At 41.3% G+C, this 109,780-nt stretch overlaps 6 protein-coding genes across 15 annotated transcripts; 3 read left to right on the plus strand and 3 right to left on the minus strand.

Moving 5' to 3' along the window:
• Positions 1-443: 443 nt before the first annotated feature.
• LOC105704479 (myocyte-specific enhancer factor 2) lies at positions 444-30,796 on the plus strand. 4 transcript variants are annotated; one of them, XM_012433722.2, is made up of 8 exons: positions 444-465; positions 17,234-17,350; positions 17,567-17,770; positions 19,179-19,337; positions 21,263-21,398; positions 21,944-22,188; positions 22,271-22,455; positions 24,148-30,796. In XM_012433722.2, exons 2-8 carry the CDS (start codon positions 17,297-17,299, stop codon positions 24,593-24,595), a joined length of 1,431 nt encoding a protein of 476 aa, XP_012289145.1. In that variant the 5' UTR covers positions 444-465; positions 17,234-17,296; the 3' UTR covers positions 24,596-30,796. The 4 variants fall into 4 exon arrangements, with proteins under 4 accessions (XP_012289145.1, XP_023290024.1, XP_023290023.1 ...); XM_023434256.1 differs by lacking the exon at positions 444-465 and adding an exon at positions 3,466-4,528 and having other exon boundaries at positions 22,271-22,404; XM_023434255.1 differs by lacking the exon at positions 444-465 and adding an exon at positions 3,468-4,528 and having other exon boundaries at positions 19,191-19,337.
• Positions 30,797-33,797: 3,001 nt separating this feature from the next.
• Positions 33,798-44,886, minus strand: LOC105704478 (lamin Dm0). Of its 2 annotated transcripts, XM_012433715.2 has the most exons (9): positions 44,483-44,886; positions 38,245-38,557; positions 37,770-38,062; positions 37,470-37,664; positions 37,130-37,361; positions 36,821-37,042; positions 36,631-36,735; positions 35,957-36,012; positions 33,798-35,145 (listed from the first exon to the last, which is right to left on the minus strand). In XM_012433715.2, the coding sequence occupies exons 1-8, from the start codon at positions 44,884-44,886 to the stop codon at positions 35,989-35,991; spliced, it is 1,788 nt and encodes a 595-aa protein (XP_012289138.1). In that variant the 3' UTR covers positions 33,798-35,145; positions 35,957-35,988. The 2 variants fall into 2 exon arrangements, with proteins under 2 accessions (XP_012289138.1, XP_012289137.1); XM_012433714.1 differs by lacking the exon at positions 35,957-36,012.
• Positions 44,887-45,931: 1,045 nt separating this feature from the next.
• On the minus strand, positions 45,932-80,764 carry LOC105704521 (ribosomal protein S6 kinase alpha-5). 3 transcript variants are annotated; one of them, XM_012433816.1, is made up of 8 exons: positions 80,028-80,764; positions 79,704-79,757; positions 50,676-50,750; positions 50,269-50,487; positions 50,072-50,187; positions 49,787-49,987; positions 49,273-49,701; positions 45,932-49,124 (listed from the first exon to the last, which is right to left on the minus strand). In XM_012433816.1, exons 1-8 carry the CDS (start codon positions 80,134-80,136, stop codon positions 47,607-47,609), a joined length of 2,721 nt encoding a protein of 906 aa, XP_012289239.1. In that variant the 5' UTR covers positions 80,137-80,764; the 3' UTR covers positions 45,932-47,606. The 3 variants fall into 3 exon arrangements, with proteins under 3 accessions (XP_012289239.1, XP_012289240.1, XP_012289238.1); XM_012433817.1 differs by lacking the exon at positions 79,704-79,757 and having other exon boundaries at positions 80,028-80,762; XM_012433815.1 differs by lacking the exons at positions 79,704-79,757; positions 80,028-80,764 and adding an exon at positions 75,652-78,134.
• A 1,004-nt stretch (positions 80,765-81,768) lies between these two features.
• Positions 81,769-91,503, plus strand: LOC105694202. 4 transcript variants are annotated; one of them, XM_012414656.2, is made up of 15 exons: positions 81,769-82,976; positions 83,290-83,458; positions 83,634-83,838; positions 83,960-84,156; positions 84,413-84,647; positions 84,734-84,893; positions 84,977-85,211; positions 85,339-86,284; positions 86,693-87,363; positions 87,567-87,736; positions 87,833-88,246; positions 88,350-88,525; positions 88,677-88,924; positions 89,059-89,322; positions 89,681-91,503. In XM_012414656.2, the coding sequence occupies exons 2-15, from the start codon at positions 83,304-83,306 to the stop codon at positions 89,850-89,852; spliced, it is 4,248 nt and encodes a 1,415-aa protein (XP_012270079.1). In that variant the 5' UTR covers positions 81,769-82,976; positions 83,290-83,303; the 3' UTR covers positions 89,853-91,503. The 4 variants fall into 4 exon arrangements, with proteins under 4 accessions (XP_012270079.1, XP_012270080.1, XP_012270081.1 ...); XM_012414657.2 differs by having other exon boundaries at positions 81,769-82,836; XM_012414658.2 differs by having other exon boundaries at positions 81,769-82,297.
• Positions 91,504-91,590: 87 nt separating this feature from the next.
• LOC105694201 (ras GTPase-activating-like protein IQGAP1) lies at positions 91,591-99,785 on the minus strand. The gene is made up of 26 exons (XM_012414653.2): positions 99,647-99,785; positions 99,222-99,315; positions 98,918-99,152; positions 98,634-98,778; positions 98,412-98,569; positions 98,137-98,271; positions 97,984-98,068; positions 97,779-97,870; positions 97,496-97,658; positions 97,236-97,399; positions 97,001-97,135; positions 96,778-96,934; positions 96,011-96,256; positions 95,781-95,929; positions 95,571-95,714; positions 95,191-95,502; positions 94,942-95,106; positions 94,733-94,846; positions 94,271-94,605; positions 93,971-94,195; positions 93,475-93,865; positions 93,226-93,405; positions 93,035-93,164; positions 92,680-92,950; positions 92,327-92,608; positions 91,591-92,260 (listed from the first exon to the last, which is right to left on the minus strand). The coding sequence occupies exons 1-26, from the start codon at positions 99,684-99,686 to the stop codon at positions 91,900-91,902; spliced, it is 4,908 nt and encodes a 1,635-aa protein (XP_012270076.1). The 5' UTR covers positions 99,687-99,785; the 3' UTR covers positions 91,591-91,899.
• A 1,796-nt stretch (positions 99,786-101,581) lies between these two features.
• LOC105694290 lies at positions 101,582-107,581 on the plus strand. The gene is made up of 6 exons (XM_012414809.2): positions 101,582-101,860; positions 103,292-103,539; positions 103,666-103,988; positions 104,358-104,601; positions 105,375-105,655; positions 107,246-107,581. Exons 1-6 carry the CDS (start codon positions 101,791-101,793, stop codon positions 107,481-107,483), a joined length of 1,404 nt encoding a protein of 467 aa, XP_012270232.1. The 5' UTR covers positions 101,582-101,790; the 3' UTR covers positions 107,484-107,581.
• Positions 107,582-109,780: the final 2,199 nt, after the last annotated feature.

Genomic DNA, 109,780 nt, shown 5'->3' on the forward strand with positions numbered 1-109,780 from the left:
GCCATCAAAATCGAGCGGGGCAAAACAAAGAGCTGGTCCTTTGTACCTCGTCGAGTGCGGTAATGCGCACTCCGGTATTCCACTCTCGTCCCAACTAAAATCTTTGCCAATCTGTTTTCGCGGAAACGGTTTATATGCTGACGGGGACATGTCACCGACGCGAAATGCATCCGCGATGTTCCGGCCGAGCGGAAAAACGTCGCGCGGCCGTTCATTAAGTAGATCTCCTCGCGGAGTGCGATCGCGTGTACCTTCAGCCCCGGTCAAAATCCCGAGTGCGGGTTTCCGATGGAAACGCGTCCGTTTCCGCCGAACCTATCGACTTCCGCGACCTCGCGCGTCCTCCTCGAGCGACGCGGCCGACCCGTGACGGATCGATTTTCGCCTGAAATCATTGATCGACGCAATGAAAACCTCGAGAGACGTAAAGGTTGGACGCTCGCGCGGTTATCATCGAGACTGAAAGTACGTTTCCCGATCTCGTGGGTAATTAATGATTTTTTGCGAACGCGGCAAGCACCCGAGTACTCGAGAATCGATTCGGCGATCCCTCGAAGACCTAAGGTCGATTTACCCCCGTCCGTTCCGTATCCGTACCGTGCCGTCCGGGCGGTATCCTTGCTTCCTACACGGAGAAAGATAAGTCTTAAAGTTACAGAAGTATTGTATCAAGTATCAAGTATCCGTTGGAAATTGTTGCTCACGATACGGTTAAAAACTATCCCATTAACGGATTAATTCCGTTAATTTTACTTTTTTACGTGTAGAGCTAGCAGAAACATTTCTGTAAAAGTCAGCTGTACCTGTAACTGAAAATGTCCGTTAATAGTAATAATAATGCAACTGGTTACATTTAAAGTATTACAAAATTGTAGGTGCAAGGAGAAAATATCTGTACATATTACGGATTCGGTTCGTTCAGTTCATTTTTTTCCTGAAAAATTAAAAATATTTGTAAGCGATACGGAAGAAATCTGCAGATTTAATAGATTCAACAGGTTAAGAGTAACGGATATTTAACCTTAACCCTTCCAAATACTTATACGTAATTGTTACAGATATTTATCCGTAATTTTTACGGAATTGAGAAACAAAAGCTCCATTGTAACGTAAAATGAAATAATCTGCTGTCCTTATCTCAAGGGATAAAATCTGTACATTTTACATTTTGTTTTCTCCCTGTACAGATCGATTTACCCCCGTCCCTTCCGTATCGGTTCGGTATCCGTCCCGTCCATCTCGACGGACACGAATGCCTCCTCTTTTTCCACCGACAGCTGCGTATCCACGAGGGAGACATTCGCGTCCACCAGGATACAATGCGAATACCGAGCGGATACGGAATGGCCGCGAGTAAATCGACTTTCCGTCATCGGCGACGCCGTTTTCCCGGTGGCTCGGTGCAGCACGGACGTCTGCCGGAAGCGTATAAACGGTGGGCACCGAAGCTGCCGGAACGGCACGGAAACCGAACGGACGACCTCTGACATCGGTTCCGAGGAACCGAGGAAGGAAGGTACATTTACCGCATTTCGCGGACGCGTGGACGAGCGCCTCCAGGACTCGCGGGTGGAGTCGCGGTCCCCTCGGGCCCTAAAACGACTGTCCCAATTCACGCCGTAAATTGGGGCAGTCGTTTCAGGGCCCGAGGAAGAAAGGCACCTTTGCCCCAATTCACGGCGTGAATTGGGACAGTCCTTTTAAGACCCGAGGAAGAAAGGCACATTTGTCCCATTTTGCGGACGCGTGGACGAGCGCGTCCAGGACTCGCGGGTGGAGTCGCGGTCCCTGACGGGCCCTAAAACGACTGTCCCAATTCACGCCGTAAATTGGGACAGTCGTTTTAAGGCCCGAGGAAGAAAGGCACATTTGCCCCATTTCGCGGACGCGTGGACGAGCGCATCCAGGACTCGCGGGTGGAGTCGCGGTCCCTGACGGGCCCTAAAACGACCGTCCCAATTCACGGCGTGAATGGGCCGGCGAGAAGTAGTAGGCGCGAGTGATCGATGCATCTCTCGGTGGCTCGTCGGGGTTTTTGTCGTCGGACCTTCCCGCGAGGTCGAAACAAGAGCAAAAGGCGGAGAGAGCGCGCCGCCGTGTGGGTGCAAGAAGCGCGCGCTCGTCCCGCGGGATCCTCGGCGGAGGTACTCGAGCCTCTAGAAGTAAAAAGGAGAAGGGGAGCGAGGAAGAGAAGGAGCAGAAAGAGAGAGAGGAGGGGCAGAGGAAAAGGAAAAAAGCGAGCCCCTCCCTCTGTCTCGCGTTTACGAGGAACGAGCGTCGGCGCGCGCGCGGGCGATCGCTTCCGCGGGCTTTCGGCGGCGCGGCCAGCTGACGAGGGCGTCGCACAGCCCGCGTCGAGCGCGTTTCCAAGCCGAGCTGCGCGCTGGGAACTGCGCGTGGCATGCCAGAGGAGCGCGGCAAAAGCGTGCTGCGCGCAGCAAACTGCGCGCGGTACGCAGTAAAATCGTGCAGCGGGCCGCATATGGTATGCCCGGTGACGCAAGACCGTCCGGCGCGCCACAAACGACGCCCAGGATGCCGCATGCGGCGCATAATATACCGGGAATTCCTGCAGCGCGTTGCCATCGATGCGCGGGGTGCTGCAGCGATGTGCAAAATGGTACGTCGCGCCGCAGTCGACGCGCGGAGTGCGGCGAAAGGTTCGCTGCCACGGATCTCGATCCTCCCTCCTTAGCTTCTGCCGGCGTGGAGGTCGTCGAATGAGAGGAAAAAGAAACGGGGAATAAACAAGAGGACAAAAAGACGGGAGATCCTTTCTCGCATTTACACGAAGCGGATGCCGCGGCGTTTGCGGTCGCTTCCGCGCGTCGTCGGTGACGCCATTGGGGATAGCCGCGACGGCCCGTCGCCCAGGGTGTCGGCGACGATCCGTAATTCGTCGGCCCCTCTTCGTTCGGTAGAAGCCGTAACGGGGCAACGTTTGACGCCGCCCCGTCGGCCGGGAACGAGAAAACTCCGAATATACGGTAATACCGATCTCGCTTAGGAATTGCTAAGGAGGCGAAAAGAAGAGAAACGAGACCGACGTCCTCCTCGGGGCGCTTTTCCCTCCCGTCTCGGCTCGGCGGGCGACGCCACCTAGCCGATGGCCGAACGCAAAGGCAACTCTCGAGCGCGGAAACCGCGGGCGGGGGGGAAGCTCGGAAGAATCCGTGATTTACAAGAAGCGAGCGGCGGGGACGCGTTTTCGGGCGGTCGTGCGACCAGCTGACGCGACTCGCGGCGCTCGGTATGTAGCCCTCGGCGCCGCGGGGGCGCCGCGGGGGCGGCGGGGGCGGTGGTGGCGGCGGCGTCGGCGGCGACAGCGGCGGCGGCAGTGGCGGCCGAGCGTCTCGCCGCGGCGGGAGGCAGTGGCGGCTCGCGCATGCGCGCCTCGGGCCGCTCGGCGCCCCGTCGGTTGGCCGGCAGGCGGCTGACGTCATTGGCGTTATCGACCAATGAGAGGGGCCCGTGTCGCTCGAGGTTGCTCGCTCGCTCTCGGGCTCGCTCCTTGGAGCGAGTGGACCGACTGGTACACGGCGGCGGCCGCGACTCCTCCGGTTCGGTCGCAATCTTTATTTCAGGCTCGACCGCGAACTCGGGGCGAACTGGTCGAAGCGCGCGCGGCCGCCCCGGTTTTAACCCGGCCCGTACCCTAGCCGAACCGCGCGCGAACCGCACGTAGCTAAATTTGAATTCGCCGACGTGTCGGCCGCGACGACGAAGACGACGACGGGGACGACGACGCGTCGCGGACGCGGCCAACCGACGGACGAGTGGTGCCCGCGACGTTGCCGCGCCGCGCTCCTCGCACGCGGCCGACCAACAGACGGAGAGAGCGGAGTATTTTAAGAAGGACCGCCGACCCGCGACCAGGGTGCATCTAGTCAACACATCTAGTCCCGTAGCCGCGAATGTCCGGCTACCTAAGAATAATTTCGCCCTAAGTTATTATTACACCACCACGGTTCCTATAAATAAAGACTCCATTGACGGGGCACGTCGAACGGAACGATAACCGGAGAAACGGAGTGAGAGAGGAAGAGGAAGAGGACCCAAGAGTGGGAGAGAGAGGGACGGAGGGCCAGGGTGCGAGGGAAAGGAAGAGGACCCCCGATCGAAACGAGAGCTCGGAACACCCGAGGGGTTTCGCTTGGCCGAATCGAGCCGAAAATCGATGCGACCCTAGGTGACACCGATCGCTGACCGCCGGACGACGCCGGCCGACGACCGCTCCGAGGATCCACCAGACTCGCTTCCGCTCCTCGGGAAGGACGCCCGGAGGAGCGAGGCCGATCTCTCCGGCTTCCTACGTGGTTTCGGCGAGACCGCGCTCCCATCCGGCGGCCGCGTAGGACGCGAGACGTCGCCGAGACGTCCCTAAGTAAGACGGACCACGTGAGGAACGAGTCGAGAGAGAGAGTGGAAGAAGGAGATCGACTACCGGCGAGCGGCGCGGGCGCGTGCACCGCGCGCACTCCGGCACAAATGAGCCAGCGATTCGACGTCGAACCTAGCCTGAAAATCGGTGAGTTCCACTTTTCGGAGAGAAGACGGCGTGTTGGATAGCGTCTCGGTTTCACCTTTATCGAGCGGGGACGCGCCAGTCTTCGGGCTCGATTTCTGGGAACCCCTCGACTCTCGTCCTTAAAGGAATTAGCCGGCCTCGCCGCTAAGCTCCGGTCCGCGAATTCGGCGCCTCCGAAGGGCGCGCACTCTCGAGATCGAGTTCCCCGAACCGAGTCGTAAGTCACGGCCGATCGCGCATGCGTAGGGGAGGCTTCGAAACGTCGAGGTACTTAGGTGATATGAAAGTGATATACATGTACCAAAAAGTCAAAATATTTATCAAACTTTTCTCCAAACTGAGTGCACCGAATTATTTTTAAATTTAACACGTGATTATAGAGGTTCAAGGAAGAACGCGTTGCCCGTGAAATTTCATTTTTCTAACAAAAAATATCATTTTTGCTTTCTGTCCGAGATAAATGCAACATTTTTATCAAAAATTGAAATCTCACGAGCAGCGCGATCTTCCTTAGAGCCTCCATAATCACGTGGTAAAGTTTATGATAATTCGGTGCACCCAGGGTGGAGAAAAGTTTTATAAATAGGTTGACTTTTTGGTACGTATATATCATACTTTCATATCACCTTAAGGTGATGTAAAAGTGATATCAAAGAGGTCTCGTTTATGAAACTTTTCTACAAACTGAATGTACCGAATCGATTCAAACTGTACAATATAAATGTGGAGGGTATAGGAAAGGTCCTGATACTCATGAAGTTTCAATTTTTAACAAATTTGTTGATAGATATTTTTTAAATTTGTTACAAAAAATGATATTTCATGAGAGTCAGGACCTTCTTTATGGCCTCCACCTTCAAATTGTAAAGTTTGAAACGATTCGGCACACCCAGTTCGGATGGAAGTTTCATGAACAATTGACTCCTCCGATGCCACTTTCACATCCCCTTAACGAACCGATAGAGCCCGCGAAAACGTGGCTTTTGGCGGAATCTCGTTATTTTTTTATCGACGTCTAGAAGGCGGATCGACACGTGGGAGATTAAAGACTCTTGTCCACGGGCAAGGGAAACTTGGCAGACCCGTTTCAAACACCTATTATCGATGGCACTCGCGATTTTGGAAGTGAACTTGCACTATTCGACTAACGTTTACAAATTTTTCCGAGGAACTCGGATCTCCAACGCGCCTGCGCGCGAGAGTCGAGGTTGCGCAAAATCTCAAACGGGTCTCGTTATTGCCTTAAGTTTTGGAGGTTGGGACTGGCCCCGTCGTTCGCAGAAAGAAAGAAGTAGTCTCAGCAGAGAAGCCGTCCACTTTTGACGTTTCGTCTCGAGGATAAAATATTATTTCATTATCCCGAGCTTACCGTTCCTCATTTTTTAAACGTCGTTTCGCGAGCGCCCGATCCATATCTTGCTGGCTTTATTTCAAGCCCTTTGTTTCCTACGTTTTAAATTATAATTGCGATAGCTACCGTTTTCTTCCTTGCTCGCTTTTTTTCGAGCCCCGAATATCTTCCTCCAAGTGAAACTGCGACAAGTTTGGGGTAACGATGTAGTACCTAGAGCAAATTACTCAAGCGAGTCGTTTTGCGAACACTGGTTAGATGCTCGTGGCAACAAATTTCGCTCGCTTTTTTTCGATCCCCGAATATCTTCCTCCAAGTGAAATTGCGACAAGTTTGGGGTAACGATGTAGTACCTAGAGCAAATTACTCAAGCGAGTCGTTTTGCGAACACTGGTTAGAGACTCGTGGCAACAAATTTCGCTCGCTTTTTTTCGATCCCCGAATATCTTCCTCCAAGTGAAACTGCGACAAGTTTGGGGTAACGATGTAGTACCTAGAGCAAATTACTCAAGCGAGTCGTTTTTCGAACACTGGTTAGAGACTCGTGGCAACAAATTTGCCGCAAACATCTTGGCAGGGTATGAACACAATGTCGCGCTTAATGCAGCAAGAGATGTCGCGAGTTCCTTGCCCGTGACCACGTGCCTCGTAAATGCTTTCAACTATCCCCGATCATGAAATTCGTGTCGAATAGCTGCGCGAAGCTCCCCGAGAAGGTCACGGGTTTTCATTATTTTATAATTCACGCGCGTGGAATTCGCCCACGCGGGGCGCGTACGAGCAGGATCGATTCAAGGGGAACATTGGGAAGTATTGGCCGTTCGCCAGGTTATCATCGAATTCCCTTAATCACGAAATCGGGACATCGCGACTCCATTTTAAGGCGATGTGAAAGTGACGTCAAAGAGGTCTCATTTATGAAACTTTCCATCAAATTGGGGATACCGAATCGTTTCAAACTTGAATATATAAACATGAAAACTACAAGGAAGGTCTTGACCCTCGTGAACCTTCAATTTTATAACAATTAGTTTATAGATATTTTCAAAACCACTGATAAAAACTGAAATTTCAGGAGTGTCAGGACCTTCCTCATGCTCTCCATGTTCGGATTATAAAGTTTATATAATAACGATTCGGTACACCCAGTTCATAGGAAAGTTTCACGAACAATTGGAGTCTCGGATGACACTTTGATATCCCCTTAAGTCAGGAATCTTCTATCTTAAATCAGGAAAGCAGGTAATTCGGCCTACCGAAGTGGTCCAGCCGTCTCTACCATGTTCCATTTATAAACCATACGCGACGTTTCAACCGTGAGGGATCGAAAACAACATTAAAATATAAAAACTCTCGCGATCTCGTATTCCACCTCGCGACCGCCGCGGACGACATTCCGGCAAGGATCGCGGCCGGCCGGCAGTCGGAAAGCTCAAATCGGAGCAGCTTCTCATCCGCGCGTTCAAGGTGGCCTCGTGGTGGCCGCGTGGCAGGGCAGCGTCGTTCCCTCCACGTGGAGAGAGATCGAGAAACCGCGAGAGACGGCCGATATCGCGGCAATATCGCCGATATCGCATCCGAGGGCCTCTCTGCGGCGCGCGAGCAGCGTGGATAGGGCGAATAGGAGGAAAGGAGCGAATAGGAGGAAAAGAGCGAATAGGAGGAAAAAGGCGAATAGGAGGAAAGGAGCGAATAGGAGGAAAGAGGCGAATAGGAGGAAAGAGGCGAATAGGAAGAAAGGAGCCAATAGGGCCACGTCGTGTCGCTCCTCGTCTCGATTCGATCGAGGTGCAAGGTGTACAGGTCAGTGCGCTGGTCGTTGACCGGCACTCGGTGGTGCGCCTCTTGTATAATAAACTGAATTCGATCGGTGGACCCGGTCGAGGCCCCCCTAGGACGTTCTAGAGCCTCCGCGCGTCGATTCCTTAGCGGAACGGCAGACTGCGACCTTCGACTTCTGATTTCCGATGCGGTTTCACGGAGAAAACGGCAGGGTGAATGGGACGCGTTTTAAGGTGAATCGACACACGTCGTGGAACTTGATCGACATCGACGATCGTAAAAAAGGCTTCTCTGAATATATACGTTGCCGACGTTGGTTTTTATATTGACCGCTGTGTCGGGTTATATTCAGTATTGTACTAAATAGCATACTCCATCTGTCGTTTTCGTACAATGATTATAAAGAAATTTAAGGAAGACTTCGGAAGTACCCTGAATTCATGGTCTCTGAGGCCCTAATTGACTGCAGAGGGACACTCTGCGCCATCTGTGATTTCCGTGCCAACTAAATTGTCACTCCGAGACCTCGTATTACCATATTTATTTTCCTATTAGTTTTGCTCCGATGACTTCTAGTTTAAAGCTTTTCAGGCCTCGCTTGTGTAAAATGGATCATTATATTCTGAATTGTTCAAGCTTCAATTCGGAGTCGAAACGTTTCGAGGACTTCGGTGTTCCTACGAGAATGATGAATTTTTAAGTTCTTAGTAATGTAAGATAAATTGAAATTCCTGTCGGACAACTGAATGATCAAAGGAATACAGAATTTGTAAGTTCAACCGAGATCGATGATTCCAAGACGATCGGCAAGGATAGGCGAGATGAGATCCTTTCGATGTAGGTCGGTCCGACTGACAAATGACACTCCGCGAACGGATTCGACGGCGCGAGACGGCCGTCGTTCCCGTCGAGAGCGACGTCGGTCCGTCCGACGACTCGTAGGTGGCGGAGGGCGAGCGATCTCTAAAAATAACGATCGCAAGTGGAACGCCGTCCGGCGGATCCGCGTGAAAATCGACACCGCGGAGCGACGCCGACCGACTGGCGATCGGTTTTCCCGAGCCAGGATCGCCTCCTGCGATCGGCTTTTCCGGAAACGCCCGACCGCTTCCGAAGGACCTCGGCCGCGTGACCGGCGGAATCGGCGGGGCCGCCGTGGGGTCAGTCGGTGCCGATCGCTCGAACGCGCCGCACGTTCTCCAGAGAAGATCGGCCGGATGCCCTCTCCGAGGATCCCGAAGGTCGGACCCCGGATTTTCGCTCGCGATTTGGTTATTCCGACGAAACGGGGTCGGAGGTCGTCCCAAACGGACAAAGGCTCGTCTAGTAATCGCCAAGCGGGGCGACCTTGTTCCGCGATTCCGCACTGGGAGGGTTCTCTTCGGGTTTACAGGAGGAATTCTTAATGGTTACGCGGATTTAAAGGGGTCGTGCGATGCCGTCGGAAGCAACGCCTCCGACATTTATTCCTTTATTCGGTTCATTGATTCGTATCAAATCGTTTGGGCTGCTTATGAAAATTAAAAACATACAATAACTATGGCGCACAATTCAAGTTCAGGTGTAATCTGCAATGTAACTCGTTCTGCTTTTTCGTAAATTCTGTTCAACGATAATAACAATAAAAGAGCTACCGTAAAGGCTGTACTTACTTTTCTCTTACCGAGGCGTTTACACAGCGCACGTGGCGCTTTGCAATTGAATTGAATCAATAAACACGTACATTAACCTTCCATATCTAATTTCGTATCGAACTTGCTATTCTTAGGTTGGAATAGTAGAGTAACACTCGCCGAGCGGAAAACGCAACGATTTTCCAGAACTTGACAGTCACACACGTTTTAATATCGTCGTATCGCAAAGCAATGAAAACTCGTCAAAAGATGAAAAATCATTTAAGCGAGCGATGACATTGCCCCGAGTGGCGAAAATAATTTCTTTTTATTCCTTCCATCTCGTAGATTTTTATTGTAAAAGGTTATCAGATGAGTTTTCCAAAGAATTCCCATCTATGTAGCAGATGCTGAAAATATAGTCGTCGAATTTGAGTCCCCTCGGTCTATCGTGGCGATGGGTGCGAGTGGACAATCGATAGTTAGTCCGCATTTGACGTCACTCCGGCAGAATTATTCACAGTCAAATAAAGACCCTCTGGATGATTTACCAAGGGAACACCTTGACGGTTCCTTGCGCCGCTCCGATTATTAAAGAAAACTATTTGCGCGTTATGTATCGCTTGAAAAAGAGAAAAAAATGTATATATATCAAAGAAAAACGAAATAGGCTTGCAGCTCCGATGTTGTCTCGGTCGAGTACGCGTAATCTAAAAAGAGTCGAATCTTCGCTCTATTACATTTTACCGAGTCGGTCTTATCAGGACACTTTAGGTTATGTAATCTAGTCAACGTCGCGGGGCTTTCACGCTCCGGGTTTTTCGTTATTTAAAGTTCTTTCTACGGCGCGATCATAACACCGCTATTTGAATTTACTTACACGAATCAAGAGACTTTATTTGAATTGTACGCGTAGACATTTCTCGATTATGTCTCACCGAACGTGATTCGATTTTCGCAAACCTCGCCAGCAATTTATTCGATATCATTTGACGAACTTTCGCGCATTAAGCGTCTTTGTGTTTACGTTTTCTGCTACGATATTCTCGTCCCCTTTCGAAATTTCTTTTACGCGTTTTTTCTTTTTTTTTTCTGCCCAAGATCCTCCTCCACCCGTTTCTTGCGTTTCCGACAACTTCTGCGCCTTTCGCGGCACTTAAGGGGCTGTACCACTGTGAACGTCGAAAAAATTACACATTTTTGAGGCAGAAGTATGAGTTAAAATTAAAATTTTACCATGATTGAGGTACGGGCGATAGACACGTGTTTGCTGAATATAGTGCGAAAATTTGAACACGAGTCAAGAGACTTTATTTGAATTGTACGCGTGGACATTTCTCGATTATGTCTCACCGAACGTGATTCGATTTCGGCAAACCTCGCCAGCAATTTATTCGATATCATTTGACGAACTTTCGCGCATTAAGCGTCTTCGCGTTTACGTTTTCTGCTACATTATTGTCGTCCCCTTTCGAAAATTCTTTTACGCGTTTTTTTCTTTTCTTTTCTTTTTTCTGCCCAAGATCCTCCTCCACCCGTTTCTTGCGTTTCCGACAACTTCTTCGCCTTTCTGCGGCACTTAAGGGGCTTTACCACTGTGAACGTCGAAAAAATTATACATTTTTGAGGCAAAAGTATGAGTTAAAATTAAAATTTTACCATGATTGAGGTACGGGCGATAGACACGTGTTTGCTGAATATATAGTGCGAAAATTTGAACACGAGTTAAAAGACTTTATTTGAATTGTACCCGTAGACATTTCTCGATTATGTCTCACCGAACGTGATTCGATTTCGGCAAACCTCGCCAGCAATTTATTCGATATCATTTGACGAACTTTCGCGCAAGGTCGTATCCGCTTAGTTGACGGAGGACTTCCGCGCATGCGCGCCTCCACTCGGCGGAAGAGGACGCAAGCTCTTAAAATTTCATTCGGCTTCTCGCTCACGTTTTCGAATCGCGGGCTCGGTAAAGTCAGGCAAGAAGCGCGCACCGAGTCGAATGTCGGTCGTCGGAACGCTCGGTGCAGAAAGTACTGCGGCCGCTTAAATTTAAACCCACTGTCTGCATCGGAATTTAAGATGTTGCCTTAAGTGGACTCGGGCGTCAGTTAAAAGTATGGCCAAAAGTTGAAAGGTGACAGACAGCCGGTATCAAATTAATGTGCGCCCGCGCATACCTACATAATGGTTACGTTATTGTGAGGGTTAGTGCCAGATTCCATTCTTCGCCCGTGCCTCTGATTAATTCCTGACAGTTCAAGGATGATCTAGTGTATACGGACTCGTCGTTATCGGAGGCGCACACTATCGAGCGTTTCTACTGATCACACGAGCGAGCGATTACACGCGGATCGCTTTCGTGTTGCTATCGGTACGTACGAACGGAAGATCGCACCACTTTACGCTTTCGTTGCGGCGAATTCTGACTAACAAATCGGTACATTTGGTTTTATACCCCAAATGCCGAAGTTTCATTTCCTATAGTTTAGTTTTAGTCGAAATCCTTTCCGAGAAAAAAAACCACTTTACGCTCTCGTCGCCGCGAATTCCGACTAACAAATCGGTTCATTTGGTTTCATACCGCAAATGCCGAAATTTCATTTTCTATAGTTTAGTTTTAGTCGAAATCCTTTCCGAGAAAGAAAACCACTTTACGCTCTCGTCGCGGCGAATTCCGACTAACAAATCGGTTCATTTGGTTTTATACCCCAAATGCCGAAGTTTCATTTCCTATAGTTTAGTTTTAGTCAAAATCCTTTCTGAGAAAAAAAACCACTTTACGCTCTCGTCGCGGCGAATTCCGACTAACAAAACGGTTCATTTTGTTTCATACCCCAAATGCCGAAATTTAATTTTCTATAGTTTAGTTTCAGTCGAAATCCTTGCCGAGAAAAAAAAAAAGAAAAATCGGCAGGGTTGAATCTTCGACCCGTCCGCAAGATTTACCTATGTGGAACGGCAGCTCTTGTGGCGGTATTAAAGGCTATGGCTCTAAAACGCCAACGCAGGTGGACGGCAAAGCGTCTTCGCGTTTACCTTTTTTTCTGCTACGATATTCTCGTCCCCTTTCGAAATTTCTTTTACCCGTTTTTTCTTTTTTCTTTCTGCCCAAGATCCTCCTCCAACCGTTTCTTGCGTTTCCGACTTCTTCGCCTTTCTGCGGCACTTAAGGAGCTATACCACTGTGAACGTCGAAAAAATTACACATTTTTGAGGCAAAAGTATGAGTTAAAATTAAAATTTTACCGTGATTGAGGTACGGGCGGTGGACATGTGTTTGCTGAATATAGTGCGAATATTTGAACACGATCGGCTCAATCGTTTTGAGAAATCACCTGCGTCAGGTGCAATCTTTTTTTTACTACTCTACGTTTGTAATAATAAATAAATATGTACTTTTTACTAAAAATAAAAATTTTCCTGTATTCTCCTATATTAGACTTTTCACGGGAAAAAAGTATGTGCCATTATATGCAGTACTTTTTGAAAAAGAAATGGTCAAAAATGTGTAATTTCTTCGACGTTCACAGTGGTATAGCCTCTTAATTTGGCCATTTTGAGAAAGTGATGCCGTCAATTACTATTTCTCATTTAAAAAAGGTTTTATTTTTTTTTTTAATTTTCTTATACCATTGCTCTATATGAGTGTTTTAATAAAGACATTCGTTTTTAATTCTCGAATAGGAACATTAAGAGATATAGATTATTTTCTATAGGGACGACATGTAAAGTCGTACCAAGTTTTAAGGAGGCGAAATGTTATTAGCTATCGAAATTCATCTAATTAAATTTCTTTTTACCGCGAGCCCATACCTTTTTTCTTTTAATTCGTCGCTCGTTTACTTTCTTGCTGTAATTAGTGTAGGAATTATCGGGGATCACGTGCGTGACGCATTTTCGTGCCTCCGTTTAACGTGGGAGTCTCGTAATCCTTTGACGAAGATGTATTCGACCGCAAAAACGATGGTCAGAAAAATGGACGCGTATATCGGTAGCGTGAGTAGACGTTTTCGGCAAGAACCTTTGAATCGCGGAGACTAATCTTGTTATGCAGAGGTGGACGTATGTAGAACTCGTACGTGAGCATCATTCCCACTCGTATCACGATCAGGGACTCGTGACATTGTTTTGCATAATACCGACTGCATTATCTTCCGTAGTCCTGACCTCCGCAGTAAAAATCGAGGTGACTTAGGGGCAAATTCGACCGAAAATTCTGTGACATAAGACCCGACCGATTTATTCATTTACGTTTACGCTTGGATTTCTCTGTCGAGGAACGAACCTCGTTTTATCGTGTCGTTATATCGACGACTTACAAACGACACACACCTACGCGTATTATCAATTTCATAAACTCCGTTGACAGTGCTAAGTGAATAAAGACGCCACACTATTCAAAAAAAAATATATTTTAATTTTATAACATCTTTTTTTGAAGTTTTGTTTAGACATGGTGTACTAATTTTATAACAAATTTTCGAATAAAATGTACAACATATATTATAAATGTGGTAAATATGTGTAATAAATTTATAACATATGTTGTAGATTTGTGTTGATCGGTACTTGACTTTAAACGTTTCTTCTGCAGACAAACAAATTTGACAGGATGCTCCGGGCATGTTCGAGTACGTTTTTAGAGAAGCCTTAAATGACGAAAAAATCTTTTTGCAATTGTCGAGCAATTCTATTGAATGTTAGAATTATTTTTAAACATCATTTAAACATTTCTCGGACTCAAGAATGTCGCTACAATGCTTCTCCGCTAGTGCGACCGATATTTGTCGTCTCTCGATTAAATTTCTTTGAAAGTAAACTTATGTAAACGATCGTGAAATTAAAAACTCATCTAAAACATTTACAAACAATACGTATTAAATGGACTTTCGAATATCAAATTTATAATTTTTCTACGCAATTTCACAAGATCACAACGTGATGTTATAACATTATAAATTCATTTAGCATTTTACAGTAAATGTATACTAATTCACTGTTAAGACATCACATTTACAATGTTACTGCAACCTTATGTACTCAAAGTGTATGAATTTTATGAATTTTTTTAACAGTGCATCCTACCCACCATTATTTAAGGGAAATTTAAGAAAAATCGGTGAGGGGAATTCTGCCCGCCTTGTCGGCAGTGCCACGTACTTATGAATGGCCGATACATAAATTGCACTTAAAACCGTGCAATTCAGGAGTATTACAAGTGACGAAGCAAGGCGTGGGTAGGAAGTTATCGGAATCGATTTTACCGATCGAAGAGCCACGCATTTGCGAGACGATGACGAATGAACGTTACTCGGCAACGTCCGGAAATTACTGGGTAAAAATCTTTATGGTACTCGTTGACAAGTGCTGTCGGCGCATAAAGTAGTCGTTGTACTTTTAGTTACCGCCGGCACGAATTTAGAATCAATTTTCCGGGGATAATGCGAGTCCCCCTTGGAAGCAAGATTGCATTGACATGTAGGAAGACTCATTTAATCGTGGCATTATTTAGTAATAGACACAAAACACGTGTGCACGGAGGATTAATTGGGACTGGAATGTTTCTTTCCTACGTACAGCACTCATTAGTCTAAGCATTGTCATACGTAATGAACGAGTGAAGATCACGTCACCCCAGGTCATCCGATGACTTAAACTCGTCATTAAAACCTCGAGCTGTCATAGTCATTATTTCTGAATCGGATCGACCAAAATTCTATTACAATCGATTGCGATTGACGACAAGGACAAAGCTCGATTTCTCCGAGTCGACAATTTTTCGATCTCGTGAACGCACTTACGGTCGTATGGAAGGGTCATTCTATACATATAAAACGTCAAAATATTTATAAAACTTTTCTCCAAATCATTTGAAACTTCATAATGCTAGTTTTCCGTGAGTTCCGGGTTCGATACGGTAATTGCAAAAAGATTTTTTTCGGCGTTTAAGGTAGGGCTGCCTCTAAAATCGTTCTCGAACGTGCCCGGAACATGTGTCAAATTTGTTTGTTTGCAGACAAAAACGTTTAATATCAATTACTGATCAACATAAATTTATTACAGGTGTACTAAATTTATAATATATGTTATACATTTTATTTGAAAATATATTCTAAAGTTATAATACCACGTCTGAATAAAACATCGAAGAAAAATGTTATAAAACTGATATTTTTTTTAACATGGGGGAAAAGCGGATTTTCTTTTCGAAACGCGTGTTTCCCATAGCGTGCCGAGGGATCGTCAATTTCCTCCGGAGCGAACCGGCACGAGTCGAGGCTCTAACTCGAGATGACATCAAAGAATGGTCGTCCTGTCCAGCCTCCGAGCACCCCGAGCCGCACCTCGTTGCACTCGCAATCAGTGTCGAAACGCGGCGTGTCGCCTCGGGCTGCCGTCGAGGTCTCAAACCCGCGGAAAAATAATGGGCCTTCTTGGGCCGGGGCCGTTTAAGCGATCGAAATGTCTGCACAAAGCATTGGCACCTCTCGGGATCGCGCTTACGGTGCAAGAGGCGCGCACTTGCGACGCGACGCGACGCGTCGCGACGCGCAAGGGAATGACGTACAACGCAGGACACGCGAACGCGGGTCTTCTCGCATACGTAACGAGTGGTGAGGCTCGTTGAGGCGTAATTTCTCGAGAGGAATGTAAGGGCCCCCTGCACCACCCGGCCGTTTATCGCGCCAAAGTGGACCGTATCGACGCTTCGTTACGTCGATCAATTAGCACTATCTACGCCCGACTCGACCGATAGAGCCGAGGATCTCGCGGCGCCCCTTGTTGCCGCGGTCGATCCTCGTCACCGGGTCCTCGATATCTCGATACGAGTTCGGCTGGATTGGCTGGCTTCGAGATATCGACCTCTCTCCTTTTTCGCCGTCTGACCATTTCCCCGGGAGATTCGTGCCAAGAGTTGCTGCACTTCCAGGGGACTTATCGAGGCGCCGCTATCTCCTCGAGCGGCGTGTAATAAATGTATTATAAACCTAATAAAACTATGTAATAAGCGCGTAATGGACTTTGGCGATTGGAAAACGATAATTGGATATACGCCCGGTGTGTCCCAATTTTGGCGACGTTAGGTGGGGATCTTTAATGTTTCCTTTTTTCTGAAATTTTCCGAGGATCGGACGAGCCGCAGATTATCCTAGTAATTGTAAATCGATCCTCCGGTGTACCGACTTTGCGTTCTCTTGCTATTACCAGACTTGCCCTGAATCGCGAATCTCCATGCAATTATTTATACATGCAATTGTATTTTCAAGTCTGCACCGAATCGATAGGAATACTCGGTTTATTTTTCCTATCGCTGGCAGTGAACTGCATTGCCGAGGGCACGGTATTTTAATACGAGTTGGGGTACGTGAAATACTTTTCTCTCCAGACTCAAGATCGTCAAAGAGCACGATATCTTCGGTCATTGCAGGAAGGTGCAATTAATTGCAATTGGAAATGAAAAGGACGACGGTAGAGTCTCGTAACCTGAAAACCTTCTCCCGTGTAAAAATATTCCTGTCGAAATGTGCATATAAAGAATATATTATTTAATTCTTTGATGATATAATTTCACCCGATTTCTGTGTACGAGGCAAACCCGAGTAGAAAATTTCCGCGACCTTTATCAGCTAAGATTATGAATAGCGATCGGATTATGAGATAATTTAACGCCAGGAACTTGACGAAATGATTTAAAACAGCGCCTGTCAGGTTGACATTTCCTTCTGCTTCGCTTCTGACGTTAACTTGCTTACTAGGAGTTCCTTAACACATTGATAACACGCGTGGGAGGGATTACCCTCTTGCATAAAAACCCGCCCGTTTACGATGTGTTAAAAGACTCCGAAAGGATGAGGCATTAACTCGTCCTATGCAAAGTTGTAATTTCATGTACTATACATTTACCCGGTTGGCTTGCATCGATATACAATACAACCTTTGTATTTTCTGTTACAGCGCGTCTAACATTCCATCCAGAGCTTTGAAGGAACTTCCCCTGGTCCACAAAGTAGTGCAACAATGGGTCGAAAGAAGATTCAGATTTCTCGCATTACGGACGAACGGAATCGTCAGGTAGATGTCAATACGTAGATCATTAATCAGCGCGTATTAACTAACCCTTCATTGCCATCCTAATCGGTCCTAGAATCAAAGTACAGGTGCAGAGGTAAAAAAATAATCAAGAATACCGTCTCTTAATGTCTCCATCGATTACTTAGCGTACGCGATCGGGCAGGATCGTCATTTTCAAGATATCGGTACTCATTGTTGCGCTCTGTTGTATTCCAGGTGACATTCAATAAGAGGAAATTCGGGGTGATGAAAAAGGCTTACGAGTTGTCCGTTTTGTGCGACTGCGAGATCGCGTTGATTATCTTCAGCTCGAGCAACAAGCTGTATCAGTACGCCAGTACCGACATGGACAAGGTTCTCTTGAAGTACACCGAGTACAATGAACCCCATGAGTCCCTCACCAACAAGAACATTATTGAGGTGAGTCCATTTATCCGTTACACCGCCGGAACGGAAAGGATCTTCGGAATACACTTTGTACCCACGTCAGGCGGTCCCATTAAACAAATCTTTTTCAACGACTCCGTGATTGGACCCTTTATGTCCTACCTATTATCCGGTTTATTAATATCGAGAGGTCTTTCTTACGTTTTGCTTTTACCCCGGGTTCTAATAAGATTTTCTACGTCTCGTTGGATTAAAGCATTCCCCGTTCACCTTGAATTCATTAACTTTCTTAGATTCATTGCTTCGCGTCTTTGGTCTACTTGAATTTGAGGAAACCTGTATAGGTACTCTTCGTACTGTATCGGTCACGTGTCGGAATGTAAGAAACCGTTTGTCTCCTGTACAGAGAGGGATTAAAAGTAGTTACGTGGAAAGAGTTTATACACCTTCCTAGCATCCCCGTCGCGGCTTCGCTTGCGATATGTCCAAGTAGAATTCGGGATTCGTAATCTTTCTTTTTTATCCCTTTCCACCCCTTTAGGAATTGCTTGAGGCAGAATCCTCAAATTGGTTTTTAGGCAGTTCTCTGTGTACTCCTTTTAAGTGAAAAACAAGTCGATATCTCGGTAGGCTTTGAAGATATTAAGAAATTCGTAAAAACACATTTTACCCTTTTCACTCTCTTAGAGATTGAATGTAGAAAAAATCCATCTTAGTAAGCACCTATATTAAAAAAGTGATATATCCCCCAAATCTCACATTTTTAGGCTCACCAGTTTGGGCTGGATGACGATGAGTCAGTCATTCGGTCAGTCAGGGACCTGTTTTATATATGTAGATTAAAACCACTCATTGTAGATGCGGGGGCCGTTTTTCATATATTCCGTAGATACTTCTAAGTAGGTTCAAATTAAGCAACAGTTTCTTAAAATAAGCTCGGGCATTGAATATCCCATCGTTTACAAGGTGGCGGTCCATCCAATGAATTTTCCCAAACAATTATACTATATGTGCCCTGAAACAATACCTTATACCACAAAACTACCGCATTATCCTACATTCGGAAAGTTGACCAACACTCTACCGCCTCGATCTTTCACTTCAAGGTCTCCTATGAACAATTAGTCTAACTACGTAGTCTCTATTTTCGCAAAGACTTTTACATACTTTAATTAGCTCCGTACCGCGAGGGGAAAATTAAGTGGTATTTTTAAACGAACCCGATCCTAGAGGGGCCCAGACGAATACCTGGACTTATTACTTTAGCCGCGATCCACTCAGGAGTTGGTCCTGCAGAGGGTGGAATACCGCCGGGAAATGCGGATATCTGATTAACAGTAGCGATAAGAGCCGCGGGCGTTGGTGTTAAATTAACGTGCATGTGAAGGTTGAGTGCCCTCGGGCGGTGTGGTCACGTGAACCTGTCTGCTGACACTTGCAGGCGCTCAACAAGAAGGAGCATAAGGGTGCCATGTCCCCGGAGAGCCCGGAGCCCGACGCGAACGAGTACAATCTCACCCCGCGCACCGAGGCCAAGTACACCAAGATCGACGAGGAGTTCCAGATGATGATGCAGAGGAACCAGCACAATGGCACTAGGGTGTGTACCTCGGCTAGGCCACTCTCGCGGTTGCTTTCCAATTTCGACTCGGTTTCGTGAGGGCCCGGGGTTCCATTGAGCGCGACAAGTCGAGGAGGGACCAACGAGTGCAAGACCAAGACCGTCATGATCTTGCGTACTTGAGTCTTGTTCTTGGTCTTGCATCGTTTGTAAGACTGCGAGACAGATTTTTCTCATCACTGGAGGATAAAAAACCAATCGGAATCGTGGTGGAAGGTATACTTAGGTCGGAGTGCCATGGAGCGTGTTGGGTGTCACACGGAACGCGGCGCGTCAATAAATGTCGAAGATGAACGTTCAATCGGAACTGCGCTTAAGGGGTTATATGTAATTGTCATAGGCGAAATTCAAGAATTTTTTTATAACTAAAGTGCTACTATATACTACTCATAACTAAAGTAACATTTTTAATCGATAACAAAGCGTGACTTCACAGTACAATTATTGAACTTAATATATAATTTCTTTTTGTCAAGATATAATGAAAAATTGGCGAGGTACAGCAATTCTCTGAAAATGATTTTTTTTTCTTTTTTTGTGGTGATCACGATATCTTAAAAAGTATTTCACCTGTCGGCTTGTAAAAACTTGTTTTATTAAGGAAGAACGAAAATGTTATAAGTCGAAAAAAGTGATTTTTCAGTAAAACCACTGTCATGTTGGTAAAAATCGGGAAAATCCTTCGTTCAAGCAGTAACAACTGCAGATAACCCTTTAACGTCGGTGCAACACAGTTCTAATTGGATTTTCATCCACGACGCGTTGACGCGTCGCTCTCTGTGTGACCCACGACGCGCTCAACGGAACTCCGTCATAACTCGCCTTTCTGCAGACTTCGATCGGTACTTATGATAAGGCATTATTATTCGTACGGGCACTACGATCGGTAGGAGCATTGGCTTGGTATCTTTTATTTTTTATACGTTTTTTCCTTATGCTTCGGCTAAGTGGAAAATTTCGAGGAAGCGCAGTGTTTTACACCTCAGGGAAACCGGGATCCTCTCAGCTGTTTAAACACCTCGAATTCGCGACATCTTGAAAGTTAAATGAGTTAGATAAGGGTGTGTTTGAACGCCCAAGTCTTTGGTAACCTTTGACTCAATCTCGGGGAAAGGTAATTTACCTGTAAGTGGTCACCGTAATTTTTCTTTGCGGGGTGGCGGAATGTTAGAGAGAGGGAAAGTTGTGGATGTGTTTGTGTCATTTTTTGTTCGGTTAATTATGTAGGTTTTTGTCGAATTACTTTCTTGATTTGCAGATTGGGTAGTGTGTTTGGAACACTACGTTTCTTAGTTTTGTTCAAATGGAAGTTTCTAAGTATATAGTGTACCTTTGACTTAAAGAATGTCCTTCGAAAGTACAAATTTAACGTGTCTATCTTAATAGTTTAAAGTTATATCAGGAGAATATTTAACAGTAGTACAAATTTCAATTATTATCACGAGAAATGGCCTATATATTAGCAGTTAATTGTTTTATATATCTCGTCAGTTTAGATAACGGTTACCGTTATCGCTCTTATCATATAAATGTACCACAGCTTCGACTATCCGAATAATCGGACGGGCTCAATACATGCAATTATGCGATATCGATTTTATCCCCCGGCACGTCGAAATTGGGAAAACGAGAAGCATTCGTCACACCGATACGTTATTCGGTAAAGTACCGATGACATTTATTTAATCTCTTATTTTTCCAAATGAATTTCATTATATATTTTCAAAAGGCTTTCCCAGGGATTAATGTGTCAGTGATACGATTCAGCGGAATAGGACTTATTTGACTTAAAATTTCAAGTTTGAAATACCAATTAAAATATATTCCTTGGTTGCGATTGGAGAACTCATCGAAGTACATACTTGAATATATGGATGTTAATGTTTGCGGTTTCATATGTACAGGGAATGGGACAGTCTAATTACACGCTGCCCGTGTCCGTGCCAGTAAACAGCTACGGGGAATCTCTTTTGGGATCTAGTCCGCAAATGGCACACACCAGTATCTCTCCACGACCGTCGTCCTCTGAAACAGACTCAGGTAAGGAAAAGGAAAAATCTGCGGAAAAAGGAGAAACTAGGAAATTTGCGCGCATGTAAATTTTCGAACGAGAGATTTCTCACATTTCCGAGGAAATGATACACATGTGATTTCTTTCGATACGCAGTGTACCTGTTACAGTGAATGACCGAAATTGGAGAATGTCGACTTTCACCGGTCAACAGATACCAAATACGTCGGTGAAAGATCGAATATTTCATTACATTGTTGTACATTCGGACCCTCTCCAGTGTGTGTCGACAATCACACACCGGTGAATGTCAACATTTACCGGTGTAAGTCAGAAATAAGGGTATTTAGCAAATATTTCGGACATACACTAAGCGACTATGTGAATGTTGACATTCACCGGTGAAAGTCGGCATTCTCCAGATTTCGGTGTTTCACCGTAACATACCCCCCTGGAGGGATGTTGGAAATGAGTTTGCGCGAAATTTGAAATTTGCGCGCGCGTAAATTTTCGAGCGAGAGATTTCTTACGTTTCCGACGAAATGACACTCATGTGATTTCTTTCGATACGCAGTGTACCCACCTGGAGGGATGTTGGAGATGAGTAACGGGTATCCACCGTCGGCGTCACCGCTGGGTGGATCACCGAGTCCTGGGCCATCCCCAGCCCTTGGAGTAGGTGGCGGTGGTGGAAACAAAGGTGGAAATCCTTCCAGACATTCGCCTCAACCGCCGCCACCGCCTCACCCTCACCGAGCAAATTTACGAGTAGTTATACCAACACCTCTCACACAGCCACTCTCAGAAGATAACTACGATGTAAGCCTGGTAGTCAAAATGTACTTTTCATTGCTTAAAAACTTATATTCGGTTATAACGTGTGGAATATGGTGCTTTACAGAGCGGGCACTCGCAGACAACGTTGAATACACCTGTAGTGGCGTTACAAACACCATCGGTCCCAGCTGGGTATTCTAGCTTTGGTCCTACGGATTATTCCTCAGACCTTGGCAGTCTCGCATGGTCTCACCAGAGGTACGTTGATGACTTATCAATGTATTCGGCAGCCACCATGTCCAGCATCAGGTAAATCATACTTCATAATTACCGGCATAAACGAGAACTACGTGTCCAGTTTTGTTTTCCTAGACGTAACAGTTGAATGGTTGTGTTTTTTAACTCCCACCCGCGTTAAGGTAAACTATGATTTGCAGTTGCCTATCAGTGATTGAAGTTCTATCATCGAATTCGACTGATTTTTTATTAAAATTTAGTAAGAGATTAATGTTGGAAATTTTCTAGATTGATTTTTTTTTATATTTACTGAACAGGAGATTTTTTTTTTGTAACGTCATTTTAAGTCGCGTTTAGTCATTCGTTCTTTAAGGAAATAACTCCTGTTTAAAATTACGCTTCCAAGGGTGAAATATCATTATGGCGGTTACTCTGCAATTTACGGAAATTAGTGATATATTACGCAATGCCATTCATGTCATTTCTCCCACGCCCTTCTCTCTACCTTCCCGACAAAGTGCTTCGTAATGAGCCAGTTGATTCAAGAGAAAGTAACTCGTTTGATACTTGGTTACGTTAAGTATAAATCCAACATTAAGATGGCTTTTACGTGCGGGAAAATAATTATTTGGTTCTGGGAAACGCATGGCGTACTTGCAAAACTGACTAACACCGATTAATGCTACCTAATATATCCAAATATTTGACATCAAATGATCCATCTTAACTCCCGGAGAGAACACCAAAGTATAAACAAAGTTCACGATATGAAACGAGAGTCAAGCGGCGCTTGATCCAATTGTGACGATAACAATTCATTGAGTGACGTCGTGATGTCACAGCGGGTCGCGCTAAAAAAATGCGTGTAAATATTGTCAAACTCTCTTCGCATATTGGTGATGCATGTCTACTCGTTGCTAACAGTAATTACCGGGGGAACCCTCGGCGTAAAGTCGGTAATATCGGCAAGGGAAATAAAGAGTATATGAAAGTATATGAGAGTCAGCCTATATATATCTGAGAAGTCAAATTGTTGGGGAAAGTATTCCTCGAATTGGGTGTACCGATTCGTTTCAAATTTGAACACGGGAATATGGGGGCTCTGAAGTAGGTCATGAAACTCATGAAATTTCATTTTTCATCCAAAATTTATTTACTTATCGACTAGAACCAATATGGTGTGGTCCGGGCACGCTTTTAATGTTTTACGCTTCTTGGAGGCGTAGAATCGATAATGAAGAGTTTCAGAACCTAGCCCGAACAATTTATAGTACCGTAAATATGGAATATTACAGAATCAGATGGGACAATGTGGTAAATACTTTCACCAACGATTGCAAGAGAATGCTGGTTTGTCCTGCGGCTAACGCGTGTTTTTAGAGAAAAAAATTTAGTTGCAGCTAAACGTCACAGATGGCGACGTTGATTGGTTAAAATATAAGCAGTCATGAATTCATGGGATTTCGGCAGTTTTACATAGATCTTTTTATCATTACTTTACCGAAGTGACATGTGGAACCCTTAAGTTCGTATAATTCTCAACGTAGACCGTAAAAGACTTCAACATAAATATAAATGTCGGTAATGGGACATCATATCAGAGCCTTCAATAATTGTATATTGATCTAAACATGAAAGCTCGACGCCATTTCGGTTCTGGTCTGGGCTAAGATAAAAAATGTATATAGATAAATTTTACTTAATCGACGTCGATTAAATTTTTTAGCGCCTTTCATATCCCCCTAACGTTTTCTTTGGTTTCAGTGGTCTTCCACATTTAGCCGTCTCGAGCAGTACACCTCCACCGTCTACGTCGCCTCTGCCTGTGAAGATAAAGAGCGAACCGATAAGCCCGCCGAGGGACACCCACGGAGGTGGAGGCGGATCCAACGGGGCTCCAGGAAATTCAAACAACTTGCACCATACAAATCTCAACGTGGGCCCCTCGTCCAGCAACGGAGCACCGCCACATCACGTAACTCACGGCGGTCCTCAAACGTTGAATCTAGTATCTAGCAGGCCGAACAGCAACCCGCCACCTTCCCACTCGGGGAGCATAACGCCGACGAATCTGCCGTCCCCGGGAGGTGGACCCGTCGGAGATATCAGAACGACTCACGGCGGGGCAGGCGGTAACGGTGGAAGTAGCTCCGACTACGAGAACGGGCCACTGATGAAGCGCTCTAGAATTACAGAAGGATGGGCAACTTAATATCGACCAAACGATCGTACCCGGTCGTTTAATACCTCGTCGTACAACGGCATATAGTGCTTTTGACTCCGAGTACATTGTAAAACCACTTTAACGACGTCGAGACACGTACGCGTACTTCGCCAAAGTCTACGGCTCCGGGCGAACGGCTCGTGCCAGGCAAGTGGAAAATCTGTTTATATTTTGAAACTGACACAGAGAACGTTTATCCGAAGAATAAAATGCGGTGCCATAATGTTGAAACTTTATATATATATATATATATATATACGATGGATATATATTTTCATGTATATAATAAGAGGTGTTGTTTGTATATATGTCATAAATTCGTAATGGTTTTGTGGTACGGCATGGTGTCGTTAACGTGGCCATTTCGTTGGAGATTCCTAAGGGATCTCCGCAATGTGGAACGCAACGATTACCGATCGTAGCGCCTCAAGAAGCGTATCGGTAGACTAAAGAGCTTGCGAAGGGATCTGCACAAAGCGCGAGGTATGCAAAGACCAGACTCCATCGTCACAGTTTGTTGTTGTTGTGCGCGGTATAGCAGTCCTTGCACGGCATAACCCGTTAATCTACATCTCATCTGAAACGCATTAAGCATCGGTGTATAAATACAATTGATCTAGTCATACGAAAAAAAATTACTATTAACCGAACCGACGCCCACGGCCGATCGAGTATCGACCGGCGGACCGAATGTACTAAGTCATTGCTTTCGAAATCTTGACCCGATTCTCTTTTAACTCATTTTACGAACCGAGTTAAAGAAACGGCGAGAATCGGACCGATAATTCTTCCTAAACCCGAGTGACGAGGTGACTTACATTTACCTGGTACCTTCTTACCGACCATCATGAGTTTTAACCTGCACCAATTAAATCCGAATGAGCTGCATTAACGGTCTATGTCCGCTGGCATGCGAAAGTCGACTGCTATACTTAAAATATACACGATATTCTATGTGAACAAGATTCGAAATTAATATATTGAATTATGAAATATTATTAGATAGGTAGATAGGAAGATATTATATAGTGTTGATTAATAAAGAAAAATATATACACTCGCGCATATGTATGTGTACATATATGCATATATGTATGCATGTATATATATAAACATACATTTTCCACAAGTATTTTGCACATTTGATAAAGAAGGGAAAAAAAAAACAAGTGTAAAAGAACAGAGGTTAGAACCTTGCAATTTTTAAAGCCTAAAAAGCACAGAACGAGAGCTTCTCTCGCGAACATATGTCAATGCTTTCTGCGATACAACCTACTTTCGAAACCGATTATATATGAATTTTGAGATGTCTACGAGGAACTGCGATATGTCTGTGACTTCGAAGATACTTAAAATATGGAAACGTCTTTGTAGAAGTCGTTGAATACCGCAAAGCGATACACTCTTGAAGTATGTTACGCCTTTAGTCTATGTATGTCCTGCAACAACAATGGCGACGCGATCACACAACAAGGCATGCTCTATCTTGATTTACTTTGGTTGCAGCGTTCGTACCGATGAAAAAGTACCCACGATGTGGCAAACACCTACATAGAGTAAAGCGAATAACGTTTGGATCACTAGCTCCGACAGTTGTATGCTAGGAGTCAGAAGTGTTACTTCAAGTAGTCGAACGTCCGACTTCTCGAGGGAACTAGTTTTGAATTCTAGAGGGCCTTACATTGAGTATTCCTATAAACTAAATGTCAGCAGTTAGTTCTCGCCGTTGGTAAATGTTACACAACCGAACCGATGGGATGATCGTAAATGCCTTAGAATAATTCTTTACCGACGTATGCCATGGATAACGAGCCGAAGCACCTGCAGTTTGTGTATACCTCGTTCTTATCAGTAGCCATTGCCCCTGGCATCACCGTACTCAATTCGACTCTATGCCTTACTGTGCTAACGTTTAACTACATATCCTGGTGAAAATAGCTCTCAGGAATTACGATTAATGTATTTTAGTGGAGTACACAGGTATTTGAATAAATAGTGCCTGGCACCATTCGTGGCCCTCTTGTCATACTATTATAAAGAGTAAGGACATTTAGGTGGGAAATACATTTTGTCAGTAAATTTCTTTACTACGCGTGGCTGCGCTTAGAACGCGATTACGCTAACACTCGGTACATCGGGAGTAAAGTTATTGAAACGGCCACGCGGATAGTGATTAAAGTTTATCACAGATTTGTAAGACGATCACGAAGTGCAATCTTTTAGCCAACACACTTTTTTATCGATAAAGGAAAAAGTATAAAGAAATTGTTATTTTTCATAACGAAGTGAAATTTAAATCTATCGAAGGATACATATGCCTCCTATAGTTATTACAAATTTTCTATTAACGCGAAAATGATTATACTTAATTGATATTGGTGTACCTTGACAAGAAGTGAAATTGTACAGGTTCGACTTATTTGGAACATCTACTGTGCAGACGTAGCATAAGTACGTGGCTCGTAATCGAGCACTTCGCTTAAGTTTATTCAAATGAAATTGAGTACGTTTTCGGCAAGAGGACAAAACTTGAACGCGTAATGTTATGAGATAATTTTAAACTCTTTGCGAAATCGTTTGTCAAAAAAATGGATTATCAAGTGTAAGCAGTCAATACTTTCCTCAAACTTCTACCTTATTCTTTATTATCCATGCCCTTATTTGCGTTTTCATAGTGCAATTTGACCAAATCGAGAGAATGATATCCAAATACATTCTTTGTGTAATGGAGTACAATTCACTTTGGAATCGGTATGATTGATATAATGATCACAAAACGTCCGCACGATTCAGTTAACGATATGACAGGCTTTAATTGCCTACTGAAAGTGAACTCATGCGCGTAAAACGTACGCGGGGACATATTTTATCATGCAATGCAGTGTAGCGTGATATATATATAATTAAAGCTAAAAATTAGGTAATTCATTAAATGTATATACACTGCACGTACACACATATTAATGTATATTTTTAATATCAACTACGTGTAAGTACTATGTCAGCCGTACATAAGATAGATGTCACCAAAACCATTCGTGTATCCGCTCTTTATTCGTTACGATCGATGACCTTTATATTCTTTGATTAATCAGTCGACGAAATTAAACTTAAACCCCGTCTTATTTTAAACATTAGATTACTAAGGCGGAACTTGCGTGCAATTACTTGAATATTCTTTGAACATCTAAGTCCATGAAGATACCCATTGAATATTTTAGTACTCATAGGTGTACCCGCGAGCGTATGGAACAAGAATTATTTTACGGTAAATTTAAATAAAAGTGACGAGTCGTAAACGTCCCTCCATCGATGAAACCGAAACTTGAAGGAATCTTCCTCAGTGGACATTTTATTTGGAATAATTTTCATGACGTTCGGGTACATACTTACCAAGTGTTGCCTAAGTCCACTTCGCAAATTGGCCCCCGGAATTAGTTCAACGAATCCTTTGTGTAATGGATTAACCACGCAGATTTATTTCGCTTCCGTAAAGTAAAATCGAGACTTCATACTTATTCTCATCCTATTCGATCCTAGGAATTACTCTCGGTACCCGTTTTATTTCCTCATTTCATCTATCTCTAACATCAGTGATAACATAGAGGTATCTTTCTAACCGTACAACTCGACACGATGAATGCAAATTACGCGATACGTCTCTCGATAAATAGATGTCCATAATAGAACGTCCAGGCAGTCACCGGCGCTTTTCTAATCGGTACACTTTGTAAGTAAGGAAATCGATTTATCAAGACATTTTAAAGTCCCTTTATACGTAACGACATTTCCGATTCAGCACGTGTGAACTTGTCTTGATAAATTGTCACTAGAATGGTCATACGGCTGTGTTCTTTAATATCCTAATGAATATTTGATACGTAGCATAATGGTAATTATCACGGTTAACGAACTCAGAGACTATTGAAATTGTTGGATCGCTGTGAATGAAATGGACCACCTTTAAGAGAGCAGCTTTACGTTAGGACTCTTTTATACGGACGAACGGTCTGTAGAATGAAACACTATAAATATATACATATATATTATACATATATATTTGTATATAACCATGTGCTTTGTTCGAAAAAAAAAAAAATGATAAAGAAAATACACAAGATACTCGAAGTAGCCCCGGCTCGTAGACTACAGGGGTAAACAAATGAATTTCAATTGCACGGCACAAGTACCGATCGCTGTAACGACGTAGCGAGTTAATTAAAAGTTGTACGTACCAGCGAGAAACGTTGTCACCAGAAACGAGCAAAGTTAAGGTATTAAGTTTAATAACGCAGGTTTAAGTGCTGGACATATCTGTAAAGCGAAGTAGCGTCACCTTTCGCATATACTAATAGTAATGTCGTCATTTAGCGTTACCGTTATATCTGTGCATTTTTAAACTACCGGGGTAAGATCGAAACCCTCGTCTCGGCTGCCGATAAGCGACCGAGTGATAAGGAGTGACGGAGGCTGGGACGAAGGCCCGGCTCGCAATTAACATTTAAATCTATGCAACCGGTTGGTTTTAAAATGCACACGTGGAAAAGATGAATTATTAACACGTATTAAATATTAATGTAACGTAATATCCAATCATTTATTTGTACGATAAAGTCTATAGAAGGTTGTTTAACGATTCGCGGAAATTATGTATTTTAGCGTTAGAATTGGTTCCCAATTGCGATTACATTGTACAATGTATAAATTTTACCTAGGACTCGCACGTATATGTACGCGCGCATCCGCGCGCGTGTATGCACGGTAAGGCCGAGCATGTGTATGTGCCGTACGTACGCACACATCGCCCGATGTATGGTACACATTAGGAGCTACCTACGTCACCCATAGTTGTGCGTTTAATTAGTCGGTAATTAAAAGAAACAAGGAAAGTAACTCGTATAGTGCCATCGTAACAGACTAATTAAAGAAATACCAAGTTTACGTTTTAACTAGTTATATATGTCAGCGTGGGCCGACGTGTCTCGATTGTTTTTTTCTTTCTTTTTCCGGGACTTTACTCGGATATTTCGGCCCCGACTTTTTCGCCGAATCAAGTCAAACGATTAGGAGTCATGTATACATTATATCTCGGCGAAAGTCGACTCGAGAGGCGTCGATCCCGAGTCCATCGAGGATGTAGTCGCGACGTCGAAGACAAAGACTCGGTTTACGTTTGTAATAATGACGATCGTCGCGTTCGCCAATGTTGTACGTAAGTGTAAGACAACCGAAATATGTGCCCATATGAAAGTGGCCTAAGTCATATATTTTTTGTTTCGAAATTACATTGAATTAATTTCCTTTGAAATAATATGGCGTGAAATAACTGATAAACTCATTTTTTTTTTTTTTTATTTTGACTTAGACCACTTTCATAATTATGGGCACATATGTCGAACTAAGAGGTAAAGCATATCCCGACCATTGTTTAGACTGTTCAGTCGGCTCTCACGTTTTCCGTAAACGAGAATTCCCGTAAGACTCTATACTTTGAGCTGTGATTCTGTTCAGAACCTGGCATTCACTTTTCTTAAAAAAGAGGTTACGGATATATCCCTTTAGATTTTTATTTTAACCAGGACTTTGTTTTTAACGCTCCAGTGAAGGCGAAAACGTCAATAAATGAATGCTAATTGTTCTCAGAGGGTATGTCACATATCGCGTGTGATATCCCTCCTTGCAATGTACTTTTGCGTTAACAATATGCGGGGGTAAAATGGAGTTTCGGAAGACCAGGTTTGCGTTAACATACGAACGGTGGTGGATTGAGCAGTCTATAATGTTTAACCTCGTTAAATATATCCGTTGTCCGGTTATGCACATCCAATGCCATCCACGACACTGCGGAGGTACGGTCAATGTCGGTCTTAAAAAGTTGCATATGTTTAAAGATAGGATCGCGACTTTTGTTTGTACGTATCTCATTTTTGGTGCTCGACATACCCGATTATTGTTATATTATTATTACTGATCTATATGACTATGCTACCGTAATGCCTATTATCGATCGGTAAGATAATTATCAGAGTTAGCGATTAATGATGGTTATTTGATAACGCTCTATGTACATCACATGCATACATACAATCATGTAAACACTTACACATTGTGGTTATATTTCAATGTATCAGCATAATGATATAATTATTATGATGTTGCCCATAGAATACATTTTACTTGGTTTTTATATTTGGTAGTATTTCATTTGATAATCGATCCAACCACCTGCAAACTTCAATTTAGGCTTTCGATTTAAATTCGCAAAAAATGGACTTCTAAGAAACATGTCATTCCGTTTCATTGATGGGTACAATTTTCTTTTACGTTAAACCTTTTCGAGTATACAATCTTTTTTTTAGCATCCTCGTCCTACGGTCATTTTTTATAAAACAATGTATTAAATAACTCACGCTGTTAAAAATTGTCATTACATAAATTATCACAATTTGAGCGTAAGAGAATTGGCATATGGTCGATGCGCAAGAGGCTAAAAGAATTCATAAATGTAATTAAATCCCTGCCGAAGTTTAACAGGTGATAATTCATATATTTTTCTAAATTATCCCATTTAATCGTTTGTCTTCACTTTATCATTATCTCGTATCACATTATGTCGGGGATGTTAACCCATTCTCGGTTAAGCCAGAAGAAAAAACAAAAGGTTCCGCAAATCGTGGGCGAACCCAAAGTGAACATGCATTTAACCAGTATGCAGAATACCAAGGGCAATATCTGTCATTAATAAGTTACTTCCACATGCGCAAAATGCCATGCCTAGATGTACATATTCACTTCTTTCGTGTGTTAACATCTCCAGAGATGCGTACACGATAATTGGTTTTGCAAGTGACGTAACTTCGTCCTTGTGCGCTTTCAGTTTCTAATGCAACGAGTCCGAGTCCTCGGAAACTTATTGAATTTACTGTGATAATAAAGCAGACAATTCAGCCTGGCATAGCATATATATCCCCCAAAAAATAACGTGGTATAAAGAACGTTCAATGGTAATACAAACTCGCACGGTCCCCGCTAACTGTTGTGTTTATATGGTACTCTTATCGTAAATTGTTTTCCGGTAACGTAAGAGAGTAATGCTGGAAATTACGTTTCATGTCTACGTCATTGTCTCCTTGTCTCAACAGATCACACTCGTTGTACCGCATGCTTTAATTGTGCGTCATGCCCATAAACGTGGGTAACACTCCGTAATATACAATGCATGACCGTATAATATAGTGAAAAGAACGGACGCGTTACACGTTTTCTTTTAAATCTTGAATGTCTAAACGACGATGACTACGGAATATCGTAAAGATGTTCAAATCTGTATTTTTTCGGAGAATAGCCACTCGGACAGCAAAGTTGTTCCTATTTTTAAAATATCTACGTATCACGAATATGTCGATAATGTTTGCAATTTTTACGACCCATTTTTCGCTGTTTGCGGAGCAAGGGATAGTTTAGCTTCCACTTATGTCGAAAAGTTCATGGTTACCTATTCTTAGCCCTGGATCTAAGAGGACAGTGAAAGAGTTAAAAGGGGGAATTTCACCTACACGGGAAGTCGTAAGGGGCAAAAAAAATAATAATTCATTTAGGAAGAAAATTTCCAATCAATTTTTGTTCTCCAGTATATGTTTTATGTATGTACTCGCACCTGAAGCACCTGCGATTAAAAGAAAATTAATTTAACATGCACATATCTGTAATGTGATATTGTAAGTTCGTGTGTGTTATGTTGTTTTAATAACTTGTCTTTACTACTTATATTATTTGAGATTCGATTAACGGCTATTCGGCACATAGAGGAGAGAATGTGTCTCATGCATTTGTCAAATGTCTTTGTACAACAAGTGTGGTCTGAAGCACAATCTATGTACACCCTTCTCTTGTGGTCAGAATCGAATTACACGAGACATAAATTTGCAGAAGACTTTCTACTAATATACTACGGAAAGAAATTATACGAATTTTAAATTCAAAGGAGAGAGTATTTGTTATCAACTTGTCATGAAATAAGGAGAAGAGAAATCAAGGAATACCGCTTTTTTTATGCCTAATGAATAATCCGATCCCGCTCGCCAATGAAGCGCTATCGGTATGAAACCTTAAATGCACTAAAAAATACTACAATATTTCCAAACGTCCACCGACACAATTTTTACGTTCGTAAATATATAAGATAGATCCGAGAGCCGAGACGATGTTGATTGCTACAAATGAAGTGTGCTACAGACGTAATAAGTAATTTTCCCAATAGCAATATGCGAATACACTTAATGTCTTTAAATGTATTATTGCTTAATTCTCAAATACTTCTCTTCGGTACGTTATGATAGAAAATGAACATCTCTCGTTACCGGGCGACTTCAATGGATTGATGTATCGTCGGTATTTCGTGAAATTTTCGTAAAATTCATGAATTAACACATTTTTCGACGTTCGGCATTGTACCGTATCATTGGGATCTTAATGTCTTTACAGAAATCATGTATCGACATTTAGTTCAACATTTGTGGTTTGAAAATATTACGGAACACGGTACAGAATAATTGATAAGCATTCACATGAACAAGTGCACTTCGAGAGGTCTTGTCGTGGCAACGACTTAAGATAATCTATCTTATGTCTGTACGGACACTTTAATATTCTGTAGAAATGCCTTACTATCACGTGCCTGAATTAATATCTAAACTGTACTCATTCGCTTACCTGTTATTCGTTAGTGTGCGAAATGTATACGTGTAATGTCGACGTATTCTTTGTACCACTCTTGTAAATACATTCTGAACATTTACCGAGTCACTTTGGTATGTGTATGTACATATACGAAACAACTCCATAGGATAGAGTGCACGTTTATCAACCTGCTTTTTTATCAATTACGATACGTTCTACCTTTATCCTCTTACAATTTTAGTCACTTTCGTCAATTTCTCTTCATTCTTCATAGCCCGAAAATGCTGAAACACGCAGTTACTTTTTTTCTATTTGCAATGTCTACTTACAATTTGTTCACCCTATAAATCTTTTTGAAAGTATATGAACGTATGTCTACTAATCATAGGTCGCAAAAATGTCCCACTTACGAATTTCATATAAGAGGATACTTAAATTAGAGAGTAAATGTTATGTTTGCACAATTGGGAACGTGTAAAGATTTATAGTTTAAATAAATAGCATGTGAAAGTCCTTGCATTTTTCCTCTTTATTACACACAAATTCCAGTATACAGAAACGCAGTGCACTTTACAGTTTCGTCACAAAAATAAAGGAGGAATTGTGTATACATGTACATACAACTTTTTTTTACATATACATTTAATCTAATGTTAATTCTCAGTATAGAAAACGAACACTTGAATATATTTTACATTTGCATATAATTTCAATAAAATTTTACTGGTAAAATAAAGAAAAAAAAAAAAAGAAAACGTAACCATAGCCTGCCTCTTTCATTGTCAAAATAATATTAAATACTGGCTTCAAAACAATATAATGTAGTAACGATTTAAATCATTATGAATAAAGTATTTTTACCAAGGTCAAAGTTTAAACGTTTATCTAGTACTTCCATTTTTACTCTAGTTACATATGAACTTGAATTGCTATTAAACATAAAAATATGACAATATTTGTATGGTTAATTGGTTAGGTTTCTTTTATTAACGAGATAAAGAGGAGTACAAGTAAAAAAACCAAGTAATTTACATCCTTGACGGATTTCACAGTCTGCATATTTAAGATAAATGCAAGGCTCGCATTTGTTTCCTGGATATATCATCTACTTATCCTTCTTACTTCCACATAGTGGAACTTTATTTAATTGAACAACACTGACCCATATTTCATTATGCGAAAATATTATGTGATTTGATTAAACATACTAAAAGTATAAAACTACTCATTGCAACACATTAATCGAGGAGCATATTACTCACTTCGTAGAAGACTGTTTTGTACTGCACACCAGCAAAAAGAAATTACCTGAAAAATGTCCAACCTAAGCAAAATAAATATCCCGTGGCAACAAACAATCAGTGTACTATTGAGACCAAATACAGTGACATGTTTGTTACCGCAAGACATTCTCTGTGTAGTATAATCTTGACTGTGATCGTTAAGGAAAGTAGTTTAACTATCCATTAAATATTGTTCATGGTTTTGCCATACAGTGGAGACCTCAGTGCCCGAAAATATCATTTCAAGTTTATAGCCGCAGGATTATGAGCAAGAACCAATTAAATCATAAAGTCGCTGATAAAAACTCTCGCGACAAGTTACAAGATTCTGATTCTTGTTTATATCTGTTTTGTCTTTATCCAGGGCTTCCAGAAGACTGTTTATTCTGAGATTACATGATAACGCTAAACTCTTATATTAAGGATGCAGTCGTCTCATCCTATAGACGATTTTAGCAGTTCAAGACACTAAATTCTTATAAGCTTAATACAAAAATTTCTCTTGCATAAAATTTTGATGTTATTAATTCTTCAGGTTCACATAAGGCGACAGCGATCTTCACCCTGTGGATCCCCCTGGAACAAAAAACGAACATTTACTTACTAAAGTAAAAAAAAAACCGAGAGAAAAAGCGTAACATGTATTTCATGTATTCTAATCAAGCATGCCTTTCAAACTGAAACTGTTCTTTAACGATTCGTATAGCTTTCATTAGTTACAGTGAAGCAGGCAGTTTTGGGATTACAATAAAGATGTTTTGTTTTTCTTTATTTCCGTTACCTTGTGATTTTCTGTACTTGTCCACTGATTTAAATTGCTAGGCATAAAGAACCAATCTTAAAAATCATCAGTACTTGACTTAAGTAAGATTATTCTTACGTATATCGTAACAAACCAAATAATGTGCATTAATCCCAGACTGTGCGCGGCCACTGTTTTCCACAATATTGCACCAGTTAAAGCAAGATGGATGTATCCACTGAATATTAATCAATATTAACAGCAGAGTCATTAGTAATTATACCGATCGTTAGTTGAAAATGTTGCGATCTGGCCGATAGAACACGATCTTTAACAGATTAAATCTTAAACCAATATGTAGGCTTGACACGTTAAAGGAGTAAAGCTTTGATGATCATCTAAATCTCAGTTCTAAAGACAATGTGGTTAACTGTGAGCATGATATCTCTTCAAGAAATATTACTCTTCTTACACCATAAGTTTTAGTGAAGCGTGAGGAAAATAATGCATTGTGCGAAATAACAGAACGAACAACATACCGAAGCTAAATAATGTCTTTTAAATATAATATTATAAATGCCGCAATGTATTAATTGTAGACAAGTGACTGAACGGTCGAACATCGGATAGACTGCAAAAACTTACATAGGCTGCACATCGGAGCCGTGTCTTCACGCTTAATATGGGTAGAGATACCTTCTCTATGAAAACAGAATGTAACATTGGTGAGGCGAACCCTACGTCAAATTACGTCTATTTTTGTAAGCCACGCCAAAATCCTATGTTAAACTCCATGCTGAATTGCTGTCTGTACAAATATCTTGCTAAATTGTTTAACCGAACTGTTGTTAAACGGGCAGTCGAATGTAACATGCTTCTCGGCCAAACGGAGGAATTTACCGCGAAGAAGCAATAATACAAAACATCTCACGAAGGCTTTTTACCAAAATTGTCCGCAAGTTTCTACCAGCACTCAAATATCTTTTCGTGGGGAAAACCAATCGTAGCCACATTGTCTTTTTGTACTATAGCTTTTAAAATATTTAGCTTTGAATAAACGACACATTCACGCGACGCATTCTTTGCGTTGTAATAACAAAACATAAGGATTTTAACATAGAATATGATTACTATGCTATGCACTCTTTTGCCAAATGCGTTAATGTACTAACATTATTTGCTTCTGTGCATTTGTCACTTCTAAAGTGATGTGAACTAATTAGTTTAATTTTCATTCGTGTTGTCTGGGGGGAATTAAATTAGTTCCACTACTGTTGTGTTTACCACACCTGCGAAGCCGTAATCGCATGTAACCTTACCTGTTGATGATGCAACTCCTCGGATGCTCTAAACCCCAAATTTTCTCTGTGTCGAGAAAGAGATGTTGTCAGTTGTTGCCTCTTGCGTTCGGACGTTGCTACTTCCTACAATATAATTTAATAACTTATTAGAAATTCACATCTAACTTCGGTGAGTCATAGAAAAACCTAAAACTCATTCCAGACTTGCCTCTCCCTCATTATTGAGAAGTGTAGTCGTCATATTGTCCGCTGTAAACCACTTCTGTCCCTTCATTACTATATTAGACGGTGGCTCATGAGTAGCACCTATATCAGCGGACCAAACCATTACGCTGGCACCGGAATCAATCTTAGCTGTGCGGTGAAACTTAAAGGTAGTTTCCCGAGTTCCCGCCTTACGAATGATTTGCCACCCACTCAGCGAGAGTTCCTGTACCACAATTTATCACATATGAATGCAGTTGCACATTAACTCAAACATCGTTGTACGTGAGTCGGTTTCTAGGTATAAATTTACCTTATTGCCCTTGTTAGTCAACTTGACAAATCGACCCTGTGGATCTGCTTCAGTAATTTCAACATCGCCTCTAGCGGTGCCAGATACACTGTAATCGCTGCTACTGCGTTCCTCGCTTTCCTCCAGAAGAGTGCGCTTTCGTTTCCCACCTCTGATCGGTGTGTGCCGGGACGGGGTGCTTCTGCTGCCTGACATAGACGACCCCGGCGATTGTATCGGCGTGATGTTCAATCTGCGTACAAGTCATATTTCGTTAAACAAGTACGTATGTACCATATTATTAGTTTCATCGGAAGAACATGAAGGATCAGAAGAACTCAGTTTACAATCGAGCAACTACCTGGCTTCTTCGGATTCTAAGAGCTTCCTGTAAGCTGCAATCTCGAGGTCCAAAGCAACCTTAATGTCCATGAGGTCCTGATATTCCTGCAATTGTTGAGCCATTTCGTCGCGCATTCGAGCCAGTTCCGCTTCCAGAGCGGCCAGGTTTTCAGTGTGGCGAGCCCTCTCGTTCTCACGCAAATTCTCCAAATCCCTGTAATTAAATACGCAAACGCATTTTATTAAGAAATCAAGAAATACATCCCTATACAATGAACGGCCCCACAAACATAGTTAACGTTTGAGAAAGAAGTTCTACCTAATTCGAGAATTAAGGGCGTTGTTGCTGGCCTCAAGTTCATTAATGCGTTGGTTAAGACTGTCGATACGGGTTCTCGTTTGCCGCAGTTCCTCCACCGCTAAACTCGCAGCACCACTGTTACGCTGGGCGTGGGATGTTAAGTTCTTGATCTTGTTTTCGTACAGCAATTCGATTTCTTCGCGATTGGCTCGCATCTGACCTTCATACTGGTCGCGCAACTCTTGCAGCGACTGTTGTAACTTGGCCTCGTATTGTTCAGCTAAACGTCCATCGATCTCAGAGATTTCGACCTATAAAAAGAATATTATATTTAAGAATCGGGAATTATTCCAAGCATGTCTTGTTATTCCCTTGACACGATCAATGTCCTTTCCAAGATTGTAAGAACAGTACTTTTTCATTAGACTTCGGTAACAATTGCGCCGCATTTAAAGCGAGTAATTTTATCTGCATCCCGTGCTGAAATACCAACCTGACGTCTCGTACGAGTCTCCGTAAGCTCCTGCTGATAGACTTGATCCTTGAAGCTGATGTCCTCTTTCAGACTTTGAATATTGTTCTCGAGATCGATGCGCTGCAGAGTCTCCTCTTCGAGATGCTTGCGGGTATCGTCGAGCATGCTCTTCAGCCGTTCGACTTCCTTCTCCAATTCGCGTTCCCTCTCGGCCAGTTTCTTCCTCTCGGCCTGGGACTGATTGTACTGAGACTGTAAGTCGCTGCACCGATTTTCATATATCGACAGACTCCTCTCCACCGCTTGCAGATCTTTGGTCTTCTTGTCCAATCTGGAGTCAAAAAGAAAAAGGGTTCGTTAAGGTCGATAAGGTTGATCGAACACGCCATGTTGGTTCTAGTCCATAAATAAATAAATTTTCGATGAAAAATGATATTTCATGAGTTTCAGGACCTACTTTAGGGCCTCCATATCCCCGTGATAAAATTTAAAACAAATCGGTACACGTAATTCGGAGAATACTTTCCCCAACGATTTGACTTTTCATATATATAGGTATATAAAATTTCAAATATATATTAATAATATATATATATATATAAATAAATTTTATATATATATGTTGACTCTTTCATATCACCTTAAGATACGTTTATCCGTTTCAATCTTCAACCAAAGTCGTAAACACAGCTCCTGGTCTCGCTCGAGGGCGAGGGTTATTAATTCCAAGCCGAAAATCCTTTCTTTTACGACAAAACAAGGTCGCTTTGCCGGACACGCGTGCAATCGCGATGAGACCTTCCAACCGCGTCAAAAGACGCCGCCATGTAACGTCTCCACCTTGTTATCCTTGATCTACAAATTTCGCACCGTAGCGGGGAATTTTCAGTGACACGACCCTGAGTATTCAAAACTCCCGGTGAAACCAGCTAGTCCCGGGATTTCGGAATAATCGTCCATATAAAAGTGTGAAAAATTTTCAGGGACCTGGGCTCGGCACCGACTCCATGAAAAGCGTCGTCGGGGCGCTATTCCGGGCAGTTATTTAGAAGTTTAACGGCGTCCGGCGAGAAACTCCTCCGCGACATGTCGCGTGCCTCTCTCTCCGCTCCTATTTTAAGCCGAGCCGAGACCCACATTGAGAATTTTATTTTTCCCGCCACGATATACGCCCCGATGTCTCCGCGATATCAATTCCCCAGCCGAGCGCGAGCGCGCTCTCTCGCCGTTTCTTGCGCGTCTTCTCCAGAGTCGACGCCGTCGACGTCGCGGTCTATATCAAACGTGCCCTGGATTTCGGCCTTTCCTCGTGGAAAGGAGACTCCGATCGATAATTTTGGGAATATACCAGAATTTCAAACTCCCGGAGGCAAAGCCCTGCAGCGACCTTTTCAAAAAGTCACTCTTTATTGGCGATACGTTTAATAACGTAATGTATATTAACATATGTTTATTAACATTTAAAAGGTTCTCCGTGTTACCGCTTCAGGAGTATAAAAGCGCGGTTGCGGCTTTACATAGAAGGATCAATCTATTTTACAACTGTGAAAAAATGAAACATTTGTTTATTACATTTTTTCGACATGTATGGAGTAGGATTCCTATATTAGTTTCTTTTTTTTTTTTTCAAAAAGTCACTTTTTATCGGCGATATGTTTAACAACAATGTATATTAACATATGTTTATTAACATTTAGAAGGTTCTCCGTATTACCGCTTCAGGAGTATAAGAGCGCGGTTGCGGCTTTATATTGAAGGATGAATCTACTTTATAACTAAAAAAAAAAAAAAAATTAGACATTTGTTCATTAGATTTTTCCGACATGCATGGAGCAGGATTCGCATATTGGTCGTACACGCGTTATTTAACGTTTTTTCCAGAATTTAAAATCTGAAATGCGTTTATCTCAAAACGATATTTTTGCACGCGACGCAGGTAAAATTTAAAAATAAAGTAAGGCACCTATCGATTTGAAATTTTAGAAGGTTATGTTTCGCGTACACATTAATATCGCTTATCCGCTCTTAGCCAGCTTCCCTTGTGCATTTCACTTGAGCAGTGCGTAAAACAGAACATAATTATATGCCGATTCTCCTTAGGTGATAGAGTATCAATTGAACCTCAAATCCCAAATGACCCGAAAACGTGTCACGTAATCAAATCAGTTCGCCGACTGATGTTACAGCCTCGCAGATTATAAGGTACACTGGGAGACATCAATGCCCTCTCATCCTGCACAGGCGATGTCGTATCTACAGGTTAGGCATTCATGTCCGCCATTGTACAACTGCATCGAGGTACGCGAGCTCTTAATTTCCCCGAATGTTAGAAATATTCTTACAATTCATATGCAAATTAAATACTCTAACGTATCATCCTGCCGCACATTTCAGCATAGGCCATTATTGCGCCGAAGCGGCGTCTTATTGCGACAGTAAATTGCAGAAAATTAAGCATTGTCGTCAATTACCGTACCAAGTAGTTTATCGTTCGGCGATAGATTTGCAAGTACATGGAGTGTTATTAGTCGCACGCACTCCGTGTCGTACCAGGGTTAGTAGTTACAGTGTCAAGTGCAACGTAACGCATTAATTGGGTCATGAATCGTCGATAACCATCCTACGTACAATATCGGCAACCGAGGCGACGGCTTTCTCTCCCAAGCTCAGAAAAACATTCCTACCCAGTTCCAGTGGTACTTTCTTTCCGTCTTCACTTTGACTCTACCTCAAGTTTTACAATTTCTCGATTCAGGACACCAGCTTAAGGCGGTACAAAAGTGTCACATATACCCACGAAATAGTAAAAATATTTATAAAAAAAAAATACATTTCTCCAAATTGCGTGCACCGTATCATTTGAAACTTCATTGAACACTCCACGACATTATGGAGGCCCTAAAAAAAAACGCGATGCTCGTGAAATTTCATTTTTAATGTATAAAAAATGTATTTATCTCGAACTCCCCCCAAAACACATTTTTTTTCGACAAATGATCGTTTAGATACAGAAGGATAAGAGCGCATGAGCAATTAGAGTACAGACGTCACGAAGTATAACATATTCCCCTCTTGCATACCTGCAGAAGTATTTAATCGACCCGAGTGAACTTTACGAATTAATCGTTTTTTAGATCTAGCCACGGACAAGGTCTCGGCATATCGGTAAACAATGCGATTAGGAATTAGCGTAACAGGTAGGGGAATATTGACTCCCATCGGCTATCCCGAAATAGTAATTACCGACCCAGCTTGGTGACGTCACCGGTGCTTTCGAATGAAGGTTTCATTCAGCATTCATTTCCACCGTTCTTGGCGCATAGTGGATATCGTACGCCTAGAAGGTCATCCGGTTTTTCTACATCTGAATTCGTGGTGAGCTAATCGGAATCATTGCCTAAAATAGACGAGACTGCTGCCGTGCTTTCGCCGCTCACATTCAGGCCTGCATTTTTGAAACCGAATACCCATCCACGTGACCCACCGTGAAAATGGGACACGATATCCGGCTTGATTTGTTTGTCCCTTTCAAAATGTCGTTTGCAATTGCTTCGGTTAATATTACGCGAAGGACTAGCGTAATATTAACAGACAGAAAGCTGTTAAGGTGAAGTGAAAGCCCCTTCAAATCGGCCGATTCGAATAAAACACTTTTTTATTTAAAGGGTATTGTACCAAACTGTCCGAAACTTTGACACATGACTCGTGATCGTCTAAGAATTTTCCTGACATAATAAAAAATTTGGATTTTCCATAAAAATGTTTTAACTTAGCCCAGACCAGAACCGAAATGGCGTCGAGCTTTCATGTTTCGATCAATATACAATTATTGAAGGTTCTGATATGATGTCCCATTAGCTACATTTATATTTATGTTGAAGTATTTTACGGTCTACGTTGAGAATTATACGAACTGAAGGGTTCCATATGTCATTTCGGTAAAGTAATGATAATAAGATGGATGTAAAACCGCCGAAATCCCATGAATTCATGACTGCTTATATTTCGATGAACCAACGTCGCCATCTGTAACGTTTAGCCGCAAATCAATTTTTACTCTAAAACACGCGTTAGCCGCAGGACAAACCAGCATTCGTTTGCAATCGTTGGTGAAAGTATTTACCACATTTTCCCACCTGACTCTGTAATATTCCATTTCTACGGTATTCTAAATTCTTCGAGTTAGGTCCTGAACCTCTTCAATTTCGATTTGAACCCTCCAAGACGCGTAAAACATCGAAAACGTGCCCGGACTCCGCCATGTTGGTTCTAGTCTCTGACAAGTAAATAAACTTTCAATGAAAAATCAAATTTCATGAGCTCCAGGACCTGGTTGGCTCTAGTCCCTGACAAGTAAATCAATTTTTGATGAAAAATCAAATGTCACGAGTTCAAGGACCTACTCTAGGGCCTCCATATTTACGTGGTAAAATTTGAAACGAATCGGTACCCCCAATTCGGAAATTACTTTTCCCAACGATGTGACTTCTCAGACATATATAGGCTGACTCTTTCGTATCCTCTTAACGCTCTAAAATATTGCTCTAGCTCGTTTAGACTCGAATGGTATCGAAGAATGTACAATCTCGGGGAAAAATACTCCCGGGAGGAAGCGGCCTTGCGTCGTTCTCCCGGCGAGTCAACGTTTTCAGGTTAGACGCTAGCGAGGTGACATCACCATCGCATAGTAAGCGTGACGCAACCACTCGTATAACGTCACGTTTGGTTTGGGCCGGGCCTGGTTCCCCGAGACATTTCGGCGGACACAAGCCGGACGCCACCTTCGTTTTTTACTCGGCTACATGCCTACGCTCTTTTAACTTATCTCTGAGACAAAGTTTCAGATCGTCGCATCGTCACGGATCGCCTCACCGAGCATGCTTGCCGGTTTGCGCATTCCGAGGCGTACTTATTGATGATAATGCGACTTCGCGGTTTAAGTTGATTTTGGTCAACCAATGTTGTATATCGAGCATGGATATATGGGAGCGACAGAATTTATACGATTTTAATCACGGTTTTCGGCTTTCGAGAATGCGTTAAGGCTTTTGAAGCTTTTTTTAAACTTCGGGGAGTACTACAAAGAGGAATGTATGTAAAGGGTATTTTTTAATAAGAAGGGATATCAAGATATTGATCCACCTGGATTCACGATTCCCGTACACACGCGATTCAGTCATAACTCCGCGTTGACCTTACCGTGACCCACTTACACGGTTTTGTAGGGATCTTGAGGCAATAAAACTTCCTCTCTCCCAAAATGGAATCCGTGTTTAATCGAGCGGTGAGCTTTTGCTAGCCTTTGATGATGATATTAGTGTTTGTAATCTGCTTTGAGAAATGGTACGCCTTTCCGTTTGTTTTTTGTGAACAGAATGTCTTCCATTGTTCTCTTATCGCTTGATTAAATAGTTAATTTGATAGATTAGTATTTGGAAAGCATAGTCCTCAGAAACCATGTAAACTAAAGATGTTAAACGTAGAATAGATGAAACTATATTTGCAACATTGAAAGGGTATATCGAACACATTTTGTAATCTATCCTTTGTTCTTTTCAAATATACAATTCATTACTTTGTATAATGTAAACGATACCACTTATATTCCATTAATGACTTTCACTAATGTGTCAAAACCCACATGAAGGAAAATAATTTGATATCTCTGAAATGCCGTTATTAATAAAACGTGTGTAGTATCAAGAAAGAAACATACCAGAGTTGAACACACAGATTCTTTTCAACTCTTGGAATAATGATTTTAAACTATAAAAAAATATAGGTACATGCTCTATTTTTAATAAAGATGAAAAAATATGACCGTAATACTTTAAGAACTTCATCAATGGACATATATCTTCCTTCAATAAAATAAGTGAATTGTATTATTTAGTACAAATCATACTAATTTCAGTAATTTCCTGCTTCACAGAATATCCAAGATCCAGAACCACCAAAACTATATCTTCAGCCTCGCATTAGCTGCTTTCAACCACTCATTTTAATTTACTTAAAAATCATATGAATATTTTGACAGGTTAATGTCGCACTTAATCTAGTACCTCTCGTCCAAGATTCAGTTAAGTTAATCATCTTTCAATCGGTCCAATACAGCGAGCAATGTTCGAAAGTATACACGATATAATTATTTCAACGAGACAATCTTATGCAGCATATGTCCATCATATGAAAGAAGTTAAATTGGTACACGAAGTAAAGTAGATGTGGAGTCGGAGAACAGGGAAGTAGAACTTACTTAATTTTAAGGTCCTCGTTGTCGTCCCAGAGACGCTTTGTGTCGATCTCAAGCTTGGCCCGTTCCCTGGCAGTGTCATCGAGCAGTTTCCTAGCATCGGAGAGCTCATGTTCATACATAGACTTGATGTTGGAAACTTCCCTTGTGACAGTCTCCTGGGAGGTCTGGACTTCCCGCGTGAGCCGGGAGTTCTCGGTCTCTAGGTGCCGTACCTTCTCGATATAGCAGGCCAAGCGATCATTGAGATTCTGCAGGTCCTGCTTTTCCTGGAGACGCGAGTACCGCGTTGGACTGAGAGGACTTCCAGGACGCCGGCCGATCGGCGTCGACGTGTTGGGCTGCGGCTGTGCGGAGCCGACGCTCGCCGCCGCCGCGGCGGCTTTCTTGCTCGCTTTAGTCGACATCTTTACCGAAATGTCGTTCGCTCTTCGCTCTTAGTTATCCGTTTATCGCAACGCCACTACCCCACTTCGCTCACTAGCCGAACATCCACTCTTGGTGTACGAGAACACCGCGTCCGTGAAGTAAGCTTTTACGGTTAGAACGCTCAACGGGCTCGATTTGTACTACCTTAGTCAACGGACAAACAGTCGTGCAGTGACGCCACCTCAAATGCGACGAGAATAGACTCGTGGATTAGGCACGCTCCGCACGGCGATTCGGATAAATTGTTCTCGCGCGCTCATTGGTAGACTCGAAACGCTTTCCACCAATCGACGCGTGGCACGACATCCGCCATCTTGGAGAGTCCATCAAGTATTTCTATTCGATGAATCGAATCGACGCGATTGGTTCGTCGATGTCGAGTCAACAACTGCAACCAGTCGGAATTATGCATTGGTACGCCTCGTTATTTGAAATTTCTTGCTTTTGAAGACTTCAAGTTCGAGGACAAAGATTACACACGTCTGAACTCGTTTCCGAGGAGAAAGTAGGGTAAATCTTGTTACACTTCATTTTTAAAATGTTGTCATATATGTATGTACAGACATTTATACAGACTAAGTTGGCGCAATAATAGAATAGGACCTTATATCAGCTTGCAAAGGAGAAAACTTTAATGAAGTGTTACTTCTGGTACTTTCAAAATTAAATTTATATATATATGTGTAAAACATCGACGAGCTTGATACTCAACAAAAACAAAATATCAATTTCAAGAAGAACAAAACTGCATTTATTATTCCAAAAACTTGTTATAAATTTATGAAACATTTATATATGTATGTATTGCAGCTTTCAAAATAATTATTTACTCAACAAGGCAATGAGTTATGTCGTGCATTCAATAAATATTATAATAGTACGTAATAAAAAACCTATTCTATAAAGCTCATAAATAAAAGCATCTCTTAAACCAAAAAAAGAGCATAGTTTTATTTAGAGCTTTGACATAAGAAAATTATAAGTATCCAAATTAACAAAAGTTTGGTAGTAAAGTACTCGGCATAGTTTTGCAGAAGTTTATTACTACAGACTCTCGAAAATGGTATTAAGAGAGTGGAACGAGGCACCATATAAATAAACATCGTATTACGATATATTTAACAATCAGTAGTAACAAAGGATAGGTGTCTTTGCATCACTGCACCAACGGAACATTACTGTCCATCGTATTTTCCAAGCGTTTCTTCTGTATTTTTAGTTTTTACATATACATATATGTATATTTATATACTCTTAATGTACTATCCGTAACATAACAATGGTTTATCGCTAGAGAAAACCAGATTCCTTTTAACGGGGCAACAGATATAATCCATAAAGTTTAATGACTTTTATTTTCTTAAATAAAAATATATCATCTCATTAAAGAACATTATCTCCTATAATCGTAGTGTAATATTAAATATATATATATGCTTTTTCGTCTTTAATTTTTTTTTTAAATATTTATATATATAATAACTGTTATGCATCAAGTCGCAATTCAATAATTAATGTACACAATTTCGTCTCAATGCTATACACGATTCGTTTTTGGTCTTACAGCGCAGTGTTGCTTCAGTCGTCTTTGGTACAGGTGTGCGTACAGCATGGCATAACGCGTATCTCATATCGATAACACAAGATGTCTCTGGTAAGCATGCCTGTTGTTCCCTGAGTTGGTATACACCCTTATCAGTCTTTGCCATTTTTCATACCCTCTTTTAAAGCGATCACCATACTCCAGGTAAAAACAGTTGATTTTTAATTCCATATATTTCCAATTGCGGTTGTTTTTTAATTGAATAATTCGTCAAATCGTTCGTCTAATGCATTTACAATTAAAGGAACATTGTAGCAAATACAATCCAATTTTGGAAATGAACGTAGAGGAAATGACATTTAGGTATATCGTTTGTTTCGTTACAAATAAAACAACGAACTATACAGAGAAATAAATACACCAGCATAGGTGTATCATAAAGTGACCAATTTAAAAAGGACCAAAAATTTGTAAATTAACTACATAATGCATCGCCAATGTGTAGCCTACGAGTCAGTACATAGGCAACTACTGTTCCCATATTAAGTAAAATATTGCCACTATGCCGTAGCATTATTAATACAAATACATTCTTTTCCACAGCAGCATTGGTGCTAGTATCGATTATTTATTAAACCTGCACTCCTTACAGCGCGTACCACACTTGTGCGTAGACCTTAAAAAAAGGTTACTTCCGAGGCACGGTCACAGTATTCACATTAAACGCTTTATCTCTTTCATGATCACAGACAATCCGAATGACATCGCTACGAAAGTGCTCCGATATTTACGCTCGCTCTTGGTAGACCAATAAAACTATCAAGATTCTGTACACCTCCTGTACAATTGCCCTCAGGATATCGATAATTAATACGTGCAATAGTACACCTCCTGACCTTTATGATGCAATATGATATCCCGCTAGACTTTATACAATCTGAAACGTGAACAAATCGTCCCGTACATCACATTTCTACACGCATAAAGTAGGAAAGGATCAAACATGTTTATGTACAATTCTAAGAGTATCGAGATAGGAATGATGCAATGTTCGTGTCTCAGGCGAACCTAAAAGGCAGCGGTATTGCGACACCCACAAAATGCATAGGAAACGAAAGAAAGAATTTTTCTCGGATGAACGTATATTTAAAAACTCTACTCGACTATAATCGTGGCAAGACGTTTGGGCCGTTTCCCCGCCTTCTGTTTCCTGTGAATATTCAAATCTCGCTTCCCAGGTCGCGTGGAATCCGACGACTCGATCGAGCTGTCGGACCCACTGGTTGTTTGTTCTAATTTTCGTTTTCTGGCTCGAGTTATAGGACCACTTTGGACACTCTCCCCAGGCTCCGCTTGAGGGTCGCGTTTGCGTCGTTTCGATTTGGGCAACTCCGGTTGTTCGCTCCTTTCCAACTGGTGAACTATTTTCGGCGAGTTCGAGTCGGACGAGGATGATAATGAACTCAGATATTCATTGACTTTGTCCTCGCCGAAGTCGAACGCGTTAGGTTGAGCGGGCGAGGCCGAGGTATTAGTCATGGTTGTCATGCATCGCGGCCTCATCAGCTGAACCGAAGGACTCGACGACGTCGTCGAAGTCGAGGAAGATACGGAACTCGAGGTGGATCTCTTATGCAACTTGCGTCTCTGAGCCAACTTGGCTCCATCGACCTCGCGGAGTCGGAAACCTTCGGGCCGCTCGATCGACAGGCTGGTGGAACTCGTCTCGATGCTTGGCACCTCGGGAGTCGCGTTGGACCCCACGATCCACTCGTGATTGACGAGCGAAGCCGCTGTCAATCTCTTGCTCGGGTCGGCCGTCAGCAGGCTCTTCGCAACTTGGGTCCCAGCTGGGGAAACGTGACTCCAAGCCTGCCCGTCGAAGTCTATCTCGCCAGCTTTGATACGAGAAGGCAAATCGGGCGAGCCGATTCGGAAGGGTGGTCGTCCCGAGAGCATGGAATACAAAATGGCCCCTAGGCTCCAGAGATCACAGCTTTCGTCGTAGCCTTGCCTGGCGAGCACTTCCGGGGCGGCGTACGGAAGCGTGTAACAAGGAGTATGAAGCGGCTCGCAGCCTCGCTTCAGCCTCGCAAAACCGAAGTCCACCACTTTGATCGGAGAGTCTTCCCCGCTGTGGGCGAATACTAAGTTTTCGGGCTTAAGGTCGCGGTGAACTATGCCCCTAGAGTGCATGAAATGTACGGCGGATGCGAGCTGCTTCATCACTCTGCTCGCCTGCTGCTCCGTGAACGGTCTTGGGCGACGCAGCAGCTCTCCACCGGACAGGAGCTCCATGACGATGTACGTGTGCGCCCTGTCCTGATAGACTTCTACTAATTTCACTATATTCGGGTGTCCCTGGCACGCGCGGAGTAGGCTGGCCTCCCGCCCGCAGTCGACTCTTCTGCTGACAATTTTTACGCCGAATTCTTGTAACGTTTGCTTGTGCCAACATCGCCGACAAACCGAGAAGCTTCCGTCGCCGAGGGCGTCTTCTCGCGGGTCCAGTTCGTAAACTTGGAAGAAGGTGGACTCCTCGAAATGCGCAGCCAGGACGTCCGACGCGGAGGGTCTCTGAACGTCGGGACTTATCCTCGCGGTTTCCTTGAAGATGTCCTCGCTAACTACGTTATCGCCGAAGAGAACGGACGGAGCAACGTAAGAGTAGCCCTGAAATTAAAGGTTTAAGTCAGTAACCGCCTTCTCGATTCTCCCCTAGACTTACGTGTATCATGAATTTCGTAACTACATCGTCAAATCGATAGGTTACGAGAAATCCTATGATAATGGAGAAAGATAAGGTGGTAAAGAGCGTTACCCTGAATATCTTATCGTAGTTGGGAGGTACCACGGCAGGACTGTCCGCCGCGACCATTTTAGTAAATTCATCAGAAAAATTGCTGGTATCCAATTCATGAGTGATCCGAGGCACAAAAGGCGGAGGTATTTGACGCTTCTCCAAGGCTTCCCAACTGAAAGGAGGTGGCGCCTTCTTGAAGAAAGGATGCTCCTTGAGCTCCTTCGCATCGCGCGGTCCACCACCTAGCCTCTGTCGCGGATCCTTCACCAGGAGTCGCGTAATGAAATTACGGACCGCCGGGTTTAAGTGGCTAGGAATGGGTGGCTCCGTCTTCAGGATTCTTTTCGAAATTTCCTGCTGCGTGTTCCTTTCGCCTTCCACGGTGAAAGGTGAAGCACCGGTCAATAATTCGTACGTGAGAACTCCCACGCTCCACCAATCGACAGCCTGCAATTACAATATTTACTTGTAAGTATCCGTTCTCAGAACGGCATACAAATTTTTAGTATCATCCCTTATCGCCCCAACTTACGATATCATGCCCAGCAGATCCTCCTCGCACAACTTCTGGAGCCATGTACTCGATGGTTCCGCAGAAAGAATACGCTCGGGCATTGCTGTCTCTTTCGTGTGGTAAAAATTCTTTGCTCAGACCGAAATCTGTTAACACAATGTGGCCTTCCCGATCTAGAAGAATATTTTCAAGCTTGATGTCCCGGTAAATTATGCCTAGCTGTAATCAAATGACCAACTTTAGTAGTTCCACGCCTCGGGAAGTGTTTTCACGACTTCCGGATAACTGTAAGTGAAAAGGTACCTTGTGGAGGTGCTCCAAGGCTAAAATGATTTCCCCTATATAAATACGAACTTCGTCTTCCGTGAAATGTTCACGCTGGTATAAATGTGTAAACAATTCTCCTCCACTGACGTAATCTGTAAAAAAGAATTAGAGCACCGGTGACGGGAAATTCTGCCGACCTAATGGCTTTCGAATACATGGAAAGTATACCGTACCTAAAATTAGATGAAGTTTCGCGTCCGTTTGGAAAGCATAGTGTAACGTGACTAAAAATGGGCTGTCCCGGACAGCTTCTAAAACTTGTCTCTCGGTCTTGGTGTGCTCCGTCGTCTTCTTTTTCTGGACAATGGATGCCTTTTTCAATACCTTCATGGCATACAGACGACCAGCATCGGCACCCGTTCTTTTCCGTACCAGAAACACTTTTCCGTAGGCTAAAAAGTAAATAGTAATTTCTTCAGAAGGGTCACGTGATCGCAAGGAACCAATATAAGTTGGAGTATTTGCATTATCGATACCACGTTACGAAATCACGTAGAGCCAAAGACATATATAAATCGCATTGCGTAACGAAGACCGCGTGTTAATTAGATTTATATAATGTGAAAACTGAATAACATACCACCAGTTCCTAAGACTTTCAAAAGATCGAAGTGCGTCATGTCCACTCTTTGCCCTCCCGTGTCTGCCAAATTTACTGCAACAGAAAAATGAAAAAGGTCAATAGTTGTCAAGGGGTCGGAACAAGCGTCGATTAATAATCTTCCACCTGGAATTTTATCGCAAAGAGTAGCTTGATACGTAGATTAGAGAACGTTTATAAATACGCTTTGAATTGGACGTGCGGAATGGAGGTTGACGTTATCGTTCCTTAACATTAGAACTACCAAAATAAATTAAAACTGATTTCAGGTGGCTCATCCTATACAAAAAAAAATCCATCGGTACTTCTAGCGTTAATCATAACTAGGAAAGTTAATTTTCTAAAACGCTTCTCCGGCAGGCCACTATAGTCCGATTCTACGAATTAAAATTCATAATTAGCGTCGAGGATATTTCAGTCCAGAGATAATAGAATGTTTATAAATGCGCATCGAATTGGATATGCGAAATGGAGATTGACGTTATCGTTCTTTAACAGTAGAACTACCAAAATAAATTAAAATTACTGATTTTAGATGGCCCATTCTATACAAAAAAAATCTTTCGGTACTTCTAATGTTACTCATAACTAGGAAAATGAATTTTCTAAAACACTTCTCCGGCAGGTCGATACATTCCGATTCTACGAATTAAAATCCATAATTATCGTCGAGGATATTTCAGTCCGGAGATAATAGAACGTTTATAAATGCGCTTCGAATTGGATATGCGAAATGGAGGTTGATATAGTTCCTTAACATTAGAACTACCAAAATAAATTAAAACTGATTTCAGGTGGCCCATCCTATACAAAAAAAAATCCTTCGGTACTTCTAATGTTAATCATAACTAGGAAAATTAATTTTCTAAAACGCTTCTCCGGCAGGTTGATACAGTCCGATTCTACGAATTAAAATCCATAATTACCGTCGAGGATATTTCAATCCGGAAGTAATAGAACGTTTGTAAATGCGCTTCGAATTGGATATGCGAAATGGAGATTGACGTTATCGTTCTTTAACAGTAGAACTACAAAAATTAGTTAAAATGATTGATTTCAGATGGTTTGTTCTATACAAAAAAAAAAATAAAAAAAATATCCATCGGTACTTCTAGTGTTAATCATAACTAGAAAAGTTAATTTTCTAAAATGCTTCTCCGGCAGGTCGATACAGTCCGGTTCTACGAATTAAAATCCATAATTATCGTCGAGGATATTTCAGTCTGGAGATAATAGACCTACCATTCCCCGAGCAATTCCAAAGGTAACCAAGGTCTGACTTTGGACTTCACTTAGTGACCCCAGTCTTCAAGGAAACAAAGCGAGCGTAAGTCTCCCTGGACGGAATATATGAGAAAATCAAGGTTCACGGCTGGAATTCCGTATTTCAAAACCGACACACATTTTCCTACGCTAACACTGCGGGGCATAAGACGTAAAGTGACATTAATAACCTCCTGTATGGTGAAGTCATAGAAAAGTGTTAAAGATACATGAATTTCACAATTTCTTCATGGATCTTTCGAGGTACCATGGCATCGAGCGTATCAGAAAAATAATTCACCGAGTTGGATTGCGTTCCCACTCCTGACTATATTTTTCTCTCGTTTCAGCAGAAATAATGGCCTCCTAATTGGCAGAAAATTGACCTACGTAATAACAGGCTGCCACGAGAACGAGGATTGCACGTCGAAAGCGCTATCTACGAATCAAAGTACGTTATCTAAATGCAACGATTTCAAGGAGAACTGTCCCCGTCGTTGCAATTCGCGCGTTTACCACTTTTTTTTATCACAAGGTTTCCATTCTTTTGACTCGCGATAGTTTCAACACGTGGTCGGAAGAATTAGACTAAATACTGGGAACGTTTCCAAAACACGCTCGGATGAGTTTTCCTATTTTATATTTTTAGGTTCTCTGTTTTCTCAGTGTTGTTTTGTCGAACCTTGTACAGGGTGACAAATGGGAACGTGTGAAAACGAAATGACCGTTTCCTCTCTCTAGATTGGGATGGAGATTTCCTTTCAAGGGCCACGTCCTCGGGACTTGGCGATTTTATTTTAGTTAGGATAGAGTGAAGCTCGTGTGCGTCATAGCCATTTAATTAACGATTGACTTTTCACGAGGTTTCATCAAAGATAGACGCCAAGCCGAGGTACCCGAATACACGGAAAGACTGAAAGCGGTTACTCAAAAAGTACTTCAAAGTATTTCCAATTCAGGGGAAGAACACGTTTTTCGGTTACAAAAAAAGATTTAACTATTGTATATCGATCGAAATGTGCCCATAATTATGAAAGTGGTCTAAGTCATATATTTTTTGTTTCGAAATTGCATTGAATTAATTTAGTTTGAAATAATATGGCGTGAAATAACTGATAAACTCATTTTTTTTTTTAATTTTGACTTAGACCACTTTCATAATTATGGGCACAAATATGAGAGCTCGACGGCATTTTGTTTCCGATCCGGGCTAAGTTATGAAATTATTCTCAAAAATCCAAATTTTGAAAGTATCAGGACAATTCTAAGACGATCACGAGTCACGTGTCAAAGTTTCGGACATTTCGATCCAATACCCATAAAGAAAAAAGTGTTTTATTCGAATCGACTGACTCGAGGGGGTGTTATATTCCCACATATTTCCTTTAATTCCTGAACCCGTTTAGAAACAACAGGCAATTACATTTTACTCGGCCCCAGTTGGCACCCTGTCCTATAGGTATAAATACCCACGTAAACCCGGATACTCCGAAATTCCCCCCCCACGTTCCGCTTTCCGCCTCCTTCTCGGAGCCCAGGAATTCCCGGCGGAAAGGAAGAACCGAAGCGTCATCCTTTCCACGTCCGAGTACGGGAGAGAGGACGTAAACGAAGGCGCCGATTTGTCACCGTTGGACGAAGCTCGGTCTCGTCCGAGCACGGCGGAGCCCCGGCAGCCGTGGAACGGTCTCGCGAGAGCGGCGCCATTACCGACACGCAACGAAGACCGGGAGTCCCGAGAGCGCGGTCCCTCGAGGAGATCGAAATTGTCAGAATAAAGAGAGGTGGGCCACGTGTCGACGTCGCCCCTCCACCGCGGCTCGGCCCTGTCCGCTGGTGAGAATCCGTGTCAAGGTGGTCGTAGCGCGGCCGTGATCGCACCGAGGTGTATAGGCGGCCGACACGAGCGACTTCGAGCCCGACAATCGACCCCGTTTTGTCGGCGTACTTCGCTTGCAGTTTCGCGGTATCCGCGCCGACTTATCAGGCGCGTCCGCTAAGGCGAAACGACCAGGCGCGGGAGGATGCGAGATCGAAATCGGGTTAATTCGGTAAGAGGGAGCCGGGACGGTCCGCGGATCGCGGCTGAAGCCGGGCTGCGGAAGTTCCGCTTTTGTCTGACCCAGATAGTCGGCATTCACTCGCTATTTCGTAACGGTACCGACTTTCTTTCGGCCGCGTCTCTTTCTCCGTCTCTCCGTCCACTTGGCCGCCTCGCTCGTTTCGAGTCAGCCGACGACATTCCTCGGTTTGGTCCTCCGCGAACCCACCGGGCCCCGGGCCTCGAGGGCTGCCCTTTAATTTACGGAAAGGCACCGATTAACCGGCACCGTTACCGTACGCGGTACCGTTCGCCAAGCCGCGGCCGCCATCTTGGAGAACCGTGCGCGCTCGCAGGAGCCGAGCTCCGGGTTTGTCCTTCGGGGGGGAATGGGGATATCGCTGGCAGAGGGTGTACCCTGGTCAAAATATTCCTCAAATTCGTACACCTTTACCACGTAAGGTTGCAGTAAAATTATAAATTTCATGCCTTAATACTGAATTAGTATACATTTATTAGGGAATTCTAAGTAACTTTACCGTTTTATAACACCGTATTGTAATTTTGTGAAATTGCGGAGAAAAATTATAAATTTCATACTCGATAGTAGTCACTTATTACGCATTGTTTGGGAATTCTTTAGATGAGTTTTTTATTTTATGATCGTTTACGTAAGTTTATTTTTAATGATATTTAATCGACAGATGACAAGTATCGGCTGAGAAGCATTGTAGCGACATTCTCGAGTCCGAGAAATATTTAAACAATGCAGAAAGATCTTTTTCGGCATTTAAGGTAGTCTCTAAAATCATCCTCGAACCTGCCCGAGCATATGTCAAATTTGTTTGTCCGCAGAAAAAACGTTTAATATCAATTCCTGATCAACAGAAATTTATATAACATATATTATAAATTTATTACACACGTGTACTAAATTTATAACATATGTTATGCGTTTTATTTGAAAATGTTATAAAATGAGCCATGTCTGAATAAAACTTCCAACAGAACTGTTATAAAATTATAATATTTTTTTAAACAGTGTACCCTCGGTGCGCACTCGTGTGGCCGTTTAACGAGACCGCCTACGGGATGCGGACGAGGCTTCCGGGTTGTTTTTACTTTCTCACCGGGTGCACGAGGAATGTGTCGCTATGGGAAAGTATAGGAGTCGTAAAACGCTCTACTTTGGTTTTTGCGCGGAAACGCGTTTTAAGCCTCATTGTTGGGTACCGATTGTGGGCAGGATACCATATTTTCAGTTTCAACGTGTCTGGACGTTTCATATCGAGAACGCGACAGCGAGGCTCTCGCGAATGTGTTTTGAAGCGCGACGTTCCGTAGATTGCGTCGATATCGAGTGCTTCTCCCTCTGACCGTCTGCTATTTAAATGAGAATAACGTATAACACCGGGACAGACGTAAGATAACGTCAGCGATGAATTTAAGCGTATTGAAATCCTACGTTAGGATGGAACGCGTCGCGGTCAAGTTTGAAACAATGTCGGGGCTATGCTTTCGGATTTCATCCTTCGGGGGCCAATGTCGTGACAAAATTGCTTTCAAATTATTTTCAGATTCTGCTCGAAGGGGAAACATTTCCGAGTGGAAATTTTGATTCTACTTAGGACCTCTAATTTTCGGTCTTAATTGGGTTTTGACGCGCTGTACTTTCATACGTTTGAGGTTCTACTTCGGACCTTAAAAGTGGCAGATATTTCCACTTCTTCTGTTTGTAGGCCTAAAGTGGGACTTAATTAGAATAAAGTAGGACGGGAAAGGTTAAAAGTAGGACTTGAGAGAGTGAAACGGGACCAAAAGAGGTCTTACCTGTGTTACGCAGGCTTAACCCTTTGCCGTGATTTGAGGAGTCTTACTCGTGACAACAATTTCTGGCCAAACGTGAACATTCGTGATCACACTTTCGGATCAAACGTAAGAATCACGTTAAAGATTAGGGATTACAATTTGTGTCGTCCTCGACCATTTTGGCCCAGATTCTGCTGAGCTAGTTTACACGGCAAGGTGGTTAAAGGAGACTAAAATTTCGATTAGGTTATTACCAGGGTGGTTATGATTTTATCCAACCCTGTTTAACCTCCTGGATTTTTTCGAAAAAAAAATCCTGTCTTTAAAAAACCGAAAAAACTCGAAATAATCCGGAGGAAACACCCAAACAAGGATATGGTCCGATTTTTATCCTGTGAGATTAGGAACCTAAATCGAAGGATTTTTATCTGTAGCGTTGCATTATATAAAACATTTTCGATAACCTTGTATATATTTAATGTAAGTAAAAGTTTACTCATGGTTCATTTAGGTTAAATCAAAATTAGCTTACGAATATCTTGATACTTTATGACATAAAATTAATTCGTTTATTTCGGTAAACACCAATTAGGTACAAAATCTCTCGAACAACTTTTCCCTCTTCCATGTTCTCGCTTCCATTAGCTTCCACCCTAAACGCTCCAATTTATTAAATACTCTTTAATAAAACCCTAAAAAATCCAAGAAAAAAAAAAAAACTCGGGTTCTTACCCACCCTGGTTATTATGTGTTACTTCTATCGAATGAACAGCTCTTTGGGCAAGAAAGTCATTACCTGCGTATAACCGACGTCGCAGGACGACAAAAGATCTCGATTTAACCTTCACTCAATAAGGCTTAATTCAGACATAATTGTAATTCCAAATATAAGTTGGCGCGATCGATCGATATTCCCTCATGTAAATCGAATGGCGAAGGTCGGCCAATAGTAAATCAAGGCGACATAATTGTATTAATACTTGCCACCAAGATCGTATCGCGTTCTACGCCGTCGATAAGAAATATTGCATATCAGTGGCAGTCTTACATGGGTTTAAGAACCATTGCAGAAAAGACAGACGGAATCGAGCACGCTCGGGTGGACTTAAACGCGCACCTGTGTATTCTCGGCCGTATCGACAATCCGTTACATTCTTAGGCACGGTGTACTACCGGTACCGTGTCCTCCTTCCTTTTTACACTTGCTTTTCCATCGCTAAGCTCGGCTCCGTAATGCGCAGACGCGTCGTGTCACTTCGTGCGCAATTTGCGGTCCGACGAGGTGCACCCCAAGGGGGCTGGGGGAAGCGAAGTAGGTACACGGAAAAAAAATAATTAGGATACAATTACTATAGTGACATGGTTAAAGTACCGTGGGAAGTAAAACCACGTAAACGGTGAAATTTACCACGTGGAATGGGAAATGTAACCTTGGGAATAGGTACCGTATCCATGGCGCTGCGCCTAAAAGGTGCAGGAGTGATCACCACATGGAAAGGTAATATTAACTACATGAAGAGGTTACGATACGCACAGGATAATGGAAGGTTTATCTGGGAGCTGTAACCACATATTATAGTAAGGTTAACACGCTGCAAGGTTATTCTAAACTTGCCGATGTGATTGCAGAATCAATGGTTTGGCCCCGTTAGTTTCGACAGCGCCGCCAGGTGGCAGAACTCGCAGGCGACGCAGATTGCTCGGGGGTATATAAGACGCATGTAAGACCCGTTACTATCCCTTACGTTTACGGTACAATGACTCTACCCCTTCCCGATGAAGAGGGGAAAAGGGAAGTGATCGTCGAGAGTCCACATTTTTTAGCATCAAATGATACATTTACTCCTTGAGGTAGAAATGTACGAGAACCCTGACGGAAACATAAGTATAGCGTTCGTAATCATAATCACTGAATTTCTTGTGACGACGGTAAATTTTTAAACGGATACTCACAACTATGCACAACGTTGGAACAACTCGTTCCTTGTAGTTACATCGACTAAATGGTGAAGTAACCCTTACTATGTTTTTACTATGTTACGCTTGTTAATGCAACCTCCTCCCAAGGTTGTCCCGGATGTCGCGCTTGCAATAGGATTACGATTACCACGATTGTGGTTTTCCAACCCATTCTTTTTGTTTCCGTGTACGTTATAACAAGTCGAGGTGGAGTTGGGCGCCGTGAGTGGGCATTTACAAAAACCTCGGCCTGGTAACGGGGTAGGTGAGTGACGCAAGGGTTACGCCATCGTTTTAGAGTTTCGCTCCTGGCGATTTTAATGCCCGGGAGAGAAATACCCCCGTTACATACTTTCCCAACTAACGGCATCGCGCTCGTTTCACCGGCCATCTTCCCTCTCGCCCCCTTGCTACTTTCTACTCCCGCCTTATCCTTATTAATACTCCCTTTCTTTCCGGAATCGCAATTAGCGCCGAATTTACGGGATCACGAGCGAATCGAGGTGTCGTCCACGTCGAGGTGAAAATCGCCATGCCTTTCCGATCGGAGCCGAGACTTTCACTGGTAATTTCATCCCAGCCGGAGATACGGCCGCGCTCGGAATTGCCTCGGCTTTAGAGATCTTAAAATGGACAGCTAATCGACGAAATATTAAGGAAGCGTCGCCACGCGGATGCGTTGGAAACTAGGGAGAAGCGCTGTGCCACTTTTTCCGACACTCTCTCGTTTGGGCGACCCGAGACACGTGGTGGGTATCCTCGAACGGAACTCCGCGTCCTGTTCGCGGAGGAAATTATTTATATCTCCGCTGGATACTCCACGAGAATCTTCTAGGCAGTTCTTTTAGTTTCCTAAAATAGCCTGCCTCTTATTATAAATCCAAGGGGTTGCATTAAACTGCATATGTTATACCATCCACGCTGGTCCGTTTTCCAGAACTCGGTTTTAAACCCGAGCCTACTGGATCGAATGTTCCCTTACGAGGTTATGTAATCGGGTTTCACGTTTCCGTTTGCTCGGTTATTATCGACGGTTACAAACATTTCTACCCCCGTAGGCGGCTGTCAATTGAGGGTCGGTGCATTTTTAATAACGTTCGGTTCGGTACAATAAGTTAACCAGAAATAACCAATTGCCGTTCGGCTGCCTCGAGCAGACATGAATATATGCACGAGAGAAAACCAAATTTACATGTCAGTGGAAATTTAATTATCACTCGGAACGCCTATCAACAATATGCGGAAAACATTGGTCATAGTCGTCACTCTACCTAAGAGGAATCGGTTTAAACACGTTTTATCTTCACTTTTCCATAGTTAAAAGTATTCAATTTATTGCTATATTATTATTCGAACCGCTACCTCGTTTCAAAGTCAAAGATTTCGTTCAAAGGGAATTCCAATTATACGATAATTCCACGAACACTGCTGGACCTTTACCGAGTTAAAAGAGAAATCTAAAACGTACCTCGGAGCGAATTGCGTTACCAAAAACCAAAGGGAAAAAACGTATCGGAGAGTTTCACTCTATTTGCCGGTTGAAAAAGCTCAAAGTTAACCACTCTCGTTCACCTCCGGCTACAGAAAACCATGCAGAGCATTTTCCAAACCGTTGAAGAATCCAACAATTTCGGAGGAAATAACATGAGCGATTTTCAAAAGATCCACAGGATTTTGGTTTGGGTTATCAAAATGCTATCATTCCCCGTTACAAATATTCCTAAATCCAATCACTTTAAGGGGTTATATGCAGTTGCCATAGGCAAAATTCAAGAATTTTTTTTCATAATTAAAATGCATTTTTTAATCGAAAACAGAGCGTGATTTCATGGTACAATTATTGAACTTAATATATATATTTTTTTGTCAGGTCATAATATATTATGACCACGATAAATTTATTTCATATATATGACCACCAGTTCAATAATTGTATTATGAAATACTATTGAATTTCGTCTATCACAACTGCATACACCCCCTTAAGTACCCAATGTCGTAACTACATGATAAATTTGACGCGTTAATAAATGAATCGACGCGCATTTATTATTAATTACTAAATAAATGTAAAATTTTATAACGTGCTGGTAATTCCGTGAAATTACGCAGGAAAATGAACTTAAGAACTGAATTAGTAACATGTGTACGAGATATCTAAATAAAATGAAATAAAATTAGTACACCATCTCCGAACAAGACTTCCAACGAAAATAGTATAATATCCCAATATTATTTCTAACTATTATTTCTGACGAAGATTTTTGCTCCACGACGAGTCTCCACGAGTCGTACCCCTTTTTACAGACATTATCTGCATCCATCTTCGACCCGGGCGAAGGAAGAAACCCTTAGAGCCGACGACGGCACCGTAGCAAAAATCTCTAAACTGTTACCCAGCACAATTAACAGTGCTCCCGGTTACGCAACGTCGGAGCATTTCGTAACCGCTTGTAATGGCGGCCGTACACGGTGATTGGGCGCCGCGTCCTTGCTGGGCGTCCAGGAAGAAAAACGAGTTTCTCTATGAAAAATAGTCGTCGGCGTAAAAAAGCGGTGCCGGTGCATCGGTAACAATACCGCGGACCGGCGACCGGCTTCGATCGGTTCGCAAACAATATCCTCTCTGTCGAGCAGTCTCGCGGAAACGCGCACGTGGGGCCACGAGCGACTCGCGTGGCTTACGCAACGCCATTACACCCGAGCAAGTGCAATCTCTGTACAAAGGTTCGTCATTTTAATTGTCGCGGCGCATCGCCCGCGGAGGACAGGGAACGGATCCCGTCCAGCAGTCGCTAAACCGAGGATTGCCCCACTCGGAGGAAGAAAAGGGAGAGGCAAAACGGAAGCAAAGAGAAAAAAGACGGCGGTTACGCGAGAGCGTTAGACACGACCGAGGCGCCGTGCGAAGTTCCCGGGAGTCCCTCGCGAGTTCCCCGGAACTAAGGCGCTCAATTTGCCCTCCATTATTCGGTACGAGAGAAGTTACGAGGGAGAAGATTCCCGGCGGGAATCCCGACCGCGTCCTCCGGCCCGAGATTATTATTCCCTCCTTGACCGATTTTTCCATTAATTCGAGCTTAAGGTGCACGAAAACCGCGCCTATGAATATGCAGAGATAGACGAGGCCGAAGAACGACCCGTGGGGTGCGAAGCGTAAAGCACGCTTAAGCCGATGGATTTCCGCCGAAGCAATTCCCCTCGAGGTCCCAGGGTGGAACTCGTTCCGCGATCGCCTTTCAGTGAATTTCACTAAAAAAGAAAAGAAATTACCCCCACGCCTATGCCACGTAGAAACACGTGGGGAAGCGTTAGCATCCGCTCCCGTGAATTTAATACCGACGTCATGTGCCCTCCGCCGACCAGTTCACAGGGGATGAAGAAACGAGGACCAGATGGTCCGCACGCCGGACCTCTCGATGGCATAAAGCTCGCGAGTAACCCTCAAGTGCGGGGCATCCGCAAGAGCATCCGTCCGGCGCCCGGTGACGAATCCCGGGTTCAAGTAACCCGAGGGAAACCGACTCGGATCACGGGACACCTGCGCTCTGGCGCGCAGCCCGATGCAGGGCCGGGGAGCTGGGGAAAGGTATTTTTCGAATCGACGAGGGCGGACCCACGGAGGGATCGTTTTCGTCGCCGGTGCGACCGTTCTCGCTCCGAGGCGCGCCGCTTGCAAGACGGCGTACACGTGCGCGCCACACGTACGCCGCGCCCCCTAGTGTGCGCGCGCACGTGGTGAGTGGTCGCGCGGCCAGGTGCCAGCGGAGTGCGCGCCCGCGAGCGCCGTCGCCCCGTGCGCGCGCACTCGGAGCCGCGTATCGCGGGCGCATGCGCATCCGTGCAAACGGTCCGAAGGACGCGAGCGACCTTGCGGCCGTACCCCCAAGGTCGGCGAGGTGCAGCGCGCGCCCCGGCGCAATAAGGCGAACAAACGGGCGCGATACGGGGCGGGGATCGCGGCGGACCGAGGTGAGAAGCCGTAAAATACGAGCGGGGACCTCCCTAACGATCCTACGTGAAATCCCGCGCTTATCGACCGTGCGTACCTACACGTGCCGCTCGCCTTAGCGCTACCGGCGAAAAATCTTGCAAAACGCGGACGACTTTCACCGCGGTCGCTTCGGCGAAGAGAGGCGCCGCTCGCGCGTCACGTTTCCGCGAACCTCGTCGGGGAATACCCACGAGCGGCTTCGGGGATCGGGCCCGGAGGATCGACTCGGGGAGTAGGGCAGATGTATGTAAAATGGATTCCACCGCGACCGTTCACGGAAGGGTGGTACCGTTGGTTGTGAACGCTCGCATTGGAATCCGTGTCACTTACTTTTGCCCTGCCCGGAAAATGGTATCCTACCTATTACATATGCTCGCGTGAAAAACCGTCGATGGTACCGTAACAATAGTTACCGCAGATGTAATTGCAATGTTTTGCACCTTGACATTGCAGCGGTAATCACGGAAATCTTGGAAATAAATTCTGGCTATGTTTGCATCTTCGGTATTACATATGCGATGCCGGTAATGAAGGATTGCACGTGCAAGAATGATCCTCGCAGTCGGAAAATTTGAGGGCAGTGACTATGTTGAAATCGATAAAATATAGATTAAAATATAGATAGGGGTGGTGACATACCCCTTTAGGGGTGAGTAAAAGAATGGAAGTTTGTTTTTTTTTGGAAGCAATTAATTAGCAATAAATTCAGGCGTATACGTCGATTATCATTTACTCTATTATTGTTTTTATAATGTGGCAATGCTAGCTTAATATAAAACTGGCATCGCTAGTTTTAAAAAAAAAACTATAAGAGCAAAGAATTACTTTTTTGCGCAATAAAATAGCAATAAATTAGCAATAAATTCTGCAACAAATTTTATTGAATTCTGCTAAAGTGGCATTGCCGGCTTTATGTACATGCTTTTTTACTCCAGAGGGAACCTCGGTCCAGCGAAAATGGCCTCCTTGGAGGTTCTTACGCGTAAAAATAAAAGCGCCACAGGAATGTGGGCGAGTGTCGAAGCGTGGATATATAAGCTTTGACCTCACTTTACACTGGCTAATTATCATTCTTCGTGATTCGAGGTTAGTCGGTCTTTTCGTTCCGCGTTTATGGAAATATTTTTAAACCGCCACGTTACGAATGCCCACGTGTTTCACATAATCTCTTTTTCCTTTTCCACGATAATGCCGATAAACAAAGTACAATAATGACGATGTTTGATGTAACTATGCTTCGCGTTGTTTTTTTTTTTTGTTTAAATATTTTTTAGCACAGAGTGGTAATGGACTTCGGGAATAATCAAACGATGTAAGATTTACAAGGGAGAGGTAGGCTTTTAAACTACCTATTAGGTGTTATTCCCAGAGCGAAACGGTCACGATTCCGAAGAATCGTTCATTAGCGTTTTCCATTCTTCGGTTGTTTATCCGTCCGAAATGTACAAGATTACTTTTTTCCGAATCGCCGGTTACGGGCTCGGCTCTTCTCGGAGAAGGACAGTTAACTCGTTTCACTCGCCCGGGCTATTTATAATGCTAAAAGGATCCCGTGCCCAAAACACAAACACGATAATTCCACGAAGATTTTCTCGCGGAATGACTCGTCTGGAACATCGAGAAAGAACGTCCCGTGTAGGAAGAAAATTTTTATTTTGGCCCATTTTTAAAACAAACACTCCAACTTATCGTAGCCCCTGCTCGGAGAGAATGCAAAGAAAATCATCTATTTCGTGAAATTATTTAAACCGAGACTCATCGTCCCGGTTTGAAACGCGGATAAAGTTTAGATAACGGTTAGCGATGGTCGATACTCGTATTCACATTTCATTTTACGAACATTAAAAAAAAAAATGAATAGGAGGTAGAAAACGCAGACAAGGCTCGCTCAGTCCGGGACGCGACTCTGTATCTCTTTAAAATAATCGCGCTAAGGCTTCTCTATCGACTTGCATAACCAGTACCGCATTAATGGGGATTTAACCATCAGCTTAGCCGATCATATCGATCCCCGCGAAATTGAAAATCCTGTTCCTTCATCCCGCCTCTCTTTTTATTTCGATTACGGCGATGCATAACCATATACACGGAAAAGCCGTTTTGGAAACAAACCCTGGCGATCGGTGACGAAAGACCTCGGCACCAGAAACGGAATTAACTCTTTCCCTCTTCTTCCGGCTATTCGGGTAAGCGCCCATTTGCGCGATTATTAATTTACGTAAACTGTTATTTCCTAATTCGTTGAATAGCCCGTTATTAAGCTAATGGGGCGAGCGGATAACATTCCGGCAAGACCCAAAAGTCGATAAGTCCGATGAGAAATCCAGGCCAAACTTGAAGATCGATTTTGCTCCTCCTCCGAGAAGATAATAAACCCCTTAGACCCGCTTTTCCCTCCGATGGCGGGGAATAAAAAGGCTAATTCACCCCGCCAGCCGCTAATCGGGATACACGGAATCCCGGCGATGACGGTATCATAAAGATTAACAGACTCGGTTGCACCGTTACGGATAAGTACGGCCTAGGACTAAACGCCGCTTAGAAATACCATCGACACTTTGCCGCATCGTTAGTGCCCGACCTTTCCACCGGTCGGGCACTTTCCGTACAATGATAAAAAAATTCTGTGAATTTTATAATAGTTTCAAATAAAATAGATAATATGTGTTATAAATTTAGTACACACGTATGTAATAAAATTATGAAGGATATTAGTAATTTTATAATATATGTATCATAATTGTAGGACATTCGCATGTAGTAAAAAACCTTTCCACCGGTCGAGCACTTTCCGTACACTGTTTAAAAAATTCTGTGAATTTTATAACATTTTTCATGGAAGTTTTATTCCGACATGGTATACTAATTTTATAACAGTTTCAAATAAAACATATAACATGCGTTATAAATTTAGTACACACATATGTAATAAAATTATGAAGGATATTAGTAATTTTGTGATATATGTATCATAATTGCAGGACATTCGTATGTAGTAAAATTATTAAAAAAAAAAACAAGTAATAATTTAATAATACGCGTATTATAATTTTATAATAATTTTAGAAGACGCATTTACAAGATCCTAAAATAGCATCATAGAATTAAAAACTTATCTCAGAGAAATATAAACAATGCGCACTAAGTGACTTCTAAATATGAAATTTATTACTTTCCCACGCAATATCCCAAAATCATAATATAATGTTATAAAATTGTAAATTCACTGAGAATTTTATAATAAATGTATACTAATTCCCTATTAAGACATCAAATTTATAATTTCACTGCAGCCTTATGTACTAAAAGCGTATGAGTTTTATGAATCTTTTTAACGGTGTACCTTTTCTGCCCTCGAATTGGCTCCCTGACTCGCTTTCCCCGAGGAGTCTTCCGTTTTCCTTCTTCCACGTCTCGGGGTACGGAGTTCGGCCTCGTAAAATCCGCCCCCCGGAGTTAACTGCCTGCCAAGGGGGAACGGTACGAGGAAAAGAATCGGCATCGCCGCGACGCAGAGCTCAAGTGGGACTCCCGGGTGCAACAGGCTTATAAATTTAAGCGCTGCTTAAGTGCTCGTTAGCCACGCAGCCGCCTCTCGGCGAGATGCAGTTTCGGGCCACGAATATCGAACGCCGCCTGCGCGTTCGGCAACCGATATGCGCAATTGCAGGGACCCGATCCATGAGTCCAAAAAGAAAAGGATAGGATGCGTCGTCGCGCGGACGAAACTCGAGACGCAGAAGGGAAGGAACGCGCGGCGGCCATCTTGCGTTGCTAGCGCGCGCGCGTTTTCGCGTCTTTTAAACGGACTTGGAAAAGATTTCACGTACGCGACAATTCTTATCGTCATTTTCAATTTTTACGTCCTTAAGGTGATATGAAATGATTATTCAATATATATATATATAAAACTTTTCTCCAAACTGGGTGCACCGAATCATTTGGAACTTTAACACGTGATTATGGAGGCCCGTGAAGCAATTATGAGGAGATTCGTGAAATTTCATTTTTTACAAAAAAAAAAAATGTGATTTTAGTTTTAGTCTAGGCTAAATAAAAAAAATGTTTCTTTGAAAAATGAAATTTCACGAACGTCGCCTTCTTTCTTAGGGCCTCCATGATCACGTGTTAACGTTTCTAATGATTCGGTGCACCCAGTTTGGAGACAAATTTTATAAATATTTTGACGTTTTGATATATAGAATGACCTTTTCATATCTACACTTAATATCTTGACCGCCACGATGGTCAGCGTGTTAATAACATACAACATAATTTTCATCTGCGACTTGTATGCTTAAAGACAATATACAACACGATTTCACAATTTATATACATGTTGGTTCATCGTACTTCAAATAAGACACCGTACGTACACTTTAGCTGCCGCTCTTCACGTATACGAGATTGCGAGGGTGCGTACCACCGAAAGATGGCCGCTATCATGTATCTAGGAATAGAGGGATGGATTTTAAAGTTACATTCCAGACGAGAAAACTGAGACTCGAAATGCAAAAGGAGAGAAATGTAGCGGCCGTCTTTAGATGCTACGCGTATACAGACAAACGCGCGCCATCTTGGAATTGTGAACAGCATCAGCCAAAGTACACGTACGACGCCTATCTTGGAGTATGACAAAGTGCGCGACAAATCGTCTAAAGCTTGTCCCATTGTATTGCATATTGTTTTTAAGAACATAAAAATTGCAAGCAGTAATGGTAACCGTCCTCGAAATAATGTTTACACCTGTTTATAGCACGCGAGGACGTGGACTGGGAAAGAAAGATGGCCGCCATTCGTTCTTCGCCCTTGCGTCTCGAGCTTCGCCCGACACGGACACCCTCCATCCCTTTTTTCTTAACCCCATGCCGCAACATTCCCCCTCTCGTTCCATCTCGAGCTCCGGTCCCCTCGTCGGAATCTAACTTTACGCTCTATCCCTTTATTCCTAGATCCATGACGCGGTCTCCTTCGACCACGACGGAATTGGTTCAACGCCGTTTCGCGTTGTCCACGAGGTGCCGATAATTCCTCCCCTATCGGGGATATCAAGTGCCGGGGAAATTTCATCGGGGTCGGACAAGACTCGGTTGCCTTGATGGAGTGCACTCCAGATCTCCGTGAACGAAAACGCCTCACAAAGCTCAACCGGGCTGGCTGCCTTTATATCCTAGCGTCGGGCCTGAAAGTTTCGAGCTTCCTTTATCATTCACGACGCGAGAGCACTGCCGGTGATTACCTTTGTCACGCGGCCGCGCCCGCTCACTGAGAATCCTTAATAATGAAAAAGTACCGGCGCTGGCCCAATCGATAGGCCTTATCACGACGCGACCAATTTCTATGTATATCTTTAACCTCGGTGAATCACTTAAGGAGATATAAAAGAGACATTCTATATATATAACGCCTAAATATTTATAAAACTTTTCTCCAAACTGGGTGCACCGAATTATTTGAAACTTCTGCCCATGATTACGGAGGCCTTCATTTTAAATTCTCATTAAAATATAAACTGAAATAGTCTCATAAGCAAAGGTATTTCCCATATCTTTTCATTCTCTGTTAGACCGACACGATTAAAACGCATTTAGTAATTTAGTAACTCATTTATGGAATGTCCAAGGTTTAGAATCAATAAACAATGGCGACGTTGGTTCGTCAAAATATAAACATTCATGGGATTTCGACAGTTTTACATAGATCTTTTTATCATTACTTTACCGAAATGACATATAGAACCCTTAAGTTCGTATAATTCTCAAAGTAGGCTGTAAAAGAATCCAACATAAATATAAATGTCAGCTCATGTTCCCACTTGAGTATTTAAAACGGCATTATCCCCAAAAAGGGTACAGATGAATTTCACTCTATCGACGTAGATTAAATTTCTTAGCGTCTTTCCTATCCTCTTAAGTGCCGCGGGTTTAAAAGCCATAAGGAATAACTCCGAGAACCGGAGAAATGATTTCATTACCCTGGCCGCTTTGAAAGGCGGCGTCCTGCTCATTGTGTCCCAACGCAGCGTTCTTTTTTCACCTGCGACTTTCGCCATTACAACGAGCAGGGACATCGGACAATGGGGACCGGCATTCGGCCGGGCCAGAATTTATGAAACTCGGTCGTTTGTTTTTACTCCCCTCCCCGGCATTTGCCCATTGCCAATGGACACGGTTAGGCGAACTTCTTAGGGAGGAATCAGCCGTGTAAACCAGCTCGATGAGCCACCGGCCGAGCGTTTCGTGAATCCGGAATTAGTCATCGACTACCTGCGCCGGCAACGAGGGCTGCAGTTGGTCGCCTTAATCACCCTACACAATGCACCTGAACGGCCGACCCGGGTGCACCCTCCCTCGATGAGTATCTCTTTATGGCCCGGTTGCCAAGAAGGTCGCAAAGTCGCCCGCCGACACGAATCCCGCATTACGCGTCCCGCAAAACTTCCCTTTAGAGTTCGGCCTAAGTAACGAAATACGTAGGCGGAAAAAAAAAAAAAAAAAAACAGACTTTTCCAGACTGATCGTAGCGAAACTGGTGCTCGAGGAGGACTTTAAATGGACACGCTGCATCAGGCCCTGGGCTACGTCGTCCGAACGCTCCTCCGAAGCGAAAAACTCGAAAGGCCTGCGATCTGTGTCGAGGCCGGGAAAAAAAAAAAATATGCAGAGGATATTCCTTCTCCAATCCCGAAATTGGACCGGCCCTTGAGCGCTCCCACTTTGGAGAATAGAAGTATTTCAATCCCGACGTCTTGGGGTACAATCAATCTTTAAGACCCTAACCATCCTAGCCAGGCCGCGGTTCTACATTTTCGAGGGCTTTGATCTCTGAATTACCGAACGCGTACCTTCCAATAAGGTCGATTTTAGGTAAACCGAATACGGCATTTCCCGAGAACGACTCCGACCTGGTAATGTACCTCTGTACAAAGTGCTTTATACTACGTTTTCAACAGATACGGGGGACTCTGAAAGCACTTAGCATAATAGCGATCTATAAAGGATCGGGTACCATTGTTACGATTTTGGGCAAAGAACTTGCCTGCAGTTACCTTCGTTATAAGGGTATAGAAAAGATTGGTTTAACCGTTAACACCTGTCGTTACTGAACCCCCCACGGGTACAACAGTAATGGGTAAGTAATACAAACCAGAACAATGAAAATAATACGAATTCTTGGATACGACAAAGAAACTTTTATTCCACTAATAACGCAGAAACCAATAGAAAGAAATTCATCGACGGGGAAACGCTAACCGCGTCTACTCTTAACCTTCGCAATTTATGCAAGAAAAATATAAATCCTCTAATTTATGGACACACGTTTTATGATGACCTCACCGTTTGCAGTAGAGGGATTGCGTGAGACACGTGTGAGCAATATTGCCGACTTTTTATATACGTGTTTAATTTAAACCTTTGATTACGAAAGGCGTATTCAGGGTATCCCAAAACTTGTACCATATCCTCGAAACCGATGGAAGTTGACGAAATTTGAAGTTGAAACTTTCTCTTTGACCTTTTCCTCCAGCGATTATTTACTTAGTTGTTAACGATGAAAGTTGGGCAATCTCTGGTACCGAATCATTTTTCATTAAAAATTTTTAAAACATCTATAAAGAAATTAAAAATAAAAATTGAATTTTTATGGGCGTCAGGACTTTCTTCATAGCTTCGATATTCACATTGTCAAGTTTGAAACGATTCGGTAAGCTCGGTTCGGAGAAATGTTTCATAACTGAGANAATTGAAATTTTATGGGCATCAGGACCTTCTTCATAGCCTCCATATTCACATTGTCAAGTTTGAAACAATTCGATAAGCTCAGTTCGGAGAAATGTTTCATAAGCGAGACCTCTTTACGGCACTTTCACATCACCTTAACGTAGGCTGCGCGCGCAACCGGCTAATTCCCCCGAAAGCAGAAAATCGCGGGCCCGCGTGGAGGACAATCGGGGAAAGAAAAAGTTCCGTTCCATTTTCCCGGTTGGGCAACCGGACCAACGGTTGGAAATATTTATTCGCGTCCGCCGAGACCTACTTAACCCGCTGCCGTTACACGTTTAACCGTGCCGACAGCTTGCACAGCGCCCAGGCGAACCACTCTCGAAAACCAACCACGATTTCGAAGTAACCAGGAGAGAAAGTGGTTAAAGCCGACTCTCGATCGACTGCACGCCGCGAAACTCCGCAACTCCGCATCGCGCCGCACCGGCTTCCCCCTTTTGATCGATGCAAAAACTCCCGGCAGAAAACTGCGTCGCCGTTTTCTGCCGGGACTTCCTTTATCGCGTACACTGCTAAAAATATTCATAAAATTCATACACTTTTAATACATAAGGTTGCAGTGAAATTATAAATTTGACGTCTTAATAGGGAATTGGGTATACATTTATTATAAAATTCTGAGTAAATTTACAATTTTATAACATTGTTATGATTTTGTGATATTGCGTGGGAAAGTAATAAATTTCATATTTAGAAGTCACTTAGTGCGCATTGTTTATATTTCTCTGAGATGAGTTTTTAATTCTATGATGCTATTTTAGGATCTTGTAAATGTGTCTTCTAAAATTATTATAAAATTATAATACGCGTATTATTAAATTATTACTTGTTTTTTTTTTTTTTTATAATTTTACTACATACGAATGTCCTGCAATTATGATATCACAAAATTACTAATATCCTTCATAATTTTATCTCATACGTGTGTACTAAATTTATAACGCATGTTATATGTTTTATTTGAAACTGTATTATAAAATTAATATACCATGTATGAATAAAACTTCCAACAGAAATATTATAAAATTATAATATATTTTTTTAACAGTGTAGAGGGATTTTTAAATGTTGGAACAAAAGGGATTTATATATAAAGCAACGGCTTTTCGCTAAACAAATGCTTCTCCAGATATACCGGGAAGAAGCACTAGTCTTTCCTTGCATCGTGGATTCGTGAAAAAGAGGCCGGGGAAGTTAAGTACCGAGGATAAAAAAAAATGTGAAAAAGTGAATTCATCCCGATGAATTTTATTGAACGAGACGAGTAGACGCGCCTTTCGAGCTATGCGAAAAATCCATCCTTGGGTCGAGTTCGATTGAATTAGAATAATATCCCTTCTCTTTTTTTTTCTTTGCAGTATTGGGGAAGCTTAATTGTGGATCACGAGGTTATTTATACCCCAAGAGCCTCGGTAGAAACGGAGCTTTTCATGCTACCCAGAATTCGGATTTTATGACGGTACCATAAATCGTTCATTTACCTCCGCCACTATATTTTCTCGCGAAAATATTCAAGGAGAAATGCCGGTGAAGTTCCAAGGAATCAAGGCGAGAGTAATTCCTTTTTTTTTTTATTGCGGTGCATCGACTGCAGTGGAAGGTGGAGCAACGTGATCGATACGAGAACTATATCCCGTAGTGATCAATTGAATCTGAACGAGGTTGTCCAATATGACGTGGGTTTTAACCATTAAAGAAGAAAATCAAGAATTAAATTCAAGAAAAGATTGAAATCCCCAATTTCCTATCGAACAACCCAATAATTCAGGTGACGTGTATTTACTTTTGATTACAGCGATTTCTATCCCGCTTTGTTCCGTTTATCAGTCCCGTCGCGGAACGGAAATGTATCATGTGTCGGCTTATTGGTTTGTCCCGATGTATTGACAAATTTGTTCCAGAATAATAATGCAGCGATATCAATGAATAATAGTACAGCGATCGGGCAGAAAGGGAGCCCATTTGAGCGGCGCCGACAATGAACAGACGGCAAACAATAATTACCAAGAAGTGCTGTTTGCATGAAAGGTGGCCAGCAAAGCCTCGCGAGGCTCAAGTCTTTACACTATCATTTGGTGCCTCTTCTACGTCTGAAAACGTTCTCACGTTCAACGAGTCCCTTCGTGGCAGGAACAGGGAATAAAACCATCGCGAGTTAATCTCCCCACGTAGCTTCCTGGTATGTATTTAAACGCGTTTCTTCTGGATCGCTGAATAAATTAAGTCAAGTGATTATACTCAATGCACAAAATGGCCACTTAAGCGAAACGATTTTCTTAAGGCAGATTTAAATGCCCGTTATGAAACCGGGCAACCTGCAATTGCACATATAATGTACGAATTCATACCATTAATTTTTAATTACACGACGTTAACGAGTCGATAAGAGCAAAATTATATTATCATAACGATCGACGTACAAGCTGTAAGAGGAAAGAGTGAAAAGGGGAATCGAAGATACTCAAATGTACATTTCTAGTTGAAGTGCCAACACGTTATATTTATTTGTTTTTCTTTTTTTAGCTCGTGGCCGTTATTTTGATCCCGCTGTCATGGTTACTGGTAGATAATTAGTTATTTTTAAAGCCACCACTTCCAATTAGAAACATTAAGCATGGTATGAAGATTGCGGGGTCATCAAGGTTAAAAAAATCGTACGTAAAACCATGTTGCTAAGGGGCACGTATAACTTCTATCTTCGATTTTATATTCCACGTGTTTTTTTTTTAAGTGAATTGGACTATCGGTTATACGCCATAAAAAGGCAAACAGGGTTAATAGGGACTAATAACTTCAAAACAGAACTCGTATAGATGATCTCACCCGTCTACGTTGCGTACACATTAAAGCGGTTTTCACGACGCACAATGGAATCGTCATCTTTCTACCTTTAATTAAAGCCGAAAATTTGTGCAACCAATTATGTGCTTATTTCTGCGACTTTTGTTAACTATACGATATACCCAGGTACTCGTGCACCGGGAACTAATAAATTTCTCGGATAATCGATACATGAGTATCGAGCCATTACATAATTCCTCGTTTCTCGACTTAGAATTATTATCGTAACGATAACGAAAATTATCATCAAGAAGCCGGGCGAAGAAATATAGCAGTATCAGGACTCGTACAGTACGTAGGTATTGCTCGGTACACCGGTGAAAAATTGCCCCTTCGCGTAATTATTTTAACGATTTATGAAACATTATCTATCAGTTGCGAGTTCTACCCAATAAGACCTATTACTCTAATGTCGAAGCGATTGCTTATTATCAGTCGTTACTGATGTCAACCGTTGCCAACATTCATTTGGTAATCGAAATTGACCTAGCGCCCTTATCGCCTCCACGTTGATTCGAAAAATATTTTTCCGCTCTCGGTTCTATAGAGTACAGGAAAAAAGGTCCGTAAAGAAATCTAGATACGCCTTTCGCAAAACCGAAACGAGCAATTTCACTTCCCATTAAGATCTCGTTTAAGACAACTTTAGGCCCTAATGACAATTTATCGTTTCCCATTCCTAATGAGAAGAAAAGTAAAACGGACATTTCGGCAGGACTCCTTCGAGGAGAGAAATGATTTATCTACCGGATTAACAAGAGCACAATTATTTCTACTCGGCACGAGTGCAATTAAATATCAGTGCCATTTGAATTCAATGAACTCTCGAAAGAAGTCGACCTTCCACGGAAATACGCTCCACGTGTTTTCACTTTCGTCCGAGAACGAACGTCACAAAAGGTTGAGCGTAATAACAAAAATTAATCATTTTCGAAACGCGCGCATCACGCGATTAGCCACGGCGTAACACGTAAACAAGTCAATACGTAGCAAGAAACATGTTTAAAGAGTTGGCTCATCTCATCTGCGAGGCAATCCTTGGGTGATGTACCGATTACGTGTACGTAAAATATAGATTATACAATCTCCGACATCAGAATTTTTTTTCTCTTCCCACTTGAGATCGATCGCCGATTTTAATCACGATTGAAAACAGCTCAAACCAATTGATTACAATTCAATTAATCTCTGCGGTTACTTAGCGTTCTTTCAATTTCGGAGCACCCCCGACGAACATACAATAACAAAGATACCGTGTAATACCCAGCGGTGCAAAGAATAAATGACCCCCTTCTTTTTTATTCCGCTTCCAATAACTAGCTGATAAAAATTATTTATACGTCTCTTACCAAACCAACGCATTAAGTCTCGTATTTAGCTTTCATAATAAACGATTAGATAGGGAAGATTAACGCGTAAAGTGAACTTGAATTCGTAAACTAGTGGGAATAAAATAAAATGATGTCGATAGAACGACTGAGAAATATACATTTAGATATACCGTGGCCTCAAACGCCTAAATCGATATAAACGAGCTTATCCGTATCAGCAGGAACACCGCAGTGTCAGCGTTTTTACGCATTCGAAGAAAGACATGTAAAGCATGTGAAATAAGATCGCTGCCGAAAAATTAAACATGAACCTGCTACTAAACCTTCATACTCGGAACTGACTCGAATAAAACAAGTCATATTAAAAACGCATACAATTTGTGCATGTTAAAAAAGAAAGAAGTTTTTTGGCAGACGTATATGTAAAATCTAAATGAAAAGTATATCCGAACGAAATTGATAATTAAACAAAAATATTTGTGCGATCGTTACAAAAACCGACCATGAGATATAGGAAATCCAAACCAAGTGCCGTTTAATTACTTAACAATAAACAGAACCAAGTTGACTAGAGTAGCATAAAAAGAAGAGTCAGAAACCACTAAGCATCCTACAAAACGTTAAATCAGATTATAATAGTTAATAAAAATAGATAATTAAGTAAAAAGAAAATTAATAAAAATAAATAATTGAATAAAAAGATAATTAATAAAAATCAGAATCGTTCCGAGTTTTCTGTCTATGTGACAAAAGGTTTCGCCACTTCAATTTGAATTTTACCCTTGAAGGAAATTTTGCAACGTTAGCGCCACATTTGCCGTATTCGCTCAAGGAGGCAGAAAATGAAGTAAAAAATCTATGTAACAAGATATTACTCAAGATTTTCCTGGAAATCGAAAACAAATAGGAGAAACCAGGGCTAGTTGTTACATTTCGAGCTGAGTAGCTTACACATTTTTCAATTGGTTCACATATTTAAATTCGAACTCTATTGTACTCTAAAAGTTTAGGAATTGTGTCAATAAATACGCCTAAACGCGACAGAAAACGACAAAGGAGTAGAAAAGATAACGAGAACACATGATTTATTTAGATTTACGGATAAGGCAAATTACGTCCACCCGCAAAAAACGGATCATCCTCCTCCACCGCTTCCACGTGCTCATTTTCGGAACTTTATGCATCGAACATTTTCGTTCCTTGTTCCGGAGAAAATAGAGAAAGAAATAATTAAAGACTTCTCCAAGTCACGGGATAATTTTCGCGGTTTAACAATCTATCCGAGCACATCGGAGCACCGAGCTTCGAGTGTTTTTATTTTATTTAAACAAGCCCTCATCTAAACCCACCGTAATTCGATAAATCACCACGTAACGAGATCGAGCTAGATACGCGGAGAATGCCCAGGCGAACCGATAAGAATATTTTTAATATCTTCTAATATCCAATAATAACGTTAAATATTTTCCCAACCCTTTTGTCCGATACCACTGCCCGATCGCCCAAAATGATACAAGAGAAATTCTCTGAAAACATGACTAACCGAGGTACACATGGCGGACGCTTATCGAGCAGATCACGTAACGCGCCGAGGCGGAGTAACCTCATCCAGCGGAAGCTTTTGAAAACTCTCCGCGACATCTTACCCCGTGTAACGATTAGTCCCAGTCTGCCCACCACCTAACCTTCCCAGATGCCGCAGAAAAGGGCCGGAGGGATGCCGCAGTTTGGGGCAGGAAGATAAGGCGCGGAAACATACCGAAGGCGTCCTCCCGAGTCGAACGTTTCGACCGGTCATGCAATTCGGGGAGAAGGACGCAGAAGACGGGCGAAAAGGCGTTTCAGTGGTACACGCAAACCCGGCCAAGTACGGCGGGTCGGTTACACGCTCACGTGGGGCTTTATGTAGGCGCAATACGTGTGCAGTGTGTACCTTTGGCTCGGTGGGCCTTGGTAACAGGCTGTGGAGATGCGGGCGAATCGCTGACATCCAGCTCGTGGATGGCCTTGGTGAGTCCGCAAGATCCGGAGCCCCATTTCCTCTCCTCGCTGATCGGGTGCTCCTCGAGGGCGATCTCGGCGTCGCTGCCGTCCTCGAAGTAGCCGCTCTCGTGTTCCGGGTTCTTCATGGCGATCGGAGGGTCGCGACGAGCAGCAGGTGGGGTTCTCTCCCCGGTTCGAGAGGGGCCCAAAGAGGCGAGAGAAGGAGCGGCGCCGCTACGACGCTCGGCGCATCCTCGGCGACGACGTCCACGCTCGGGAAGGTCGAGCTCTACGCCTCCTAGGTCTGCGTCATCCCGAGCGCCTTGCACCGTGCGGCCGGCACCCACCACGGGGACGCCCCCTCTTATCGCGGGGCCCTCGGCGATACCTCGGCAAGGTCTCCGCCCAGTGGCGGGCCCTTCGTCATCGGGGAACTTCCGTGGAGCGTTATCGGGACGCGGTGGCCCGAGGTTCCCTTTCCTCTTATCGAGGCTCCCGAAACGAATCCTCTCCTCCAGTCGCGAGGAAATCCCCGACGAGGGTCCGCCGAGCGATCCTCTCTCTCTCTCCGTCTCTCCTACTCCGTGGTATCCGCTCGCGGCTGCCCCCGCAATTTCTCCAAGCGGCTTGGCCGCGACCTCGGCACACTTCTCGCTCCTTGCGAACTTTTCGCAAAAGCAGCTTCGCAAGAGCTCCGCGTCCACTGGCGTCTCTCGACGACGGTCCCTCGGACCCCGTAGACTCTGAACCTGGACCTCCTTTCCGAACCGTGCCACCTGGATCGGGCCTCGACTCCTCGAGGATCCTCCCTCGGCAAGGTCCTTTGGAACGGCCTCGACCGTTCTCTCCAAACGATCTGCTTGCGGTATTTCTCGTGCCTCCCGGTCCTCTCGATAAGGAACACCTCTCGCACAGGACACTTATCGCCTTTCCCGGCTCGATGAGCAGCGATGGCTACTCCGAAATCCCTCGCCGCTGGAAATCTCGGCCGGAAGGTCCCACGTCGGTTCCGCCGGAAGCCGGCGAGGAACCGCGTTTCTCCTCCTCCTCCTCCCGCGTGGCGTCCTACTTTTCAGCGAGCGAGCCAAGTGCCGCAATTCCGAGCGCGGTCCCTCCCGTGGCCTTTCCGGAAGAAAGCTGCGGGGAAAAGATCGAGCGAACGTGAAAACACGCCTGCCGATCGGTCTACGCACCGACCCGCGTCCGCGTACACTGAACACGGAGACGCGTGTCCCGCGTCTCTCCTTGTGACGAGGCACTTCGCCGCGCGTGCGGCCTTCGGCGGTCTCGCGCGCACGCGCGCGCGCGCACTCCCGCGAGGAACTTCAAAAAGAGGAGCGCGCCGTGAATCGGGATCACGCTTAGTCACGCCGCGTCACGATCGTTACCCCGTGTCCTTCCGAGTGCTCGATCGAAAGAGACGGAGCTACGCAACCGGAGTAGGGAAAAACGACCGAGTCCGATCTCTCGCGCCACCTATTTGCTATCCCACTGACACACTTGACTCGGGATTTCGGTCGCGGGAGCAAGGCCTCGGTGCACGGCGACGCGCAAATATCGGCTCTTTAAACCGTAGCACCGAGCGCTCGGGCAGATAAGGTCGATTACAAAACGAACCGCTCGGCCTCCCAACGGGAAAGTCCGCGGGGCACTTTCTCGTACCTCCTCGTATCAGTCGGTGATTCCCGACTCCGAATGTAAAGCGTCCCGTATGCGTAATTCATGCGCCCAAGCGCGCGTACGCGTGCGAATATGGCGGCTCGCCGATTTGGAGGTCGTTGTCCGGGGGTCGATTTATCCTCGGATTGGTCGGTTCGTCTCGAAGTCCAACGTCGTTCAGTAGGCTTCTCTCCCGGGGATCGAGGGGAGACCTCTGGACGCTGGCTTTCCCACCTTGCCCTTTGGAATCGGCGCCGCAGGCGGTCGCGCCGAATAATCGTCCTCGAGCTCCCTTTCCAGGCCGTGGGTCGGCCGTAACGCGCGAACGAGAATTATCGGCCCGTCCTCGAGGCGGTCGCCGGTGTCGCCCGGAGCCGTTTTTGCCGATGGCGGGTCACGCGCTCCGCGGAGGTCCGTGTATTTTTGTCCAAGACCACGTCCCCGTGTCGGTCCAGAGCTATCGGCGCTTCGGCTCGCTGTAGGCGCCCGAGTATTACGAGCGATTCCGAGCCCGAAAGTCGGCAGTCCCCCGAATCACGCGTTCCGAGGGGTTAGCGATAAGGTCGATGATAACGCCGCCACGGGGTGGTCGGGCTCCTGGATCCCTCGGGGGCAGGAATTCACGGGCCCGTGTCGATGCCCTCCGGGATAAGACAGTAAGGGGTGCGCGTGGCAAGTCGGTGGAGACCCGCGATCCGCCCTGCGAGAGCGCTGCGAGTGGTCTGCGGGCGCCGAGAGCTCCGCGCCCAGCCCTGCGTGGCGTACGGTTCGAAGTCTCGGCCGCGACTGACTGACGTCTCCCCCACCGCGGCGCTCGAGAGCCCCGCACCCTTCTCCGGACTAACAGCTGATTTGGAAAACACCGAGGCCTGCCCAGTAGCGGATCGCCGCTGCGGTCGCCCCGCTCCCCGAGGCCCGCCCCCAGGAACAATCAATTACTTGCGGCGCACCTGATATCCTTAGAGGATGACGCAGGTAGATGTGCGCCTTGGGTTCTCCCGTTCTGCGTTGTTTCGAGAAAGTCGGCTCTAGACCGCTTTTACTGCGAATCGCGGTAAATACGGATCGTAAATTCGGAGTATCTCTTTCTTACGGGGTGCTTTCCCCGGGCAACGCTTGTTATTTTAATAAACCAAAGCTGTCGTTATTTCGAGTAGAATAAAATTATTTTAACTATTAATATCGACGACTGACCAGGGGGGAATATTGCAAGGATTACTTTGCTTCCATTGCAGTGGTATATACGTGCTTTATCGAATACTTGATATCGTACACGTTCGGGAAGATGAACCGATGTGAGTTTTTTTTTTAACGTTATGGGGATTTCTATTAAGTTTTAAGTCGACTTCTTTTTATTGTAGAAAATTCGTCAACGAAAGCAAAAAAAAATATAGAAAAGTCGGACGAATGTAGAGTGAAAATGAGATCCATTTGCTTTGATGCATCGTTGTAACGTTTGAATGTCGCGGGGCAATGCCACTGCTGACTCGGCACTGGGATATCTGAATAAACATTTTACCAAATACATGTGAAGTTAAAGAGGAGGAAAGGTGAGTCACGCACGGCACGAAGGAGCGTCCGAAGATCGTTCCAAAGCGAAAGGACGAGTTTCGAAATAGAAACTATTGTTCGAAAGGAATTCGGAGTTCTATTTTTGCGGGCGACAAAGCACTTTTTGATCTACCCGATAAAGAACAAATTTCGATGGAAAATGCATGCGAGCGATTTAGAGAGCATTATAATTATTCCACCGTATTAAAATTGAACTTCTTTGGCCGAGAAAATTAGTAGCAATTATTCTTGTAATTTCATTTACCAAGTGGACGTTGTTTTCAATTTGTTTGCAACTTGGTTTTGGATCAAAATCTAGTAACGCATAGTTTTCTTTGTTAATGAAATATTAATGTTACGTTATGAAAAGTGTCATGACTTAATTATAATTATACGTACACGTATTGCTATTTGAGAATACATTAGGTTTGACGATTGTCGATAGTTTCTATATTTTAAAAATGTTGGATGATTTAACCTTATTAAAATCGACACAGAGGTCACAGGCATAGCGATATTTTTTACAAATCAAGAAGACATTTACGATATCGTCTATCGCCATTCGACATATGGTTACAAGTTAAGTACTACTGACGACAAAAATGGAATCTCTGTATTTAGGACAAATTTTGAAAGCAAGATTTCGAGCGACGCGCAAGTAAAACATGAAACTGCTTTACAAATCGCAAGTAAGTCACGCCGAATTCCAGCCCACCGAGTCGTTTGCCGTCCTACTATTTAAAACATTTTCCCCGATCAAACGAAAGCATGCACTAGTATTTCCCAACTTACATAATGTACTGCGAAGTCTATAGAGCATTGTCACTGCAAACGCATTGCCCTTACCTGAAAATATCACAAGTTTGCATAAATGAAACGTTCTCGATATTTCCATAATATCATTTCAAAACCACAAAACAATGATCACGCAATAATTAACGTAACCTACATAAGGTTAACGCAAAATACCAGTATACGATACAATATCCGATGCAACATCGAAGAAATATGTACACCCCGATGAGCGATATGTAACCTCTTTTGGAAAAGGGCATCGGGAGAATATTTGAAGCATAAGGAAAAAGTAACGGGCGGAGGATACACGGCAATACGTACCGAACGTTAAGACGTGCGTGACAGTGGTATCCGCATGTGCGCTGTCACTCGACGTGGTGGGCACAGGAAGGGGCGGCGGTGGAGGGGGCGGATGCATGGCGTTCTCCATCCCCCCCGAGAATCCACTGACACCCGCACTGGCTGTCAAGTGTCAACGCCAAAGAGTGATCCGATCGGTCCTACTCACACGAGCGCCATTTTCCCAGTATCTCCTCCTACGTCTTACGCGCGTTGCCACCACGAGACGTGCTGTTATACGCGACGTCGGCGTCCGATCTTTTCCCGGTACTGGCCGAGAGAGCATTCAATCGAACGTTATCGGGCTTCTCTTTGGAATTCGGCCGGGTTTCTTCTTCGACCCATCTCACGGTGGACGTTGCGGCGAGCGTCGGTTGGTCGGAAGACCCCGCGTCAGAGGCTGAGACGCGCGATCGCGCCCGATATTCACATTATTGCGACACTTATTTCCGACGAGACGAGCTCGGTAGGACTACACACATTTTTGGTGGTGCGCGCCGCACTACGTCGCACTACGCAATCGTTCCGCTCTCGGCAAGATCGGTGCTGATTGGTCCTCTCCGTCTCTCAGTGCCGTCTATCGCAGCGACCCCTTCCGACGCCAAATGCCGGAGCCCCACTCAGTGCGTCGGATGCCACACCGAGCGCGGCGCGTCATCGCGTCGAAGATGCCAACCAATCGGAACTGCGGTGGAAGTGACGCACGGGGCTGAGCGCAGTTCTGATTGGCTGTTCATCCTTGACGCGTTGACGCCCCGCGCTCTGTGTGACATTTGATGCGCCAGTTAGGACTCCGGCCAGAAATGGCGGCACCCCCCACGCCCCATAGATTTTGAAATATCTACTAGATTAAAACTTGCGTATCATACTTTCGACAAGTACTTTCCCGTACGTCGAACTCCGTCTATTGGTATCAATGTATATGAAAGATACGAAAGATATTCAATACCGTTTAGATAGAGGCTAAGGTTTCAGGGTAAATTTATACGAATATCACATACAAGATATTATGTCTCGATTCCTACTAATAATTAAACGGGGCTAATATGAGACATTTTTGTTGCCACTTTAAATATGTTCTTTATTGATCTCGGGTTAACCACGATTTAATACGATGTAGGAAACATATTACCCGTCATATCACTCCTGAGTAGAAAATCTTATTAAGAGGAGAGAAATTTTCATTGAAATATGTTATATGCAATTTCTGTTCTCTGTGCATTTCATAACTTCGCGGGTGCAATGAAAACAAGATACGTTCTTGGGTACTTATTAAAATATGCAGGTGATCTGCAAAGCAGTCTAAAACGTCTCGATTACATTCGAATCGAATTATGAAGCAAGGAAGGTATCGCGATTCATAGTGGCCTTTATCAGCAGTAAAGTTCTGTGTAATTTGGAACTTCTCTGCAATACCTTCGTAGAAACGAATAAGGATCGAGTGACTCGCGGAATTTTATCTTATCTGCGTTTGGTATATTGTATACTGACAATTATGAACGCCTGTTCTGCGGAGGTGCTGCCGCTAACGGCAGTACACAGTAACAACAGCAATGATGGTGGAAACTTTTTAATATTACGTCTGTTACATATAATAAAAAAGTTGTTAAAAAAAGCTAAAAATGTGAAGACTAATATACTGTGTTTTGATTGGCATTTAATGAAAAAGAAATGCTTAATATATGTTAAAGATGTTACAAAACACATCTTTATTACACTTTCTTAATTTTGTTGTTTATAGAAATCCGGTTTCTTATGAAGATTTTATTATTACAATACAAAGGATTTTATTGTTCGTAACATTTTAAATTGCCGCTGTTAGTATGAACTGTCTTGGTTAGCAGCATTTCCATAGGAAAGGCCCCGTATATAGGAATATCTCTTTCATCTCTCCGAGATAAAAGAAAGCCGCCGTGCAGACTGCGCTGCTAGTTCAAGTTTTTCTCAAGCTACACGGTGGCGCTGAGATCTCAGCTACCAACGTGATGTTGGCTGCTACCAGTCCGTATATATATAGTTAAAGGTTCAGACAGTTTCTGTACAAGAATGAATAAGCGAAAATACCCTGTGAAGTTTTCCAAATTATACGAATAATGCTTGTGCAACCTTAGAAAACACATTTTCATTGTTTGTTCGTCTCCTACAACGTGTAACCTGCCGGATAGGGATTTAATAGCAATTTTCAGATATTAAATATCGTACTCATGTGAAAGGAAACCTTCGAACAATTATTTGAAGCGGTGACAAATACGGTACCACCTCAATATGTGTGTCTTTACTGTCTGATTTTCGAAATAGTTTACTCCAACTAGTGTTGTTCAAACGTTGCTTATTATTCGAATTCAGAGGGTTCGAGTGGAGCGAATATAGTTTCGTTGAACATCTTCGTAATTTAATCACAATGTGGGCATTAATTTCTTATTGATACTGCTTAGTATAGTTTAGGAGAGGTTATGTTGCCCATATGATTTTGACAGCGAAAGAAGGCTGAGAACCTCTGGCGGAAGAAGTTCGGACCAAACTGCTCCTCTCGGCTCGAACCAATCCGCTGTGTTGCTATACAAAACTGGAGGAAAAAATTCTTTGACTGTAGCAACTGTAATGCTAATTTACTTTTGTTTTACGCATCAAAAGTGCATAAATTCTAGGAGCCGCCATTGTGTTAGCTTGTGTACTTTTATGTAAGCGTTGGGCTCCCAAGCTTATTAACGACAAGGTCGCTTGTCGCCGAGGATTTAAAACACGAGATAGCAGAAGACAGTTAAAACCGTTGATGTTCGCTGGCCGTTAAGTACGAACCTAACCTAGTTGTGTGGCGTCCTTGTTGCAAATATTAGTGTCGGATTCATTAGAACTACGCGGCTCCTCGAAAAGTTTGCGAATTGTGGTTATTATGCAAAATTGCAGTCAGTGTGATACGTGAAGATCTCCGTAAGTATAGAAAAGAAGGTTACTGTTTAAGCAAATGCATTGGCAGCTCCGTAACCCTTTCTACTGACAGAGTGTCAAAGGATAAGAAAAGTTTCATTTTGGGGATCTGGTGTTAGGAAAATATTGCATTATGAAATGTTTAACATGACACGTTGATTTTATACATGCAATTAGAAAGTATCGTTATTTGTGATAGGACGTTGGATGTTTACGTTTGCTACTTGTTCACTTTGAGATGATAATGTGTTCTTAGTTATTAGTTTTTAAGTTCATGGTCATTGTTAAAATGGTTATTTTATGTTTAATAATGCAGCATCTTATTTGACAATGAATGGACCACAAATGGATCCAGCAACGGTTATAGCTTTGTGTAAAGAAAACATTCAACCATTGCGCCATGGGCGAAATGCAGTACAATTAGGTACGGCACTACGTGCCCAAGAAGACGCAGATGCACAACAGTTACTGCAGCAAGAAAAACAGTAATATTATTAAATTCTGTATATAAATACCTTAACAGTTTATCATATGTCCCAATATAATTTTATTTTTATTCTAAATATTCGTGTTTCATACATATCTATAGATTTTTACAATAAAAACGTTTTAGCTTTGAAAATAATTTGTTAGTTTTAAAAAAATAATATTTATCTTTAGGATGTATGAAGATGCAATTAAAAGTTACGATGGGGATGATCCTTTGGAAAATTGGTATGAATATATTCTTTGGGTGGAACAGAGTTATCCAAAAAGTGGTCATGAGTCTCCTTTAGCAAGACTTTTACAAGACTGTTTGGCTACTTTTGAAAAAGACGTTAAATATCATCAAGACCGCAGATACATTCGTTTATGGATTAACTATGTAAGGCATTTCCTAATCTTTTTTTTTACAGAGTATCAGTGGATTTTGTCTTTGACACTTAATTTTGAATATTCTTGAAGGAAATGTAATAATGTTAATAATGCATTTGGAATTATTGTAGATAAGTATGCAAAAAAATCCTTTAGAACTGTATCAGCTTTTATATAGAAATGGCATTGGTACAATGGTGTCCGATATGTACCGAGCATGGGCATTTGAATTGGAACAAAGCGAAGATTATAAACGAGCTGATGAAGTTTATATGATAGGAGTATCTACAGCAGCTCAACCACAAGAAGAACTTGACTATGCTCATAAGTATGTGTTATGGCAAATATTTTGTTAGTGATATATTTTTAACAGAAAAAATGTATGCGAACAAAAATGTCCTTGGTATTGAATGTAAATTCGTATATCTAAAATGGATTATATATGGTTATATATAGGATTTTATATATCACATTCAAATAATTTTATTTACTCAGCAAATGAATTTTAGAGCTGTTAATGCCGATATTCATCTAAGATATTTTAATTATATTAACAACATACTTAATAATTATTTCGTTTATAGAAATTTTCAGTTAGCAGTAGCTCGCAAAATGCTTGGTCGTACAGAGAATAAATGTGAAGTAACCCTAGCTGAGCAGCGCCAAGCATTTAGTTCCTTACGAGCTATTAGAGCTGGTAAGAAAGTGACTAGTATTCGCACAGGTCATCGAGTGCGAGATTATTTACCAGGAACTATGCCACAAATTGGTCCTCCAGGTCAATCGTCAAGATCAAGTGCTAAAATTCAGATTTATCAGGTAATATATTTTTTATTCAGCGATAAATCAAGGATTTTAGAATACCTAGCACTATTGCGTTATATATTTCTTATTAATTACGTTAGGATGAGGGTCAGGATGGGCAAATGAAAGGATCTAGTATATTAGACCACATTCCAACAGAAGAAGTGATACATAAAGAAAACACTATTAAGCCTGGACCATGGAATAGTGGGAGTAGAAAACATCCATTAATGTCAGTGCCTGTTAAGACATCTTTTAAAGGTATTTTCAAATCTGTTGTAAAGATTACACAAATTATTATAATCTTGGTGACAACATTTCAACTATGGTTTTCTGTCACTAAGTTCACGAAGATGATGTCGATGATCAAAACAGTATGGAAAGGTTGAGATTATTTCCTAATCATACATCGTTCTTCGATGGCAGCAAGTACCATGATCATTTAATTGTTCCCGTTTATGTCCCGGATCCACCAAATCCGCACATAATCATGAAGGTTCATTATCCCAAAGATTTGGTTTACACTAATAATGTTGACCGAAGTATGGAAGAAATTAAAGCACAATTTTATTTGGAAAGGTAGTGCATTTTAGTACATTTCGTAATTTTTTCGAATAAGGTTTTGCAATATTGGTAAAATTTAAAGTACTTTTGCCTCGACTTAGAGCATAGGTTTTATATAAATTCATTTTATTACGTTTTGTAGAAGGGCAAAAAATCTGGAGAAAATAGGAAAAATGCAAGATATTCAGTTACACATGGAAGAGGCAGAGAGAGTTAATAAATTATGTGAAATTGCGCATCAGAGACATGAAGTGAATGTAAATGAATTAGCAATGCAAAGACAAGAAGCTGAGCAAAGGGAACTGGAAAGGCAGAGACAGTTGGAGCAACAAAGAAGAGAAGCTGAGATGAGAGAAATAGAGAGGCAAAGACAACTAGAGCAGCAGAGAAGAGAAGCTGAACAACTTGAGTTTGAAAGGCAAAGACATGAAGCAGAACAAAGAGAAGTGGAGAAGCAAAGGCAAGAAGTTGAGTTGTTAGAATTGGAGAGACGAAAACGACAGGCGGAACAATTGGAACATGAAATTCAAAGACGAAAAGCTGAACAACTAGAGTTGGATAGGCAGAGGTATGAAGCTGAACGACAGGAATTGGGGAGATTAGAAGCTGAAAGAATAGAGGCAGAAAGAATCGAAGCTGAAAGAATGGAAGCTCAAAGGATGGAAGCTGAACTTAATAGACAGCAAAAATTACCAATGTCAAATTATATGCATCGACTTCATACATCTGCCGATGTTCGTGAAATCGAGGAACATTTGCTTGGACAAAGTTTAACTGTTAATACCAAAGAAGCCATGTCAGCTGTACAAGGTTTATGGCGATCACCAGAAGAAAAGCAAGCTGATTCTTTAATTGACAACACTATGATGAACCGATTAACGGATTCCAGGCCCAAGATTTTATTTGATATTCACATGGACAGTTCTATGACGCAGCAGGCAATGTCTACCAGTAAACGTCGCCATGAGTTCAATGTTCATTCATTCAACGACCAAGAAAATCATTTTCACGTTTCATATACCGATGCTGAACATCAACCAGGTTTTGCAAGTCATGGATTTCCAACTACTTATCATTATCAAGTACAGGTACTAGATTTTAGAAATATCAGTAAAATATTAACTTAAAAATTCTTAAAAGGTTTCTTCCATTGATTCTTCATACAAAGCGCTCAGGAATTAAATTTCACGTGTAAATATTACGCGTTGAAGTTTTAAAAGTTGGTAATGCATTTTTTATAGTAATTTTTATTAAACTCTTGGGAGAATATTAATGAATGATGTTTCATTGTGATCGTTAACATAATAGTATTATTCAGTATAAGATCAAATTTTTTTCTGATTTTAATTTTGAGTGAATAATCCTGAGATCTTGGTTCTGAAAAAGAAAAGTCAACGGAAGTAGTTTGGCTTGCTTAAGAACTTATGCAGTTGGTAAAAGTTATAGTCTTTTCTGTGTATTTCGATTTGGGTTCTCTACTTTCATTTTTATTGCAGCAACACCAGCAAGTTCAAGCGCAGCATCATCAGCAAGCTCAGTCGCAACATCATCAACTTCAACCCCACCATCAGCAGGTTCAGGCGCATCACCAACAAATTCAATCACACCAACAGTTGCAACAACATATTCATCCTCAGCATCATCAGCACCAGTCACTACCACAATCGCAGCATCAACAACACCATGCATATGAGAACATTGTGCCAAGTACTGTTGGATACCAGCAGTATGCATCACCTCTTCAGGTCCCATCAGACCAGCATCAAAGTGTGGAAGCTCAAAAACAGTTACATTTTACACCCTACACAGAGCCGATAGTTGAATCTAATAAGTCATACAAGATGCCCTCCGAGTTGCCCTATATTAAATCACCAGGAATGAACAGAAGGGATCTAAAATATTTAGAGGGCGCCGAAGACAAGGAAAATGAAGTTGTTCTAGATTACAACGAACCTGTTGAAGAGAATCAAGCTAAAGCAACCGAAGAAAATTTATTTATCGACGAAAGCCTTGGAATCGCTCCACTGTCAGGGATTAACGAAACTTGCTTTACAGAAGCTTTTAATACCCAATTATCCGCCTCCACACCTATGACTAGTCATTTCAAACCATCTTACAGGATGAAAGATGTACAGCAATTTCCAGAACCCCCTGCTCCAACACAAGAGTATGTTTCAAAATCTAGTTAATGTATTCAAATTCTTTTGTAATTTATTATCTTCGGCTTTATTACAAATGCTTTCCAAACTGTTGCAGAATGGCTTATTATTTCAAATATAATTCGTTATTCTATCAGCATATTAATAGGTTTTTAAGAATATTATTGCACAAGGTACGCACTATTTAATTATTATTACGTGAAAAATTTAGAATTCCAGGTATACGCACTAACGAGGCCGATGATAAGCTTAGTGTTATTATGGAATCTACGGGGGAATACGTTTCTAGTAGTTCCGGTAGCAATGTTCCCACACGATTAGGTTTTACCATTACCAGAGAAGAAATGGTACCTATCAAGGAACAATCGTCTTCAAATCAAGGTAAAGTTTATAATAATTTTGTGGAATCTTGGCATGCCTTTCAATTGTAGTCTTTTCATTTTTTTTATATATATCTCGTACATTTAATTGTTACAGATATGGAATCGACTGTATCTCTGCTCGCTGCAAATCAGACTTATGAACAGAAGATGAGGGCGCAAATTCAAGCAGTTCATGCACAGAGTCCAAGAACAGTTCAGCGCAACGTAGATCAAATCACTTCGGAGATTAAAACTAACTGTGACCTGCACAAATCGATAGGTTTTAAACTTAATGATTCAGTTGAGGATAAAATAGATGATTCTATGGAATGCGAAGAGCACGAGCCAATGGAGGAAGTAGACGAGGAATTGTTTGAATTCCCAACAGGAGATATAAATCCTTTTGACAGTAAATTAATCACGAAATTTTTGAAAAGGATGAAATTCCCTCAAGCGCGTCACGCTGAAGGATATGTAAGATTAAATAGCAATTTAAATAAATTTGTGCCTTTTTCTACAATTACGCTTGGTAAGTGGTGCATTTGATGTTCTCAATTATCTTGATGGACGGAGAAGATAATTTTGCTTCATAAACATTATTAATTTATCCGTGTTTCTCTTGCTTATATTAGGTACGGATGTATATGAGTTGGAAACGTGCCTTGGAAAAGGAACCTATGGAAAAGTATTCAAAGCATTCAATTCACAAACACATCAAACGGTTGCTTTAAAAACCCAAAAACCTGCCTGTGTTTGGGAGTATTATATTGCGCGAGAGATAAAAACTCGCTTGACAAACCCTCATATGGTATTATTAATCGCATAGTACAAGAAATTCAATAAAATGTGTATCATATTGTAAAGTAGTTGCTTGTAGATCATGACGTATACTCATGTATCCGAGAATTTGTAGTTTCTATAATCTTATCGTATCTCTTCATCTGTGTATTTTGTTTTAGTTACGTGGATTTATGGACATTACAATGGCATATATAGCAGATAATGGAAGTGTACTAGTCTCTGAATTTTCAAAATATGGAACTTTGTTAGCTGTGACAAATGACGTAAAAATGAGCTCGGGTAAATCATTAAACGAAATTCTATGCATCTATTTCACAATCGAGATGTTGCAAATAGTTGAGTACTTGCAGAAGTGTCAGATAATCCACGGCGATATCAAACCAGATAATTTTTTATTGATGCACATGTAAGTAGACATTTTGTGGTAAACTTGTTGCAATTTTTAGTGCTTAATGTTTCTTACTGGTACATATGTAACAAATGAAGGATTTTCGATAGTTTTGATTATTTAGATGAATTTTAATCTCTTTTTCTCGACAGACCGACCGAGGATGTAAGACCGACTATTCAACTAATAGATTTTGGATGCAGTATAGACATGAGTTTATTTCCTAAAGACACTAAATTTACTCAAATTGTCAAGACACCAGATTTTACTTGCGTTGAAATGCAGACAGGACGTCCGTGGACATACCAAACAGACTTGTATTGTCTTGCAGCGTGCAGTCATTGCCTTTTGTTTGGTAACTACATGCGCGTTGCAAATACTGGTGGACGTTGGTTCATGACTTCAAAATTACCTAGGTAAGTCACTCTTATCATACCTAGTTGATAAAATCAAAATATTTACCCCGAAACAGTTGATGTTTCTTAAATAAAACATCAAAGCGAAGTATAATTCATAGTTTAATAAATGATTTGTATACTTTATACTTATCATTGAGTCTATGAAGCACAAGTATAAAAGGCAATTATTTCATATTTCGCTGAAAGCAAAGGTAAACCCATTAATAATTCTAGTACAAATACTTTAACATAAAATGTTCGGTGTTGGATAAAGTTAAAAAGGTGTACATACTTATTGGAAGAAATTATAAAAATTATTTAGTAGAATTACAAACAATATAGATGTTTAATATTATTTTTTAAATTTATGATTCAGATACGCAAAGAAACAAGCTTGGGAACCATTTTTCACGGAACTGCTAAATATCGAATCTTGTGAAAAGTTGCCCGATTTAGCAAAACTGCGTAACGGGTTTGAGGAGGTTCTGGTACATTCAGAACTACAAATGGCATCTAGAAATTTGTCCAACATTCTGAACAAACGATAACATTTACTCAACTTGGTCCATCACCTGCCGTTATGTCCAACATTGTGCACATACTTAGCGAAGAACCAACTATTAAGAGAAATTATTACTATTGTACTATTTATTATAAATGGCATTATAACGATTATATATAAGTAGATGCAGCAGATGAAATAGATATTTAGGCCTGCTTCGTGGAAGCTCTTTCGCTCAAGTCTTGCTTTTCCATAGCTGAGCTGCAGTAGTTTTATAATAACTTTGAGTAATACGATTACTTATTATGAACCTTTAATAGTACTGTGAGGGGTTACATTTATTTTCATGTTTTTCTATTCAAAAGTAGATTGTGATATATCAAGAATTGAATTATTTTTCTCATTGAACTTAAAGGAACTCAGATACGTTCAGTGCAGAGAACCTTCCATGGAGAAATATATACTTTCCTACAACAATTAAAAAAATTGGATTCAGATAAAGAAATTACGTAATTATCCGGGTTGTTTATAGAGGTGTACCAATAGGACAGTATTCATAGACTTACCGTGTGAATTTGCATTAAATAATGTTGTTGAGTTCTAGTGCAGGGTTTATTAGAGATTAAAAAGTGTGTGGAATATCATTAAATTTCCACAAATAAGCAAACTGCAGACTAAACTATAGAACATTCAGGTATAATTGTTAATATTTTTTACACGCAATTAGTATTTTTCTGAGAAGTAATTTGTCTCAATGACTGCTTTCCCATGACAGGTTTTTTGAATTTGAGTTTCTTGAAGATGTTGCGTGTGTTGCTTTCAAGATTTAGCGGCATTATTAATCATGTATAAAAATACAACTTTTGTATTAGCACTTTTTCGTAAGTGAAATATGCTAGACTTTTCTTAATATTTAAATGTTTTGCCCCATTTTAAAAAGATCGAATTACAGTACAGGGGTTTATTTTGTATAATTTCATAGCACATTTGCAAGAGTACGTCTGACTGAAAGCGTAACTACGAGTAACCTTTTTAAAAATAATTTCGTTGTATATCGATGATATTTTATCTTCTTATTTATATTTTAGTTATCGACGAATACTGTATGTTTCTTGTACACCAATGAATTAAATGTGAAAGCAAGCATCCGCTAAACAGGCCTGCCAGTAAGAACGATAAAACGTTTGTAGACCACGTTAGTGACAAATATAATACCCATAAAGATTTCAGCCTTATGTTTTGAAAATCCATTATTAGATTTTATATAACAAAAAAAAAAATTAGATGGCGCGATAGAAAAGGATAACGGTAAAAATGCATTATATTATATTACAGTAGGTATTAAGTAAAATAGCAGCTAATTGCTGTGTTTGTTCGAGATGCTATGAAACCATGCCTTATCTTACTTTAACAGTGTAATGTAAAAGTCCACTCGTCGAAGGTGTGCGAAAACCGTTCAAATTGCAAGAAATACATTTTACTCAAAACCAATTATACGAACTTTCCTATAATTTAGGTACGATTTAGAAGAGTCAAAAAAAAATATGAAGTACAATTACTATAATATTTTCTCTTATTTCGGGTTAATTGAATGTGATAAAAGTGATAATATACCATCACATTATCTTTTTCATGGAATTATCTAATAGTTCCTGATCCGATGCACCGTATTGTCAATAAATATCAGCACAAAGCCAGTGTTTTGTTTGTTATATTTTCTATACACTCTTCAGCATTCAGAATCCTTAAGGCAATAATACTGACTGAAAAACTACTTAAACATCTTTTCGGTACATATTTGTATATCTCATGTATGTCTCGTCATACAAGTAAGTATATTAACTAGTTAAATTATAAAGATATCAGGTTATCGATACATTGCATATTCCTAGAGGTATAAATATTTACAGTCATTTCATTATTTTTCTATCCTCACTTCATATTAAATTCAAGAAAAGCGAAGTTGGCAAGTCGTGTTAAAAACTAAGAATCGTTAATGCGGGTGAATACTATGCACGAGTACTTAGATTGCATTTCCTGTTTATAAATCATTTTTTCCAAAGACGCTTTTGATAGCGCAAAATGTTAGAAATTTAGTGTTTCCCATAAAATTTACGGTTTAACAGATACAGTAATAAGTTAACGTTAATCTTCGCTTTTCCGAACATATCCATTATTGGCGAGCCTTCAAACTGCATCTCAAGTAAGTTCTGGATATCGACATCCAACTTTTCCATTTCAACACCCATGAATTTTCCTCTTATAATAAAGATACCGTTATGCTCTGTAGGGCTTATTTCAAAACTGACATTCTTGAATTGCGACTGAGGAAGTCCATCGATTTCTAATAATATTCCCTTCTCATGCAGTTTTGCAGCTGAATATTTCAGCGTCATTTTTGATTTCAATTTTCCGTGACTATTTTTCTGCGTCATTTTAATTGCATGAAGAGAACTGTTTGAAAAAGAACGTTAGAATTGAAATACAACGAAATAATAAGGGCAATTTATTCATACGTACCCTTTCCCAGCATGTAGATTTTCAAGACATCGTTGGATGTATTTATTATAAAATTGCACCTGTTCTTGATAGTATTTGACCTTTTCCTCTAGACGTTGCTTGGTCGCTCGCAATGCCTGTAGTTCTTTATTTCGAACTATTCGATATTTTCCTTTGTTACACAGATCTCTGGCTACAGCCGTTATGATATTCTGATACCCATCGTCTTGTGATACCCAACCTCCTGCTTCTAATTTCTTTAAATATGCACGCAGCTGCAGTTTGCAGTCATTTAACGAAGAACTACAATAAATGAAACGAAGGGTCAAATATCATTAAATTCATTCCGCTGAAAAGAATTATTGTTGGAATACCTTTTGTGTATCAGGTTTAAGGCAGTCGTCATTGAAGAGTATTTCACGTCGTATAATTTTTCTTGAATTGGAGAAGAAGTAGCTTCTAAAGCGGTTACTAGCGTGTCACCCTTTAAAAATTGAAGAACCGATACCAATAACTCTTTAGTCTTTATAAAGAGTTTATACAAATTTGTATCATCATTTTCTGGTACTTCGAATTTATTGGTGAGAATTAAACACACTTCAGTTTTTCCCAAGCGAACAGCGTTAGATTCGCATATTCCATCATCTAATTATTTACAGTGAAAAGGATAGTATTAGTTACACAAGATATTGATTTGTTGCAGGATATTGAAAGTATAATGCAAATTACTTATTCCCATTAACGAAGCTACTGTTGGAGCACATTGCAGATCCTCTAATAGTTCGTGTAATGGATCTAATGGATCAGTTGCTATTCTATCTTGATATTCCAGCAATAGGGAATGAGTATCACAAATTTCCTATAAAAAAAATCAGTTAAAAGTGCAACAATAGTCTAATTTTCTGATAGAGATTACTCACTTGTAATGAAATATAAATTTCTGGTTTGTGTATTAGGGTTGCTTCGGTATATTCGTGCATACTAAAGTGATCATCCAAATCCTCTATTTGGCAACAATAACGGAAGAATTTCTTAAATTTTTCATGACATTCGATGATGAAAGGATTTAAGCATACTAAATGTGTAGCTTCTTCGCCAAACTATAATTGAAAGAACAATGATCATTTTTCAAAATATTTTAACAAAGTAGAATGCCTTTATGCACTTACGCCTTTTTTTGATGCTGCAAATTGCAGGATTTTCGCAATGCTCGCCAGATTTCTTCTTTGATCGTTTGATAGTGATTTGTCGATTGGTAATGTTATAATATCAAATGCATCAGGAGCAACAATAGCTGCATTAATGAAGTGATAGTAAATCAAATTGCCGACAACTTTTAATATATCCTTTTCAGGAGCATTTGGAAATTTTTCAGTTAATGTGTCATTTAAGACCTTTGCCATGTATAGCATACCATACGGTATCAAATCTCGAGATTCTGATATTCTTGATAAAAAGATCAGTACTGTGCGTTGAAGTAATTGTATGCCGTTACGCAATCTCTTTCGCACTTGTTCATAATTTAAAGCTTGCTGTTGATTTACAGTGTATGGAAGGTCCCTATTTTTACAAATAAATTATGTGTAGAGGATTGAAATAATTATACAAGTAGAATATATATAGTTGAATCAACATATATACAGAGATGTATAAAACAGTACTTACAGTGTTTCTCCTGTTTCCATTTCTAGTTGGTTCCTCCAACATTTATATATATCCACAGGATTAGTTTCAATGTTGATACTTTTATCAGCCAAAACCTGTTCAATTATAGGTCCGACAATTTGTCGTAATGCCTTTTGGCCATTTAATTGTCTTGCATAATTTACGACCATTTTTAAAACAAGAGGGTTTCCTGTTACGACTTCTGATGGTTTTTGGAATTTACACCTGAAACACAATGCATATGTATTGTACCATAATTTTTCACTTTAGATTTAACAGGGGATTTAATGATGTTCATACCTGATCTCTTCTTGTAAGGCACTTTTGAATAATTTCAATAATAAATACTCTTCTCTCATATTTGACCCGAAATTAAATAAAGTTAGAATAACGTCTTGCAGAAACTTATTCGTTTTACTTTGTGGCAAGAGAAACAACAATTTCGACAAGTACTTTGGATTAGTTTGCAATGTGTAAAACAGATGTTGATAACCTTCAAGCATTTTTCGTCCTTCTTTGGTTAACGATTTCAACCCTTTATGAACCGAGCTGTCTACCACAGAATTTTTCCTTGCTCTGGTTGTGCTTTTATCTTTTGCCAGTGACTCTAAATTTTTACCATGTACTACTACATCCTACATAATAAGACTGTTATTAATAACAAATACTAAATTTACATTAACTTGTTACCTTGAGTGAATTATAATACAAGTTTTAACTTTTGTATATTGTTAAACAGAATAAATTGGTGCTGTGTATTACCTGTAGAGTAATTCTGTTCTGAATGAGGAGACCAATTTTTATATCCATATTGTCTAATTGTTGTGAAAGATTTTGATTATGTCTGATTGTTTGAACTACTTCACTTTTAAGTTGCTGAAAAGGATATCATTCATTTGTGTGACTCAATAATTGCAGTAACCAATAACTTGCAATTAGATACACGTATTGTACATCCTACACATACTTACTTGCAGCTGAAGATCTTTGTCATAGTCTTCGGCATTAAAATTTAATATTGCTGAAAAATGTCTAACCACTGAGAATGGAGGTTTATCTAATCGTAAGAGGGAATGGAAAGCTTTTCTTGCTACTCTTCCGCGCCATAATGCCTGTATTTTTACAATTGCTTCTTCCTAAATTTTAAGCAATGCATGATCATATGCATCATAGTTGTTTTTTAGTATTTATATTAATTTGTATACAAATATTTTACGTACGTGTTCCTTGTATCTGTCAACACTATGGTGAAATTTGGTTTTATCTTCGATAAAATCATTTTCTGTCAGACTATTTATTTTCCGTCGCTCGGCGAGCATATTTACATATAATCTCCGTTGAACAATTGATCGCCACCACGTTTGAATTTGTACAATTTTGTCAATGTTATCATGAAAATGTGAGAATCTGTCTGAAATTTGTTTGCGAAGAAGATACCCTCGAATGCGTGCTTGAAACGATATGATTGTTTTTTCGTCGATTTTCTTTGGACCCATTTGCAATTCTTCACTAGTTGCATTTTTTATAACTTCCTATTATACAAGTGATATATAGGCAACTGTTATAAGTATAAAAATATATTGCATGTCGATTTCTTTACCGTAATGTCTTCTTTGGTAATATAGTAGGTGTCCGAAACGTATTTTGGCTTATCCCATGTATAACTGTAATTCTTGAGATCAAGATATGCTTCATTGCCTTCCGAGGTGACATAACGGAAAATAGGGCAGCAATATTTGTTTTCCTAAAATTGAAACAGGATTGTCCAGTTATAGGTAAAAAAACATTAAAATCGTAATGTTAATAATACCTTTAGAGATTTTAAAGATTTTAATGCTTCAAAACATTTCTCATTATGTTTCTTAGATATCTCAAAGCCATTTGCTTGCAAGCAATCTATGATGAACAATAAGTCGTTTCGTTGAAGTCCAAAGTTAATGTGTGTCAAGAAGGTGCAAGCTGCAAAGGATATTGAAAAGTTGCATGTAATACTAGAATAATTATAGTGTTAATATTATTATATGAATGGTGCAAACTAACCAGCCTGTACTTCGGTAGACTCATGAGCTACTGTTTGTGTTACACCCTCAACATCTTCTAGCCAGAGTTCTGATCCGTCTGAATGATTTTCGGTAAGACAATTTTTAAATAGTTTCAAATAGAGTGATGCATCTACTGATGATATAGGATCACACAACTTCAAAGATGGATCTTTCAATATTTCCACGATATTTAACCGATTATTCTCCATAACAGCCAAATTTAATTTTCGCAGTGCCTGTATAACTGTTAGAACATAAAACGCATAAGAAACTACGTAAATAACAATTTTAGATAAAGGAAAAATTAAAGTCTGCCTGAATCGTTACTAAGTAATCTACATGTGAAAATACGTCGTGCGAAAATAGTGAACTCTCATTGGTTGCTTTTAATGCTCAATAATTTAAAAACTATTAGTCATACATTTTGCCATACGACTTTTTGTATGGTTTTCTAAAAAATATATACAGGATGTAACAGGAATGGTGGTCATTGTTCATACACTGCTATCCTTGTTGAAAAAGGAGTCGAAATGTCCTGTATTATTTTTTCCTACGGTGTACACTTCTTCTGTAATAGCTAATTGAAGCACAGCCAATCAATCGCGTTTCGTTGGGGAAATATCTGATATCTGTTGGAAAAATAGCACAGGACTTTTCAACTTCTTTTTCAACAAGGATAACGTTGTATAAACCGTGACCACCATTTCTGTTACGCTTTGTATATTCCGCAATTACTTTAATACATTAAATGTATTTTAATTTTACCTCCATCATTATCTTGGCATTCTTGATTGACGATATCAATAGTTTCTTGAATATCAATGTACGTTAATAAAGGACATTCATTGCCGAGAGATTGCTTCTCACGACGAACGGCAGTTAATGCTCTACAATACTTCATTTTATTTTCTTCTTCTAAATTCTGAAAGAATAGCAAAGGATATTTAGTTGTAATTATAAAAATTGACTAAAAAAATTGTAAACTTACAGTAACGTGGGTTTCAGGATTTATTAGGGCTTGATAAACCAATTCAGGATTTCCTGTGTCCACAGCTTTTGTTATTGCGGCAATTGTGGACAATACACGAATACTAACAGATATATCACTGTATGAGATGTCTTTCTAAGAAAACGAATAAAAGTTAACGTTCGTATATAATTTTTTATCATAAATGTCACTGAATAAAAATTGCACCATCACATTAATGCAGATAATTTTATACCTGAGATTCCATGCGATCAATTTTCATTTCTTCATAATACAGAGGAATTGCGAATTCGTCGAAGTGATCATTCAAAACAAGGTCCGTACTTGATACAGCTTTATAAAAGTCATTCAGGTTTTCATTTTGCAATACTGAATTTATAAGTTTCATATCCTTTTCGCCTATGCATTTAAAATGAAACGGATGAAAATTGGAGATACTACATTAAAAGAAAGTTAAGCAATTATTAAAAACAAATGTTTTTAAAAAGTACAAACGTTTTTGCGACATGCTGCCAGCTTTATTACCACTGTCAATTGCATTTTGTAATAATTTTTGGCAGTACTGATTATTCTTCGAAGAGTTATTTTCCCTTTCAATATTTTCAATCAAGGGTATTAGTTCTTGCTTGTAGAATTCTGCATTATCATATTCAATTCGCTGTAAAATGCGATATTAGGTTTGCTTTTAAAGAAGTAGGAACACAAAATTGGACTTAAAAACGATCAAGGTTTGCAAGCAGTGTACATTTTGATTATAACATTGGTGACTGTTACTTACTTCAAGTTGAAGTGGACGTAAACGTAATGAATTTATTAACTCGTTTGTTCCCAGTTTTACTGATCTACAAACCGCTTCCCATGATTGTAGAACTGTAAAAATATATAAATTCTGATAGTTATATTATTAATGAAATTGCAGGAATAATAGAAGTTAAAAAGTATTCTTCTCTTTTCATTTAATATGTAAATCTGCAATATTGTACCATTTATATTGTTGATGTGACCCTGGATCTCTGCTTGTGTTAACAATTCATCATAAGCATCTGGCACATAGCTCTCATTGAGGGACTGTAAGAAAAATATCATCGTAAAAGTTTGACTCGGATATAATTTATTTAAAAGTGTATGTTACATACTTTATTAAGAGTGGCTTGTACTTTGACATCCTTTGCATGTGTCAAAGCATCGCAATAGTATTGAAGATATGGGCTGTAAACGTTTTCTAATTGTGCTGCAGGATTTAGAAGTGCTACTAAAACTGCATTGGAATCCTTAAAACAAAAATATACATTAGCATTTGTTTAATTAGACATAATGTAATACATTACTGTATTACTGAAAAGTGTAACTGTTAAAGAGCATTTTATTATATACACGATAATTAGTGTATTAATTGATGAATTTGAGGTACCGTGTCTGTCAGCGTTTGATTTATAGCAATTACAGCAGCATGCAAAGCTGCAGTGTCTCCTGCCATATTATTTGTTAGAAGACCTCCAATCTTTTGAAACGCTGGCATCTGGATACCATACTTTCTTAATTCCTTGCTAACAGTGTTGATTTCTTCATCTATAGGAGGGATAATAAGAAGCCGTAGAAATAGAATTATAGAGTAATAAATCTTAACACATACCTGTAAAATTAACTTTTCCATACAAGTCCTGGATTTGTGGTGCCTTCCCTTGTTTAAATAAATGAGTACTTAAAGCATGAATGCAATAAATAACCCGGGGCATGTTCTTTTTGTCATAAATATCAGTGGTTTCAGGCTGGAATGTCTGTAAATGACAACATTAAAGAATATGGGTAAGGTTTATAAATTTTCCAGACTGGTATACCCGTACGACTAAAAATGAATATTACCTGCAATCATAAATTATACAGCATATTCTATTTATGTTGGTTAATGGTACCTACCAGTGGCAATTTCATATTTTTCAGACATTTCAAAAAATGATTTATATTATCAGTGTGACGAAATTGTAAACCAGCAGCTTTGTATCTTTTCTGTTCAGCATCATAAATCTTATTCAAAGGTAAAATACTGGGTTCCATAAAATGGCCTAGTTTTGCTAAGTATACACCATTACGTAAATTTTCTTCCAGTTCGGTTGTTGGAGGTAATTCTTCTCTTAAGCAAGCTTCCAACCATCTGAAAATATTTAAATATTTTAAGATTACGTTCTGTAATGTTTTCATGTAGATAGTTTCAGGTGTTTACTTTTTAGCTTCTTCTAAATGACATAAGTACTCATAAGCAAGTGTCTTTTGACGTTGTTCATCCATTTCTTCTGCTGATATTCGTGTCTCATTTTCTGAAAGGATTGAATATTATTTTTAATATTATTCTTAAAGAAATGAACTGAATTATCTATCATGTCGTAAATATGAATCTATAATTGCTTAAGTTAATGTCACTAAGTTATGAAACCATCTTACATTTGTTTTCAACAAAAAAAGTAGTATGAAGAAAACTTCTTTTCGTTAATATTGTTTGATTATTGATTAGAATTCTCAATTATTATAAACAATGTCTGTTTACTGTGGTGCCATGAATTTGGATGACATTAAATGTGAAGGACATCAAAGATGTATAGATGTCAAGAATATTAAATTTACTCTATCATAATAATTAATTTAACTAACCCTTTTCGCAGTTTCTTAGTACACTGTCGATATCCCTCATTTCGTGGTTCTTAAGTGATAACGGTATCCTGAATTGTAAAATATCAACACATTGCCTTCCTGTACGTTACATATCGCACGTATCGTATAACCGGCTTAAATTCAAACTTTGTACAAGATATTAGGAGGGGAGACTGTTAACAGGTGTTTCAGAATGAAAGGATTTCATTGGCTTAGGGTATAAATGATTACTGGATGTGTTCAAAAATACTTGGTGAGCATTGAACCTCTGAGTACATTTACACATGCTATCTTGCATTGGTTTAGAGCTTGTGTTCACGATACTAAAACCAGAGATTAATTGGGAGATAGCTGACGGGCAGAATTGCGCGATTGTATTGTGCTGCCCCCGGTGGAGGATGTGGACAGCTAACGCACGTGCCACCTGATACCCCCCAATGGCAGCCCAATTCAGGGATCCTCCTCATCTCTGCTCTCAACTCATCTCTGTGATAACAAACATCGTTTAACATCTCTTACCAACAAGTCCAGCAAGATCTGCGGCGATGAACTACCCATCATGACTTGTTAAAAAAATGAATCCTGTTGTGATCCACATAAACCTGGAAAGGAGTATGTACAAAAGAACAGGCAAAACAGAACATTTAAAAAAATCCAGGAAGTCTGAGATTAGACAGTGAATAAGTTACTAAAAGTTAAGAATATTAACGGTAGATCGATCTCGTTAAATTGACTGAACTGCTATTTTTTATATCACTAAGTAGGAAAAAATTCATTTAAATGTAGAATCGACATGATCGCTCGAGAACGCTGGGAGCCATGAACAGATAAACAGTGAATGAAGTATAATATGTGAACTGATAAGTGAAGATAATCTAATGAAATTAAATATTTCTGTCTCTATGGACTCTGTAGTGAAAGATTGTGGAACAGGTTCACAGCAGCATTAGCAGATGGCGCCACTGTTCATTCATTGATAAAGTTGGTTTACCCCCTCCCTCATTCCTTTTATTTAAATTAACGTTTACCTAAATCAACACGTCAAGAACAATCTACTTTCGGTATTATGTTGATTTACAACTTTAATCATGTTGCTATTTACGTAATTATTGTATTAAAACAAAACATGAATGTGCTCTTCCCTTTTTTGGTTTTACCTCTTACAAGTAATCCTCTATTGCAATAATTAGTGTCATTGCTATTTTCTTAATTATGTAATTTTCCTGTAACATAGAAACACTGCGTGAATATTGGTGGAGCGCTAACTGTATACATCGTAAATTTTAAATAAATTAGTTACTGTATTTTGTTCAAAAAATGATTGGTACAATTTAATATTAATTTAAACAAGAACTGGAGAAAATCTCTTTCTTTACAAATATAGTTTACAAGATTGATAGAATTCAATTTCATGCTGTGAAGACTCCACTTACACATACCTATTAAACATGAATTAAAAATATTAGAAATGCATTAAAACCTTTATTTTTGAGGTTAACGATGATAAACAACCTAGACAATTTTAGATAAAATTTATTCTCGACCTTCCCAAAAAAATACGTTTCGTGCAGCTCGTTTTTTATATATAGTGTTACAAAAATAAGGATCTATCCTCGCTTTAATCCGTTAACCGGGTCATTAACTTTTGTACAACTCGTTTCACAATGATAAATTTTGTCATGCCCGGTTAACAGGTCGTGCAGTCTTCTGCGCCTATCACCTGTTTTTTATACCTTCACTCGTATCACTAGCATCCACGATGTTCCATTTGTATACGTCAATGTTCCGATTGCAAGCCCTTCAAGATGTTCAGCTTTCGATTTTTCCCACATCTTTCGTCACTTCCGCATCGGAGCCAAAACACTTTAGTTAGTTGAATTGACGAGAGTGCGCCGATGCCGACCCGAAGAGAGAAAGACTCGGCTTTAGAAGAGGAGGATCGGTCAGATAAGCGATTGACCCTCGTTCCCTCAATGACCTGCACAGTGCGTAATGTTCAGTTTATTGGCGTGCCCACCAGTCAAGTACGACGTACACCCGACATAATTTGGCAGCATACTTCTCCGCTACAAAATCCCGTGCCGCACGATTCGCACGTGCATTAATTAACGATTATTCCATCACGGACAATTAGCTCGCAAACAATGAGAGCGACGATAATATTCCTTGTTTTCTCGCTTGTCCTCGTGTGCGGCTCGGACTCAGTTGCTGACGGTAAGTCGATATCTATTACATTTTAATATCGTCTGCCGTTTTATAAGCTATTGTGGTTCCTCCCGCTATCGCGCGCACATCTTTCACGTGCATTGATAAGTGACTCACCTTCCGGAGGGTGAATTACCGAGGCGATTAAAATACTACTCATGTTATTCATCTCGCTGGTTTACGTTGTGGAATCGGTCGTCGATAACGTATAGTCACGCGGAACAAAGGTTTCCTTGTATTTAGGATAGGAAACGAATTAGTGAATAGAATAATAGGAAAGTGTATAGAAAATGAGTTTTCACGAAAATCATCCATGAATTTAGGCGAATGGTATATATTTATATAAGAGGTGGCTTTACATACCGAAATGAAAGTGTAGAGAAAATGAGTTTTCATAATAATAATAATCTTGCATGAATTTAGGCGAATGATATATATATTTATATGAGGTGGCTTTACATACCGAAATGAAAGTGTAGAGAAAATGAGTTTTCATAATAATGAATTTAGGCGAATGATATATATTTATATAAGAGATGGTTTTACATACCGAAATGAAAGTGTACAGAAAATGAGTTTTTATAATAATAATCTTGCATGAAGTTAGGCGAATTATATATATATATATATTTATATGAGGTGGCTTTACATGCCGAAATGAAAGTGCATAGAAAATGAGTTTTCACAATAATCTTCCATGAATTCAGGCGAATGATATGTATTAATATAAGAGGTGGCTTTACGTACCGAAATGAGAGGATACAGAAAATGAGTTTTCACAAAAATCTTCTATAAATTTAGGCGAATAATATATAATTATATAATAGGTGGCTTCATATACCCAAAGGCAAAGGGCGTTTCCGTTGAAAACAGCGCTTTGTCTTTTAACATAGATGTACCTACATGCCTGCAATTGGTGATTTATGGAGGGCAAGGTTCGGATTTTCTCTCTCTTGTCTCAAGAGAAAGGAAATTCTCTAATTCGACCCTACTTAACAAAACAGAGCCGAATAATCAAGTGACTTCGGCACTGCGGACAATAAAGTGATTAACTAAAATATTGCTCCTGTTCTCTTGTTTCTTTGTCCGTGTCTCAAACTTCATTAAGCCGCTTTCCCAAGTTTTCAATGGTTGGCTGTGCAGACAGCCAAGATGAGGTAAACTTGAATTATTCAATTGATTAATCGATTTTCTGAATGCTCGGAGCTGTTTTGCGGGTATCTAATTCACCCAGACACTTGTCGCCGTGTGCCAATCTACAATGCAAATATACGTGTCGGCGCAGTTGCGGAATAATGAGAAATGCTAGAAATTGATATGTTTTTAATAAATGTTACATTTTTTAATGGTATCATTGTTTCATTGATCTGCAGGCGTGGTACACGCGATCGATTTAAATTTTGGATCTTTGTACACACGTACAATACAGATGATTTTCAGATAAAAATGTGGCGTCCAAATTGGCCGAGGGTGAGCAACGCCTTGGAGATCAAATATTAGCGATTTTGAAGCACTATCAGCAGGAGGACCCCATTGGACTTCCAGGGGCCCCGATACCAGACCCGATGCCAGTTCCGGATATGAAACATTCCTTTTCCATGTACACGATGAACTTCAGAAACACCAGCGTGTACGGCCTCTCCAAATTTCGAATTGAACATATACGATCAGAGTTAGCTTTGATGCAGGTATGATTTCAGGAACCGTGTGCCACTATTTAAGAACTGCAATTCCTAAAAAATTCCAAGACAATTAAAAGATATAATGAAATGTAGATGATTTAATTTTTCACTAGAAAATTTTATTATTTTCAGGTATCAGTGGCTCTGAACATCGAAACTCTGGATGTTCGTGGGTTGTATACCTTGGCATCTTGGTTGACTAGTTCTGCAGGTGATTTTACGGTCAAATTGAGTGGTGTTGTCGTCCAAGGTGTGGCTAGGCTGGAAGTGAGCACCGAGGGAAAATTGCGAGCCCAAGACATCGACATGGACCTGACCTTCGACAATATCGATTTGGACTTCAAGAATCTGGGATTTCTGGGAGCCGTATTCCAGGGCGTGATCAACTCCGTGGGCAGCTTTATCTTCGACAGCATCAAACCGTTCATCCTGAAAGAGGTCAACACCAACGTTAGGTAGAGGTCCCGATTACTAGTTGGAACTTACGGATCGCGATGCAGGGTGGGGAACAATGTTTAATCGTAAAGTTCAGCTAAGATCCCGCTACGGTAATTAAATACTCCGCAGAACTTGAAGTATGGGGTTTTATAGGCGCGCGAAGCTAGGCAGCGAAGTCATGAATCATTTTCAAGAAGGAGCACTTAAGGCTTCGCTGAACCTTCCTGGCGATTTCATTATTTCATATTAACGTTAAAGTTCTGCGTTGATACCTTGGATATCAATTAATCCGTCGCGGAATGCAGATGTCTCTGAAATCCTAGGTGAATCTTTGATTTCACCCATAGGGAAAAAGCCCTTTTTTATTTATGAATTTGATATTTCAGGGGAGAAGTGAACAAGCAGATCTCCCAGGTGCCGCAATACTTCCCGAATTCGATTTCGCCCTTTGACATGGCGGTTGCCGAAGCACGCAAGCAAGTTTCGGAAATGGGTTACGACCCTTACAGGATTAATGACTTTACCCACAGTGTTGGTATTTTCACGGTCACGTCGTCTCACACTTGGATCACCGGCTTGGCAACCTTCTATCGTATGGGTAACATAACGCTTACCATGGAAAAGGGAACCGTACGTAAAGAGTATATTTTTAATTACTAGATCCGCTAATTACGAAACCCTAATGTATGAGAATACTTATTTGTATACATATTTAGTGATTGCATACCTTGATGTACCATCCTTTCGACAATATGAAGCACTGAAAAGCAATGCTGCATGTCGAGGGCTTAAAACGATTTATTATAAAAATTTGAAAGTATAGTTTCTCATGCATATGGCTAGTCGTACGATTTGTGGGATAGTTACGTCCACTGTTATGTTTGTGAAAAAAAAAAAACGAAGTACTTGTTTTTATCGGATCCCTTCGGTCGATTGTACGGGTACTTATGAAACTTCTTTGATAACAGGAGATTACAGTCGGGATAGTTCATTTAGGCACAATGGTTCTTGCTAAATGTTGCACAAATGAAGCATGATGAATAATGAATATCGTGGTTGGCATATAGAAAATGAATATCGTATATGGAACTCTTGCTTTAACGGCTTAAAACGATTTATTATAACAATTTGGAAGTATAGTTTCTCATGCATATGGCTAGTCGTAGGATTTGTGGGCTAATTATATCCACTGTTATGTTTGTGAAAAAAAAACCACGTACTTGTTCATTTAGGTACAATGGTTCTTGCTAAATGTTGTAAAGATGAATCATGATGAATATCGTGGTTGGCATGTAGGAAATGAATAACGTACCTATATGAACTCTTACTTTAATCGAATCGAACTACTCGAGACGTAAGAAGGAACTTGTCAAATTTATAGCTCTTTTCCTGCAATTCGAAAGGTTTACGCCTGCGTGGACGTAGGTACCCAAGAAATAGAAGGAAGAACGCATTGGGAAGTAAGCTTGACTGGTGGTCTCGTGTCGAGGGCAGGAACCGTATCCTTTACGGTAAAGTACTTTAGGGTACAAGTTACCTTGAGCCAGCCCATGGACACGAGGAAACGTGCCACCCTAGAAGACGTGAATCTCGAATTGGGTAATATCCAAGCCAGAATTCACGGAGCGGGCACGATAGACTACATCCTCGAAGGCAGCATCAACATATTACCGAACCTCTTAAGGTAGGCGAATCCATTTTCTTTTTTTTTCATTAATTTAATACTGTAACTGGTATTCATTTCCTATCGTGTTCGATACTTATCAGGTTGACATGGTTGATAGAATTTGGTTGAAAGTTTGTCTCCAAGTTCAACGGTGAAGCTGATGAACACTCGTGTTGGTTGTTAAGAGCAACTTGTTCTACTTTAAGGCTATTAAAGTGGCAGCGGAATGTCTCATCGTGCTTCCGCGAAGCGGCACACATTTATGATAGTTATTTTCCACCGGGGGCCAGGAATTCAATTCTCTCTTGATGAGAGTTCCACATATTGTATCAGCCTTACGTCTCCTAGTAGCGAGGAATTTAAATTCCAGGGGATTCGAATGATGGAAATTTGTCTTTTAAAGTCCTTACGACTCTCGTCGAGAAATCTTATTTCTTGTAGAGAAAAAAGACAATACGCTAATTGGCTAATTCGTCGAGCTATTCGGTACTGCGTGGTTTATTATAGTTACCTCATTAGATATTTCACTTGCACGTCCAAACTCAGAGCGTGGGCAGAATAATTATTGTTTTAACCTTCTAAGCTTGAGTAACGAGCTCGAAGTTGTTGTCAGGAATATATACGATCCTTTTACACGGATTTCAGTTAACTATTAATATCGCACTACTTGTGGGCACACAATTTTACTAAAGTTTTGATAACGGTTCTCCACGAAGTCATATGTATTCTCCTGTTTAAATGGGTTCACGAGGTATTTATGAAGACAAAAATTAAATTATTAAATCTTTAAATGAACCGCAAAATATTTATGAAATACGCCGTTGGAACGCTATACTGTTTTTAAATGCGTTTGTATTTTCAGAGCGGTTGTACAGTTTGTAGATAGTTTATTGTAACTACTTCATGTAATGTTTTTAAATTAGGCAATCATTTTTTATTATCGGATAACTTTAAGATATGTAAATTACATTTCAAAGTGACTATGTTATAGGCAATGTGATAAATACGGGCATTCTGGAGGATTTTGCATCACATTTCCAGTAACAATTACATGGAAAATCACGCTAATTTTCAGTTATTTTTTTCAGTTTTCGAATTTTTACGAATTTTTTTTAGCGCAGATAGGCAGTTTTAGTCTTTCAATTCGATCAATTTATTTTTCATTGTAATTAGATAAGTAACAATTAGCGGGTATATATGTCATATTTCTTTTTATGCCGCCGAGCTCGTATATATTTTCGACGACGTATTCTCCATAAAAAAAAATTAAGCAAAAAGTCTTAGTTATTAAATTCATGGTTTGTAGATGGTGCAGTAAAGAACGCATTTTTTCGCGGATCGCAAAAAGATCAGAACGACACTTTCTGCATCCGAAGCTCGTATAACTCAAGTCATTGTTGGATTATATTTTTGTTAAGATTTATTTCGATGCAGAATTAATGGCGAAGTTTAATTTTCTATTCCGTTTGTTTATTGATCGCCCTCGGATTTCAGTATGTGGCATTTCCGGGTCCACGTTCTTGCATTTATTGCAAATGAATCAAGACGCACATATGTTTAATATTTCATGTGTTTTCATAAGGAGAAATTATGATGGATTTTTTGTAGAGGCCAGATCATGCAGGCCATCAGGGGTCCTCTCAAGAGGAGAATACAGGATGAGTTGGACAAGGTGGACGTGGAGAAATTAATTCACGAAAAAATTCCGGAGATAGAGGAGCAGGCCAGACTCCTCCAGAGTGCTCCTCTTGCCGATGATATTCTCTTGGAGGAAACCAAGCTAGTACCGGCGCAAGAGGACCTGGGACCATTTTCCGAGAGCGAGGAAAACCGCGGGCCTTCGTAAGGACCTTCGAAGATGTTTGCTTTAGCATTTACGACGGAGGAGGAGTTACACGAGTGATAACAAAGGGCTTTGTACAAAATAAATTATGAAACGTTCAATATTTGTCCTCAATAGTATACCTTTATACAATACGATTTTAGAAAACTTTTGATATAAAAGGAACGAAAACTCCTTCGACATTCTGGAAACGTTCGATCCGGCGAAATTAACGTTCCACAAAGGCGTGCCCATATCTTGGCAATAGTGAATCAAATGTATGATCGAAACGTTATCGGTACCTGCGCACGTGGATACGTCGTTCACAGGATATGTCGTCGTATCTAGCGTTATCTGCCGCGGCACGGTATCGATTTTTCTTTCGGGAATAATCTTCGGACGGAGTACCAAAAGGAAAAATATTTTAGCTTTAAATTATTTTCCCGGCATATGGGACGGAGGAACACGAGCGAAACCGGATAGCATTGAATCCGAGCACCATCGTCAACGAACGTATCGTTGTTCGCTGCAAATGGATTTGATATTGTATGACTCTGTGCAGAATATACAGCCCCGGCTTGCGTGAGTCGTGTCTTCCTTCGTCGCAGGACCAACGGAAGGATGCAAATAATATTGCAGTCGAACAGCCTTACACCCTTCGAAGTCGGGAGGAAAGGAGGCGGCGATCCGTCCGCAGAGAAATACCTCGCGGGAATTCCCTGTATTATTTCCAATTTTATTTCCAGCTGAGCTTCAAAACGTCCCCGCTCGAAATTCCCGACTGCGGAAGCTGAAGATATTCAGGAGAGTCCCTCGAAGAGCTCTCCTAAATTTTTCTCCAGCCTCGACTCCGCTCTTCTTTTTTTTTCTTAACACCAGGACGTTCCCTCAACCCCTAACCATGCAAAGTGCGTCTCGACACCCTCGCGTCGGACTGAGTCCATTTTCCTTATCTTCCCTCCACGAGACTCACCCCTTAAGCGAAGAACGTAGTCCGGGTTCCGACGATTTCCCTCCAGGGTCCAGAGGAACCTAGAATCTCTTAAGTACGGCATAACGAGTCCTACATCGCGGCCTGCGGATAACACCAATAAAACACGGTCTCCAGGTCCCGTGATAATGGAAAAGCGCAGACTGTTAAAAAAATTCATACACTTTTAGTACATACGGTTGCAGTAAACTTATAAATTTGATGTCTTAACAATGAATTAGCATACGTTTATTATAAAATTTTAAGTAATTTTACAATTTTATAACACCGTGTCGTAATTTTCTGAAATTGCGGAGAGAAATTATAAATTTGATATTCGATAGTTATTTCGTACGCATTGTTTGCAAATTTTTTAGATGGGTCTTTAATTTCATGATCGTTTACATAAGTTTATTTTGAAACAAATTTAATCGATTTTGCAAAAACAATTTGTTCGGCGTTTAAGGTATGCCTGTCTCTAAAATCATCCTCGAATGTGTCCGGAACATATGTCAAATCTGTTTCTCCGCAGAAAAAACGTTTAATATCAAGTACTGATCAACGCAAATTTATAATATATGTTACACATTTCATTTGAAAATATGTTATAAAAATGATTACACCATGTCTGAATAAAGCTTTCAAGAAATACGGTATAAAATTATATTTTTTTAACAGTGCATATCTATCCGGTAGCCGATAGCCTTCACTGGCGCGACTTCCCGGCCAGTGATTCCACGGCTTTCCCCTTTTTAAGGTCCCGGTTATGCGCAGAAAATTTACAACGTCTTTAGCGTTATCAGCGTCGTAATAATAACGGCGGGCCGGAGGGTCGATGGGCTCGGCAGATGAAGATCCGATGAAGGGGTCGGAGGCACCGATGGCACGGGGAGGGTGCTCCGATTCTGGACTCGATAGTCGCGGTTACTTTTCCACGAGGGGTGCTCCCCACGGCCTTCCCGAACGAGGCCTCTGCACCGATACGAAAAAGTGGCTCACCCTGTAGGTACCGGGGGTCAGGCGGTTTAATTTACTGCTCCCTTTTCTCGGACCCTCGCCAAGGTTTCCCGCCCCTGCCTATTCCACCTGCTGCCGTTATGACGTCCGCCTGCGAAACGACCCTAGGACCAATTTTCTCAGGACGGGCTTAACTACTCTGTTAAAAAAGCTATGATAATTTTATAACACTTTTCTTCGAAGTTTCATTCAGACACGGTGTATTAATTTTATGACATGTTTTCAAATAAAATGTATAACATATATTATGAATTTGGTACATATGTGTAATACATTTATGATAGATGTTATAAATTTGTGTTGATATTAAACGATTTTTCTGTATACAAATTTG

The sequence above is a fragment of the Orussus abietinus genome, unplaced genomic scaffold (genome assembly GCF_000612105.2).
Source record: "Orussus abietinus isolate OABI.00-Male unplaced genomic scaffold, Oabi_2.0 scaffold6, whole genome shotgun sequence".
NCBI lineage: Eukaryota > Metazoa > Arthropoda > Insecta > Hymenoptera > Orussidae > Orussus > Orussus abietinus.

What these genes read in the sequence shown, in the direction of transcription:
- LOC105704479 (XM_012433722.2), top strand. Translation starts at nt 17,297, where the DNA reads ATGGGTCGAAAGAAGATTCAGATTTCTCGCATTACGGACGAACGGAAT. An exon ending in CGGACGAACGGAATCGTCAG is followed by an intron (nt 17,351 to 17,566) that starts GTAGATGTCAAT and finishes GTTGTATTCCAG; the next exon opens with GTGACATTCAATAAGAGGAA. An exon ending in ACCAGCACAATGGCACTAGG is followed by an intron (nt 19,338 to 21,262) that starts GTGTGTACCTCG and finishes TCATATGTACAG; the next exon opens with GGAATGGGACAGTCTAATTA.
- LOC105694201 (XM_012414653.2), bottom strand. Translation starts at nt 99,686, where the DNA reads ATGAGGGATATCGACAGTGTACTAAGAAACTGCGAAAAGG. An exon ending in TGGAAAAGTTAATTTTACAG is followed by an intron (nt 98,570 to 98,633) that starts GTATGTGTTAAG and finishes TCCCTCCTATAG; the next exon opens with ATGAAGAAATCAACACTGTT. An exon ending in GCCTTACAAGAAGAGATCAG is followed by an intron (nt 94,196 to 94,270) that starts GTATGAACATCA and finishes ATTGTGTTTCAG; the next exon opens with GTGTAAATTCCAAAAACCAT.
- LOC105694202 (XM_012414655.1), top strand. Translation starts at nt 83,274, where the DNA reads ATGTTTAATAATGCAGCATCTTATTTGACAATGAATGGACCACAAATG. An exon ending in TGTTAAGACATCTTTTAAAG is followed by an intron (nt 84,894 to 84,976) that starts GTATTTTCAAAT and finishes TCTGTCACTAAG; the next exon opens with TTCACGAAGATGATGTCGAT. An exon ending in GCTTGACAAACCCTCATATG is followed by an intron (nt 88,526 to 88,676) that starts GTATTATTAATC and finishes ATTTTGTTTTAG; the next exon opens with TTACGTGGATTTATGGACAT.
- LOC105704478 (XM_012433714.1), bottom strand. Translation starts at nt 44,886, where the DNA reads ATGTCGACTAAAGCGAGCAAGAAAGCCGCCGCGGCGGCGGCGAGCGTC. An exon ending in AGACTCGTACGAGACGTCAG is followed by an intron (nt 38,063 to 38,244) that starts GTTGGTATTTCA and finishes TTCTTTTTATAG; the next exon opens with GTCGAAATCTCTGAGATCGA. An exon ending in AGGAGTTGCATCATCAACAG is followed by an intron (nt 35,146 to 36,630) that starts GTAAGGTTACAT and finishes TTTTTGTTCCAG; the next exon opens with GGGGATCCACAGGGTGAAGA.
- LOC105704521 (XM_012433815.1), bottom strand. Translation starts at nt 75,847, where the DNA reads ATGAAGAACCCGGAACACGAGAGCGGCTACTTCGAGGACGGCAGCGAC. An exon ending in GATCTGCTGGGCATGATATC is followed by an intron (nt 49,702 to 49,786) that starts GTAAGTTGGGGC and finishes TTGTAATTGCAG; the next exon opens with GCTGTCGATTGGTGGAGCGT. An exon ending in ACTACGATAAGATATTCAGG is followed by an intron (nt 49,125 to 49,272) that starts GTAACGCTCTTT and finishes CTTTAATTTCAG; the next exon opens with GGCTACTCTTACGTTGCTCC.
- LOC105694290 (XM_012414809.2), top strand. Translation starts at nt 101,791, where the DNA reads ATGAGAGCGACGATAATATTCCTTGTTTTCTCGCTTGTCCTCGTGTGC. An exon ending in GAGGTCAACACCAACGTTAG is followed by an intron (nt 103,989 to 104,357) that starts GTAGAGGTCCCG and finishes TTGATATTTCAG; the next exon opens with GGGAGAAGTGAACAAGCAGA. An exon ending in ATATTACCGAACCTCTTAAG is followed by an intron (nt 105,656 to 107,245) that starts GTAGGCGAATCC and finishes GATTTTTTGTAG; the next exon opens with AGGCCAGATCATGCAGGCCA.